A 144,179-nucleotide genomic window follows, 5' to 3' on the forward strand; every position below is an offset into this window, starting at 1 on the left:
TTCCCTCTCCTATTACGTACCTCCTCACCACAGGCACAAAGGTAAAAGGGTCAAGCAAGCATGAACCAAAACTCACAGAAAGCCAACACAGAGACAGACTTCTAAAGATACATCACCTTTTTTCCTGTGTAAGAGTTCTTTTTGTTCAACTGGAGCTGGCTGAGAGGGGCTGGGGGATGATGGCATACATCTGGAGCTGGCCAGGACTAGATCTCCCACCAGGCATAGGGTCTCTGCATAAGGTTCACAATCACAGTCTGTGGTGGCAATAATTAAATGGTGTGATTGTATCCACAAGGGGCTCCCAGGAACAAGGGATCGAAAATATCAGCTCAGGATTGAGGATGGGCACAGATGTATCAGAGACTATATGAAAAAGCAAACACTGCTGGAGACAGCGAGGTAGAAATGATTACAAAGGCTTCTAGGCAGAGAGGACTTAAGGAGTGGGGACTTTGAGAAGAGTCACTTGTTTCTTATGGGACAGTGGGAAATATGGAAAGATGTTGTCACCAAGTAAAACTGCAAAGTTCCTATTACCAGAACTGGCCGACATCTAGGTCAACATTGTGTCTGAGGGAGTGAACTCTGAAATGAAGGTCACAAAGCTGCAAAAGGTGACAGATACTCAGAGGCCAAAGTGATGTTGTGTAGGATGATAGCAAGGGACAACATACAGATGAGAAGCGGACTAGCCATTCCTTTTAGAGCACAAAGCAGTGACCTAAAGATGGTGACAAGAGCAGGCTTCTGAAACCATGAGCAAATAGTTCAAGCCTCAAAAGGAAGCATTGCTTACTTATTGATTGACTTTCAGGTTTTTGCCCTTATTATTCAACTGTTGTATGTTTTTGGGTTTTGTCTGCAGTGCAGGGGTCTGAAACCAGAGCCTCCTCTATGCCAGGCAAACACACTGCCCCTGAGCTACTTTAGCTGTGGTGTATGTGCATGACTTGGGGATCACTGTCCTCAACATAATTAAGAACGTCCTTCCATAATTAAGTTCTCTAATTAACTCCAGTTTATTCTTCAAACTATAGACAGCAGTGTTGAAAGTCATTCAGCCAAACAAGAAATAAAAATCATCTCTACCACTCCCCTTACTTCACACCCAGGCTGTTTCCTCCTCCCACTGAAAGGCTCTCAGTGTGCTCTCAAATGAAAATAATAATAATTTAAAAGACAGTATTAGAAGACCACCCAAAGTCACGGTGTTGGCACAAGCCTATAATCCAAAAAACTTGGGGGTGGGGCATAGCAAGAGAAATGAATGTTCCATGCCAAGACACGAAACTCATCTTTACCCTCTTTCAAATAAAAAATAAAGCAGGGCTGGGAACATACCCAATGGTAGAGTGCTTGCCAAGCATACCCCAAGCCCTGGGTTCAATCCCCAGTATAGAACAAAAATGGGTCTAAAAAGCTTAATACAAGTTCTGGTATGCAGTAACTGTCCTAAAAAGTTTGAAGATCACTAACTTTGGAATTTTTCTGATTTCATGCTGTCTGAAAAACTTAGATTTCCTACTTTTTTTTAAATTTATTAAGCACAATTTAAATTTATTTTAATTTTAATTTTTTTAAATATTAATCACAGGTTATTTACTTTGTATCCCAGCCGTAGCCCCCTCCCTCATGCCCTCCCAATCCCACCCTCCCTCCCTCATCTCCTCCCTGTCCCTTTCCAAGACCACTGATAGGGGAGGACCTCCTCCCCTTTCATCTGACCCTAGCTCATCAAGTATCTTCAGGACTGGCTGCAATGTCCTACTCTGTGGCCTAGCAAAGCTGTTCCTCCCTTGGGGGGATTGGGTGTAAAGGAGCCAGTCATTGAGTTCATGTCAGAAATAGTTCCTGTTCCCCTTACTAGGGAAACCCACTTGGATACCAAGCTATCATGGGCTGTATCTGAGCAGGGGTTCTAGGTTATATCCATACATGGTTCACAATTTAAATTTTTATGAATTCTTAATAAATCTTTTCGATTTCTTAACTTTGTAAATCAAGCTAATCATGTTCTTTTTGAATTACATGAGTCACTTTAATTCTATATACTTCTTTATAAACTTTAATTCGTGTTCCTTAAACAATAAACACATACTTTAGACCTTTGTCATCTGTAACCTTTTTATTAAAGCTCTTAATTAAAGCTCTATTGACATCAAGTCACAAAGTAAAAAACTGAATTCTAAGCCAAACATCCTTACCAACACATGAACTGGACATACACCAAAGCAGCAACTTACTGCTGCGATCAATAACTTTTAGAAGAGAAACTTGTAACCGCTGGACTTTGTGCAGGGAGGAAAAGAAGCTGCTCAAAGTGGTAGTTGTTGGCCCCTGGGCTTCGCTGACCTCCCCCATCCCACCTGTCACACCAACATTCACATTCTCCTCTTACTAATCCGGTCTTAAAGCTAAATTCAACTCCCCCTTATCCAGGGCAAAGGTTCAGAGAGAGAGGGAACATAAGGACATTACTAACTCTGACTCTGAAACTGCAACAGTATTCCCCTGCTCGGATCTGCTTGCTCGGCACCTCTTCTCTCCCCCATTCTCCTCCCAAGGCCACCCAACCTGGAACACTTACCTTGACATACACATCTATGTGGTGTTGGAGGCATCTCCTGGGGATGCCATCCAGTAAATGGAGACATGGCTCATCCACTTACTTGGCTGAAAAATTGTTCAGCAGACAGTAAAAGTCCAGTACTAACTTTCTTCCATGAGAGTCACGACGGGTTAGGAGTAATCTTTGTTGAAATTTAACAGCTTGTATTTAGTGCAAGGTTCCCAATTTTACGCCAGGAGAACACACTAAGTAAACAGCTGTCTGATATCCTACCCGAGCCTCGCTACGCCGCCCAAATAGGTGCAGATTTGCCATTATTTTCCCTGCACCACGAATAGCTACGTAGCTATTGCGGAAGCCAGAAAGTTTCAACGTCTAGGGTATTCCACAATGGTCCTCATTTTCCATGTCTAGGGTATTCCACAATGGTCCTCATTTTTGGAAAATTAATTGGGAAAAAAAATGCCTCAAGGGAGAAAAAAATATATACTCTTAAAGAATACTTGGATCCTAACACACAGGAGTAGGTCTCACACCAAAACCCAACAAAAACCAAAACAGAAATGCTTATTCTGGGAAGCAAGCCAGTTGAAAGACAAAGAAAAGAAATATCAGTTTGAGCAATCCCACTTCTTTTCCTGTGAAACCAAACCCTCAGAACCTCAGTTGATCTATGTTGGGACTCGGTTGATCTAAGTGAGCCCCCAGTTCTGTTGCTCCCTACAACAGAGAAGTGGAATTGTGGCTCAGCTGCAGTGCCCTGGGTCCTCATTTTCCCAGTGGCCTAAATCAATCCCCAGTCCAGGGCAAGATGCTGAGCAAGATACCTAATTATTTCAGGCCACTGGGGTGAGCACTATTCCTGGCACTCTGCGAGCAGAACCATGGATGAGGGTTTCTAATTCTCTTTGGTGATCTGGCTCAGGGTAGAAGGAGTTGGTCTTTCAGGCAGATAAGCAGGAAAGGTCAGCTCCGGTTCTGGGAGAGACAACGGTTCTGAGAGAGACAACTTTCAGGAAACACTCCTTTCGCCTTGTTCGCCTTTTGACACCTGTCCTTACATTTCCCCGTGATTATCAACAACCTAGTGAGAGTCCTAAGTGCCCCCACAGCCAGGAAGAAGCCTTTCAGTCTAAGGAACAGCAGGAATGCACCACAGAGCTGTTTCTCTGAGAAGCCTTGGGAGACCGGAGAAGACTTCCCCCACTGACCAGGGCCTCTCCTGAGTGAGGCTCTCCTATATGACTCAACTATCCTGTCACCAAGTCTTGAATTCTTCACGGGACTGCTGTCAGGATAGACCAAGCCATTCCCCAGCACCAAAAGGGAAGGACAAAGCCTTGGTGTTGTCATTCAGAAAACGGTGAAAAGGGTTGAAAGGTTTAGAGGAGGTATGTCTTCCACAAGGCAGTGCTGCTGCAGGAGAATGGATCAGCTGACACCTGTCCTGGGTTTAGCAGGTCAACCGGCTTCTTTGTTCCTTGAGAGGAGTGTTTTACCATATTTTCTCCCTGAAAACTTCTGTTTACTTTCTTAAGCCGTGGGCACCAAGTGGGGAGGTCCCAGGTGTACATTCCAGGCACTCCAACTGTATACACAGATTGGGCTTGTTTGGGTACACAGCTCCTGGCTGAAGAATTTCTCAAGTTGAGAACAGGCTGGAATGTAAAAGACAATGGCCCATGTTCCTGCAAAGCCACACATATAAAGCCTATCATTATCACAAATAAAACCTAAACAACTTCACTCCATGCTTTCTCAAACAGGATGGAATTGCTCTGTCTTGGAATCTTCATTAAAGAAATGCAAACACATGCGCGCTGATATGGGTAGGTGTAAAAGAACATTCTGCACAATTATATCTAGGCTGCCACAGATTTATCCCATGCAGACATATATTTGGAGCATATTAATTCATGATGACAGCTGCGCATGGCAAATCCAACAGTGCACAAGTTAGAATGCTGGAAGGGAAAAAAATTGCAACTACAAACCCCATGCAGACACACACACCTCGTCACCCACGTGGTGGCCTCACTTACAGAAGATTAACCACAACTGGAAAAACAACAACAACACTGGAGGTCCCCCGCAGCCGAGAGCTTGCCCCCCAACACCCGCAGCCGCACCTTCAACGCACAGGCTTGACGGTCGCACCTCTCAGAGTACATTCGCCCTCCCACCCACGTCCCACCGCGGGGACACACGTGCGTCCGGAGCTCTCGCGCCAACCAGCCGGCTGGGAAGCGCGGCTCCGGGGGGGCTGGGGGGGAGGGCCCGGCGGGCGGGCGCGCCGCGGGGCTGGGCCTCGGCGCCCGGGGAGGGGACTAGGGGCGGGCGCGGGGCGGTGCCCGGCTCACGTGGGCGGGCGGGAGCCGCTGAAGGTCCGCTCCGGAGCCTGGGCTGTCCTCTCGCGCGCGGCGCTGGCCGGGGCGGCGGCGGTGGCGGAGGAGGAGGAGGAGGAGGAGGAGGAGAGAAAGAGAGGCGGCGGTGGCGGTGGCGAGAGAGGAGGGGAGGACGGGGGCGGCGTCGGACTGGAGCCGATCGGCGGTGCGAGCTGCCCGGGGCGCAGTCGTGAGCTCGCCCGCCGGGCCCCCACCCCCTAGCTACACCCTGCCGTGCCCAGCTCTGCCCGCGTCCGTGCCCCCGCGGGGAGCGCGCCGGGGCTGCCCCCCGAATGACGGGCGGAAGGTTCGACTTCGACGATGGCGGGACCTACTGCGGCGGCTGGGAGGAGGGCAAGGCGCACGGGCATGGCATCTGCACGGGGCCCAAGGGCCAGGGAGAGTACTCCGGTTCCTGGTCGCACGGCTTCGAGGTGGTCGGAGGCTACACCTGGCCCAGCGGCAACACCTACCAGGGCTACTGGGCGCAGGGCAAGCGGCACGGGCTGGGGGTGGAGACGAAGGGCAAGTGGATGTACCGGGGGGAGTGGTCACATGGTTTCAAGGGGCGCTACGGGGTCCGGCAGAGCCTGTGCACCCCCGCCCGCTACGAGGGTACCTGGAGTAACGGGCTGCAGGACGGCTACGGCGTGGAGACCTACGGGGACGGAGGTGAGCGGCGTCGCGGGCTGCTCCGCGCTGGGCTGGCGCGGTGGGCGCTCCCCGGGGCTAGCGGGGACGTGGGGAGGACGCGGGGCGCACGTGTCCGGAAACCCGCCAAAACACCTGGGGAGGCTCCCATCCCTCCCGACCCCCCCCCCTTTCCCCGGGAAGATCGCGTGGGCACGCGGCTGGGTCGCCAGGGTCCGATCCCACCATGTCCCCCCCCCGTGGGGGGGTGGCGGGAGGGGTTGTCTATACCCGGGGAAGTTAGTGGTGCGTGTACCTGGCGGGGGCCAGGGCTGGGCTGCCACAGGGAGGGCTGGGCAGGGGAGAGGACGCTGTCACTTGAGCCCGTCACATTACGTTCCTGATCCCTCCCTCTCCGGGACGGGTTTGAAATCGCCACTCTTGGTGGAGTTAGGCGGACGCCTTGGGCTGTGTGGCTGCCGGTCTGTGCTGACCGCCCGAGCGGTTTGGTTTCACGTGGAGTCTCGTATTTCGCTTCTGGTCCTCTAGTTAGCCTAAAGATAGAAGCCAGAACCCCGTAAGTGGGATGTTGGGGAAGTGGACTTTGTCGAGGGTGTATTTTGGAAGAGTCCTAGTTATGGGCAGCAGAGGGACCCAAAGCAGGTGAAATTCCTCATTTTCTTCCTAACTTTCACTTGGCTCCTTAAAGTATTTCGAATCAGCAGAACTGCAATATTCGCTGACCTGGAGATCTTCGGTAAAATGCTTTAGGAAAAGAAATGACAGAATTTCCGTAAAAAAAGAAATAAAAGAAAAAAGTTAAAAAGAATGTAGAGTGTACCCCTGATATACATTAAGGGGTGTGGCCTGAGTGGTATACCTGGATGCGATTTAACAATGTTCGCCATCTAATTTGTGCATGTTATAGGGGAGTTCTCATTATTTTTAAACTAAGAAAGCACACATTAGTGAAACAGGTGTGAAAACTTGATTAACTTCTTGGAAAGCAAAGCTGGGTGAGACAAATGGCTTATGTTTTGGGGGAGGTACATTTTCTGATAATAAGCATAATCACATTTAATTGAAAAAATTGTAGGAGGCGATGCCACCTTTTGGAATTAAGCGGCTTCAGAGTTGGAGGATATTAAAGGCATCCAATTAAAACTTTCTCCAGCCCACTGAAATTCCGTTATGCTGTTGCTTATATAAAAGCTTATACAATTTGTACACTTCACTTGCTCAGAACACTTGGGCTGTGTTTCAGATGCAAAACAGCAGAATGGTAGGATTTGCTTGGGGGGGTACATCTTTTCATCCTACATTAGTATAAATAAAGGCGATGGTTCTCATGGATTCAAAGGGGGGGGGAATCTTAATACTTTTCTGTGAGCTAAGCCCTGAGTGCTATGGTAGTTTAACAGGGGCCTTTAGCTGTTCAGAGGCAGCATAAAATGCCTTGACTGGCCACCTTATATATTTGCTTGTGAGTGGATTTTATTGGAAGTCTAGCTCTACTAGAACAAAATACTGTGTTCAACAATGAAAAATTTGTTATTTTTTTTTAAATGTGGTCATTTTATAGCCCTTATTTTAAAGATTATAAAATAGACTTATTTTTCTTATAACTTAATTACAACATAAACTTCTTTTAAAAGTTAAAACTCATTAAATAAAACCTGGTGATTTAGTGTATTCGTTATGCTTAGTAATCAAAACATATAGAGCATGGTGAAAAAACATTTATGTGTCTGTGTTGTTTGTACAAGGGCAAATACATCTCCAAATGACTATGAATAATCTGCCTTCTGTTTTAAACCAATTTTGAAAATTTAAAAAGACAAAATTTGGCATTATCATAGCACTGTGGGTTTTTTTTTTTTTTTAAAAAAAAAACAACCTCTGGTGTGCTATAATCAGAAAAAAATTAAACATGCAAATCATTTTTGAATGCCTACTCTGTGCTAGTCAGTTTCCTGGTTTTTCTCATGTCACCACATTTTATTAGAAAATTCATGATTTTAAAAAAAATAGCCTAAATGGTACTGTATTGCTGCAGTTTAAGTCATACCGAGGTTTTAGCCCCCACAGGAATACCAGCTTCTCAGTTTCTGAGATCTGCCTCCCTTCCCATGTGTTTCTGGTGACAGCAGAGGAGGAGGTTGTAATCCCATGTGAGAACTATCACTTTATTTCACTAGAGATCTCCATGTAAAATGTCACTGAAATAGAAACTCCCTATATATTAAGAACCAACTGCATCATATTCATGAAATCCAAGTCCAGATGCCCAGATTCTTTTGTGCAAATTCTGATCTTTACTTTTTTTGAAAACCGACTATAAAGGATATCTAGGAAGACCAACTATGCTATTCATGAATTTGAGACATACAAAGGTCGCTTGTAGCCCTGGCTAGCTTTACGCTGAGCCTGGTCTTGAACTAAAAGCATTCTGCCTCTGCCTTTCCTGGTCCAGCTTTATGGACCAGGACAAGGTGGGGATGGAGTCCAGGGTTTCATCTGTGCCAGGCAGGCACTCTGCCAACAGAACTATATCCTCAGTCCCATCCACTGGTTTTAAAACTACATTTAAAATCGCCAGTTTCATATAGCCATTCGCAGCACATACTTAAATTTGCTCTCGGCAGTCCAAATTTGACTGAAATTCATGCTGATATGGAAACCATGCATTACAATATTGTACAGTTAAGATGGACAGATCTTTAAAAAAAATCAGCTCCCCAGTGAACACAATTTAAATCAAAACCTGGAAAAAAAATGATTTGTTTGTGTGTTGACTACGCAGTGTCTTACGAATGGAGAATGGTTAAATCAAAACTCTTTATGGACAAAAGAGCTTGGAGAGCACCTGCTTCATAGAGAAATAGGCTCTGTTTTCCAGGTTCCTTGACGAAAACAAACCTCTTTAAATTTTCAGATCAACTCCTGAGAATTTGAGCAAATGGGTTTCTAGTGGTGTTGTGGATACCCTGTTCTCTCCCCTACTGCTACAGTCTAATAACACGGAAGGGGAAGTTGGGGATACCTTTGTCCGTGCCCCTGCCCTATTTGATAGTTCCAGAAATGTTTAAACTTCCTGATCATTTCTGTTCTTTAAACAGCCAGAGTTTTCAAGCCATTCTTTGGCTTGGCTTTCGAGCTGTCGTTTGGAGGAAGGTGGCCATTAATTTTCCCATCAATGTTTTAAGATTTACTAAGATGGGATGGTGGTGTTTTAAAAGCATAACTACTGGTGCCAAGTAGCATATTTACAAATTATTTGAGCAAAATTATTCTGTAGAAAAGTTAGAACAATGGAAATATGGCATTTTAACAGATCAAAATGTTAAATACAGTGGATTGTTTTAGGGTGTGTATAAGGCTGTATAACGTTTATCCTACTATTTAGATTTTATCCAGGGAAAGTCAAAGTTGAAAGTTTCTGATAATTTATTGTTTTCCTATTGAGGCAACAGTTTTTGGAGATAGCTGTTATTCTGTAGGAAGCTCATCATAATGGGGGAAAAAAACCACGAATGTTTTTATAGACAGGGTCCAGCTATGTAGCCCAGGCTTGCTCAGGACACAGGAACCTTCTGCCTCAGACTTCCAAGTGCTGGGATTGCAGGGATGTACTCCCATACCCAGCTTCTGAGCTGTTTGTATAGAACAGTCTTGCCCTGTTTGAAAGCTGTGTCCCACCCTCTTCATACGTTCCTAAGTCTGAAGCTAAGACTACAGGTCTACTCAGGGCACAGCAGCCATAGCACAAGACCCCGGTATTAAATGCCAGTTAGTATTTCACTGTTGCCGGCTGCAGCTGGTCCGTACGATGTGAGTGTCAGCAGAAGAAGGAGAAGGTGGTCTTGAAATCGACTTAGGAACAATTCCTATTTACATACACAGTGACATAAAACCACTAGCCGGACAGGCGTGGTGCTATGTTCGTGTAATCACTACATTTACAGGGCTCCAGCAGGAAGATGGAGAGTTTCAGGCCAGCCTGGGCTACATACTAAGAACCATGTTAAGAAATAACAGTACCCTGGAAGCATTATCTCTTGTTGTATTAAGAATAAATATACCCCAATCACTAGAAATCTGCAAAGTAATGTTAAACACAACATGTAATCAAAAACAGAACAAGGTCAACACAAACTATAATCATGATTTATTTTCTTTGACATTGGGAATTGTTGTGAATAACACTGAAGTAATTACATTTAAAATTTTTCCAGATAGCTGTTCTGAGGGCATACTAGAAAGCAAAATTTGCCTTTAATTAAAGGAAATGGCCTTGACTTTGGAAATTCTGAGCTCCTTAATTTAGCCTTCATTTCCTCCAAAAGAGCATTTAAAAACCTCTACCATGTTATTTTTAAAATGTATCTTTGGTTATTAAGTAGAAGAACTCACTGAAAATATTTTGAGAGTTTATCGTATTCCTAAAGAGTATAATATTCATTGAAAAAGCTCAACAGAATTTTAATGGACACTGCCACGTATTTCTCGGAGATTTGAAAACATTTCTTCCACACTGTCAGTTCTTTGAACCTCTCTAAACATCATCTTCAGACAGCCAGAGACCACAGGGCACATAAGCCAGGGGTTTGAGACATTTGTCTCCTTTTCAGGATCACTTCCTGGCCTCAGGTACTTCCAGTGTCCAGTGTCCTTCCAGACTCAATGCTTGGCAGAGACTAGGGAGGTACATAAAGAGAATGGCCAGGAGGAAACAGATTTAGCAAGTAATATGGTACTGTGCGCCCAGCCGCCCTTGCTCCCCCCTCCCCCGTCTACCCCCACCTCTGCTCCTGCCCCATCAATCCAGGGTGCTCCACAGCTTGCCCTAAGCATAGGGTGTTTGATGTAGTAGAAAAGCCAATACAGCTTGTTGGACAACCCACACCGCAAGTATTCCGATCACTGTTACTAATGTTAAACCTGTGTGCTCTTGAGAATGCTGTACTGGGCATACACCTAAAAGCCATCTTTGAGCCAAACAAGTAAAATTGTATTTGAAACCATGACTAGAACTGAGGTTTTTCTGTTCTGCGGCACTGCTTCCCTTTGATGTTTTCAGGAGGGAAAAGATGATTCCTTGATGATCACACTTTTTGTATTAGGGGGGGAAAATGGTTCACAGCTCCGAGGGTGCCTAGTATGTACGAGGTCCGAGGTTCAGTCCCCAGAGAAACGCAGCAAACACTGGTTCCTATGCATGCCTACCATTCACAAGGCTGCCCGAAGGAGTGTGCTAAATTTGACCCTGGCCCTTCCCGCCCAGGGTACTGTTCTCTCAGTGTGCAGATTCCATCCCCTCAAACTCACCCTCTGCTGATGTGTTTTCTCGAAGGTACCTACCAGGGCCAGTGGGCCGGAGGCATGCGGCATGGTTACGGCGTGCGCCAGAGCGTGCCCTACGGCATGGCCACGGTGATCCGCTCCCCGCTGCGCACCTCCCTGGCCTCGCTGCGCAGCGAGCAGAGCAATGGCAGCGTGCTGCACGACGCTGCCGCCGCAGCTGCAGAAAACCCAGCCGGCACCAGGGGCGGCTTCGTGCTCAACTTCCACGCGGACACGGAGCTGGGCAAGAAGAAGGGGGGCCTCTTCCGGAGGGGCTCGCTGCTCGGCAGCATGAAACTCCGCAAGTCCGAATCCAAGTCTTCCATCTCCAGCAAGCGCAGCTCCGTCCGCAGCGACGCGGCCATGAGCAGAATCAGTTCCAGTGACGCCAACTCCACCATCAGCTTCGGGGACGTCGACTGTGATTTCTGCCCCGTGGAAGATCACGTGGACGCCACCACCACAGAAACCTACATGGGTGAATGGAAGAACGACAAGCGCAACGGCTTCGGCATCAGCGAGCGCTCCAACGGCATGAAGTACGAGGGCGAGTGGGCCAACAACAAGAGGCACGGTTACGGCTGCACCGTGTTCCCTGACGGCTCCAAGGAAGAGGGGAAATACAAAAATAACATCCTGGTCCGCGGAATAAGGAAGCAGCTTATACCAATAAGAAATACAAAAACTAGGGAGAAGGTGGATAGAGCGATTGAAGGCGCGCAGCGGGCAGCCGCCATGGCCAGAACCAAAGTGGAAATAGCCAACTCAAGGTATGTGACTACAATGCTGAGCGGGTCTCCTGGCTTAAGGGATGGAGGGCCTTCAGAACACTGCAGTTTTCTGTGTGTCTGCTGATAGGTTCCTAGTACACTTGAAGGGTGAAAAAAAAAAAAAATCCGAAAATGATTGACTCCAACAGCATGAGAGTGAGAAAAACCATTTTCAAAAATCGTTGAAGGTACATGGGGAGCCTTTCCTCTTCTCAATGATGTCCGTAATATTTAACAAGCTGGGAGAGTTCATTCTGACATCCTCCTAAGGCCAGAAAGGTAATATTTTTAAAAGGGCCTCTGAAATACTGTCATGGCGTTGTGTGTTAAAAGAAAATATCCCTTTAAGGTAGAGACATACCTCCAATATATACCTTCATTACAATATGAAGTCGGACATATTGACAACTCCCAGTAAGATTATTCTACTTTATGAAATTTAAACTGTGGTCGCTGAGGCATAGGAATCAGCTTTGAGAAAGACACGGGGGTCCAGGCAAGGCCAAAGCAGAACGTGACAGCAACAGCATGCGTGTTGGAAGCCAGAGCTCCTCATGGGGACAGACCAGGAGACCAAGGCAGTGAAGGATCGCCCCAGTCTGCGCAGGAAGGATTAGATCACTGGTGTATTAAAAGGAAGGGGGCGGAGAGAACTTGACGTGGACAGATGGTGTTCTGACTGTGCCAAGGCTGGAGGAAAGTAGAGCAGTTGAGCAAAGGGCTGGCACAAGCAGGAGAAAACGGGTCGGTAAGAGATTGGCAAAAAGACACATATGGGCATGGGAGAGTTTTGTGCTTGAGGTTTTACCCTAGAAACAAGGCTCAGTGGGTCAGTGTAAGGGATGGAGACGGCTGTTAGGGACAGAGTCTTATTAAGAATAGGTACCCATCCGTTAGACAGGAAAAGAAGGGTTGGTTTTGCTTGGAGTTTTTAGTTATAAAGGTTAAGGACTGGCCATAGTGGTGTGTGGCTTCAGTCATAAATTTGGCATGAAATACTCAAAATCCTGATTCTGCTCCAGGAATACTCATCTACCTCAGTAAACCTTTCTCTGAAACCATTCAATACTAGCACACCTTCAGGGTTTTCATTATTAGTACCAAACATAATTTATGTGCTAATATTCAGTGAGCAAACCCCACCTTGTTTGGCTGGGCAATAGTAAATTTACAATACTTGCAAAATTTTTAACAGATTTATTTATTATTTATGTGGGTGTGCCTGCGTAAGGGTATATGTACCACATGCTGGGTCCCATCGAGGTCAGAAGAGGATGTTGGGTGCCTCGGAGCTGGACCGACAGGCAGTTCCGAGCTACGGTGTGGGTGCCAGGAACCAAAGTGAGGTTTTCTACAAGACGACCACGTGCTCCTGACCACAAAGCCATCTCTCTCTCCACCCCAGTATTTGAACTTCTGGTGCACATACAAAAACATGGTAGCTTCGTAACTGTTCAGCTTAATACTTCTAGAATTCTAGATTTTCTCCTGTTTTAGGAGCACTGTTGTATCTGAAACACTAAATGGAAAATGAAAAGGGGTCCCCCCGCCCTTTTTTTATTATTATTTTTTTATTTTAGGCTTTGAAGTTTTCCTCAGTTCAAACTGCCATGCAGGATTTCCCCTGCCCTTTTTCCCCAAGCATCGCCTCCCGTAACAGATTTCTTTGCTAAATGCTAGATCTGTGTGCATTTCAGGGGAATGTGTGGCTCACGGAGTCTTGATGGCGTTCCTGGCCCTGAGCTCCCTTTTAGAGCTGACGCTGCACCCTGTGCTTGCTAGGCCCTAATGGCTAATGGAGTCTTCCATTTCAGGCTCTCCTTACAAGTCAGTGACACACTTGCAGGCAAGTTCAGGCTTAGCGGGTGGGGAAATAAACCTGTGCAGGGCACTCTTGCGAAGGCCGCATTCTAAGTATCAGTTTTTATGATTTGTTTCAGTTAAAGGAACACCTAACTGAAGTGGGCATACGTGTGACACAGAGACTGTCCATGATTATCGTAACAGCGTAAGAATTTTTTCCAAGTCAGAGCCACATGCCCGTTGTTGAAAGTGGCATGTAGTTTGGGGACAACATATCATATACTTTAATAGTCCAGACATCTTTCGACCTTAGGCTTTTCAGCCGCTGAAATTTCATTTAACGATTTAAAAATACTCAATTCGTGCACTGTAGAGATGGCTCAGAGGTTAAGAGCACTGGCTGTTCTACCAAAGGTCTTGAGTTCAATTCCCAGTGACCACACGGTGGCTCACAACTATCTATAATGAGATCTGGTGCCCTCTTCTGGTGTGCAGGCATATGTATGCAAAATACTGTAAAACTTTTAAAAAAATACTCAATTCATTATGCTGAGTGCAATAAACTAGTGGCAGAAGGACACGTACTACTTGATCCTGCTTAGATGGAACAGCTAAGATGGTCAAACTACAAAACAAAGCAAAATGGTAGCTATCAGGAAGCAGGTGAGCTGAGGAATCACTGCCTGTGGGTTTTCGGCTGAGGAAGTGTGGAATGTGTCAGCTCAAGAGATCCCATGCACCACCACGCCTGTAGTTCACAGTCCTGGGCTGCACATTAAAAACATTAGATGGCTAGAGTTGTGTGAGGTGATTTTGTGTTTCCACAAAGTAAAGGTAATATTCAGATGATAAAACAGATAAAAAATTTAAAACACTCAGCTAAACTTATACCTTCTTTCATTTTTCAGTGTCCTTCCATGACGTAATAGACAGAGTTTTGACTTTATTTTTGGAAAAAGTAGCTGACAGATTGACATTTCCTGTAAAATAGTTGCGTTTGGACTAACATTTCTCATGAAATGGTTGAGTTTAGAGTTAAGGACATAGGTAGATATTAAACATCACAGGGTAGATGTGTAGATGGATTACTAGCAGGTTAATCCTTTAAAAGGTCAAAATTAGAGCCTGGGAGATGGCTCAGTGGGTAAAGGTATTGGCCACAAAGCCTGATAACCTGACTGTGATCCCCAGACCCATGTGGTAGAAGGAAAGAACCAGCTCCTGCAAGTTGTCCTCTGATCTTCAGCATATGCCACATATATACGCATGAGCAAATGTGTTGTTGTTGTTTTTAAGTCAAAACTATAAAGGATGCTGATAACTTATTGACCCATAGAATTTTTTTTCTTGGGTTTCTGCTCTGATTCAAAAATAGGATAAAAAGTGATATTCTTTTTCTTCCCTTCTTGTCTTGATTGGGGTAAAATTCATTGTCGGTGACTGACATCAGTCTGAGCTCTGTTGCTTAAGAAATGCTAAACAGATAGCAGCTGTGATTATTTCAAGAAGTAAGCATGCCTAGCCATCCCTAGACTTCCATGCCAATAGCTGAGCTCAGCCTCCCTGTTATGTAGATGGACATATGCTCCGAGAGACATTCAAACCAGGAAGAACCATGTCCACACCCATACCTAGGCTCCTGTCTTTCCTTTACCCATGTTTACTCTTTGATAGGACCTGACCAACTGGGCCCACTTTTGACTCACTGAAGTATTTTGAACATCAGACCTGAGAATGGGTCTTTTATAACATTTGGGCCTGTGTTATAGAAGTCTGTTTGAGGAGAAATGACTAAAGATCACAACCCCAGAGCGTGAAGGGCTGTGAGCTCTTATCCAGTGTACTCCCCCATTCAGAGGCAGCCATGAGGCTCTATCCAAGATTACCTCCTATCCCTCTGACTTGACCTTCTACCAACACTCAGTGACTTTTCTCTTAGCTCTCCCTCCAGCAGTTCCTTCTGGTGTCCTTGTCCTTTCGTCCTGATCCTCGTTCAGTCACTATTTACCATGGCTCCAGCAATCCTTTAGGTGAGACATTCAAGAAGGTGCCTACGTTGGGGGAAAGATTTTATAAGAAAGGGGAAGCACATGGTTGAAAGGGCGAGTAAGAAGTGACCTTCACAGAGCCCTTACTTCTTTAGAAACAAGTGATATTCCGGAAGAGTGAAGTCCAAAGCAGAGTCTTATGTTAAGCCGAACCTCGGGAAGCAGTCGTCATACAAGAGGGCTGTGATGCAATGGCCAGGAGAGCACTGGCCTTAAGGCCACCAAGGCTGTACATGTGTGCTCATGCTAGGGTTGTCCTATCATAGTCTCTAGAGGAGGCAGGAAGATCGCAGACTAGAGAGTTCGCAGCAATTAGTCCTTCTACACACCTGTCCCAGCCCTGCTCGTTTCACTGAAGCTGGCGAGGCTCACTGGGGTATGGCTAGCCAGGCTTCGGTCTTGAGATGTCAGGAACTGTGAGACAGACAAGTACTGTGAGGCACTTGTGCTGCCGCCGTCAACCTCACCCTGACCTTACGCATCCCTTCTTGTGACAAGAGCAGCATCTGGACAGGTGAGGCTAGGAGGATCATTCCTGCCCTCCTTGTCATCCCAGGGACGACGTAGAAAGTGCTGAAGCAGAGAGTGTGTGGATGGTCTCGGGTTCGGAAGACCAGAGGTCGCCTTGCTGTGTTTGTCTTCAGAATTCTAGAGGACATTCTACACTCACGGGTTGTAGACTAAATATGAAAACACCTCACATGTTATTGTAGGGTTTTAAAGACTGCTTCCCATACTCTCATAGTTTCACCCCTCCCCCCAAGAATGAGTCAGCTACGTATCTTTCTTTCAGTGGGAAAGCCCCTCTACATGGAGCCTTGCCCTGGCTCGCTGTGGCTGGCTCTGCATTCCTCACTCGGATGGCAATATAAATCGTCAAGGAAATTACCTAGGAACCCATTCTCTGCACTCCAATTTCATCTTCCTCATTATGCATTAAACATGGATTCTCATGTTAATCTTGGTTGTCATTGCATGTGTTGAGTCTCTCCTCAGCTGGATTGGGAGGCGCTGACTCTACTGGTAGCTCTCTGGTCCCTCTTGTGTCCCCAGCATGAGCTTTGACCAGGGAATAATGGATAGTGAACTAAATCCTCATCACTCAGGGTTCTGATACGGTTTTGCAATGTGTTTATAAACCATAGTTTGAAGCAGGAAAATGTAGTGCTAATAATTTGCTGTGCCATAATTTGATAGTCAAGGAAGATTAGAAAATGTGCAGCTGAGTGCCACATGAAACCTTTTTCTCACGAAAAGTGCCCTTTTCCTCACGAAACCAACAGGGTTAAGGGGGCAGAGCTGTAGGTTGACAAGAAGTCTCCATTCTCAATGAGAGGTGGGCTGGTCCAATAAATAAACTCTAATTTCTCCACAGATTAGGAACCTTCAGGAATTCAATCCACAGTGGTTATAATAGCATTGGTTCGTTCTGTGCACTTGACAGTACCAAAGAGTGAGAGAGGATGGTGTCTCCTAAGTGTCATAGATTCCCGAACATTAAACTGTCTTTATTTTTTTTCAAAGTTTCTTGCTCTGCTTCTTTCTCAGGGCCATTTTTTTTTTTCTCAAACTGAGTCATATCTGAGCCTAACACATGAAGTTGGCTAGAATAGATAGGTCAACCCGTTATAAAAATACTTCATTTAATTCACACTTCACTTGTGGGTATTAAAATCCAAAGTCACCCGTGAGTCAGTACATGTTATGGATCCAAAATAACCTGATTGCTACTGATTTTAGCGGGGCAGAGGGGGTAGAAGGTCCTCGTTCTATGCCAAGTTATTGTGGAAAGTCAAGTCACTGAGATTCTCAAATTCTTTTGGAAGAAGAATGCCCTTTCTTTCTTGAGAGTCAAAATGAAAATTCTGTATTCTGCTTGTTTGTTTTTCCACTATCTCTGTGGGCTATCTGTGACTTAGTGTTTTTGAGACATCCTTGCTGCTGTCTTGCCCTCATTGGAATTAAACTAGTAATCCTCCTGTCTCAGACTGCAGTCTTGGCATGACAGGCCACAGTCTCATGTCATATTTTTAAGAGTAATTTCTTCCACTGGGAGTCTAGTTAATTCTTAGGTGTGAACACAGAAGTTTTTTTCACGAAGAGGAATTCTAATGCCTTCAAAACTAAGTCAAGGAGGATGCTATTTAAGTGTTAACAGACAACACAGGGGCATTTTCTGCTGACCAGAGTATAGGTTATTCTTGCTTGGTGGCCAGTGTTTTTCACATCCTTATACCTGTGCACTCTCTGCCAAGCTGGACCTTGGGTGCAGTTATGAATGCCAACCCGTTCCATGAGGCTGTGGATATAGCTCAGGGTAGAGTACATGCTTAACAGCCATGAGGCCACAGATTAGATTTTCAGCATCACACACACAAAAGGACCCCATGCCAGCCTCTTTTCTGTATGCAGTCAACCCATGATCCACAGGCAGTTATCTTTTTAAGAGGCAAAGAAAACAAGCAGTTTTTTTTCAAAATTATTTATTCTCTTTACCAAAGAATGCCCATTCCTGTGGGAAGAAACAAGGAGCCGGCCCTAACTTTCTTGACTCTGGAGTGTTTAATGACAGACATGGCTTCTCCATGTCAGGGCCCCGAAGCTGTCCTCAAGATCCTCTGACTGTAGGCGTATGGAGAGAACAGCTGGAACCAGAAAGATGACCTCCCAGGGACAGTTCTGTTTTGCCCCCAGGCCAGGGGTGAGGTTTGGCTGCTGGAGGGCTGGGAGGCGTAACTCAGGGACACAGAGAACCCACTGTGGCAGTTCTGTCCCTCAGCCCTGATGTTGCATCACTCACCTACTATCCAACAGGCCATTGAACACAGCTCAGGAACACATTAGGAGAGCCTTCTCATGACCTTCCTTAGGCTACCTTGATTTGAAGGACTCTTCTTTCAAGACTTGTTTCTCTAACACTGAAATCTGGGCCTGTTAGGAAACTGTGAGACAATGAGGTGGGCATGTGTTTTGAGGAAGAAGAAGATGTAATCAAATACAAATTTAGTGAAAATTAATGTTAGGCTGCAATCAGTGCCTAACACTGTTAACCAGACTTTCAGATTATTATAGTCATTCTTCTCAAAACCCAAGTCATAAGCATGACTCTCAGTTTGACTAAACAAGGAAGGCAGAGGGAAGATGTTTTATGTGGTATGAATGGGATTTGAGGGGATGTTTAATCCTGCAGAGATCTGTGTGGTGAGAACTAGCTTTAAAAACAGGAGAGAAAACAAGCTGAAAATCCGCAGTCATTAGCTGGGTTTGAGGTCATATGTTGACTTTCTTTCAACTGTAGCAGTTGAAGGTTTACATTGTACAGATTTCAGCAAATTCCATCTCACTTAGTGTGGAGTAGAACACCTTCCTGATTATGTAAATGTGAAGAGTTGAAGCAGCATTATACTCTCAGTATAGCATCATTTATAATGAAAGCCCATAAGTGTCTATGTTCTCCGGGAAGCCCCTCAGAGTTGGGATGGCATTCGCAGCTCTGTCCTATGTGTGCTCTGACCTCAGCTCTTAGGCAGAGCTGCTCTGTCTTTGGGCAAGTAGCAGAATCCCATGAGCAAGTGAGTACAGCTGTGGGCTCCTCCCAACAGCAACTGCCAGCAGCCCAGGCTCCCCACTCACAACTTTCCATTATGGATTAAGCTGACTCTGCCAATCTCCCTTTACTCAAGACACCAATCTGGACGCTTGCAAGACTAGTGCCTTGCAAATCTTTGAGATGCTTTTCTTATTATAGATGAAATATGAACATTGTGTTTGGGAACAGGATCCAGCAAATGCCAAAGGTATTTATGTAAGTCATTCAGCTTTAGTACGACGGCCTCCTGAGAATAAAATCAAATCAGCTTTTCAGAATTTTGACCTTCTGTTTTAGTTGGTGTTTCACATTTGTTGTATAATATGCTAAACTCAAACTAAGCTGCTTTCTGAGAAATTTAATTAATATGTAAGGAGTGAAGATTGGCTTCAAAGCGCTGCACTCTTTTGAAGGCAATCTTCTTAGGAGTTCTGTGTGGACCAGAAGAAACTTATTAAAGCCAATTGAAATACAGACACATACACATACATACATACATTGTGTGTGTGTGGTGTTTGTGTGTGTATTCACTCACTTTCTAGTACTTTTTAAACAATTACAGAGACTAAAATAATTTTCATTTGATTTCTGCTAAGTTTTGTTGACGTGGGGTTAAAATTTTTGCAAATTTAATGGTATCAAATAATCAAGTTTTGGTTTTAGTTGCTGGAAGTCTTTTTTTTTTAATGTTTTGCTGTATTGGTATGAAATGTTTCTTCATTTGGTTTTGTAATGTCAAGACTTTCATACTTTTGTTTTCACGTATTAGGGGTTTTAGATATATTTGAGGAGCCATTTAGTCTGACAGTGTGGAAGGAGGCACACCACTAAAGCCAGCAATTACGGCTCAGGGGTGAGGTGAAGACCTATCAAGCAATGATCCCCAGTCATCTTCATTTTAACCTGGCCCATTGGTCCCCATCCCATTCTTGCACAGCACAATGACTTAAAAAAGCCAGTGGACCCATCATTTGCCTTAAAGTGACACAGATGCCATTGAAGGGTGACATTTACCCCTTCCTTGCCTGTCATATCTTAGTATGTGGAATCTCAGAAAATACATGTCCTGGTTTGTTTTCTGTTATTGTAACAAAACACTGTGCAAACCCAGTGTGGGGAGGAAAGAGTTTGTTTTCCCCAGATCTGAGGAAGTCAGAGCAGCAGCTAAAGCAGGTGACTGTGAAAGAGTAGAGTGCTGCTTGCTGTCTTGGTCCCCATGGCTTTCTCAGCCTGGTTTTTATACCACTCCAGAACCCCTGCCCAGTGGCCTAGGCCCTTCCACATCAGTCATTGATCAAGAAAATGACCCCACAAACATGCACACGGGCCAGTTTGAAGGAGGTAGCTCTTCAGATGAGGTTCCCTCTTCTCAAGTGATCCTAGTTTTGCTGTTGACAAAAAACTAACCAGCACAAGGACACAGGTTAGCCAGACCATTTCCGAAGACCTGATTCTTAGGGAAATAAACATTTAAATCATTCTTCAGACCTATCAATTTTCAAGTAAATGTACAATTAATACTGAGACTTTTTCTTATGAACTGTAGCTGGGGCAAATTTAAAAAATATTAACTATGGAATAATTGGTGTATTACATGAATTTAGGAACCATGTGGGAGGAACTTTATTCTCGTACAAAACTAAAAGCAGGCTTCCCCAGATGGCATCTAGCCTGAGAATCACAGGATGAATGGATATTTCCTAGAAGGTGGAGTGATGAAGTAGGGTACGCAACACATTAATCCACTAATTGAGGGTAAGGTAAAACGTTGAACGTGATTGGAGCTGTGTGGGGAGTAAGCTGGGATGTTATTCTAGTGTTCAGCAGAAGAACTGATTACATGATCGTATTTAGAAAGCTCACCCTGGGTGCTGGTAGTATAGGATAAGCAAGGGGCCATAGAACCAGAAGCCCATGACACAGTCACCTGCTAACTCATACTGAAGACAAGAGCCCAGAGTTGAGCCATGCAGGGCAGTGGGGGATGGCAAAAAGCCTGTGTACAGTTGCACCAGAATCATCTTGTGTGGGTAGTGAGCATGACCTTGAGTTTCTGGTTTGGCTGCTTGGATGAGTGGGCGCATGCTTACTCAGAATATTGGATATCATCTTTTCTTTTTCATTCATTCTTTGAAAGTGAGAGAGAGAGAAAGAGAGAGACAGAGAAAGAGAGAGACAGAGAGAGAGAGAGAAAGAAAAGAAAGAAAGAAAGAAAGAAAGAAAGAAAGAAAGAAAGAAAGAAAGAAAGAAAGAAAGAAAGGTCTTTCCACCTGTGTCCACTAGGAGTTAAATAGGGTTACAGTCCTTCACCACCAGGTCTAGCTCAATTTGGATATTTGACATCTCAGATTTCTAAGTGATACTAGGGAAGAACTCAGGGAAATCCACACACCACTTCCACAGTCTCAGATCCCAACTTTAGAGAGGAAAGCTATTTAGAGGGCATGCAGAAAAGGGAATTCTGTGCATGTGTTAATAGACACACCTTTCTAAAAGGGACAAGTCAAACAATTCTCACATCAAATGATTAGAAAGCTGTTGCCTCAAGACAATGTAATTCAGGTATTTGAATTTGTGGAGTTATGCTTTCTAAGATTTGTCCCCAGCAGACCTACCTAGTGAGCAAGATCTATCTTGTTGGACTTTTTTTTTTCTTGGCAAAACCCTAGAACAAAGTATCACTACAGAAATACCTTTCAGCAAACATTTATGTAGTTATAAGTTCTGTCCAAATAAGGCACTAAGCCCTAAGAATACAGAAATGAGTAAGAAAACCTATCCCCAAAAGCAAATATCCAGCCCAATGCACAGTACTATTGTGTATCTGGCAGGTGCCAGGGAGCACTAGAGTAGAGGGGGACCCTCCAGGGAAGCAACTGACACAGCCTTAACAAATTTGTCACAGATACTTACTTGCCGGTGGACTTTTGTTTACAAGCAGCTTTCTCTAGCACAATATCTTCACTTCTGAGCATCTTCCATTGCCTAACCTTTCTAAGATGATTGTGGTTATATTTCGTATGAGGTGTAGCTAAATAAACTGTGTAACACCCCCCTCTTTTTTCATCTTTGTTCCTTTTTTGTGTTTATTTTGTTTGTTTGTTTTGAAATAGTGTCTACCCTATAGCTCTGGCTGTCCTGGAACTCTTTCTGTAGACCTGGTTGGCCTTCATCTCATGGAGATCCATCTGCCCCTGCCTCCCGAGCTCTGGATTAAAAGTGTGTGCCAATACTCTAGGCACTAAAAATGTCTCTTAAAATAAGTGAATTTATTCTTTGTAATCTTGATCGTAGGCTTTCATGTGTCAGTTGGAAGAAAATGCATTGTTTGCAGCAGGCACTTTGGTTCTCTGGCTCTCGGAATCTTCCTACTCCCCTGCTTCCTGAATTTCCCACTAAGCATTATGAGTTAAATTATTTTTTTTGAAATCTTACAATTTTGAAGGGTAGTGGTATCCTCTTAGCACTATTTGGATTCAGTGATTTCAAAGTCAGCTGTTTGATTTTTAAGTTAATTTTTGGAAATGTTTCCAGATGGAGCAGTACAGGCAACACTGAACACAGCATCCTATGTTCATGATGCTCTAAAGCATGATCTTCTCTTTTGGTCTAAGAATAGTAATCTGGCTGATACCATTTGGCCATATGAAGAACCAATAGGTCTTGGATGGTTACATGGTATGTGGACTGTCATCTTGACATCTGTCATCTCATCTAATCCCCCACAGCAATCATATCTGCAAGAAATGGAGAATTAGAAGATAGCAATACAAGCGTGGAATAGATGTAGGCAGAGGCCCAAGACATGTAACCTCAACAACTAGGTGTGTCACATCCTCAGAGTCTTCAGGATTGGGCTAGGTGTTTTTTTTCTTGAAGCCGTGTCCCTCCTTAGGTTCAGAAAGGCTGGCCTGGCCAAGAGCAATAGCATTCCAGTACGAAACAGAGATCTCACCTCAGAGAGAAGAGATCATTTATTCTGAGCTAAGTATGAGCGACCATAGCCCAACAACACAGATTCCTATTGCTTTGCATGCCATGTTGTGCTGTAGAAGCGGTTACATGGGCTAATAATTACGAGGGGATCAATGGAAACTACAGATAGGAGGGTGGCAGCAGAGGCAGGCAGATCGCTGTGAGTTCAAGGCCAGCCTGGGCTACAAAGCAAGTCCAGGACAGCCAAGGCTACACAGAGAAACCTAGCCTGCAAAACCAAAATAAATAAATAAATAAGTGGGTGGCAGCAAAACTGTTCTGGGTTTCGGGTGCTGTCTGATGGCGTCCTCGGCTTCTGAATTGGTGGAAGCTAGTAGCCCGCTAAGAGTACTCTCGAAAAAGTTTACTTAACAGCTGTAAAGATGTTACATCAGACACAGAGGTAAGCAAGGAATGGCTAATAAGGAGACTAATTATAGCCTAAATAGCTTGGTACTGGATCTACAATATTCCTAGTGTCTACAACCATGAGGTTCTGATTATCACCCACTCAGCCTTGTAGACTCTTCAACATGGATATGGTGCTTCTAAAAAAAAAATCCTATCCTAGGAACTTAGTTTTTAGTATTTACTCTTGCTCCAGTTTTCTTGAACAGATAGTATTCTTTGAATAGCCACAAATCTTGCAGGCCGGTGTAAGCAGACGTTAGTACAATATGATAAATTCTAATGGGGAGAATGCTGGAAAATGCAAAGGGGAGAGGACTACTGAAGGTGAATAAGACTGAGCTGTGAAGAGTGAGGGCAGATGAGGCATGAAGTGCACACGTAACAGAGCTGCTGGAGACGAGAGGACGATCCACACAGATGCAGCGGCAGGAGCGTGTGCCCAGTGTACGCTCACACAAGCGGTTGGATAGTACAGTTTCCACAGGAGTGGCATTGCCTCCTGAAGCCGCTCTTTCTCCTCCCCTGCAGCCTCTCCCGGGGAGAGCATCAGAGCGCCCTTTCTTCTACCGGGTCCATAACGAGAATTTCCCAAAATGAGGCAGAGAGAGAAATTTTCACTTTTCAGACTTCCCAGCGTAGATCATGAAGTTTGAGAAGTAGATGTTGGATTGTGTTGAGATATGTGATCTGGAAAGTTTGCAGAAGGAGACAAATCTTTGAAGGGATTTAAACAGAGCCACCAGCCTGTGAGATGGGTGGTCTGACTGACTGGAGGAGAGAGTCAAGTAGAGCCTTAAATGTGGAAGAGATCTGAATTTCTTTTTCCTTTTAAAAAAATAGTATTTTGTGGTTTTGTTTATATATATAATCTTTAGAGTACAATTTTTTTTGTTTTGTTTTCACATGCATTTGTCTTAATCACCAGCCTCCCCTGTCTTGCTTCTCGCACAATACTGTCCTATTATGTGTGTGTATGGGTGGGAGAGGGAGAGGAGGGAATGGACAGGAAAAGGAGGGGAGGGGAGGGAGAGGAGAAGACAGGAGAGGAAACAGAAATTTGTTCCCCTTTTCCTCAGTTGTTGCCTTCTATCCCTTTGGAACTCTTCCTTCCCACTCCCCTCCTTGCAACTTTGACTTTTTGATATATGTTTGTATTGGTAGAGGTTTTGATAAACATTCTGGCCAAGGGCAGGGATGGTAAGGAACCTTATCTTGCTTTTTTATCATTTAACAAGGCTGGAGGTAGAGAGTAAGAAACAAACAACACTGAGGTGTGTGTCCAATGACCCGATGCTTCCGGTAGACCAGCACAAGGTTTCCAGGATATGTGTGGCTTATTTCAAATACATGAAACAAGTCATCTTTCTGATTTTATTCTTATACATGCACCAGATTTCTAGAGGAAAAACCCAATCCACCTCTCTCCTGAAATGGGTATTCCCCTTCTTTGTCTGTTTTTGAACTGGACTTAACATTTCTTAGAGAAATTACTCAGTTAAGTACAGTGAAAACAACATGGCATTCTGCTTTTCTAACTTCAGACTTGTCCTCAGTCAAAATTAGGTGAGGTGAGGGGGAAAGGGCCATGTTATGCTAACCTTTTTTTTTCTGTAGATTCCTGTGATTTTTTTTTATTCAATTTGAAATTTTGATTAAAATAAAAGCAGCAAGGATGAAGCTTTGCAAATATTGCAAAATTGCTATGTCATTGATAATGACTTTTACACTGATTAGGTACAGAAAGGAAATAAGTAGCATTAGAATTAAGGCAGTAAATACATGTGCAAACCAAGTATGTTGCCCTGACACATCCTTAGTAAAAACACTACCCTGGTTAGGTAGCTTTTGACATGGCTGCTTGCAGGCCTTGTTGCTTGGAAGGGTATACTCTAAATAGCTTCATTTGTTAAAAAAAAAAAAAAAAATCCCTCTCACTGGCCAACAATGGCCAGAATCAGCTTTCTGCAGTCTCCACTTGTGTCACTTGTAACCATTGTGCTTAGTCTTCCGATACATCTGGGTGAACATCTGTTTTATCCGAACAAGGTCAGTCTCACTTGGAGGGACTTCAGTTGTGACCAGGGTGGAATCGTCTGCACCAGCGCCTTCTGTGAGATAGCAGAGTCGCTCAGCAAAAAAGGCAGTGTGGTTTAGGGCATGCTGCATGATGGTCTTCATACCACTCTCAACGTATCTGGAAAACTCTGCCCCCACTGCTTAACACATCTCGATAGCCAGCCTGGAATAAGCCTTCGCGGTAGCTTTTAGTTGAGGGAAGCTTCTTGTGCTGAGAGCTGTATTGAGGCAGGACTCATCTGTCCTTAGCCTCCCTCACCAGCCTGATAAACCATATGCTGGTTTAAACTCTAGTTCTCATCACAGTTTTCCTGGTATGTAGACCAAGGAGATGTTCAGAATGTTCTGAGGCTTCTGACCCAATATCCTTCTCAAGGTCTCATCCAAATTCTTATTGATAACATCTAACAGTGTTTCAATTTCTTGATGTGTTTCTGTGCACAAAATCTCTGTGAGTATGTGTTTCTGGGTTGCTTGCTCCCTACATTGCTTTCTGCAAATTTCAGGCATCATAGCATGTAGACGGCATGGACAGGCCGAGGATTGACTCTTCTATATTTTCACTCAACTCTGACTTGAGATCCTTATTTGAATCCTTGCTATACACGGTTAAAAACTTCCTTAATTTGTTGCCTCTGATCATTGGAATGGTTCGACACAACATCCACAATTCTTGCACATCTGTCCCAATTCCGTTCATTGCTTTCCAGAGAGTTTCTGTACCTCTCGTTGCATCAAAGTTGGAGGTTGGTTGGATTGTCCCCTGAGTGCCCTGAGTCATTGTAGCAGAATGGTGAGGCTAAGGAGTTTGTCCTTCAGGGTACTGAGAAGGCATCTATCCTCCAGGGAAGCCACTTGGTACTGGATCCTGGGCTGATCCACCATCCTAAAACTGCAAGTGGCTATGGAGAGCCACAAAAGCCTGCTCCACCAAGCGGGGCCTGGTTTGTCTCCTGGCTCTGGGGTACCAGGATAGCTCCCAGGGACTGGGTAAACTCTAGGTTTATGATAGCCTCCAACTCCTGGATAGCTAGTGGGTAAGCACCTTTCCCCATTGGTAGAAAGCCACAAGACTATGGATACTGAGGGAAAGATGACTCCTCACTTTCAGGGCTATATTCAGGGAAAGATGGGTAGCCTGTTGGGATAGCCTGGGTATGACATTCTGAACCAAGGAACAGTATCCCATATTGTATAAACTCTTGGCAACAAGATTGTAATTAGAGGTATCAAAACTAAAACTTGTTTTGAAGTACCAGAAGTATGGCCCCCAAACTAGCCATGTGTTCAACTCAGAAATAATTACTAAATACTTGCATACCCCATGTTGTGTTAGAACTGAAGAGGAAAGGGAGGTGTGAGCTTGACTCCCACCACAAGCCTAGAGGTAACACAGATGAATTGAAATCTGTTCCTCCAGCACGTTTATCACTGTTCTACCTCATTTTACAGTCATCCCACGACAGTTTGCATAAATGTTCACTCGATTGTTCCTAGAGGAATTAAAAGTGAGTAGTTATTTATCAGGCCACTTGAATGGCTCCATTGTACTTGGCTACATAGCCTGTTAAGATTTCTTCATATCGCAATATGAACTTGGCAATATAAGCTTTTTATCCTTGGAGTGCTAAGGATTGAATCTGAGGTCCGAGCATGCTACAGAAGTGCCCTAACTGTGCTACACACCCTTAGCCAGTAAAAGTTTACTTTCTACTCTTCAGGAGAGTAACTTTCAGCCTGTTACGGGAATTACTGACATTTGATTATCAAGTAACGAGACAACCATTAGTATTTAATTCCACAGGTAAAAACAAGAGTAAGAAAAGCATACTTAGGACGTGTTTTGTTGTTTTGTTGCTTCATCATGTTCCGTGCTGAATGATTCTGAGTTTTAAAGTTCAGTTAACTAAGCTTTAATGTTTAAAAGCTATGTTTAAGTTGCAGCTGCTGTATTTGTCACTATCTTTGGGCCTTTGCTGCAAATCATAAACATGTTTCAAGGGAAACAGGATAAACCACCAAAGGGAAGGTGATGACAGACACCCCCCCTAACCAAGGTCCTGGTGAACATGTCTGGGTAGATGCTGGCCCCAAAAAAATGACCGGTAAAGTGGTATGAATACTGGGAATTCTGGCACAGTAGCCATACCTTGGGCCAAGTAGAATCGGTTGGGCATAATGGCATAAAGAATTTAGTCAGGACAGAGCCAATGGTACAGGCCTTGTAATTCAGCTCAAGAAGTGCCTGGAGACTGGATTGTTGAGACCCAATCTCAGAGAGGAAAAAAAAATGTTGATCAGGGAGCAACATTTTGGAGTGAAGCTGAGGTGTGACTGACCAGAGATGATGGAAGTAGTTCTACGGAGGGAAGCAGTAACGTACCTGATGGCTCATAGCCTAAGGAAAAGGGACACACTGAAAAGCAGGGAGCTCACCAGTGTTCATGGCTGTGGAAAGCTCCCGGTCTTGGATTTGCAGCTTCATGGGTTCTTGGTGTTCTGTTAATGCCTCTGAGTGGTTCTCACTGCCGATAACAGCCGGAAACAAGGGTTTTTCTTTCCTCCTGCCCTTATTCTACCACCAAGAAACATCCAGAAAGTTCCCAACTATTTGGAGAACAGTGGTCCTACTTCCAAAACTTCTGAGAATCAATGTTGTTGGTGTGTAGCAAAGAATGTTTTGATTCCTTGGGACTCAATAAGGAAGTAGGCTAGAAATACTGGATACAGCACTTCCGGGGAGCTCATCAGCTCAAGATGCTTGTTACCCAGGCCTGATGGCCTGAGTTCAGTCCCCAGAGCCAATCTGGTAGAAGGAGAGAACCAATTCTCACCCCCATAGAAACAAATAAATGTTTAAAAAAGAAAAACTAAAAGAATGCAACAAACCCGTCTTGATTCTTCATCCTCTTCAGCACGTCTCAGCCAGTACTCTGTGTTTCACCTTGCTATGGTGTTGAGCACCACTGGATAATGATGCGAGAGGAGGTTGGTTGCATACAGCATGGCAACATGCAGCACACAGGCGGAAACTGTCTCTGAACTCTGCAGAAGCTTTGTTTATGTTACTACGCTCTGGAGAGAGTGTAGCTGCTGTGGGTACACTGGACTGAAGGCAGCAGAAGTTGTTGGGTGACAGGGAAGACACCCAGACAGGAATCAATCCAGGCAAAAAGATCAAAATCAAGGACTCGTGTTAGCGTAATAAACATTTGTTGGGAAAGTTCATAGAGGAGTCTGCAGAAGTATGAGGCAGATACATTGAAACAGGAAATTAGTGTATACTAAGGCAAGTGTCAAATACAGTTTGTGGTTGTAAATGTAATTTATTTATAGAATTCTACCTAAAAAATAATCAAATTGGCATTTCCTTTTTCCAAAAGGCATAATCAGTACAGTGGCCCTCCAAGATTAAATCTTCATGCTGGCTGGTCTTTTGACTAAGAATCTATAGAAAAAATAAAAATAAAATTAACACTTTTTGCTCCGTGCAAAAGGCCTTTCTTCAGAGAGAAAGCACATTCGTACTTGCAGTTAATTGCTAACAGTTAAATGAAGAAGAAAATGTTGACTGGCTAGCCCAGGCCCCTAACCCTACAGCCCAGTGTTGAACCTCTGAAGAACATCCTGATGTGTGGTAACTGTGTAGGGGGTGGGGGGATGAACAGTGAGTGAGGCGTTCTGCACAGAGCGCTGGGGTTCAGCTTGGGAGCCAAACCCACGAGATCAGAGCACTTATCTGTACCTGAGGTCCATATCACAACCCCTTTCTTACTTTGTGAGGGCTTGCTTTCTTTGGCCTCCCTCCCTGCCTGAAGAGGCCCCTGCAGGCTCTGGGAGTGACCCTCACAGACACCTTACCACAGCTCCCTTGTACTGGCAGGTTCCCAAGCAGCCTCACCTCTTCAAGGAAGCACATAATTCTAGGAGAGGTTGGAGGTCTTCAGGCATCCTAATTATTTCTATCAGGAAGATAATACTTTTTGTAAGACATTCTCTAGTCCAACAACAGTATTTTGGAAAGTTCACAAAACACAAACACACGAATCAAAATATTACTGTTTTTTATCAAACTGCCCAGATATGAGATACTCCTGCAAAATCATGTATTGCATCAAGTCGTATCTTGTATTTTGGTCTATATGAGAATTTTCAATTAGCCAAAAATATAGAAGTCTGTTTTTAAACCACAGAGTTAAGAAGGGGGTTCTTAGATATATTAATTTGGCTTAATCATCCCACAATGTTCATGGATAAGAAAACATTTTACCTGTAAGAATACAGAGTTTTTACTTAGAAACCATAGTTGAATAAATTTCTGGGGGAAGGGGTATTTCTTATGAGGACTAAATGAAGCTTTGTGCTTGAGAATTACTGTGCCTGCAAGCCATATCCCAAAGAGATATAAAGAACCGTGGAAATTGAAAATAGGCTCTACAAAACTGGATTATCTCTGGACACTTTTCAGTAACTTTTCTTTTTCTCCCGTCTATTGTTTTCATATAAGAATTCTGTTCATGTAAATTCTGGTAGCTTTTAGAAGTCTGAGTTAATAAATGTGATAATGTGCCATCAAACAAGACAAGAGATTCTGAAAGTTTCTTCCTAGTTCCTGAAAGTTTTCCTCCTACACTGAGCTAAAGTGGGCACTAGAGCAAGCTGGGATCCTTCTCAGTAAGGGCTGCCTACAGAATAACACACTTACTTCTACAGTGCTGGGAAAGAAAGTGATAATCATGATAGAACATTGCTTCTCCAGGAGCCTACTTTGTGTTTATTAATATATGCACCATAAGTGGGTAAAGTCCTTTTTATTATCTTACGTGGAACCTAACACAAGTGGCAGGACCTTCGGGGCCCTTTAAATTCTTGGTTTTGATAGATTTATATTCTTTGAGTGACTGTTCTCTAGAGGTTTAGAATATTCGGCATGAGGCTAAGATTTAATGAGCTTCCGACAGTTCATAGATCATCGTTCCAGCATTACATGAATTACAGACATTTTTAAGCTCCCTATTGAGGTCGCTGCATAAAAGGGGATCAGCTAGGTGGAAGAGATTATTCACCCCTGGGTTCTTTAATGGTCAGTAGCACTGATTTTCTTGTTCACTGAGCACATATAACCCTTGAGCGATGTGAGATAAGCAGGTGAGGGAGCTGTTCTGACCTCAGAATGGTATCTACTCCCTTCACAGGCCTCAAGAACAGAAGTTCAGAGGCTCACCTACTGGCAGACTACACAGGAGCATCTGAATCATCCCTGGAGATCCTGTGTTTGGAGGGGGCAATTCCTGGGAAAAGGGAGGTTAAGGCAGAATTTTTGCTTGGTGTTCATTTGGGCTTCATCACATGGGAATCAGGGAAGGTCCATCCAGACCTCCCCTTGGCCATCCGTGTGGCCAGCTGGATCTTGGCTGCTCTCCATCTACCTGAATATGTTCACAGGGCTCCTTTGGATCTGAGAGTGGGACAAGAGCAGAGCCAGGAAAAGCTTCTAGCCAGAGACAGGAGTAAAGCATGCAGGAACCAATGGCAAAAGCTGGGAAACTTGCTCTTCAGAATGGTCCCCAGGCCTTCGGCTTGGGAATTCCCCTGCTAACTTAATCATGCTGTTTCTTCTGCTCAGTTGCTGTGGGTTTCAGTGGCTCCCCTGACTGCCTTTCAGAGATGAGGATCAGGATCTCCAGCAGTTCCCAGTCAGTCCCTATGTTGCAAGGAGTACCCAGAAGCTCCCTGGAGGCTTCAGTGACAGTGTCTGCTGGTTCCCAAGACAGTTCAAAGGCGGGGTCCAAACTGTCTTGGTTCTTTCTGAAATGCCTCATATTTTAGCACTGTTCTGCAGTCTAACCTCTTATAAAGTCCCTGCTCCTTTTTGTCACTCTGGTCCTGCGAGGACAGATAGTCAACTCAAGGTTATCAATGGATGCTAAGACTAGGGAAGATGTAAACTTGTGCTTTATCACCAAGAAAGTGAGAAAGGTGAAGAAAAAAAAAAAAAAAAAAAAAAAACGGTGGTGTGTCTTTGTGACAACCTACATTCTATCCAGAGAGACTTAGGCAGTTGTTTTAATGTCTTTCTGAATATGTAGTAATGGGGAATAGGAGACTCACGAGCCAGAGCAAGTTCAGGTGCTGGCACCGTCACCTCTCAGCAGTGACCTCAAGTGATCGACTTCTCCAGGCTTTCTCTGTACCAAGGAGTAACCATTGACAGGACCGCACAGAGCTAGAGGATGGCCCACTGGATTGATTGACATGTGTGAGGTACTTGGAGTGTGCTTATTCTGTGTGAGCTCTCACTCCTGTGTCGGACATATGAAGATATTTTGCGTCAGGTTTGCCACAATGCTGAACATGTCTTGGCATACGATGATACCTCCGAGGCTCTATACAAGGCTTCTGTTGCATTCAGGTAAGATGTGTATCCAAGTGTGGCATAATGGAACTTTATGAGCTCTCACAGGTCTCTCAGGAGGAAAGGTGATGATATTCCCACCCAGATCCTCTCCAGGGTAAATTATTTTCTCCCAATGCACCACATGCAAGCATGAACAAAAGGCTGTCCTATCTGTGAACACACCTCTGTTTGGAAGTTCCTGAAGGCTGCTCCAGGGTGTGTACTAACTGTCATTGTAGAGACAGATTTCTGTGATTCAGGTTTCCTTTTGAAAACTCGGGCCATCCTGATTTACCGCTGCAAGCCATCTGCTTTAGGTGTTCACACAGCTTTGAATGGAGCGCACCTGTGTCTTTGTCCTAGCTTTGCCTGGCTCAGCAGGACTCACCCACGTACACATCTACACATCTGCGTTCCTGCCTCATGTATTGTTAGTCAACCTGCTCGGAAGAAATAGGCAAACTTTAAATTGTGAACAAATTCTCTTTATACTACTTTTCTATTTTTTTTTAAACAAACACAAAGTACCTGTCTTAACATTTTTAAAGCATCTTATCTTCTTTCCAAATGTATGAGCTTAGGCTTCATAACCAATAACCAAACTAGTTCATTATAAGTGAGTAAGCTTGCAATCCACAAAGTGACAGCAGAAATGTTCACTTAAGAATGAGGAGGTACAGTTCGGTGATATGTGGCCCCGATGTTGTATCTTAGGCCAGTTCATAGAACCCCAAGACCCGATCCTGTTCCTCCCACTGCCTGATGATTCCACGAGTAAACACTGCTGAGGGTTCATGGGCTTCACGTCAGCCCCAGTCATGCCAGTGTAGAATGTTGCACATCTCCGTGATGCAACGAGAGTTCTATGGGGCAGGATAGAATGCTGTGGCTTTCAGAATGTTTTCATGAGCAAAGGAATTTGCCCATGGGGGTAGGGGGAAGGAGGAGAACATGGAGAAGGTCTCCTGGGAAAAGAACACAAGAGTCAGGTCTTGAGCGAGAGGAAATACTTGAGAACTTGTGCTGAGTAGGAAGGATCCACAGCCGGTGTCGGGTGTACGACAGTCCAAAGGGATCCTGGGAACCGTCTTGGAACACACTCACTTCCAAGTTTCTGCAGGAGGCTGTGATGACCATGTTTTCATTGGACACCCTAACCAAACTGCCTTTAGGTTAAACCACCAGAGTTGTTTCTTTTTAATCTTGCAAAATAAATAATTAAAATCAGGCCAAATGATTTCTTCCGTTTTCTTAGATGGAAAGGTTCGGTAGAAATAAATTCTGCTTTTTTTTAGGGCAGGTCCAGTATCAAGGGGTCCCTAAGAGGTACTGTAAGTTCGTGGGGGGGGTTAGCCTAATTTGCTGGAACCTGTCAGTTTCCACTCTACATATGGTATGGATGAGTCTATGTTTGCCAAGTTGTAAAGCCTAGCATAAAGCTTCTTATTCCATCTTCAAATGTCTGAGGTGACATACAATTAAAACATTAAGGCACTTTTCCCCAAATGCAGACTGTTGTTCAGATTATGTAAGTCCAACTGGGGCAATGTCTCAGTGGATAAATAGGCTTACCATGCAATCAAGAGGACCTGAGGTCAGATCCCCGGTACCCACATAAAAATTAAAATGTGCCAGCACCCACCCTCCCCAGTGTTAGTGTGAAGGGGCAGAGACAGGCAGATCCCTGGGGCTTGCTGACTGGCCAATCTAGCTAAAACAGTGAACAGCAAGTATAACGAGACTTCATCAAAAAAAAAAAAAAAAAAAAGGTAAAATGGGAGAATGATGGAAGAAAAGACCCAAAGTTGGCCTCTGGTCTCCATGTACTAGTATGCATATGCACACATACTTGGACATGCAGGCACATGCAAGAGCACACACACAGGCACACACATACACACAAATAATAAAATTACATCAGACTCTGATTTCCTACCTCTTACTTGGTATACTCCGATGATGGTGCTTAGGTTTGCCTATCCTGAGACATTATCCAATTAAGAAACTTCCTTTTGGTTTTACCTTATACCAGAGTGTCCTTGGCTGTTCTCAGGATCCTCTTACTTTTCCTTGTCTCCTCCCAATCTACCTCTCTTGCCCTGTTTTCCTCATTTTGCCTGCTTTCCATCTACTGTTCTCTAAATGTCCACTTCTACTATGACTAATTTTATCCTAAATACATCGATTCACTGGACTCATGTAATACCTGTTGACTGCAGGCTTCCCCATGTTGTTCAAGAGAGGGGCATGATGCACCTGAAATTCTGCAGCAGGTAGGAGGCTGGGAGACGGGGACTAGACAGTACCAGAGCCCTTCAGGGCTGCCTGTTCCATCTCTCCCCTTTTCTTCTTCCTTTAATAGTATTTGGAACAGACCTTTGGTTCCATGATATCCCTCTGGTTCTTTTAATACTTAGACATCGCCCAGACAGCACAGCCAATGAGGGCATTTCTCTAGACTTATTTTCTCACCTTTCAAGTAAAAACAATTATTTTTAATTGTTTCTAAGGATTTTCTGGCTTAAAATAAAATCTGTATCAGCTAAACTAACTACACACTTGTATTGCAGGCTATACTGAAGTGTTGTGCTTGTTTTGTTTTTACAAAGTCAAAGTTTTAATGTGCAGATCTCAGGTGGGATCAATGTCTAAGAGAAAATGTGCCTTCTTTTTGGTTTGTGTGTAATTATTTCAAATGCGAAGGGTCATTTGGTTTTCGTTTTTTCAGTTTTTTACCAAACCGAAAAAGTAGACTAGAAGGAAACTTACAGTCTGAGGGAAATTTTCTCTACCACATGGACTACCAACCTGCTTCCAAAGTCTCGGCTTTTTTTGTTAGCTTGAATGTGAATACTGAGGCCGAAGTTGCATAATTGTTCATACTGGTGTTATAATCAAATTGTTAACTAATTGTTGCATATTATGCATACGAATGCAACTTGGTGACCTTTTCAAAAATCATTTTAAGGTGTGTTCAGGGGTTCTAAGACAGGTAAGGATTTAGGTTATTTCTAAACATCCTAGCCCAGGACTTCTAAACACGTTACAGAATGTGATTGGATTTTCTCCGCTAAAAGCACAGGAGTCAGCGCTTAGGATTGTGGGCTGAAAGCATCTCCCCCCACACCTGGCCTCTTCTTCTCCGTGTGCATTTGTAAATACAGGTGGCAGTCGAATCTTCAAAAGCCTGGCATGATTATTTTTTTTTCTTCTTTTATTCTGTCTTGAAACTTTTGTGGGCCGTGGTTACGTTTTATAAGCTTGGTTCAGCTTAGCAACTGTCACTGTTTGGGAAGGCTTATTCCAGAAGACCAGATACATGCCCAGCGTGACAAACTGTCACTGTAAGAAGCGAAAGTCTTAAAGGCTCTTTATCCCTGCTTCCAAAAAGATAGAAAACATCAGTGTGAGTGTATCTAGTAGTTACAACGTGAAGTTACAGCCAGAGCTGAAATGACCACTGGGAGGTTAGGGGTAGGGAAGTTTCACTGAAGAAATGGACTGTGGGTGATGTTTTAAAGGGAGGGAGGCTGACAGGCAGGCAGGCTGGCTGGCTGGCTGGCTCTGGAAATACTCAAGCTTAAAGGAAGTTTAGAGAAACTGAGTTTTGGTTGATCTGAGGCGCTGACCAGAGTGTTCGCCAGCTGTCAAAGTGCAGCATTGCCTATAGACACCTGCTAGCATGGTACCCTATGAGTAAGTTAGGCTCTTGCCATATGAGTGCAAGGGACAGCACTTTTTCATTTTCTTTATTTTTTTCAAGGTGAGTAATGTTCATGTTCATGATTAAATTATCAGATAGCATAGTTCAGATATAAATGTCCTCGCTGTCCCTTTCTCAGGCTGATCTGTGCTCTCCCCAAAGCCAGCAAACGCTGGTAATCTTGTACTTTTTTCCTGGTGTTCGTACCTGTGTATGTATTTATCCCCTTTTATACAAATACCAGCATACTGCATGTCCACAGTTATGACCCAGAACTCCTGGGGAGGTACCAGGCTATCATCTTGGGCTGGGACCGAAGTATGGGGTTCCTTGGCCCATCTGGACTCCATCATGAGACTGTGTCAAAAACAAATCCCCAGTACAGTGTTCACGTGTATGAACATTTTAAATAAAAATAAAATGAAAAAAAAAAAGGTTAGTTTACAGGAAAAGATCTGATAATATAGCTCGGTGGCAGAGTGCTTGCTTACATAGCAGTTCCCAGGTCCTAGATAAGTCCTCATTATTGGGACGTAGATGAACAAGTAGGCCTGCAGCTTTTTTTTTTTTTTTTAATCTTCTGAGTAAATATACGTTTTAGATTTGACACTTTCTGGCTTTTCAAAAAGCAGTGTTTAGTATATAGCATGAATTCCTGCTGTTCCCCAGGGGGCAGGGTCTAAGCTCTGCCAAGAAATCATTAATTAATTCTCCATGGAATTTTTTTTAATTTTAATTTTATTTTTTATATTAATCACAGGTTGTTTACTTTGTATCCCAGCTGTAGGCCCCTCCTTCATTCCCTTCCAATCCCACCCTCCCTCCCTTATCTCCTCCCTGCCCCTTTCCAAGTCCACTGCTAGGGGAGGTCCTCCTCCCCTTCCATCTGACCCTAGATTATCAAGTATCTTCAGGACTGGCTGCAATGTCCTCCTCTGTGGCCTGGCAAGACTGCTCCTCCCTTGGGGTGGGGGGCAGGTAAAGGAGCCAGTCGTTGAGTTCATGTCAGAAATATTCCCTGTTCCCCTTACTAGGGAAATCCACTTGGTTACTGAGCTGCCATGAGCTACATCCGAGCAGGGGTTCTAGGTTATATCCATACCTGGTCCTTGGTTGAAGAAACAGTCTCATACAAAGCCCCCGTGCCCTGATATATTTTTTCCTTGTGGAGCTCCTGTCCTCTCCAGGTCATACAAACTCCCCCTTCTTTCATATGATTCCCTGAACTCTGCCTCCGTGGACATTGACACACACACTAAGTGGAATGAAAAAGAGCCACAAGCACCTTTGTGTCAGTTGTATTCAGGTGTTACTGTGAATTTTGGGCACTAAATGTATGCCGCTGTTTGGTTTTTGAAGCTTTTTATATTTTAGGACTACAGATAAAGGGTGGTAGCTGAGAGTAAAGCCCAGTCTGTCCTCCGTTTCGTTGTTGTTTAACAACATGCATTGCAGTTCATTTAATATTAATACATAAACAACTTCACAAGTCTTTAAACCGTTAACAGTGACTCGCCAGGCCGAGGAGGATGACTTGGTTTTTCAGTGCATGCACGGCATGCACAAGCCCTGGGTTCCATCCCCAGAACTAGTACCCAAAAGACAATATTTAGTATGCCAATTTGTTCGGTGCTGGAGGGGAGCCTTGCCAACTCGACCTCAGTTGGTATGACTGCTCATCATGGGGCTTCCACTGCCAAGCAGCCCATCCAGGTTGGTGTGTGCCGTCACTGTCGTTCTTTGTGGGAAAGCTGCAGTCAGAGAGGCAGCACGCTGCTTGGACCGCGAAGAAGCTTTTCTCTAATTGGTGTGTCAGCAGATGGCTGAGAGGAGCAGGGCTTGTAATAGCATGCGCAGTTGTCACCGAGCTCTGGTGTTGGGCACAGAAACCTGACTAAATAAGGCAATGCCCCAGTGAGCCTTATCAGCATTTGACCGGAATCCGGGAAGCAGCTGATACACCGGGCCTGTCCCCTGTCTCCGCTCTGCCCTCACATCTTAACAGATGTGCGTTTGTCACAAGAGAACTTACCATCTCCAGTACCTCAGAGCTGTTGCCTCTGTATTTTATATAAAGTTGAGTAAGAACGACACCTCAGTCTCAGAGACAAGAGTTCAGTCTAGTGTTCCAAAAATGTGTTATGCATGTAAGCATACTTATTTTTAGTGCTGTATCAGGGGAGAGTTTGTTTAGGAGTTCATTCACCAGCCCTGGCTCCTGAAGTCCTCCCTACCCCCACCTGTCCCCCAGCTACCACTGTGCTCCCCAGCTGGCTTGGAATTAAGGAACAGGGTTCAAGGGAAGGAAATCTGCAATCACTGCCACCCACTGGGGTCACTGGGTAAGGGGACCAGGGGACAAAGAGGAAAAAGCAAACAGTAAGTCCCAGCCAGTCATTAGCTCACTGCCTCTTCACTTTCTCCATCTCTCTGCTGCCCCGTCTGTGTTTATAAAACGAAAGTAGAACAGTTTGTGTAGGGTAAAATCCAAGGCTTCAGTTCTGTTACCATTTTCATGGCAATATCATCAGAGCTACAACCTGAACTTGCAGCAGAGCTTGGGAGTAAGAAGAAAGGATGTGTGTTCACAGGGATGCTGTTAAAGAAATTTCTGAACATAGGGCTTCTATTAACCACTGCTAAATACCGATAGAACTAATAATAACAGTGACTATGTGGGTCAAAGCTTGAGCCAGCTCTGGAATTTATGTCCATCCTTGCTTATCTCCATATGTTTATGTTTCTCTTTTCTTTTTGTTTTTTGAGACAGGCTTTCTCTATAGCCATGGCTGTCTTAGAACTCACTATGTAGACCAGGCTGGCCTCAAACTCACAGAAGTCCTGAGTCCTGGAACTAAAGGTTTGTGCCACCACTGTGCTTTCTCCTTTCTTAACCTTCCCTGTGGATGGGTAAAGTTTCACAGTCCTCAGTTCCTGACCTCTATCTGCAGCCATCAATTTGGAATCCATTCCTTTCCTCTCTATAAGCTCTCCAAGCAGTGACATATGTCTGTTAGGGTTCCTTGGTATGTGTAAGCTGGAAACGATAGTGGTCTCCTCTACATTGTTTATATGAACGTAAAACACCATGGCATCCAGCAAACTTGAATTGTAATTATAATAACTTTTTGTACGTTTGTGCATGTATACATATACACACGTGTGTCCTCTATAATGTTTTAAGATTTATCCATCTTCCCATATATACTCCTGGCCCATTGATCTTGCCTGCCACATACTAAAAACCAGTATGCACCCTGTTCACTTAACATGTTTACTTTCAGTGGTCCCACAAGTTCCCGAATGTTCCTCTGGTGCAAAGAGTACCATAGTAATCATTGCATCTATCGTCTAAAGGCGAAGATACGATTCGTTCAGATGCCTTCCGTAAAATGTTTACATCAAATATATACATTGCAAATTTCCTAACTGAAAATGTTTTCCCACGGTGGACTGTTGGAACTCACAGATGTTCTTAAGGTTTTTGTCACCAGAGTACAAATAAATATTTAAACATTCTGAGAATATAAAATGTATTCTGTGGTTGGGCAGATGGCTCCTGGGTGCTCTGTTTTAGAATCACATATTCACACATCTTCCCTAAACATATTTTGGGAAAACTTGGGAAGAGTCTAGGCTGGTGGATAGACAAGTAAGGAGAAATTGTGTGATCCACACTATGAGTTAAGGTAGTGGGGCACAGAAGAATATACATTGAAATAAAAGTCTGGACCCCATCGTGGGCAAGTTGTTTAAACTCTTGGCCTTGGTGTCTTCATCAGTAACATTAAGATACTTCTAAGAGCCCTCATTATAAGAAGGAAAGGACTGAGTGACTGGATGAGATGCATCTTGAGTGGCTTCAGTCATGTCATGAGCCTTCAAAGGCAGTAACTGTAAAGCACTAGATAAGTCCCCTAACCTCAGTTTGACTGGATGGCATCACAGGCCTTGGTCTGAAGCTTTATGTCACTTCGGTGTTGCCTCCCTGTATTCCTGACCCGTTTCAGTGTTAGGAATGGCTGGAGGAGGGGGCTGCCAGTGGTTATATAAAAAGGGAAGGGTGTGGGAGGGGGAAATCCAATGTTTATCCAATGACCTAAGAGCACTGAGGTCTGGATATGAGGAGCTAAGTGTGGTGCAGGGTTGGGCTAGCTCCCACCACCACATAGGACAGATGCAAACAAATCTGGACCTAGTTCTTTGATCCCACAGCTTGGTGCTTGAGTGCCAGCACTCACAACAGGACATTCTTTCAGTTGGAAAGCTATCAGTGGACATGTGTGGAGAAGCATGGGCTTAAATTGAGTGTGCTGGATGCTAAGGGTGGGTCTGCTTGCCTGAAGAAAAATCTGGTAAACACATCTGCCCACTTAGTATTTTCAGCTCTCTTAACTAAATTGGCTGACTGTGGGGGCTCAGTGGGGTTTTTTGCTCCTACTATATTAAGGCAAGCTTTAAATGCCCAAGTAGCCACTGGGGGACATTCTCATCCAGGGAGGGTCCGGCAAGCAGAGTTTTTAAAATGCTAGTCAATTTCCATCCGTGACTCTTAGAACTGACTGATACAAATCCTCTTTATCTGGGTGCTCATTTCATTGGAATTCTAAAGTCTTAGTACAAAAGCTTAAGATGTTTAAGACCTAAATACAAAAGCTGTTATAAGCAAATGGGATTTGCCCCATAACTTTCTAATTCTCTCACTGAGCGGATAATGTGGGGAGAAAGGGCGGGCTTTGTAGTAAGCATGAGAATTCAGTCCTGATTCTTCTGAATTCCACCACTGCCTCCGGGAGCATGTTCCCACACACATGAGAGTACCGTGAGCATCCACCACAATAATTTTGTTCATGAAATTTTGTAGTATTTATGCTTAATAAATATAGCAGCGAATTCCTATACTCCTTACGTTAGAGTATGTGTTACTTCATGCATGTCATATTATTGTATAGATATTAAATTTTTAATTTTCATATTTTGTGGTCCTCAGATCATTAAGTTTAACTCTAAAATCTTTCTGTTGTTGTTGGTGGCGGTGGTGGTTGTTTTTGTGCCCTTAACCATGTTGCACTCGCAGGAGACAATATGGCTCTCCCCATCTCAATTTCCCAACATCCTTTGTTTTTTTCTAGCCTGAGCCTTCCATTCCTTTCATCTGCATATGTTCTATTACTGACAAGAAAAATGAATACAGTAGGAATAGAGTTGAAATATGAAAACAAGTATTTGGAGAGCACGTGTGTGTCTAAGAGGAGCTCAGTTCTTTTTTTTTTTTTTTTTTTTTAATTTTATTTTTTTCAATGCAGTTTATTCAGGAACATTGAACAATCCTCGGACCCCGGGGAAAGCCAGCCCACAGCTTAAATAGCCTCTGGGTAGCCAACCCAGGCATGCCACGGGGGCAATGCAGATAGGTCCACATACATGGAAGCAAGCCAGATCCTCGGCCTTAGCCAAATGTGGAGTTGTTCGTGACAGAGAGCACTCACCATCGGGAAGGTGGAAGGCGGAAACCAGCTCCATCTTTAAGGCATAGCATTCCGCAGCTCTCTACAGTTCCCCCTTTTTGTTTTAGACACATCAGGCAAGAGTAGAGGTCTGATCTCTGATATTAGAAATAAATTGGGACTTTGTACAGATGTTCATTTAGGTGTCGTCCACCCAAAGAGCATCAGACCGTCCGATACCTTTTTCTCAGAGGCGGGACCTGGGGCATCAACCCGCATGCAATCAGACATGCTCTTCTCTGGGTCGAAAGCGGCTGACCCTGAGTGCAGTGCTTAGCCTCGCATCCTGAGCGTATCATTTTAGCTTTTTATGGTATCCAACCATGCTTGGGGAGAATGTCCTGCTTCAATGGCTGTAAAGGCCTGAATGATCATGGCTGCATCACACTGTTGTGAGACTCTAATCTTGCATATATACCACAGGCAAACCAAGGGGAGCTCAGTTCTTGATAGTAAAGTTGGCTGTCCTTGGTGTATGAGCTTGCAGTATGTGGGGAGGGCAGATTCCCCCAAGTGTTCATAACTGTGGCTGAGGAAGTAGTAGCTTTTGCCCGGCCATTGGGATCTTGTATTGCTGTTTCCTGTGTGTCTCTATTGAAATGTTCCTACCACGCTCTCTGTAGATGCTGGAACCGAGCAGGCTGGAACTGGAGCCTGTGTGCTGGTACAGACGGTCTGCGTAGCATGCAGACACTAGTGAACTACAGAAGGGAGACTGCAGACCTGAGCTGCTCTCTAGGCCTCAGCTCTCTGGACTATGTAACGAACGGAAATGGAATCATTCCTGAGCTCTTCTTTGGTCTCCAGATTTTGTAGACTATGTTCATTAATAATAACAGCTTAATCAGGTTACAAGATAAAGACTGATTGCTATCAAAGATGTATCTATCCAAATGCTGAGCTGCGAATTTCCTAGTACAGTGTTCACGTACATAAACCTCTGAGGCTTTTGCTGTCTGCTTATAAAATACATACAGCCTCATTTTTCACTTACCGCATTATTTGCTTGTTTGTGTGGGGGCTCATTGTTGGGTCTTTATTCAGATAGTAGGGAGGTTTCAACTATACTGTATATTTGCCTTTCCCTACCTAAAATGGTCCTTACATTACTTACCAAAGTAAAATCTTACATAATCAGAAGACAATCATTTAAAAGGCGAAGGGTGTCTTGTTTTTATTGACATAATAAATCATTTGTCCTAAAAATGAAGAGATTTTCAGAACTTTTCCAATGTTCTCTCTCTGTCTCTGTCTCTCTATCTCTCTCTCTCTCTGTGTGTGTGTGTGTGTGTGTGTGTGTGTGTGTGTGTGTGTGTGTGTGATTAGCTGTGGCTAGGCTAATATTAGTGAATTGAAGATCTATCCTGTTATTTTTTAAATATGCTCTTGAACTAAGTGATATGTAATTTACTTACCTAGAAACTTCCTTTAAGTTGGTTAATCAAGGGGTGCAGCCTCTGTGTGGAATATTGGGGCTTATTCACTGCCCAGCTTTGTCTGTGTGGTCTGCCAGGGCTTTGCTCTTCACATCTGTGATCCTTGTAAGAGCCTGAAACTACTGCTGATTCTACTGCTGTTTGCATTGCCAGATAAAGAATCTGAGCCCCAGTGAAGCTGAGGGACGAGCCCTGGCTAGATGCTTGTAACTGATGAGAACTAAACTCACAGACAGGAGTGTAGGAATGGATTAGGCCAACAGCAAGATGCTCAGCTCGGGTGCGTTCCTGTATCAAGAGGTGTTTTTAGTTTGCCAGTTTTGGAAGTTTGTGCATCCTGAGTGATGTGCCCACATCTGTAGAGCAAGCGGAGAGAGGCTGTGGAATTCCCACTCTGCTCATCTAGCTCAAGGATTACCTCTACGCTGTGACTATAGCAATATGCTGTGGCTTAAAGTGCCTAGGTCTTCTTCAGTGCCAGGTTCAACAAGTGCAGAGACACCTGGGGCAATGCCCAGGGCAGTAGGTATGGCCTCGGGGTGGCCTGGCAGGCACATGGCTTCATATGCCACCCCAAGAGCACAGAGCAAGAGCTACAGAGGGTTTGGCAAGTATTACCTGCTGAACCCCAGTGAAGGGTGGGGGGAGTCCATGCTGGTAGCACCTTAGGGCCAAAGGGAGGTACTGTAGCCAGTGACTGAGCTCCTCACCTGGACGTGAAACTCTGTGGAGAGTTCAGTATAGGCAATCGTCTCTCATTTCTTAAGGCTAGCTCTCTCGGACTTTTATGTTTAAACCAAAAAGTACATGTCAATGAAATGTCAATATGTGAAAGAACTAACTCGCACAATAATAATAATGGCTATGCCAGTTTAAGAAAAAAACTTAAAAATCATACCTAGACGAGAATGTTCATCTCCTAATTTAGATGATACAGAAAAATCAGCGGAAATGCAGGAGACACGTACAGCCTGACAAAGATAGTGGGTATGCAAGTGAAAATGGTTTCTTCACACCCATGCCTACACGCACCTGAGAGGACAGGTGGATGGCAAGAGATGCTGCACGTAAAACACGAGTTAAAATGTTAACGATGCAAGTTTCAATCGGAATGTGTACTTGCCTTAGCCTACCTAAAATGCCCCATACGTCACTTACCGAAGTAAAATCTTGCCTAACCGGAAGCATCATCACCAACATTAGTTGATGCAGGGCTGCGCATAAGGCTGGCTAAACTAAAAGAACTTAGTGAGTCTATTGAGATATGTAAACACATATACATAAACAGGTTTTAATGATGGCCATTTGAGGCTTTGCGGTTGCTGTTGTGTTCCAGGCTAGCTTTGGTCTCCATCTGTTTCATGCTTGATTATGTCCCATTTTTTTTTAAGCCCCTGAGATCTTGTTCTTAGAAAAGAATGAGGAGGTCTCCTGCCTCTTGCTTTTTTAAGAAATCCTGATGCCAGTTGAAGCAATTGCTCTGAAGCATTTGTCGTCCCTGCAGGGCTGCTGTGCTCCCCTCACCTGCTGTGCTCCCCTCACCTGCTATGCTCCCCTCACCTGCTGTACTGTGGCCTCGGCCATCTTCCCTTGGCAGCATTGCTATGGCAGGTTGTGAGTCCAGGCTTTAAGTGCATGGCTTGATCTAGGTAATAAATGCTGCTCCTAATTACGTGGAAGAGTCTCACATATTTTTCCTTGTCATGCTTCCTTTAATAATGAGCCTGGGGCCGGGTGTGTGTAAGCATTGGAAGTAAGCATCAGAAGGAAACATTTGCCTGGCAAGCAGTGTGAACGTGGGTTTCGTCCCCAGCATAAGGGTTGGGGAAAAGCCCACATGGTACCTTAGAGAAAGAACAGAAAAAAACTAAAGAAACTGGTTGTTTTCCTACTAGAAATGCATTCAGGAGGAAGATGGCATCACATCTATTAAAATTTGGAACTAGCTGTCTAAAAGCTCAGAATGCTGAGGACAGTATGAGGTTTATGTTGTGTTTTGCTTATAATCAAATCTCAATTTTATTTGTTGCCTCTTGCATGTCTTCCAGTAGAAACAAGTACCTCTGTTTTGGTCAGTTTCCTTTTCCTCTGTTTTCCCACTGTAGAGATAAGTTTGAAAGTCTGGGTCCCCGACTAGAATAACCAGATAGTCTGCTAACAGCTCTTCCTTTGTTAAGGACAGTTCAGAGTGGCTTCATGTTAACTGATGAGTCTGTGTGAGTCAACACTATCTTAACATATAAAAGTTCTAATTGGCTTTCTTAACTCATTCCTCGGGACAAACACAGGCTGTTGTTCACTACCTGTTTGGGTAGTAAAGTGGATAGGTTTGATTTTGGTTGGTTGATTGGTTGGTTGGTTGGTTGGTTGGTTGGTTGATTAATCTACTTATCTATCTATCTATCTATCTATCTATCTATCTATCTATCTATCTATCTATCTATCTGTTGATGAAAGACAGTACTAAAGATTGCATTGTCCATGGCAAACATAAGCTCTGCCACTGGGCTATCCCCCAGCTTGATTGTAAAGTTATTCAGCAAAACCAACCAGGTAGAAACTTGACTTACAGCAGGAAAATTCTCATAACCCAAGCAGTCCAAGTACATAGGGCCAAGGTAAATAGACAGAAAACCTAGTATCAGCTTAAGTGCCTCTAGACCTTTCCAAGGACTCTGATGGCATGGCTCACCGGACTTTCCCTCTACTGCCGGGCAAATGGGCATGTCAGTGTCAGCAACACATAGTTCAGGTCTACCAAAAATCCTAGGTCTATGAGATACTTCTGAAAGGTTAATGTGTCTTCTGACTTCTCAGGATGGAGTCTTAAGTCTGAACTTTAGGCTAACATGACCTATGAACCTGAACAACTATGCTACACAAAAGTGTTTTATTTTACATTTTCTTTTACTTTTAAGTATTTGTGGACATTGCCAAAGTGTTTTTCCTCTGCAAAACAACAGTGTAGCTCCAGGTAAGAACCCTCTCTTCTGCCTGGCACAGAAGTCTAGGCCGACCATAAGTGAAGGGACGGAGGCAGAGGACTAGGCTAAATGCCATGCTCCTTCTCAAGGCTCGGGTACTTGAGAGAGCTGGCTTTGCCTCGGTGTGCAGTGTCCTTGAAGGCGCTCACAATGGATGCATTATATTTCATGAAGTCGGTATCTGGAATGGGTCTTTGGAAAATTATTTTGCTGACGTTCCAGCCACTCAGCCCGGAGCCAGTGGGTCTTTTCTTTCCCTTTCACTATTGCCCGTGTTTCTGTGTTTACTCTTGGGAGCAGTTGATGACTGGCCTGTGGGTCCCTGTCACAGCTCATGTTTCCAGAACACTCCCATGTCGCCCATTTGAGGGACAAATGCCTGGGGAGCCAGGAGTGGGAGTGGAGACGGAGCATAAGATCCAGAACCTCACAATTGGATTTACAGCCAAAGCACAATTGGATTGTGTCAAAAAGGGAAAAGGTGACATGTGCATTAGCCGTTTCTTCACAGCACTGGCCAATTTAAATATAGCTTACTACCACAACTTGTCCAGAGCTAAAATAGCTCAGAACAAGTGGCAAGTGGCAGGGAATGAGACAATTTGCCAGGAGATGGCAAAGGGATGGGGAAACAGACTTTTGTGCTAGCTTGTAGGTTTTGAAAGCAACAGGGTGGGATACCTTGGGATCCTGCTGATGGCCTCCATCTCTGGTCAGCGTGGAGTGCCAGAGCATGATAAGAGATCTGGAGCAGTGCTCAGACACCAGGAGGCTGTTTCCAAAGCTGAGTAGAAAGAGGTTGTATTATTTTAAAAATAAGATCTCATGAGTGAATTCCAGTTTAATGATTTCACATCAGAAGTTGGGGGCGGGACCACCACAATTAGGTTTCCAGGCAAAGGAGGCATTTTTAACCCATGAATTGAATTACACAGTAGCCCTGTAATGGAGACTTATTTGACAAAAGAGCCTGCTGTTTCAGCTAATGAAATGATAATTTAAAAGTCTGAGCAACCCTGACTCAACTAGTTGCCCGAACAGCATGAGCAGTCAGCACAGAATCTAATGTTGGTTAAACCCCTCGTTCCAATGTTTGTGTTTGGCTGGTAGATTTCTAGTTATTCTTAATTCCAATTCTGTTCTGTTCTATTGGCACTCAACAAAAACAAGACAGTTTACTAGAGGAGAGTATATTCAGTTAAGTATTAGCCCAAATGGAGACAAATACCCGTAGCGGTGGCTTACAGTTGTTGGTGACTAATTATACAAAGAATTTATCATCTTACATCATTTCATTTTAAGATAGGTACAATTAATATACTTAAAACTGACAGCTAGAATTACAAAGCAGATTTTTTTTTAGTCATTTATTTTGTTTTCTTGAGATTATAATTATACCGTTCTCCATTCCCTTTCTTCCCTCCAAACTCCTCTATCCCTCCTTACTCTGTATGAAATTCATGGCCTCTTTTTCATTAATTATTGTTATACTCTTATAGTCTAAATACATAAATACAATCTTGCTCAGTATAATATGACTTGCAGATATGTCTTCAGGGCTGACCATTTAGTATCTAGCCATTGGTTAAAGGACATTTAGCTTGTTTCCATTCCCTGGCTCTTGGGAAGAGAACAGCAGTGGGCATGGCTGAGCAAGCTTCTGTGGAGTAGGAGTGGTATAGTTAGGTCATGTGGTAGATTTATTTTTAGTTTCTTGATTTTCACAGTGCCTGAGTTAGCAACCTCATCAACGTTGAATGAGAGGGTTTTTTTGGTTTGTTTGTTTGTTTTGTTTTGTTTTTCTCCACATGCCTTAACATTTGTCAGTTGTTAAGAAAGTTAAGGCAATAACACTTCCCTGTCACTCCTAGAACTTCAGAAGGAGCAGAGTACAAGGCCTGTGTGTACAATGCAAGAAACCCTTCTAACCTGTAGATTCACTTCCTGTAACTACAGTCAGTCACCTGTAGGCAATCTCTGTTCAAAAGTATTACATGGAAAACTCCAGAAATCAACAGTCCAAGAGTTACAAGTTTTATTATAGTGCTTTCTTATGATTGTTCCATTTTATTATTAAATTACTAATTTGTAACTGTGCCTTAGTTACAGATTAAACTTTACCACTGATTTGTGTACTGATTGGTGTATCACGCATAGGGCTGGGTTCAGTGTATGGTTCCAGGCACACACTGAAACCTGCGCAGAGCAGAAAGGAAAACAAGTGTGATTTGAGGTTAGGCTGAATTGACCACGTATCCCAAGTAGCAAATGCTACAGAAACACTCTTAGATATTTACAGATTACTCATTGTGTCGAGATTTTTGTTTGAGGTTGAAAATATTAGTAGCTGATCCTGAGTATGTAAAAAAGCATGTGGTGAGGCTGGCCAGAGTGATTATTTTAGGAAACACCAGTCCAAAAGCACCCGTGTTCCAGAGACACGTCACCGAAGACAGGAGCAGCAGCCACTCCTGGTGGCAGCAAATACTCCTAAGAGTGTAGGTTGTATGTAGTGGGCCGCTCACAGCCTCCTGTTTCCACGCACTGTCTCTTGACCCTTGTCTCCTACAAAGACGCTTCTTCCTCTCCTTGTTCTATGGAACACCTGCTGTTCTCAGAGCTCCTGTTCCTCCTTGGGAAAAGCAGTATCCCCCTGGAGGAATCCCCACCTCTCCCTTCAGGCCTGGGCTCACCTCCAGTCAGGCCTCTTCCAGACTTCATTGGCTTGTGACTGCTACTCCTCTTTCCTTGATGTCCCCTTTCTGTGCAGGATAACTGGTCAACCCCAGAGGATCTCACATGAAATGTGTTCATACAAGAATAAAGCATAGGCGAAGTCAGTTCTTCCGATCGTTAACATCGCAGTGTTTTGGGTGCAAAAGCATAAATGGTTCTTAACAGGTTTCTACCAGAACCTTTAAAAAGCTGCCACGGGTGCAGAACTCGGCACTTGTTAAATACAAGGATGTGTGTGTGTGTGTGTGTGTGTGTGTGTGTGTGTGTGTGTGTGTGTCAGGACAGAATCGATTGGTAAGGTGAGGACACATCCTTTTGTCTCCAGGTCTGCTGTTACTTCAGAAGCGTAGACTATTGCCAGTACTTGTGGGTTACTATAACTTAGTATGTGGGGGAATTCTAACGTGAATACGTTAGAGAATAGAGAATCCAGTGTAACGGGGTGCTCCAGAGCATACAGGAGACCTGGCCTGAGGAAAGCTCTCAGACACCACACAAAGCGTCAGGACCTCGACACTGGGTAACTCCCTGCCGCTCCAGGGTCCAGTCTGACTTTACCACCATTGCAGGGCATCAAACAGCAGGTTCTCTAGCCTTGCCTCAGTGTTCCCCTTTGTTCTTATGGATAACCCCCTCCTGTGCCTCAAATTCTGAGCCTTCTAGGGGACTGTGGCTGACTCTCCTACTAATGGAGCTTAATTCCATTTTTGTCATTCCACCTCTCACTATGGCATAGAGTCCAAGAATGCAGATTCCTCAGTGACTGCACCAAGGGGGCCATCTGCCTCAGCTGGCAGGCCACAGTAGCAATCAGTTCCCATGAAGACTGAATCTTGATGTCATTTTCATCACCTTTAGGAGGCAGCACACATTTTTACTTTGATGTCCATGTATTCATCATCTTCAAAACTACCTTTGCCCCACCACATTATAATCAAATATTATTTAAAAGACTGAAGAGCAAACCAGTTGCCTTTCCACTCTTCTCTTACTATCCTGGGACAAACTTTTACTTTTACCTATTAACTGTAAGGATATAGATTGTCCTCAGGATAAAAACATCACAGATGATGAAAGCAAGTAGACAAAACAAAGAGTTGCTGATATCCAAGGGAAAAGACAGAGGCATTCAAGAATCCAGGAGACACTGGATAATCTGCTGGCACTTCCTTTAAAAGTTGCAGATATCTGGGCTGGGGAGGTGGTTCAGAGGTTGAGAACGCTGGCTGTTCTTTCAAAGGTCCTGAGTTCAATCCCCAGCAACCATATGGTGGCTCACAACCATCTATAGTGAGATCTGGTGCCCTCTTCTGGTGCACAGGCACACATGCAAGCAGAATGCTGTATAAATAAATCCTTTTTTTTTTTTAGTTGAAGGTGTTAATTGACTAATTTGGAGTTTTGGAGACAGCAACTGTAAGTTGGCCGAACATTTTTAACACCACCTTAAAAAAAAGTTCTTGCTGAAGTATATAACCTTGCTGAAAACCAGCCCCATCCTGCCGTCTTCAGAAAGATGTTTCTAGGCTGTATTATTTCCTTTGAAAGTCAGCCAAAATTGCCCTGAAGATATGGATAGGGGAAAAACACTCCCAATTTTCCGCAAATCTATTAAAGATTGATAAGAGGTGAGGGTAGTAGCAGATTAGAAGAGAATGCATGAATATAAACTGTTATGGAAACAAAAGAGGCATAAATAACAGGAATGTGAAATAAATACAAAGTTTGTTGAGATAATACAGAAATCTGTTTCAAAACACACTCACTAGTCTTCCTTCTAAGGGTTAAGAGATTTGGGTTTAGCCAGTCCCTCAGACTGGGGAGCTGGGTAAATTTTTCATTAAGTTTATTTATTTTGGAGGAGGGTGCATCTCTCCTACCATGTGGTCCCAGGGATTGGATTCAGGTCAGCAGTCTGGGTGGCCACCCACTGAGCAATCCCACTGGCCCTGGCCATGTGCATGAATGTGTTTTCCCTCGTAGGAGGCTCAGATCCCAACAGAAGGAAAAGTAATTACCTGGTTGCTAGGGCAGGGCCACAGGACTCTCAGATGTCCTTCTCAGTTCCGAGTGTGTTTCTAAGTACGTCTGGTAAGACAGGTTTTGAGCATTGTTTCAGAACCAGGGTCAATATATCTGAATAATACCTCTATGTTATTTTACTGTTTTCCATAATGCCTGTTGCATCAAAGGGCTGGAGTTTTACAGCAAATATTGTCAAAGACTTCTTGGTTAACTTCTGAATGATCCCTTTTCATAGACCAGGTGTGAAATACAAGTAACAGAACTACAGTGCCTACCAGGAAATGTAAAGTGAAAAAAAAAAAAAAAAAAAAGACGTTCGTGAGCAAACAACTGTACCCCTCATGTTTGGGAATTTCACACCAAGCAACCCTTCCTTAAACCCTGCAACTGCAATGCATGCCTTGAAAACACTGAGAGCTTAGAACGCACAATTAAAGGTTTTATGTAACTAATTCCGATAGGTCGCGTTCACACTCTGAGAACCGGACACCCAGGAGAACAGAAAGCTTTACTATTCCCATCTCAGAGGAACCAAGTAACTGGGAAACTGGCCCCTTGACGTTTTTAGAGAGCTGTTTCAGATAGGAAACAAAGCAACAGGAAATGGGTATTTTATTAGCTAAGAGAATGTCTTAACTGATTTCAAAGAGATGTTATCAATCATTTGTATCATTTTTAAAGAGTAAAGGGTGGGTTGCCTACATTTTTTTTTAATGTGTCTGTGTGTTCAAATGGAGACCATAGGTAGATGGTAGATTTCTTTCTTATTAAAAGGTTTGTTTTTATTATCTTATTTATTATTATTATTATCATTATTATTATTATTGGTGTGGAGATGAGACGGTATTGCTACATAGCTTTGGCTGGTCTAGAACTCACTGTGTAGACCAGGCTGCCTCAAATTCGTCAAGATCTACCTGCCTTTATCTCCCAGCTGATGTTTATTTTTATTTTTGAGTGGGGAGAGGTGAGAAAGAGAGAATGTGAGAGTGTGTACAAGCAGGTGCTCACTAGTGCTCTCAAACACCTCAGGCCTTGGCTTGTCCTAGAGCTGGAGCTTTACGCAGTTGTGAGCCACCTCATGTGGGTGCTGGAAAATGAACTCAGGACCTGTGAAAGAGCAGGAAGTGGTCTTAATTCCTGAGCCATCTCTCCAGACCCCAGATACATTTCTTGATCTATCTTCACCTTCTAAATTAAGAAAGGCTCATTCAGTTGAACCCAGAACTCACTGGTTTGGCTAGTCTGCTTAGCTAGGCTCACTGGCCCCAACCAGCTCAACCCACTTTTCAGAGGCTAGAGTCACAGGTGGGCCACGACCCACTCCCAGCATTTACACAAGTGCTGGGAGTACCGACTCTGATCCTCATGCTTATACATTACCAGCCAAGTCACTTGCCTACCCATTAATATTTTGGCGTATAAATATTTGTAAAATGGCCTCATTTGAGCATTGAAGAGCACTGCAGAGTATGCATATGAGAAGCATTAATGGGAATAAGTAAGGACTAGATCAATTGTGAACTGCTCACTTGTCCTCTTTGGTTTTGACTGTAAACATCTCAGCTACCAGGCTATGTTGCTGACCTATATAGTCTAAAATTGCTCTAATTCTTAGCCATATTTTAACTTGTACCCAAAAGCATCAGCAAAGGATTAGGAACAAATCACTGACGTAAAAGTACAAATGGTGTTAACATTTCGAATTCTCAACTGTTACCTAAGTTCTGACAGTTGTCAGGCTCTTTACCAGAGTTATCCAGATGTCTCTACAAAGTACCGAAGAGAAATTGTGTTAATGATTCTTCGTAGTTTGGTTTTTATAGAACATGCACTCCATTTTTAAAATAATTTAGTTCACCTGTTTTTAAAGACCTACTAGCTGATAATTTGAACTTGAACTTAAAACATAAAGCCTTCAACAGAAAGTCTCATTCAGAATGAGACAATTTTCAAAAAATGTACAACAAGAGTTGTATTGTAATCAACTGAAAGACAACTTTGAACTGTCTGCATTTTTATGATTTTGACATTCATCAAATTGTTGTTCATAGCCCTTACTGTCTATTGCCTAGAGACTGCTGTTGGCTGTGGACAGGTTCTCCTGCCCAGGACTCTTAGGGCGACTTCCACCCTGTTCCATATTCTCTTTGTCTCAAGTCTCCACTTCAAAGACTATCTTTACCTTCTCTCCTTCTCCCAAAGAAGACAGTCTTCTTTGAGGTGAAAAATCCCATTTGCCTGAAGTTGTTCCTCTGGACTTGCTCAGCAATGCTGGCATTTTTATAGAGTGCTGATTCTACATCCTCCCCTCTTTTAAGCATCTTTGATTCTCCCCACTGTCCCTTCATTCCTGTAGAACGGATGAAGGGGCCCTTACCTTCACTCCACAGCAACTCTGAGATAATATTGCTTACCTGTCAAAACAAAGCTAAAGCTAACGTGAAATAAACTGGGGTGAGAGACTAGTTGCAAAGCCTACAAACTCTATTCAAACATTAGAGCCCTTAAAAAAATAGTGTTGGATCACTAGTTTTTTCCTGCATCTTTCTACCCCTTCCATGACATGACACTGCTTGTCATCTTTCCAGAGTTTCTTCATTTTCTCCTGTTCATTAAACATCTCTCTGCCTACCTTCCAGTAGCTCTCATTTGATAAAATGTGAGTAAACCATCTTTTCCCTTGACCCAACTAATTCCTCTGGTCACTGTCCAAATTTCATCCTTCCTCTCTGGGTCAAAAGTCTCTACTATGTGGTCCACATCTGCTTCCTCTATTTCCTCTGCCCAGTTCCTGGGCAGTTCTCTTGCATCTGACCTCAGCAGTGACCTCCTCCAAAAGGTTTCATCAAGCCCAGCTACCTACGCTTGGCCCTCCCTCTTCCCAGCACATGCCAAGACTCACAGACTATTTCTCGCTGTGAGTCTATCACACTTGTACCAGAGCGTGCACGTTAATCAGTCACTCACTCCAGCTGAGAAAAATATACCTGCCCCGGAGAAAAGACAGATTTGCCTCTGGTGCAGCTAATTCCTGAAAGATGTACAGGGTTTTACCAAGGACCCTGAAGGGCTCCATATGAAATTCAACGTCTAATTATATGAATCTGCCTGTTAGTTATACTATCCTTTACTCCACCGGGTCCCTAGGTCACTTTGGGCTCAGTCCTTAGCTTTTTGAGTCCCTTTTTTTGTTGGGTTCAGCCAGCTTTCATTGAACTGTTCATAGTCTTCATGCTTCTCTTTTCACTTCATAGCCCTGTATTTGTAACTGTAAATGCCTATGTCATGGAAACAGCTGCTTGTAAAACATACCTTGTCATCACCGTCAACCAATAGTAGCACCTGCGCAATGTCTCCCTGGAGTGAAGTCATGCATCTGGACACCTAAGTCTCAGGGTTGTCAATGGTGATTCTCTCACTTATCTGTTCCACTAAGATTTTTGAAAGTAGTCTTTATGCCAGGATTTCTGCTAAAATATAGCTAAATGGATATGTTTTAAAGCTCTGATATATCTATCCTAAAGATTCCTTCCCATCAGAAGTGTTTCCCTCTTCAGAATTTTAGCTGTGGCTGGGATTAGCACAGTGACTTCTTGGGTTTTCCTCTTCACTTTTCTGAACACTTTGGATTCTTTGTAGATGCTTATCCAAGCACTGATTTTCTTTTTAATTATAACTTTTATTGAAAACTTTATTAAGTATAGCATTCAATGGCATATCAGTCACATTGTCATAACACCAGTCCCCACAAGTTTTTCCATGTTGAAAAATTACAACACTGCCCTGATACATTTCCCCGTTATCTCTTCTTCCCTTCAGACCCGTCACCATCTTTCAACTTCTTCCTACAAATTTGTTTACTGTATGTACCGCATATAAGCTTGTATCTCTTTATGACTTATTATATTTAGCATTAGATCCTCAAGGTTTGCTCACACAGTAAACACATAGACACATTTTTTTTTCCTGAAGGCCGAACAATATCTTTATATTACTTACTATTTTAACTTATCCGTTGACATATGAGTGGCTTCCCATTAAAAGGATGCTCTGATCATGAATCTAACAACTAAAGAACCAAAAATTTCTGAGACCCTACTTTTAATAGGGCATATGCGTGGAAGTAGAACTGATGCATCATATAAAATAAGCACATACTGAATGAGGATGGGATGAGGTACCTCATTTTTGGTTTTGATTGGCATTTTCCCCATGTTTAATTATTCTAGGCATCTTTACATGTGTTTCCTGGCCATTTGTACATTTTTTTTGAGAAATGTCTGTTTAAGTCGTTTGTCTATTGTTGAATTTTCCTTTGTCGAGTTGCAGGAATCCTCTACATAGTCTATATACCAGCACCAGTTTCTGATTTGCTAGAATTTCCTTCTTTTGGAAGGAAATTAATCTAATAGAATGCAGGCGCTTACAGTTTAAAGACGTGTTTTAATCTTATTTAATGACTCAAATGGCCTTCACTAAAAAGATTTCTCACCAAAAACAATTTTAAGAATAAAACATCCTAATTTCTTGTATTGGATTTCTAGATAATTTTAGGTATCTATCACTAAACAAATTTTAAGAGAGGCGGGTGTGGTAAAGCATGGTTGTAGCCCAGCTTTTGATTGTGAGTTGGAGGCCAAGTTAGGCTATATAAGCAAAGCATTAGATAGACAGACAGACAGACACATACATACATAAAGACTGATGGTAATAGAGTGATTGATTGATTTGTACTTGCCTGGCATATACAAGCCTCTGGGTTCAGTCTCTAGCAACAAAAAACAAGGTAGAAAGATTTAACATGGTCCACAGAAGAACTAGGGAGGTACTTTTGACCTGGCTATCAAAAACATAGCCTTTCAAGGTGGTGATGAGGTGCTTCAGAAGGTAAAGATGCCAGCTGCTCACCCTACAGCCTGAGTTTCATCCCTGGTACAAACGTGACAGGAAAAGAGAACTCCACAGAGTTGTCCTCTGCCTCCACACGGACAGCGTGGCATGTGTGCACACATGCTCACAGAAGCAAGCAAATCAATGAGAACAAAATTATATAGGAAATAAAATGTTTAAAAGTACTTAGTAATGAGTTATTTCCTAAGATTTAAAGTAGTCTAGATAGAGAAAAAAAATATTATAAACAAAGAGTGAACAATAAACCCTAAGGTCCCCAAAGTAGCACACTGCGGGGCCAAAGTTGAGAAACCTTAGTAAGAACAACAGCTTATTGATCGAGGAATTGGATGTTTTGATTAAACATCCTGCGAGCTTCCAGAAAGCGTCTTCAGGGCATTGTGACAAGTCACATGCATACAAGCATGCCTGGCATGGGGAGGCCAGTTAGAGCTCTGGAAATACAGAAGGTACCTGTGTGGGGGTGCTGGGGAGTTTCCTGGCAGCTTTACCAAACCAAGAAACAACAGATTATGCTGTTTGGCTTGCATGATACTAGGAAGCAAAGCAGTTTATGATCACAGAGCAAATTGTTCCTGCTACTAAACAATAAGACTATTGTGTCCCCCTGGCTCTTTATTAAAAAAATGACAGTGAAAACATAATGGACAGCATTTTGTCAAAGGTATGTAAACATTTTCCAAATGGGTCTTGGCTCCTTTCCCTGCCTTGAGCAGAAACCAGGGCTATGATACCAATTACTGTAGTGTGTAGGCAGTTCTTTGATAAGAATGTGGTTTCACCTGTGATTTTTACACGCAAGGATCACTTTGAGGCTCTGAAGGGATTTGGCCTAATGGTTGACTCTAAATACTTCCAAAGCCTGATTTCTAACACATTGTGCAAAGGATTTGGGTTCTAGAAGTATCAAATAGCAACCTTCACTAGCAATATCATGCACCTTCATGTACATGTTAGGTCTAAATAGCTCAGTATCAAGCCCTTTCATGTCCATGTTATATATAAATAGCTTGCCATTACTTTTAGATAAAAGAAAGTTGTTAACTTCCCCTGCTGGAAAGTATATACTACTTGTTTAAAGCACGGGCCTAAGAACTCAGTTCTGATGTTACCGTTCTAGGTCTGGTTCTGTTCTGTTTGTTTGATTTTAAGGCATTTTATTCAAGAGAACGCTAACATTCAAGAACCCATAGGTGGAAAACCCCTAAGATGTCTTCTGAACCAGGTTTACCAAGGGTGGAACAGCTGCAGAATCTCGTCTAGTCCAGGTCGAAATTCTCATTGGCTATGTCCGTTAGAGTGCATAAGAGGTCCAAACCTAAGTATGCTGGACTTTGTGTCACTAGCATGCAATATGAGAATTTTTCCCGTGCTGCAAATCTGTCTAAACAATTGTCTAGCTATATTTTAGGTAATTGGACTGGAGAATTCGATACTACGATGGAGCAGCTGAGAGTGGCCATTGTCATGGTAAATTCTACCAGAGTGGACGCAGGACTAGCCACAGGATTATCATCATGGATTGCTGCAGCCATGAATCATCTGAAGGAATGGGCGGGCATGGGAGCGTTAGCAGGCCTTCTGGTGTTGGTCTCCTTGGTTTGCCTGTGGTATATATGCAAGATTAGAGTCTCACAACAGCGTAATGCAGCCATGACCATTCAGGCCTTTACAGCCATTGAAGCAGGACAGTCTCCCCAAGCATGGTTGGCTACTATAAAAAGCTAAAATGTTACGCTCAGGATGAGAGGCTAAGCACTGCACTCAGGGTCAGCCGCTTTGGACCCAGAGAAGAGCATGTCTGATTGCATGCGGGTTGATGCCCCAGGTCCCGCCTCTGAGCAAAAGGTATCAGACGGGTCTGATGCTCTTTGGGTGGATGACACCTAAATGAACATCAGTACAAAGTCCCAATTTATTTCTAATATCAGAGATCAGACCTCTACTCTTGCCTGATGCGTCTAAAACAAAAAGGGGGAACTGTAGAGAGCTGCGGAATGCTGCGCCTTAAAGATGGAGCTGGTTTCCGCCTTCCACCTTCCCTATGGTGAGTGCTCTCTGTCAGGAACAATTCCACATTTGGCTAAGGCCGAAGATCTGGCTTGCTTCCATGTATATGGACCTATCTGCATTGCCCACATGGCACGCTGGGGTTGGCTACCCAGAGGCTATTTAAGCTGTGGGCTGGATTGTTCAAGGTTCCTGAATAAACTGCATTGGAAAAAAAAAAAAAAAAAGAGGTCCAAACCTGCCCCTCCAAGGAAGCGCATGCTGAGTCTTGCTGGGCCAGTCTTGTCAGAGGACCAAATCGGGACTAAAGCATGGCTCTTCTTACTTGGTGCTAGTGCCTGAGAATCAAGTCTCCAGCTTCACCGGAGTCTGCAGAGCTAGTCGCTTTTGTCCCCATCCAGAGTATTCCTTGCTCCGCAGCAACTGTCTGCAGGAGAAAATTAGTTTCCTCAAATCTAGGTCTCACATAAATGAATAATGTCATGGTCCAAAAGAAAGGCCAACAGGTCATTTTTTTTTTTTTTTTTTGCATTTTATTACCCATAATGCCATAACCCAAGAAATAATTTCTTCTTATCACCAGGAGAACCAGAAGGAAATTAGAATTTGCTGGGGGGTTGGGGCAGGGAACTGAAGGGACTTTCTCTGCCAAAGCAGCACCCTAAGGGAGGCAAGTGCTTTTGGCTCTAGCATCTGGCAGAACGGTGTGGTCCTGAACCAAGACCTTGCTCTCCACCAGCCAACTGCTCCCATTTTTAAGTTACCTAAATAATAATTTTTGAACTTTCATCAGCTCTGTCTGAAAGCCTGAGGTGCAGTGACATCTAAGATCTGTGTGTGTTCCTTAAGAGGAGTGTGCACGGAACCTGTCTAGGGAACAATGGTTGAATGTGCTTTTTGTAAAAGCATTGTTACATTTAAGGAACATTCATGAATTAATTTTTTTAAGTTCAAGAAAATTGTGGAAACTAGATTATTGTCTTCAGAGTAAAGTGACTTTAGAACTCATGAAGTATTTCAGCCATTAAAGGAAAAAAAAAAAAACTCAAGTTGCTGATTAGAAAACTAACCTGTAATTACTTTGACTCTGAATACTGCATAGCATCTAGAGGTTCTGGCTACTTGGTGGTTGTGTCCAAGAGAGGTGGAAAGCCATCTGCCAGGTCTGTGCATCTGGGAATTGCTCTTGTGGATTAATCCATTCATCCTCAAGTTAAAGCATGGTGTGCTTGCAAAAGTAAAGTCCTAGAAGACCAGTGGCTGCTGCCTGGCTGATAGGCAGGACTTCTCAGTTACTTTTAATTACATCATTGGGGAAAATATCTAATAATGGTGTGTGGAGGTTGAAAATATGAGGAACCAAAGACTTGACTATATCAGGGGTCTTAAGAAGAAGGGGGTCTTGTGTCAGTGTGTGTGTGTGTGTGTGTTTGGCTTAGTCTGATTTTCTCAAACTAAGTGTTTTAACCCAGACCTCAGGAACAGTGGCAGGTCTGACCAGCCATCTGTAGGTTTAGAACTAGGCCTGAGGTTTAAATAAATGAGTTTACACATAAACCAGAGCAACCCTGCCAGTGACCTTGACCCATGAAGCTGGTGGGAACATAATGCAGAGAACATTCTTTTCTCCATTTCTCATGGTCAGAACCACCAGGAGTTCTCAAGCAGCACCTCTGGGTACAGGTATGGATGTGGTCTTGCAGATCTGACTGCCGCCATAGCTGGGTTAGATAGGTAGAGTCGGTCTGCCTGGACCTCCAGGAAGAAGCAAGTGAAAAAGTTACAGAAAGATTGGTGAATGAAGAGGCTTCACTGACTCTGAGCTTCCCAAATATGTTTACAGGACGGGTAAGCTGTGCTGTCTGCTCTCCAGTTGGATGGATTATAAGGCGGAATAAAGATGATTATTTCCACTTTATTTGGCTTGACAGATGTGTTGCAGTTGTGTCAAAGTATGTTGTTTAGTTTTGTAGATTTGTTGAAGTGCTAGGAAATCACATTATAAGGCAGCATGGCTGTACTCTTACAGCTTCATTAATTATGGTACCTAGACATAATTAGGCTCTAGCTAAGAATAGCAGATAAACTGGAAAATCATTCTGGGAAGGAAAAAAAAGAGTTGAGAAGCTGAAAAAGAAGAAAAAAAAATATGAACAGGGGTCTGTGCCCTTGTTCTCAGGCATAGCATTAAGTTCAACCCCTCTCTCCAAAATCACCACGGACAGTGTCTTACAAGATTGCTGCAGCCAGGCACCTTCGGAATGTGTTCTCTTAAACTCTTGCTTTTATTTTCACTTAAATTTATAGTACTCCAGAGAAGGAAACAATCAGGAATACCCCACATGATCTAAAAATAACTATTTGGATACATGGAAAATGATGCATTTATTTTTAATACTTTTTTGTTTTTGAAGTTATATAATTTCCCTCCCTCCATTTTCTCTTTTTAGTCCATACCATGTACTCACCTTCTTCCCAAATTCATGACTCTTTCTCTTTGTTGTTATATTTATGGATGGATAGATAGATAGATAGATAGATAGATAGATAGATAGATAGATAGAGAGAAACAGACAGACAGACAGACAGACAGACAGATAGATAGATAGATAGACAGATAGATAGACAAATATTGATAAATACACACAAACATAGTTTTCCTAAACATATAAATACAGTCTGCTTAGTCTGTATACTGTTATGCTTATAACTGATTCTTTCTCAAAGCAGTTTTTTTAAGTTCTCATACACATCTTCCCCCAACCTTGGGCCCACATGCAGCTTCCTTGTCTGGCATCTTGGGTAAATTTGATAAAACTGATGAAGTGGTGTTGCTTTGTCTGCACTAAAGTCCACTGTCCACATCAGCACCTGCACTTGATCTTCTAAGGTCATTACTCATACTAGCAGCCATCTCAATGATGTCTACAAATTTTGACACACATGTATAACATCCACTACAGTGTAACAGTGTGTTGTTTCTCTCCCCTAGATACGCCGTCTGCTTTACCTGTTCCCATCTCTCCTGAACCCAGGCGTGGTCTCTTTACCGTTGTTACAGTTCTGCGGCTCACTAATATTTTATTGAAAATAGATTTTTCATACATTATATTCTTTAGTTCACTTATTTTTAAGTGGCAGCCCAGCTATTCCTAAGGTATCACCATTCATTCATGCGTAAGTCAGTCTCTCAGTAAACACTGGGTGCCAAGTTGTTCATTCCCTGGGTTTGTAGCAAAGGACAGGAGGTAAAAGTCCCAGAAGCAGAAAGACACACACGGTATATACTCACTCATATAGACATGTAATATAGGATAAACCTACTAAAATCTGCACATCTAAAGAAACTAATCAAGAGAGAGGACCATGACTAAAATACTCAATCCCCATCCCGAAAGGCAAAGAGAAAGGACATCAGAAGAAAAAGAAAACAGGAAACAAGCTAGGAACCTGCCACAGAGGGCCTCTGAAAGGCTCTGCCCTGCAGACTATCAAAGTAGATGTTGAGACTTATGGCCAACTGTTGGGCAGAGTGCATGGAATCTTATGTAAGAAGTGGGAAATAGTAGATCTGGAGAGGACAGGAACCCCACAAGGAGAGCAACAGAACCAGAAAATTTGAACACAGGGGTTTTTCCTGAGTCGGATGCTCCAACCAAGGACTATGCATGGTGATAACCTAGAACCCCCCTGCACAGATGTAGCCCATGGCAGTTTAGTGTCCAAGTGGGTTACATTGTAATGGGAAGAGGGGCTGTCTCTGACATGAACTGATTGGCCTGCTCTTTGATCACCTCTCCCTGAGGGGCTAACAGCCTTACCAGTCCACAGAGGATGACAATGCAGCCAGTCCTGATGAGATCTGATAGACTAAGATCAGAAGGAAGGGGAGGAGGACCTCCCCTATCAGTGGACTTGGGGAGGGGCATGTGTGAAGAAGGGGGATGGAGGGTGAATAAAATGTAATTAATAAAAAAAAATCCTATCGTTTGCAAATCTTACAAATCTCTAGGCCCAGCTAGGTTCTAGACAGGAGTGAGATGAGCCCTGAGTGCCCAGGAATAGTTGCAGAAAGTTGAGGGTAGGGCCTCTTGGTGGACCCTGCCTTCCCATTTTAATTTTAGTTGTTTAGCCTTAGGAATCAGAGATTCAGGGTCATCTCCAGCTGCCTTTTGTACCTCCCCCAAAGACTTGGAACATAGTGCCATTTCCGGGATCACCCTCCCCTATTGTCCGAGATCCGTGTGGGCATTGCTTTCAGACTTGATGAAACTTTTACTAGTTATTCATAGTCCTGCCTGCTGCTGATAAACTAGGAGAGAATGTCTACAAAGGCATAAGAGTAGGTGAGCATGCTAGCCTCTTAAACACCAACTGAACAAGTCTTTTGAATTTGGGAAATAGATACACACATATACAACCCAATCTCTCTCTGTCTCTCTTTCTCTCTCTCTCTCTCTCTCTCTCTCTCTCACACACACACACACACCTCCACATTCTCTTTGGTCTGGCCTTAAGAAGTTTTATTTTGTTTTTCCATTCTCTGTGTAATATACCATGAATAGAGAACAAAGCGCATATTGCAGAAGGTAGTTCTCTTGTTCTATATGGATTTGCGGACTCGAACTCCCTTTGTCAGCCTTGGAAGCAAGTACTGAGCTCTCTCGCTGTCTCAAGCTCAGCTCTTATGTGGTGTGCACATGTGTGTGTATACAGGTGATCATGTGTGTTCAAGTGTAGTTGTACACATGGAGACAAGAGGACAGTTTTCTCTTGTTCCTCGGGCACTGTTCCCCTCATCATGGATAGTTTTGCATGCAGTATATTCTGATCATGGTTTCCCTCTCTCACATCATCTCAGGTGAGATGACCTCCCTGCCCATCCAACTCCATGCCTTGTTCTTCTCTCTCCCTCTCTCTCTCTCTCTCCCACCCCCCACACACGCACACCTCATTTTTTGATAGGATCTCTCACTGGACTGGAACTTGGCAGGTAGGCCAGGGTGGCCGCCTGGTAAGCCCCAGGGACCTGCTTGTGCCCACCTCCCCAGAACTAGGATTATAAGTGTAAGCCATTGTACCTGGCCTCTCTGTCCTTTTTTAAATGTGCACTGTGGGGGATTGAACTCAGATCTTCATGCTGCAGGACAGGCACATTACCAGCTCAGCTATCATCCCAATCCAGGGGGCCCAACACTTGTTCTCCCCTCTAAAAGGTGGGTATTTTGATGTTTGAGGATGGACAGGGGAGGAAATAGAAGACAAAAACTCCATTCCATTCTCACCAGCTCTGCTTCACTGGCTCCTTTCTGTTTCATTCAAGATTCATGCTTTAAAAAACAAAACAACCTATAAGTGAGTATATACCATGTGAGTCTTTCTGCTTCTGGGATACCTCATTCAGGATGATCATTTCTAGATCCCACCCTTTGCCTGAAAATTTCATGATTTCTTTGTTTTTAATTGCTGTGTAGTATTCCATTGTGTAAATGTATCACAATTTCTGTATCCATTCCTCAACTAAGGGACATCGGGTTTTTTTCCAGATTCTGGATATTACAAATAAAGCTGCTACAAACATGGTTGAGCAAATGTCCTTGTTGTTTACTTAAGCATCTTTTGGATATATGCCTAGGAGTAAAATAGCTGGATATTGAGGTAGCACTATTGCTAATTGTCTGAGGAAGCGCCAGAATGATTTCCAAAGTGGTTGTACAAGTTTACATTCCCACCAGCAGTGGAGGAGGGTTCCCCTTTCTCCACATCCTCTCCAGCATGTGTTGTCACTTGAATTTTTGCCGTTCTGATAGGTGTAAGGTAAAATCTCAGGGTCGTTTTGATTTGCATTTCCCTGATGACTAAGGATGTTGAGCATTTTTTTAAGTGTTTTTCGGCCATTCAATGTTCCTCTATTGAGAATTCTCTGTTTAGCTCTGTACCCCATTTTTTAATTGGATTACTTGATTTGTTGCTATTAAACTTCTTGAGTTTTTTATGTATTCGGGATATTAGCCCTCTGTCAGATATAGGGTTGTTGAAGATCCTTTTCCATTCTTTTTTGTTTTTGTTTTTAGGCTTTTGTTTTGTTCTAATGACAAACATTTTGGCCTTTGCTTTACAGAAGCTTTTCAGTTTCATGAGGCCCCATTTATTGATTGTTGATCTTAGACCCTGTGATATTGGTGTTCTGTTCAGGAAGTTGTCTCCTGTATACTTATAGGTGGATATTAGACATATAATATAGGATAATCATATTAAAACCTGTACACCTAAAGAAGCTAATCAAGAAGGAGAACCCTGGTAAGAAGCCTAATTTCATTCAGAAAGGTAAACAAGAAGGGCATCAGAAGAGGGAGAAAACAGGGAACAGGACAGGGGCCTATCACAGAGGGCCTCTGAAAGACTACCCAGCAGGGTATCAAAACATATGCTGAGATTCATATGCCGAAAAAAACTTTTTGCAGAGTGCAGGGAATCTTATGAAAGAAGGGGGAGAGAGAAAGACCTGGAGGGAACAGGAGTTCCACAAGGAGAGAAACAGAACCAAAAATGGGGCACAGGGGTCTTTTCTGAGACTGATACTCTAACCAAGGACCATTCATGGAGATAACCTAGAACCCCTGCACAGAAGTAGCCCATGGTATCTCAGCATCTAAGAGGGTTCCCTAATAATAGGAACAAGGACTGTCTCTGACATGAACTCAGTGGCTGGCTCTTTGAACACCTCCACCTGAGGTGGGGGCCAGCCTTACCAGTCCACAGAGGAAGACAAAGAAGCCAGTCCTGATGAGACCTGATTGACCAGGGTCAGATGGAAGGAGAGGAGGACCTCCACTATCATTGGACTGGTGGAGGGGCATAGTAGAAGAAGAGGAGGGAGGATGGGATTGGGAGGGAATAGGGGAGAGGGCTACAGCTGGGATATAAAGTGAATGAACTGTAATTAATAAAAATAAAAAATAAATTTAAAAAAACAACAACAAAAACAAAACAAAACTGCCAAAAGGAAGGCCAGTGAGATGGCTTAGCAGACTTCCTGATCTGAGTTCAATCTTCAGAACCCACTCTTTGGAAAGGGAACTGGTTCCCACAAGTTGTCCTCTAACCTCTTCACACCACTGGTGGCACCCACATACCCACAACAAATAGCCTTGAATTCAAATTAATCAGTTAAGTGGATAGCAGTCCCGAGCACACTGGTGAAAACCTATGGTGTGTGCCTCTACCCAGCCACACATGCAGTGGCGCTATGCTGATGGCCCCAAGTGACCACCAGGGGTGTTCACACTTGCCAGCGCTGATGGCATCGGTTCTGTTCCTTTCCTCCACTGAGCAGATTGTCCACCTATGGAATTTGGCCGGTGAGCAATCAGCTAATTCACGTGGTCAAACCCTACTGTCCATAGTCGCTTGTTTTCTGGAGTCGGGGTGTGTAATACAAAACCAGCAGAGGAGTTGGGCCACTGAGTCCTCACAGCCAGACACAGTGTCCAGCTGTAGAGACCTTAGTCATGATTTTCTCTTCCCTTGGAAAAAGGACACACAGTCTCCTCTGTGCGGTGGCTGTTGCTGAGGTCTCAGAGTAATGTGACACTGAAAGTCACCATTGCAGGTGTTGGGCCACGATCATAATGAACATTTCTCTCCCTAAATCGAGCTTCGCTTGCCCGTGGGTAACTAACACCGTGCTCTCTCTGCTGACTAGCCTTTTTATACCCATGTAGGACTGCACATGCCAGAGCGAAAGCTGATGCTGCTGACCAGGCTGCACTGGCTGCCCGCCAGGAGTGCGACATAGCGAGAGCTGTGGCCAGAGAGCTGTCGCCGGATTTCTACCAGCCAGGTAACTCTCCTGTCCTTCCTGTGCTGGGAGACGCTGGAGCATGGGCTTCTCATTTCCCTTGCTCCGTTTATTTATTTGATTTTTGAGGAGTTCATACATGAGCAGGACATCTCCCTCCCTCTTGCCTCCCCTGACTCCTCCCGCATCTCCCTCCCAAATGCATGACCTCTGCAGTTACAACTGTTGTACATGTATAAATATATGTTACATAAATGCACACATATGTGTATATATATAACCTACTGGATCTATTTGGCTTTGCTCAAATGGAATTTCCCCTGTCCCTGTTAGCATGTCAATGGATGCTTTCACCATGATGGTCTTGTTCAAACAACCATATTATTGGGAGTTCGTGGATGCATTCCCCAAATTATGTATAGCAGCCCCAAACAGCTGACATCCTGGGCCTTTGGCTCTTCCAACCTTTCTACATTCTCTCTTGAGGTTTGTTTGTTTGTTTGTTTGTTTGTTTGTTTGTTTGTTTGTTTTTCCTGAGCATTAGGCTTGGGGGTTGAATTGCAGTTGTATCATTGTGTTTGGGCATTCCCCTAGTCACTTAATCTCTACATTTGGATCTCTGTAATGGTCTCCACCTGTGGCAAAAAGATGCTTCTTTGATGAGAAGGGCGAGCCATTCTTACCTTTGGGAATGCAGCTAGAAGCTACTGGTTTAGTGAGTCCTAAGAACACATTCTCTTACGGGGCTCATGGCCTCATCAGCTATAAAGCTAGCTTTATAGCGCCAGGGATGAATTCTCTCCTTTGAAGTGAACCATAAGTTCACTTAGATAGCTGTTGATTACCCCATGATGAAAATGCCACTATTACACTTCTGTGCATTTCATCCCAGTTCAGTCATTGTCCTAGATCACAGGCTTTACTACTAGGTCATAATTCTCCTCATTAATTTACGGAGTGGCTGCACCAATTTGCAATCCCATCAGCAGTGAACGAGGGTTCCCTTTTCCTCACTTCCCCTCCAGCATCTGTTGTCAGTTGTTGCTCTGTTCTTTTTAAAAAGGGTTTGTTGTAATCTGGGCAGTGGTGGTGCACGCCTTTAATCTCAGTGCTCCGGAGCAGAGGCAGGTAGATCTCTGTGAGTTTGAAGCCAGTCTGGTCTACAGAGAGAGTTCCAGGATAGCCAGCTCTACACAGAGAAATCCTGCCTCCAAAAAAAAAAAAAGAAAAGAAAAAAATATATATATATTAACCTATGTGTATATATTAACAAATGTATATGTGTATGTTAATATTTTAAATTATGTGCATGTGCACATGACTGCAAAGGACACTGTCATCAGAACAAAACAACAGCCTACAGATTGGGAAAGGATCTTCACCAATCCTATATCTTACAGAGCGCTAATATCCAGAATATATAGAGAACTGAAGAAGTAAAACAGCAACAGACCAAAGTAATCCAATTTAAAAATGGGGTACAGCTAAACAGAGAATTCTCAACAGAAAAATATCGAATGGCAGAGAAACACTTAAAGAAATGCTCAACGTCTTTATTCATCAGGGAAATGCAAATCAAAACAATCCTGATATTTCATCTTACACCCATCACAATGGCTAAGATCAAAAACTCAAGTGACAGTGCACTCTGGAGAGGATATGGAGAAAGGGTAACCCTCCTCCATTGCTGGTGGGAATGTAACCTTGTACAACCACTTTGGAAATGAATCTGGCGCTTCCTCAGAAAATTAGGAATAGTATTTCCTCAAGATCCAGCTATATCACTCTTAGACATATACCCCAAAGATGTCCCATTCAATAAGGACATTTTCTCAACCATGTTCATAGTTGCTCTATTTGTAATAGCCAGAAACTAGAAACAACCTAGATGTCCCTCAATAGAGGACATCTATACAGAAAGTGTGGTACATTTACACAATGGAATGCTACTCAGTAATTAAAACAAGGAAATCATGAAATTTGCAGGCAAATGATGAGAACTAGAAAAGATCATTCGGAGTGATGTAACCCAGAAGCAGAAAGACACACATGGTATATACTCACTTACAAGTGGATATTAGACATATAATAGTGGATAAATATACTAAAATCTATACCCCTAAAGAAGCTAAACAGCAAGGAAGACCCTAGGGAAGATGCTTAATCCTCATTCAGAAGGGCATACAGGATAGACATCGGAAGTAGGAGAAGACAAGGAACAGCACAGGAGCCTTCCGCAGAGGGCCCTCTGAAAGACTCTACCCACCAGGGTCATCAAAAGAGATATTGAAACTCATAGCTTAACTTTGGGCAGAGTGCTGGAATCCTTATGGAAGAAAAGGGAGATAGAAAGACCTGGAGGGGACAGGAACTCCACAAGGAAAACAACAGAGCCAAAATACCTGGGTCCAGGGGATCCTTCAGAGACCGATACTCCAACTAAGAACCATGCATGGAGAGGACCTAGACCCCCTGTTCAAAGGAAGCCCATTGGCTGCTCAGTTTCCAACTGAGTTCCCTAGTAAGGGGTATAGGCTCTATCTCTGACATGAACTCAGCGGCCAGCTCTTTGATCACCTCCCCCTGGGAAGTGCAGCCAGGCCACAGAGGAAGATGATGCAGCCAGCCTTGATGAGCCCTGATAGAGTAGGGTCAGATAGAAGAGGAGGAGGACCACCCCTATCAGGGGACTAGGGAAATGTCATAGCGGGAGAAGAGGAGGAAGGGGGCTCCAGCGGGGCTACAAAGTGAATAAATTATAATAAATAAATATATAAATAAAACTAAATTTTAGAAAACATCTCATCCTGGAAGCTAGTGTGTCATAGTGTGTCCCACAGTATACCCCTCTGTCCACACATCTTCACTTGAAAACGTTCATTGCAATGAGATACTGGTCTGGTGCAAGGCCTCTGGCTCCTGCTACTCTATCAATACTGAACCCTCACTGGGACTCCTCTCAGATATGTGTCATGGAAATCCTGCGGCTTTAGAACCCGACCCTTCACATGCTCCAGCAATTCAGAGATGAGATAGACTAGACGTTGGGGCGGGCTAACTCAAAGCCCTGAATTGGAGCTGCTCAGCCCACCAGCTCTCCCACACCCACGCCACCAGGGCGAGCTCCCCAGCCCTGCTCTGGCTAACTTAGCCAGTGCTGCAGCCAGCGATGGGCAGGGCAGCTCTCCCGCTCTCAGAACCCCAAGGCTAGCTCGCCCAGCTGCCGCAGGTAGTGAAAGATGAGGAGGTGGGGAAGGCGTCTCTCCCAAGCCTACGCCACCTCACTGCAGGTGAGTGGCAAGTCCAGCACTCCTACGCCCCGCCCCCAGGGCCAGCCCTACTGGGCATGCGCATTCTTAACTGCTGAACCACTTCTCCAGCGCCACAAATATTTAACATTCCTAATTTTATTTTTTAATATTTTTTTATTTAAATAGAATTATATCACTCACCCTCCTACCCCTCCCATTTTCTCACACATCCTCAGGTTGGCCTCTTTTTTCTGTGATTTTATCTGTGATGGTCTCCTTTGGCTGTACAAAGATGTTTCTTTGATGAGGGCTGGTAGCTACGCTTACCCAAGAAAGGTAGCTTGTGCACAAAGGGTTCAGTTGTCTTCTTGATCTTAGCCATTCAGATTGGGTAAGATGAAATCTCTTAATTTTAATTTGTATTCCCCTAGCTGCTAAAGGTGTTGAAAATGTTTTAAGATTCTTTTAGCCATTTTTATTTCTTCTGTTGGGAACTCTCCATTCAGATTTAAAGCCCATATTTTAACTGGGTTGTTCATTTCCTGGACTCATTGTTTGAGTTCTTTATATATCTTGGATATTAATCTTCTATCAGATGTACAGCTGACAAAAATTCTCTCCCATTTTGGGGGCCTTTTTACTTGATTGTTTCCTTTGCTGTGCAAAAGCTTTTTAGTTTCATGAGGTCGCATTTGTCAACTGTTAGTCTTAATTCCTGAGCAAACGAAGTCCGGCTTAGAAAGTCCTCCTACACCTGTATCTTGTGGGTGCAGCCTGCTTTCTTCTGGCAGCTTCAATGTTTCAGCTTTCACATCGAGGCCTTTGATCTATTTGTAGTTGATTTTTCTGCATGGTGATAGAGGAGCCTAAACACATTCTTCTACATGTGGACACTTGAGTTCCCCAGCACCCTTTTTGAATATTGGAGGGGGGTTGTTTTGGTTTGGTTTCTTGCCATTGTCAAATATCAGATGACTGTAGTTACGTACTCAAGTTTGGGTCTTCTGTTTTGTTCCATTACCCTACATGTCTGGGTGTTTGTTTGTTTGTTTGTTTGTTGTTTGTTTGTTTTATGCCCTTACCACGCTGTGTTTATTACCATAGCTCTCTAAAATATCTTGAAATCTGGAATAAAAATCCTATCATTGTTCTTTTTGTCTGGATTGCTTTAGCTATATGGAGTCTTTTGTTCTGTATAAATTTTAGGATGGTTTATTTTTCTATTTCTGTGAAGAAAGTTGTAGGGATTTTAGCTGGGAATCCATTGAATCTGTAAATTGCTTTTGATAGAAAGAGCCTTTTCACAATATTATTTGTGCCATCTATGAGCATGGCAAGTCTTTCCACTTTTTAGTGGCTCTTTACCACCTCAATTAGGTTTATTGGTTTGTTTGTTTGTTTGTTTGTTTGTTTTTGCAAATGAGAGTGTCTTCATGATTGTCTCCTCAGCGTCTTTGTTGTTGGTATATAATTTTTTTAAGTTGATTCTGTATCCTGCCACTTTGCTGAACCTTCTAAAAGTTTTCTGGTGGGATTTTTGGAATGTCTGTATAATATATCATCTGTAAGTAGGGTTAGTTTGACTTTTTTTCCTACTTGTATCCCTTTAATTTGCTTCTCTTACCTTATTGCTTCTGCTAGTGTTTCAGGCACTGCAATCGATCTTGATGTTTCTCTGTTTATGTGGATAACCTGTCTGTTGGTAAAGTGCGATTCTGAAATCACCTCTTATTAGCTGACTTAGAGTTAGTTTGCGTCTTTAATTCCAGCAGTATGCTTTCTATAAAGGTGGGTATGTGAATGTTTAGGATTGTAATGTCTTCTTTGTTAATGTTCCTCGATTAGAATGCAGTATCTTTCCCTCTTTATCTCTTATAATTAGTCTTCATTTGAAACCTATTTGTCAAATATAAAGATAGTGACAGCTACTTGCTTCCTAGTCCCTTTTGCTTGGGATACTTTTTTGTCTGTCCTTTCACTTTAAAGAGGTGCCTCTCTTCAGAGCTAAGATGAGTTTCTTATAGACAGCAGAAGGTGAATTTTGTTTCTTAATCCATTCAGCTGACCTGTGTCTTTTGATTAGGTAGTTGAGGTCATTAATATTTAAAGTATGTCTTGATGGCAGCCATTTTGCTTGTTTCCTGTTTTTGTGTTCTTAGACCAACCTAGTATTTATTTTATGTTTCAGTAGTTTTTAACTCACTTATTTTCTGTCTTTAGTCTCATGTCTATGCTTATTACTCTCTTTAATCTGAAATGTTGCTTCCGGTATTCTCTGTAGGGCTGGTTTGGTGATATGGATTCTGTTAGTCTGTTTATATCATAAAAATTTCTTTTTCTCCCTCAGCTATGCCTGATAGTTTTGTTTGGTACAGTAGTCTCGGTTGACATCCATGGTCTTTTAGAACTTGGAACAATTGCTCTATGCCCAAAGTTTCCATTGAGAAACCAGCTATTAATATGAGGGATTTTTCCTTTATATGTGACTTGTCTTTTTCTCTTGCACCCTTCAGTAGTCACTATGTAGCCAGTGTTTTGACCATGATATGCTGTGGGGAGTTTCTTGTCTGGTAGTTCTTTTGTATTTCTTATATCTAACTGGGGTTGTCATTCCTTGATTTGGGAGTGTGAAAATCTGGTCTATTTCACTAATCTGGGATTCTTCCTCTTTCTCTGTGCATATAATTAGAAACTTTGCCCTTTTCATGGTGTCCCACAGTTTCTGCATGTTCTTTTCATGTGTTTTTTTAATTTTTCATATTTCTTACTTGTTTGTTCTAAATCCTCTATCTTTATATACCAATGTGTCTTCTATTTGACCCAGCATATATATATATTGCAATTTATTCACTTTACATCCTGATTGTAACCCCTTCCTTCATCTCTCAGTCCCACCCCTTTCCTTTCCCCACACCCCCGTCCTCAGAAAGGGGGTGGCTTCCTCCCCTACCATCTGACTCCAGCCTATCAAGTCTTATTAGGACTGCCTGCATCCTCTTCCTTTATAGCCTGGCAAGGCCTCCCCGCCCAGAAGTGATCAAAGAATGGGCATCAGAGTCCATATCAGAGACAGCCCCTGTTCCCCTTACTCAGAAACCCACATGGAGACTGAGCTTCCTATGGGCTACATCTGAACAGGGGACCTAGGTCCTCTCCATGCATGGTCCTCGGTTGATGCATCAGTCTCTGCAGGTTCTCTGGGCCCAGATTTATTGGCTTTGTTGGATCCTCTGGGTCCTTCTATCCCCCAACTCTTCCATAAGACTCCCAGTGCTCTGCCCAAAGTTTCGCTGTGGGTCTCAGCATCTGCTTGGATCTCCTGCTGAGTAGAGTCTTTTAGAGGACATATTTGGTAGACTCCCGTCCTTTTCCCTCCCTTCAACCACTTCCAGTATTTTTTCTATTTGACCCTCTGAATGAGAATTAAGCATCTAAATCTACTAAGAGAAAATGTGGGGAAGAGCCTTGAACTCATTGGGACAGGAGACAACTTCCTAAAGAGAGCACCAACAGCTCAGGCTCTAAGATCAACAATTAATAAATGGGACCTTATGAAACTGAAAAGCTTCTGTAAAGCAAAGGACACTGTCAACAGAACAAAACAACAGCCTAAAAAAAATCAATGGGAAAATATCTTCACCAACCCTACATCTGACAGAGGGCTAATATCCACAATATATAAAGAACTCAAGAAATTAAACAGCAACAATCCAAATAATCCAATTTTAAAAATGGAGCCATTCTTTTGGAATGCTTTTTCCTTGGGTTTTTGAATTGGGCTATTGAGGTTTTCAATTTCATCTTCATTTCAGCTTGTGTTTTCCTCAATATTTCTATTTCTTTTCTGAATTCAGTTTTTAAATCCTGCATTGTCTTCATCATTTCATTTGGCCGTATGCTTGTGTTTTCCTGGACTTCACTCGGGAATTTATTGTTATTCCCATTAAATTCATTGAGCTGTCATATATTTAAATTCCTTGGAATAGTTGATGATGTTTAAGATTATTCTTTTAAGTTCTGTGTAATTCCCGTTGGGGAACCTCTCTAACACGCTAGTGGATTTGGGGGAGATAATCCTGTGTTGCTCTTTCTTTTATTTGTACTTTTGCAATGTGCCTGGGCATTTGGGCTCCTGAAATGATACATCATGCGTGGCTGTTCAGGCTGTGTGGCTACAGTGAGGTCTGTGGGTTGGGACGGTGCAGGCTGGCCAGGTTCCAGAGACTGAACAGGCTTGATCCATGAACAGATGTGTGACCCAGGCGCGGAGGCTGGATTTGTGCAGGCAGACTAGTGTCTGGGGTACTCAACAGACTGGGTCAGCACACAGGATATGTGACAGGGGTCAAGCCTGGGGGTTGAAGTAGCGCAGGTGGGCATGATTAGCATGGGCCAGTACACAGCATAGACAGTCTGGGCTAAGTCTGGGTAGGCCACAGGGTCCCTGCGAGCAGTCAGGACTGGGATCAGATGAGTCTCGAGAGAAAGAAGATGCTGCCACACCAGGGGAGCTGGGATGGAAGAGGAATGTTGGAGGAAGGCCAGTGAGCCCAGTGAGACCTGTGCCACACGCAGTGCCCCTGGGAGCGATCGGGGCTGGATCCTTTCCTCTTACGGCCTGTGTTCTTCAATCTTGGCAATACTAAAAATAAGTGGGAAAAGGCAGGAGGCTACAATACGGCTGTCTTCCCTTACATGCCTCTGATTTAAAACATCTGCATTGTCCTAGGAAATGGGTATATTTTACTAAGAAAGGAACCTTTCTCGTCTATTGAAGTGACCTGTGATGAACAAACTTCCTCTTCCCTGAGTACCTTGGCGGATTGGCCACCCCAGGGTGTGAAACCCACAGGAGGAGTTCAGCAAGCAGAGGGAGTTTTGTCCTGTATTCCCAGCCACACTGCCATCTGGAGAAGCTGCACAGTCGGGAGACTGTGGCCTTGAGCTGCTTTGCACGCAAACAAACTTACCATTGTTGTCTGCAGATGCGAATTCTTGGCTCTGCTGTTAGTTCTGCTGCAGAGCAGGGTCCCCCTAGACTTCTGTTAGGTGTTACCAAAGAGGTAAATGACACTGAAGGCCCGTCTCGGTTTCCTAGACTGAATAGTTTTTAAAAGCCTTTTTTAATGGTGGAGAAGCATTTGAGGGAAAAGAAATATTGTGGGAAAATGTAATTCCACCTTTCCTTAGCTCAAACAGATTCATATAAGCAGGCTGCTCATCAGTAATGAATACATCCTAGTCATATGAGATGACAGTGAGGCTCTTTGAGACAAGGCCTAAAGGGAAAACTGCAGTCCCCTTTGACCCACGGCCAACACTTCCTCTCGCGACTGTATAGAAGGCCTGTTCTGTGTGTGTGTTATGGATCTTCTCAAGGGAACAGGACTCATGCTTTCCCAGTCTGCATTTACAGGGTGATCAAATCAGATAGGCATTTGCAAAGAAACTTTCAGTACCACTTCTAAGCCTGTTCGTTTAATTTACACATCTCAGATGCACATACCACTATTGTTTGGAAGGCATATGCTATGGCCCTTGGAAGAACAAGGTCTGGTGGCTTACGCTTTAAAAAGTTCATGACAGACTACCTACTTCTAGGAGCTGGCAGTATTTGCATCGTTGTTAAATGATGCTTTAGTGCAGAAACCTAGTATTATATGGATCAATTAAAATTGCAGGATAAAAACGGACTTGTGTAGGGATATTAAGTTCTCAGAAGGCTAAGTTTTAACCTCCAGAGCTGCATACACATGGAGGAACATAAATTGGAATCCGAGTGAGAGAATACTGACTTGCCCAGCGGGAAATTGGGAAGAACTTTGCCCTCTAAAGGCTTAACTTGAAAATGGAGCTCTGAAAATGGACTCTGTTCTCTGCTTTTTGATCACTTCTCCCTGATGGGACTGCCTTACCAGGACACAGGGGAAGAGGAAGGATGCAGTCATCATGGGACTTGCTGAGCTGGGATGGGTGGGTAAGGGGGGGGTCTCCCCTTTTCTGAGGAATGTGGGAGGGGGAGCAGAGAGGGAGGTTGCAACTTGGAGAAGAGGAGGGAGAGGGCTACGACCAGGATGTAAAGTGAATAAATTATATTTTTTTTGAAAGAGAGAGACAAAAACCATGTGCATAGCTTTCCATTCCCAGTATTTGAGGTACTTTCTGTCATGATTTTTCATTGGGTGTGGGGCAGTGTAGTATGTGTGCATTTGTGTGTGTGTGTGCGAGAGAGAGAGAGAGAGAGAGAGAGGAGAGATATGTCAGGATCACTCTCCTAGGATCACAGTCAGCCTGCCCTCACTCTAGGATCCTAGGATCACTCTCCACCTTTTTTTTTTAACTGGGTCCCTTACTGAACCTGGAACTAACAAATTAGGCAAGACTAGCTGACCAGCAAACTGCAGGCATCTGCTCCTTGTTCCCCGTGCGTAACCAGCACTCCCAGCTTTTGTACGGATGCTAGAGATATACAGCCTGAGTTTCTCGTACATGTGTGGTGAACATTTCACTGAGCTGTCTCCCCAGCTGCTCCCATCAGTATCCTCATCTCATTTTTTAATCTCAAATCATATTAAGTAAGGCATAATTTTTTTCACATATCAGTGAGTTTGGGAATGAGTTTAATAAATTAAAACACTGCCTTGGAGTGTTTCTTTGAGCCCTCCTGGGAGAACCCCAGCTACTTCCCTAGACAACATCCTCAGCAAGCTTTGTCGTCCGTGTTGCTCCCACACAGCACCGTTGACTATCTACAGGAAAGTAAAGCCTATAATCTAAGTTACTAAGTGTCAACTATGCTTGCATTTCTCATGAATGAGAAGTCAAAGTGTTCTCCATTACTAAAGGCCTGAGCCTGTCACTGATGTATATTATTTTGGTTTAAGTAAAGGGCATTCGGGCATAAATGGCTTCTGAGCTCGCCTTCCAAACCTAAAATTCCCAATACTTTCTTTTATTTTCATGAAGAAGGGAAACTGAACAGTCCAATAGTTCCCTGCCGCCACCATCTGCCAGTGTCTGCTCAGAGCCTTTATGCCAAGTGTGTAGACCTGCCTTTCTGTGTTGGTGAGGGCAGGCTGACTGTTGACGTGCAGGGTGCTGTAGATCAGGTGACTTTTTCCCAGTGTGAATCCCCAGGAGGGTGAGAATCTCCTAGGATTCAGATGACTGTCTACAAATTCCAACCACCAAACTCTCAACATTTATTATGGTCTCCCTCCCTGGCCAGAATGATTGGTCCTGATTGTGAGCTGCGGCCACTCACCAGCTTTTAAGTAGCTGGCATGACACTGTAACAGGCATTCCTACACAGAGCGAATAGCAGTACAGCATGTGCCTTCCAGGAGAAAAGAGTCCAGGAAAAAACTCTGTCCGCTGCATTATATTAACTGTTTTGTTTAAAATGAATTGAATCTTGCTCTGGAAAAATTGAGCCATGTATCCTCACATTTGGCCAATTCTCACATGAGTGTGCCATGTTAGAATCATTTCCCAATGGCTGTAGCCATGTAAGGCTGGCATTGGGTAGAGGCCAGCTTGACACCCGTAATTTCTGTGTGGTTTCAGTCACTTAGGTCTGGTGTGTAGAAACACCTGAAGCATGCAAATTCAAACGTCTCAGCTTGGATTTCTGCTTTCCTTTAGGTTGAAGTCTCTCGGGTGTGCCTGATACACCACAAGTATGGGAGCCTCCGCTTGGGGGTTCTTTTATGTTTTCCTTAAGCAGTCATTTTCCTATGCATAAAGCTAGCTATTTTTAAATCTGATCCTTGGTGGCCAAATGTACTTCCACCAATCTAGTAATTTCTTTGAATGCAGCAGATTTTCAGCAGCATCTGCAACCCAGTAGCCGAACATGTCTGAAAAGTCTTAGTTGCAAGTGACCACGCTAGGCACACCTTTATTAATATTCCTGAGACAAGAAAACTGTGCCAAGAAGCAATTTGTCAGCGTTCTAAAGGGGACAGAAATGACTGAGGTGGTACCTCAGAGTTAATTAAGTACGTACTTTTGGTGTAGTCCACATTTGAATTTCACAAGTCTATATTACTGCAGCTTCCTCAACTTGACCTCCTAATGACATTCATAAGTATGAATTAAGATGTAGAAGCTATGGGCAGATGGCATAGGAAGAGAACTCCCCCTTTCAGTAGACTAGAGGAAAGGGTTGGGGAGGGAGGGAGGGACTGTGAAGAGTTGAGGGAGGGGGCTTCAGTTGGGATATATAATGAATAAATTGTAAAAAAATAAAATAAATTTAAAAAAAAGAAAAGATGTAGAAGTTTTAGGGGTTTTGTCTTTGTCTTGTTTTGCTTAACTATTTGTAAAACACATTTGAAAACATGTTAACATTCCAATGTTATTTTATATATGTGTGTATATGTAATTATATACATATATGCTTTATGTATGTGTAACTAATGCTTATATCTTCCACTCTTTCGTGTACATATATACATATGTGTGTATATATGTAACTCTACATATTCCAGTACATATATAAACATATATATATGTAAGTTAAATGTTACTCTTTAATAGGCCTTAATTTTGATACAAGGTTTTGTTTTTTCAACATGTTTGTGCTTATCTGTTGGATTGAAGTCCTAAGTATTAGTCATTTGTATAATTCGTTCAGTATCGTATAGATTAAGTTAGAACTGTTGGCTCCAAAAATCTATTGTAATTATCTTTCCATGGTGCATTCACTATGGTACCTAGAATGGTATTTTCAGGAATGCTGTAAAATTTAATACAGTGAAGCACAAATAAAATCAATTCTAATGGCACTGGATAAAGGGATGTGGGGGTGGCAAAGGGAAAGTACATAGCAGGCAACCGTCTGCCTCAGGCTGGCTCAGAGCAGAGCTCACAAAGAGGAGGGACCTTAAAAATACATCTGCAGAGCAGGGGAGGAGGACCTCCCCTATGTGGACAAGGGGAGGGGTACAGCAGGGAGAAGAGGGAGGGAGGGTAGGATTGGGAAGAGATGAGGGAGGGGAGCAACAGCCAGGATACAAAGTGGATAAATTGTAATAAATAATAAATAAATGAACTTCAACAAAAAGAAATGCATCTGCAATAGAACTCTAAAGGGATCTCCATGCAGGACAAGTACAGGTGAGTTTATAGGGTTTTGAGGGAAAGGACTGTGGGTGTGGTTCAGCAGCATAGCATGAGGCCCTGGACTCAATGTTCAGCAACTAAGATAAACACATGTAAGAAGTAGAGGTGAGTCTGCCAATGGCGAATGGGATCTCTTGTGCCCATAATATTGTCGCTTCCCATAGGTGCTGTGCCCAGCACAGAGTGCCAGGGACGAATTCAGAAACAGACATGGCCTATTGCATGGTTACAGCCACCCCTTTTCCTAACTCATTGAAATGTTTTTCTCTGAGCCAGGAACTCATTCCCCTTCCCATTTTTATAGGAGAGTTAAAACCAGCAGCTTTCAAAAGAGAGTGCTTGCCAGGCACAATGGTTCATGCCTGTAAGTCAGGAAGAGGGGCCAGACAGATCTGTGAGTTCTGGGGCAGCCTGGTCTACGTAGTGAGCTCAGGCCACATACTGAAACTATGTCTCAAAAAGAAAAGAAAAGAAAGAAGAAAGTATTTGGCAAATTCAGAAAGGAAATCTCAGTTGTTGACAAGCTTGAAGATGCTTGAAGGCTGAGGGGTGCGCTTATCTTCTAGAGAATGGAAGTTGGAGTAATACTGTTAGGTTCCGGCTGACTCCACCTGCAAGGAGGCTCTCTCAAAAAATCTCACCAACATGAGCCCAAACGTGAACTGAACAAGAAGGACACCAATGGACACACCAAACTGAACAGGGAAAAGCCCACGAGGCCTCAACCCTATATAAAGAACTACAGGCAACTGAGGAAAGCCAGGAGCAGGAGAGCTGGTTCTTCTCAGGGAAGAGCACAACATTGCAATTGGCTGTCAGCCCTGAAAACAGCCACACAAGTAGCATTTTACAGACCTAACACATCATATTTAGGTTGTATTTGTTATATGTGCATGCGATAACAATAATGAAAAAAAGAGGCCATGAATCTGTAGAAGAGCTGAGAGGGGGTCTGTGGAAGGGCTTAAAGGGAGGGAAAGAAAGGGAGAAATGTAATTATAATCTCAAAAAATGGGGAAAAAAAAAAGAAGAAGAAATGTTGCCTAACATGCAGTATTGTGCTTTACTTCAAAGGGTTAAAGAACTGTGTGACTTGGCTTTTCAGCTGTTAGAGCTGTTTTCCACATGAGTAGAATGGGGATAATACCCCCTTCCTATGACTTGGGTAAGGAGAAAACAACAGCCACAGCAACACAACAAGCTTTGTGAAATAAATAGCCACCATAGCACTATAATTCACTAACCCAGGCTGCCATGGGAAGAACAGTTATAAGTATAAATGTACAAGTGTATTTTAACAGTTAAAGATAATTGTTCTTCAGCCCCTTTGTAAGCCTTTTGTTGTTTGGGAATGAGAGATGGATGCCGGAAGTAAAATGAAGTGTGTGGTGTTGACAAGAGCTGGTTGGCTCCCTGAGCAAGCCACTGAGTATGGTTTCTTGCTTGCTTTGTTAATGTGTGAAAGTGTGTTGCCTCCCGCCCATTTATAAGAAAATGGCAACTCTGTGAGTGTGGCTTTGCCTTCACCGCCTGAAATGTAGAGAGCTACCACATCACATGGTTGTGGCAGAGGGCCCAGAGCTAACACACCCAGTAAGAAGGTACCACTGTTGAGAGCTGTCTTGACTCCCTAGCTGTCTCCTCTCTATACCACTGGCATCACTAAGCTCTCACAGCCCGGGTCATCATGTCACGCACACTCTTATTTTATGGGTGTTCAATATAAAGAAACAGTGGGGCAGGGTTTGGTTTGGTTTGTTTTTTTCTTAAAGTGGTGGGGGGCATGTCCATATACACCTGTCTATTGAGGCCAGTGGACAGCACCGTGTCATCAGGCCTCTGATACATCCATCTTGCCTCACTAGGACCTGGGGCTCACCAGTGAGGCTAAGCCAAGCCTCGGGAGCCCATCTGTCCATCTGCACCTCTGCGGGGCTGGGCTTGCAGGTACACACAACCACACCTGGCTTTAGTCATGTAATTCTGCCGACTGAACCCGGAACCTCATACTCTTGTGGCAAACCCTGTATCAACTGAGCTATTTCTCTAGTTGCTGCTTTGAAAGAATAATTTTAAATTGATCTTTTTTTAAATTGTTATGAATGTTCCTGAGGTAGGTTGAGAGGTTGAACGCAGACCCTGAGACAATAGAGCCATGTCACAGACACTGCTGGTAACATGTCCCTGCTGTGAATGGGCTTCCTGGAAGTTATTCTAAAGAGGACTAAAGGCAAAAGCTCTTCCTGACCAGAAAGATTCAGCAGTGGTTAAAAATACCCTCTCAGCAGGCTCTCCCTAGACAGTACAAATCTCTTTAGGCTTCTGACCAGACTAAAGTAAGCTTATTTCCTTATTCAAGTGCATACTTTCTGTATTTTAATTATCCTACCTAATTGGGATAAATAAATTTTGTTGGGTTTTGACCAATGTTAATTCTGCTATATACCAAACAACCATGTTCTTCAAGCAAAAAGTGATAGAAATATTAGAGAATTCTGAAATCTTTTATGTTTTATGGATATCAATACAGGGTAAACAGTGGCAGGTTTTATCTTGAAAGAATTTTTCAGTAATCTTTTCCTTGTACACTGAAACATCCTCACACCTTTCACTTACAAATACCTTCAAAAGGCGGGAAGTTGACCTGCTTTGGCAAAACGATACTCACCTGGACTGCAAACCTTTACAACTTATTTTTTTATCACCTTTCTTTCCTTTCTGTTCTTTATTTCCAGGTCCTGATTATATCAAACAAAGATTTCAGGAGGGGGCAGACGTTAAAGAAAACCCAGAAGAAAAGGCACCAGAAAAACCTCCATCACCAAAGGAATCTCCTCATTTTTATCGCAAAGGCACGACGCCCCCCAGATCTCCTGAGGCAAGTCCCAAACAGAGCCACTCTCCCCAACCTTCCTCCCCAAAGCCCACGAAGAAACAAAACCCGGGCTCAGGGGTAAGACTCAGTCAAGATAGAAGGAGTATGGCTGAGGAGCAGGTGACAGCCATTGTCAGTAAGCCCTTGATGTCAAAGGCTCCTTCAAAGGAACTCGGAGCAACCGTGTCCAAGTACTCTGGTCGCCATCACGTCCCCAACCCGAGCAACGGGGAGCTGCACTCTCAGTACCACGGTTACTATGTGAAACTGAACACGCCTCAGCATCCTCCAGAAGACGGGGAGGATGACGGTGGAGCCAGCCAGTCTTCCTCAGCATTGGTACACAGGCCATCACCTAACAAGTGGAGTCCCCCGAAATCTGTGACAAAACCAGCTGCCAAAGAAAGCAAAACTGAGCCAAAAGCAAAGAAGTCCGAACTTGCTATACCAAAGAACCCAGCAAGCAATGATTCCTGCCCTTCTTTGGAAAAAGAAGCCAATTCAGTAAGTCCTGTGGGAGCTTTTCCTTTGTTTAGGGAAGCAAGTATGGGGTGGGTAGCTTCACCTCTTGACCACAGGGATGACAAAGGTCCTCGGTCCACGAGGTTGTTTAGAGCAGAGCACGTTTGCAGCTCGTGATAGCAGTGAGTTCTCTGAGCGGGAACCCTGTGCTGGCTCAGCCACTCACTGTAGATAGTTCAGATAGGACTTAGGCCTGGCCAGCCTCGGATGGTGTCACATGTCAGCAAGAGTTCATCATTGTATTTTGGCAAACTTCTTAATTACCTACTCAATGGCCCCCAGAAGGGAAACGTGGCCGCTGCCCATAGCCAGCACCTCTCTGCATAGCAGCTAATTCTGAGCTTTTTTGGCCCTTTACACAAGAACATCACGTGCAGTGTAAATCTTCATAAATATGCAGTTTGTATTTTACTTAATGATCCAGGCTCGACAGTGAGAATGTTTTGCTTTCCAAATGAGAAACCTTCCACAACAACATAATTAATTACTAGATAACACATCTCGGGAGATAGTCTCCTGATGTGGATAGTCACATACTCAGCTGTCTGATAGATGCTATCCATTGCTGATGAGTCTTGAACAGGTAAGACTTCTTATGGCCAGTAAGCTTTGTGTTATTGATGAATGTCCACTTCATGTTCCCTGACATGAGACTGATCTGGTAAGTACTCAGTGGAACTGAGATTTTGTCAAGTTCTGTAAAATTTATAGGCTCTAATCTCTCGCTCTTTTAAAATCTTTTTATTTAAGTGACTGATTTTTTTAAAAAATTGATTCATTATCTTGGTCACATATGCCTCTGGGTAGTCAGGTTCACTGTGAAATACAGTATGACACCACCACTTTAATGGTACCAACAATTTTTAAAACATGTATAAAAGTTTCAACTGGAATCCTGGCCAAGAAGAGTATAGACTAACCATCACTTTCTTATTTTTGTTCCATTTACTCATATGGTTAAATAAAATTTGAATTAACTTATGCTAATTTTTGCTAATATCTCTATGTAATATTGGTTATCTTTTCAGTTTTCACTTTTTTGTTAGCTAAGTATAAATTAATCAGGTCCAACTAGACTAATAACTTCAAAGAGTCAACTTCTGTGGAGGTAAATAGCTTTTAAAACAGATTAATTTTTAGGATGCTTGAATATTTAGTAAACATTTGTTTTGAAATGTATGAACATTGATATACCTCATTGTTATTATAATTCTACCGCTCCTGATTCATTGCATGAAACAATCACTTGTCATTAGACACTCAATGTGAGCATTTATGATGGATAGGGCTTCATGTATATATAGTATCCATTTGCCTGGTTAATGAGGGGTAAATCTAAGCAATGCCATTCCCCCCATGTTACATCTTTGCCTGCTGAGTAAGACATTTAATTTCACAAATGCCACAGTGGAAGTGTGTGCCCAGTATCCCCCTCATCGGTCTGTGATAGGGGAAAAAATATTACTGTCACCTATAAACCTTTCTCTGTAGTAGCACTGGACATAAGCAAACACATTACCACTGTATCTAGAAAAGGCAGGGATTTTACTAATGTCTAGAATCTGCTGGTTCTTGAAGTAAGCCAAGCAACTTCCAGCTGAGGCTCACTGATCAGAACCCAAGCTGTGTATGTATGTATGAGATGGCCTCAGCAGCCTGGCAACCCCCTTGAACCCCAGGCTGCCCCAGTGAATGAGTCTGACTGACTTGGCCTTCGGAGAGAAAATGCTGCCTTCCTAATAGCTGCCTTGCATTCCTAGTGCCAGCCCCTTTCCCTGGAGATAGGAAGTGACTATTCACTGTCAGAGTAGTCAGTGAATGACCATTGAAATGGTGGAGTACAGGCTACTGGTTCTGAAAAATCAAGAGCACTGTGCAAGTTCAAAGTTTATAATGAACAGTTTAAAATTCATAGTAATATCCCAACAAAAGCAGGCACGCTGGGGGGATGCCATAATAAACCAGCCAGCACTCTTTGTGAGCAGCTGGGAAGATTGTTATGTTCTTAATGTTGTACTGAGCGGGGTAAATGCACAAAGGGCGTTATTATTATCATTATTAATGGCACACTGGTTGAAGTATAAAGAATTCATAAATGGTTCAGTAGAGTCCGTTTCTTTATGTTCGCTCTGGGTATGTGTCTAGAAAATGTAGGAAATCTTCTAGGACACAGACTAACACGTAGAAGAATTTACTGACTTAACAAGCATGAGAAGGCAGGCCCTGTGGAACTCCCAGCCCTGCAGGAGAAACCTGTGGCCCCTGCAGAGTCAACCTGAGCGGGTTATCAGCTCATATCTTGACACCCTCTGTTGTATTTTTCTAACCGCCCGAAGGCTTCTTTTGATTCGCTCTTAGCGTCTTCCCCGCTGCTGCCCCCTGTCACACCTGTCCCCGTCAGTCTGGGGAAGCAGAACTAAGCTGTTCCTCATTTTGCTATTTTAAGCCACTACTGGCCACCACAGTCATATTTATGGGACTTCACCTTAAAGCTTTTCACCCAGTAGCTTGCCTAAGGTGTCTGAAGAAAACCGAGGTCACAGTATGGTACCTGCCACTTAGATACAGCATCCCAGATTTTCATTGTCACCTGGTTGCTGTTAGAGCCTCCCGTTGCTGGTTCATCTCCCCTGAGACATCTTTAAAGTTAGCTTCATAAGAGGAGCTGCATTGGTAGACTAAATATACATATATGTTAGAGCATATACATACATACACGTGTGTGTTCAGTAGGAAATACATATGTGTGTATTTGTCATTCTGGATAAAGCATTCACTCATTATTCATTGATGCCAGCTTACAAGTACAATGAGATGTAGGCCAAACCTTTGAAGAAAGGTAGTAAGCTACTAAATTCAACCCAAGACAATCTATAAAACCCAGACTACTAATCAGTTCAAAAGAGTTCATGTAAACCCACAGCACGTCACCAGGGTTTATGAAATGGGAGATAAAAATGTATATGGAGCTTAAATTTGCTTTTTCTTTCTGCTGAGATTGAGCCCAGGACTTGCACGTGCTGGGTAGGCATTCTGCCACCTCACCACACACCCAGCCCTGTCTTCAGCTTTTGATGCGGTTTTCAAAGGCGCTCTGTGATTCTGCTTGTCCCAGGTCCTTTCAGAGTCTCAACTCGGTACAAGCTTGTTCTAACTCAATATGCTTTTCTCCATCCCTGGTGCACTCATTATCTTGGAGATGAATTAAGTGTACTAGCCTAAAGGAATGGAAGTAATTCCAAATTGTCTACAGACTTAGGAACAAAGTCTAATCAAAGCAGAGAATAGCCATAGCATTTCCGTATACTTTATGCTGAGATGGGATGGTAAAAGATTACTTCCAGTATTTTGAGCTCTAAGAGTTTCTGTGTCTTAAGTTTGCCCTGATTGAGAACTTGCATAGATTGGGACTCACCACTTATTGCAGGTGGCCTCACTGTGTAGCTCAGCCTAGCTTTGAACTGAGGGCATTGTTCCTGTGTCAGCCCTCAGAGTGCTAAGATTACAGGCACAAACCACGTGCTCACCTAGTTGGAGGTTGCTAAGATTTTCTGTTCCTCTGAAAATTTAAAGAGGAAGATGAAAATGTTACCTTGCGGAAGCCTATTAGGAAGTTTTTAAACTAAGGCCTGAGCTTTAACAGGGATAGAGAAAAATAGTCGAGAGCACCCAAGTGACAGCTTGACACTTAACTCTACCTCTACAGAACCTTGATTCTTAAATAGTTTGTAAATATTCTAATACACTTGTCCCCTTGAATCCACCCAGAATGGAGCTAATAATCTCCTGTGAGTAAATAAAAACTAGGTGATAATGTACTTACAGAGTCTTAGTCTGCTGACTGGCATTTAAGCCCTATTTTTTTTTTCTTCCATATAAGTGGGGCTAAAGAAGTGGGGATTGCTTCTTCCTCATAGTCCCTTCCTCAAAAGGTCCTGTTTTCAGTCCTCACACCCCACTTTCCTAATGATTCATTTGTTTTATTAATGCAGTAATTTCACCTGTTTTGTATAGCATTCAGACGACCAGCACCTAGAGGCGTGCTGGAAGGCAGGGAGTTCTCCTTAAACTCTGGCTTATATGGATGAGCTGAGCACCAAAGGAGTCAGGCCCTGGGTAGAGAGTGAGGAAGAAGTCAAAGCCCTTGATACTCTCAAGCTGAGTCTAGGTGAGAAGGTGACAGTGCAACAACAGATGGCAATAAAATACGACTAGTGTTACGACAGAGAAAGATCAGGGCACCATGACCTCCACCACAGAGCTCATGAACACAGGGTAGCGATGTCCTTCAGGCAGTGATAGGTGATGTAAGCTAAGCCCCGGCCTGGAAGATGAACACTTGACCAGACTTCCTTACCATTCAGTCCCGTCACCAGAGAAGGCACAACTGCTATCCCTGTAACTTTGTTTCAACACGAACTTATTTGGTGCTCCAGGGTGTAACGGCTTTCTTTTATGTACACTTAAATTAGAACAATTAATTTTGACTAGAGGAGTGGCTCAGCAGTTAAGAGCACTTGCTGCCTCTGCAGAAGACCCAGGTTGAGTTTCCAACAACCACAGGGCGTCTTACAACCGCTTGTAACTCCAGGGCATCCGACACCCTCTTCTGGCATCTACAGACCAGGGGCACACATGGGCACATGTAGATGGTATGGAGGTCCTTGTGTTCACAGATAATCACTGGGGGACCCAGAATGTTAAACATACAGGGAGAGATGTATATACCCCATTTTCTGCCCAGAAAATTGGGAGCAAACATGGTGAATGGCCTGGTAAGCTCTCTGTGTGGCTGAGAGCACAGTAGAGCCTCCCCCAGATCCCTATCCTGAGCCTGTTCTCAGTTAATTTATAGATCTCATCTTTTATGAAAGATGTCATTTATACACAGTTTCGATGTGACCAGGTCTTCAGTTTTGTTGTGCACATGGTTTTGCGTTGTCAACAGGAAACTTTTTCCAAACTTATGCTGTGCTCAAATATTCCTAAAATAAACTAGTTGAGGTTTGACTCTTGACATTTGAACCATCACTGGTGTTGAACTAAGTGCCTTCAACGTCACTGAGTAGTGTTGAACTAAACTGCCTTCCTGCCTGTCACAGGCTGTAATGAATACAGGGACCCTCTCCCACCCCCACAAGCACATGCAAACCTTTAGGCAAAATACTCAGACACACACGCAAAAAAAATCTTTTCAAAAGCCAATTACTTCACCTTAAATATAGACACAGTCTGTACTGAAGAACTACTATTTAAGAATTGTGTGCTATTTTAATAATAATAAAAAATACCAAGATCTTGTACTTCTAAGAAAGGCAGGTTCTTCAGGTACTACCAGACCTGAATAGCTGGTCATATAAGCTTTATTTAAACAAATAAAAGCTTGGTGACCTTGGGTTGTCTGGTACTTATTCTAATGACATTTATCAAAATAGGAGTCTGCTGTTGGTTAAATATACTTAATTATATAGTGACTTGGTTATCATTCCAGAAATAGTTAGACCTGGAAAAAGAAAAAGCTTTTATAAGTGTTCAATTTCCTGTTCGTAGCTTTAAAGGATGAAGTAGGACCCAGAAAGAGGCCCAGAAAAGAGCAAGGGTTAAGAAAACCTCACAGAGGGCTGAGCCTGTGACTCATTGTATTTCCCTAGTGTGCACAAAGTTCAGGGTTCAGTCCCCAGGACCACATACACCAGGCATGTTTCCTGTATCCCCAAACAGTAGGAAGTAGAGACAGGAGGATTATAAAGTCAAGGTCATCTTCCTCTACATAGTGAGTTCAAGGCCAGCCCAGGTGACCTAGGTGTCTGTAAAAACAGACACTTCTCTGAGTGTTTTCCTGATTTTTTCCTTGGAGAAATAAAATCCTCTGATTTTATTCTTATTTTCTAACCGCCTTGAAGAGTGTCTGCCCTTCTCTTCTGACTCTTTCACACCCTAAGGACAACTGAGCCCCACTATCTCCCAACACCTTTCCAGTGACCTTTCCCGTTGTGTGAGATGAATAAAGTATTACAGCAGAAAAAAAAAAGTGAGGTGGCATCTCATTGTGTAGCCCTGTTAGTATAGAACTCATGGTGTAGACCAGGCTGACTGCAAATTCACAGACATCTGCCTGCCTCTGCCTGTAGCGTGGTAAGATTAATGCTAGGTACTACCACACCAGCTTGAAAACTTGTTTTTCACTTAATTCAAATCTAGATTAATTTTAAGTGGAAGTTGGACAGTGACTCTATCTAAATGTAGCATCTAAACTGCTTTTAGTCCATGTCTTTTGGAAGGGCTGCTGTCTTTCCTGCCTGTGGCCATGTTTGTGTGCTAATATTTTTACTAATTTTTCTGGTGATGGGTTTGTGTCAAGCAGCCATAATGACATAGAAACACTGTGCTTGTTCTGTTCTGTTTCTCCTTCAGGGCCCTAATTCCGTCATGATTGTCCTGGTCATGCTGTTGAACATTGGGTTGGCCATTCTTTTTGTTCATTTTCTGACTTGATTGGAATTAGGAAAGGTAAGCATAGCCTAAATGTCTCTAGAAAAATTACAGTAACATTGTTTTGTTTTGTTTTTTTCAAATTCCCATTTATAATTTCTTAAATGATGACGTTGTCCTTGGCTTAAATTTTGAATGTGATTTGGCGTGGTTACTTAATGCTGTAACTGTTTTGACCCCTCAGTGAAGTCATGACAACTAGTGGAATTAGCCCACAGTTCTGCCATGGTATCCTCAGCCCTCTAAACGGCACACCCCAGTCAGACTCAGACACGGGCGAGGAGGCTTGGAATTGGGATAGGATCACGAGAGAGATGAAACTTGGAAAATTCAGCCAGAGGACCTCTCAGGTCCCCCAGGAATGCTTTGTGTCTTTGGGGTCCTCTGAGAGCTGAAGCACACAGCCGTGTTGGAGAGCAAAGCTTAATAACGATTCTTTTTTCAAATCTGCTGAAGCAGCCCCATCCGGCGAAGCTCTTGGCATTGGCTACTCCATCTGTCCTAGCAGAGTGTGACTAAACTGGAAATGTATGGACCTGCAATTTTTTTTTTTTTTTTGATGGAAGTCAACAGCTGCCTTACTATTTTACCATCTGACGTTTTTAGTAGGGAGCTGGGGAGAGCAGACTGCCAGAGGAATGCAGTCTGAGGATTGCGTTGCAGTGGTTCCAACATTCACTCCTATCTCATTAGAAAAAGTAGGTAGCAGCATCACTCAGCAGGCTTCTGCCGTGACCTGCTGCTTTACCATCTCCTGGAATGTTCTGGGAGGGAACGTTTCATTTGCTTGTGCACGACTCTGCTCACTTTTGCTGTTTATTTAAATGTGATGTATAGTCATCTTCCACCTGCAGTCCTGGCTGGATGAAAACACACAGGTTGCATCTCAAGGAAAAGCAACAACAAAAGACTAGTTTTAAAAAAAAAAGTGTTTATTTTAATAGCAATACATCATTTTCCTGTCGTTTATTCTTTCTAAACCAATAAGAGGTTATTTATCTTTAAAATATAGTGAGCTGAAGGTATTATACCTTCCAAAGAAATAATTTAATTTTAAATATTTTTTAACATCACTGGGGTGAATTGTTGATGCCCTCAGGAGGAACTAAATTTGCAGAATACTAAAAAAGTGTAGTCAAAATGTTGCATGGATTGCAGTAAGCACTAGCTAAGGGTTCGGTTTCATTGCTGACGTACATTACAACCAAATAAAATCTTGTCAGTGGCTATGTTAATTCCCGTGAAAGTTAAGCAAGATGCTATTAATAGCTACTCTTCTCTTTCTCCCCCTTCCCCTCCCCAACTCAAATTCTGGCTGAATGCATTCAGGTAGCCAGTAAAGCTTTGTTAGGTCACTCACTGCTCCTTGACCCTCTGCCTTCAGTGTTGTTTTCTAGTTTTATTTTAAATTTTAAATATTTAGACGGTTTCATTTGAAATATTTGTCTTTTGCTGTCCCGTATTGTTTTGACGTTGATTTTTTTTCTGTTATATAATTTACTCAGAAGCATGCTTACCTAGAGAAACTACATGATCTTTATAAAAAATAATAATTATTTAAGAAGAAGAAATCAGGGTAGAAGAAGAAGAAATCTGAGTCTCTTCCAGCCATTACTTTGTGGAGGGGAACTCTTCCTAGGCGTTAGCCACAGTGTCATGGTGTCAGCCGAGTCTCTCACTCTGGCAGGAGACACAGTGTGTGCGCCTCCCATGTTAGCACAGGCATGGGCGGCGTGTTCTGTCACCCACAGGGTAGCTAACCCAGTGGTGGTTTTTTTTTTTTTTTTTGCAGAAGTGCAATATATTGAGAGCCCTGGGTGTGACCAATATGGATTAAAGAAGGCAGAAAGAGAGCAAGTGAAAATAAAATTACAACTTGTATATTTATTTTTTACATTTTGCTTTGGTTTTTAAATTTAGGAAGTCCATTTTTACTCCAGAACAAACTAAGACCCCCTTTCCGTCCTCACATGCTCCCTGCCCCTTCCTACCCCTAGAGCTCCTTAGGCTGGAAAGGCTGATTGTTTTTTTTTTTTTTTTTTAAGAAAATAGAATATTTAATCTTATTAAGTGTTTATTTAAATGTGTAATGCTTTGAAAATAATGGGCAACAGAGAACTAAAGGATGTTTATAAAGTGAGCATGTTCGCTCCATTTATAAATATATATATGATTTATAAGCTTTTTTAAAACAAAGCTCAAATTGTGGGTATTTTTCTAAAATGTGCACAGCTGTATTTTCCACAAAGGATCTTTCTAAATGGGTTGTTATACTGTACTCTACATTTTGGACAGCACATGAAGTCTGCCAATGTACTTAATAAAACATGACTTTGTTTATTTAAAAGTTTCTTGCTGTGAAAAAGAACTCCCTACCAGTGAGTTCCTTAATTTATAATCCTTGAAACCAAAATGTATAATGTACAGTTTCCACAACTGTAACTGCTCTAATAAAAATGTTGGTTATTAATAAAATTGAAGGCGTCTTTCCTTTGTGAGTATGTTATTTGTCTGAAGTGTGGAGAATGGTGGCAAGGATGGTATTAGAAGAGACCTTGGCTTAGCAGGTGAAGGTGCTTGCTGCCAAGCCTATGACCCAAGTCCAATTCCCAGGACCCACACGGCAGAAGAAAACAACAGAATCCGGAAACTTGTCCTCCAACACACACACACACACACACACACACACACACACACACATATACCATGGCATGTGTGTGTTCACACACATACACACACGAATAAATAAATAAAATTTAATTAAAAATTACCAAAGGTACGTACCGAAAAACTCACGATGCGAGGGAGATAAAATGGCCAGAACAGCTGTTGGGCAGAGGTAGGTACACTGTTCCACTCGGTGCACTTGTCTTTCATACTGGGGCCTTTTCTTTTTTCTATTTTTCCTTTTATTGAAAATAGATTATTTTCTCCTGATTGCGGGTCCCCTCCCACTCCCTCTCCACCTCTCTCCTCCCATCCAGATTCACTTTTCTTTCTGTCTCTTTTTAGAAAAGAACAGCCTTCTAAGAGATAAGATTAAAAAAAAAATCTATCCTATCGAAATTGAACAGGACGAACCACCCAAAGGAGAAGAGCCCAATAGAAGGCACAAAAATCAGAGGCCTGGTCATTTGCACACTCACGAATCCCATAAAAAAAAAAACACTAAACTGGAATTCATAATATATACACAGAGGACAGAGAGAGACAGAGACAGGGAAATTATGGTCTTCTGAAACCATTCCTAGTTTCATAATATAAGCTCCCTCTCTCTCTCTCTCTCTCTCTCTCTCTCTCTCTCTCTCTCTCTCTCTCTCTGTCTCTCTTTGCATCCCATTTGTAGATCGAGCTGTGCATGCCTGCCTACTGCCTCAGTACAATGCATGCCTGCCTATTGCTCACCATGATGGTCATGGGCTCTAACCCTCTGAAACTATAAGCACAAAATGAACTTTTTTCTATGAGTTGCCTTAACCATGGTACTTCTCACAGTAACAGAAAAGTATTAAGACTCTCTGGTTTGCAGTGATGCCTGTGGTGTAAAAGATTTAACACAATGTTTTGTTCATAATGTGTACTGTGCTTTCCTCAATATTTCCTTACTTTGTAGTTTAATTTTCTTCTATTAAAATTTCTGTGCAACAAAATATCTTCCCCTGTTTTGACAGTCCTGTCCGTTGTTTTCTTTAGGAATCAGTTTACTAATCTAGAATATCCTAGCGTGCCATACATCAGAGTTTCTGCTGGTTTGTCCAAACTACCAACAATCCACCTATTTTTGTGTTGACAATCTAAAGACGACCTGTTTCCTAGGAAGTACTCCAACCTTCTTGATGCTCCTCCCAACTTTTCAGGAATTTCAACCCTTTTCTGTGCTCAGCGCAAACCTGCAAAACCTGAGCTCTGCATTGCTCCTAACCATAGGAGCAATGATTATCTTATATGTCTCCCCAGGCCAGTTGCATGCAATGTGGTCTGAAAAATAGGTGGGATAAATGAGGATATTACTTTGAATAAAGAGTTATAAGAAGTTGGGTAAGGGAGATTACTCAGTGGGTAAAGTGTTTGCCACAAAAGCCTGAGAACCTGATCCCCAGCCTCTGCCCAGAAGGTAAGCGTGGAGACTTAGCTTTATAACTATGGCTGGGAATGGGGACAGTGACAGGAAGGTCACAGAGGCTCGCTGATCAGCCAGTCTAGCCAAAATGCAGAGTTCTGGGTTAAGTAAGAGAGTTTGTTGATAGGTATGTAGGCAAATAGATAGATAGGAAGATAGGTAGGTAGATAGATAGATAGATAGATAGATAGATAGATAGATAGATAGATAGATAGATAGATAGATAGAATAATAAGTGATAGAGTGAAGCCACCTAATGATGACCTGTAGTCTCCATGTACTCACACATAGGCAAGTGCACTGCACACACACACACCTCACACACACACACACACCTCACACACCTCACACACACACACACACACACACATACCACATATGAGAGGGAGGGAGGGAGGAAGAAAGGCTAGTCATGAATTCATGCATGTTGGCCTCAATTTTTTCTCAGATGCTAAGTATTCCTTTCCCTTCAAGTCTTCTCATAACATACCAGGTTCTCCATTCCCGCCAAGCTTGTGTACATTTTGCTTACGAGAATTATTTTGGAGGCTATGAAATGGGAACCTGAATGTGGATTTGTGGGTTTTTTTTTTTTTTCTGTAATAAAATTTTAGTTAACTTCCTGGCACAGAGGGAAAATATGGATGGATGGATGGATGGATGGATGGATGGATGGATGGATGTACATATGTGTATGGTATCATTTTTACAAATACCTTGTTGTTTTGGTAATTTTTGCTTTGCCATCAGGTATTTATTATATGTTTAACTGATGCAATTCTACCAGCCTATAGTCATTAAGTATCAGATCCAGCCTGAAGGAATGTCCTCTGTGTTTGTAATTCAGACAAATAAATGGATTTCTTCTCAAAAGCAAGTGACAGACAAAATGTGAAGCAATGGATGGTCATCGGAAGGTATGCTTGCACCTCTCATGTGAGAGGCTTAGGACTGTGTGATAATATGAAGACTCATCAGACTGAATGCGCCTACTCGTTAATGTTTGCTACACAACCTGAATCACAAAAAAAATACAGTTAAGGGACATGAGGAAAGAGCTAGGCAAAGGGCTCCTCGCTGGCGGAAATGAACTAGTGCGTGGGGCCTCAGTATTACCGTTGATAGAAAGCAATGTATTGACGAGCCTGGTTACTAGACTTCATGGCCGTATTTATGAACACAGGCAAATGGTGTGTCTTAAAATGGTTAAAACGCCACAGCTGCCACGGCTCAGTGTAGACAACCAGAGAGCTAACAGAGTTTAACAACCGGGCGTTAGCCACGCCCTGTGCTTGTCTTTGATAAGTAACAGGAAGCAATTCCTCTTCAAACTTGTTTCACTGTTTTAAAGAAAACCTTCCAGGAAATCTACTGAAACTTTAAATAACTTTTAGATCATTTTTTTTTTTCTTTAACCATATCTCATATTACGTTAGATACAAGCTCGAAAGCGCACTCTCAAGTGATTTTCAAACTTTGGAGGTGGAAATACTTGTTTGCGCCCTGTGCTGGCACAGAACTAAAGAGCAAGTCTGAGAACTCTTGTACCTTTCCTTTTGGTTTGGTTTGGTTTTGTAGCAGTACTAGGGACTGAACCCAGGGCCTCTCGCATGCTTGGCAAGTGTGCTACTGTGAGCTGGTTCCCAGCCTTTTATTTTTGAGACAGAATCTCATTATATTGCTTGACTGACCGTGAACTCACCCTGTAGCAAGGATGGCCTTGAATTTGTGATCCTCCGACCTCAAACTGTAGAGGGCTGCCGTTAGCCAACCACCAAGCCTTGCTTAGAATATTTCACATCTAACAGTCCCCTAGGTAACACAGATGCCCTTGCACAGTGGTTCTCAGCCTTCCTGATGCTGTGAGCCTTTAGTTCCTTACGTTGTGGTGGCCCCAACTATAAACATTTCTGTTGCTACTTCACAGCTGTAACTGTGCTACTGTTATTAATCTTAATGTAAATAGTTTTTGAGATAGAGGTTTTACAAAGGGGCCACAACCCAACAGGTACACAGGTATCAGTGAGTGCCTGCATTCATGAACCTCTGCTTGGCTACACAAATGATGCAGTATGGAAAAAGACTGATATAATATAGCAGACATAATATAGCAACATATTATTTAATGCTTACAGTAATTTAGTGAGCTAATAGGTTTTTTTCCCTGCTTGCATATAAGAACATCAAGGCCCAGAAGTTAAGCAGGACTGCTTTATGAAACACAGCTGCTAAGTTACAGACCCAAGACTCCTAGCAAGGTACCCATGTTTCCTATGCTGGGAGCGCATTTCTCTTGTGTCTCAGGCAGCTTGGATTCTGTTCTCTGGCCACTAAGTGGTTAAAATGCAAGGCACAGTCAGAGCCCTTTTGACTGCCATTAGACAGGCTAGGCAGGAAGGCTGAGCCCTTGCTGCAACATGACACTGATATCTGAGGTTGACAGTGGTGTATATTCTGTTGGTAGATGAATGAGTCATTCTCAAATACATGTAGTAGTTTTTCTATAGACATTTCTCTCAAACCAGATAGGATGTTGGACCTCATCCTTTTAAGATTTGTACACTCAGATCTTTTGCTTTTATCAGACAGTTCTCACATTCCCCAGCCTACACACAACTCCCTCTGTCCATCTGTGTAGATTTTTCTCCCTTGCTTTTGACTGGTTTTTAAAAGAAACAAAACAAAACATCATTAATGACGACTGTGGTATCTGCTTGTACAAATTCCATCACATCCTGCTGACCTCCCTCAGTGACCACTGGCCTAGAAGAGGAAGCTACATGGCCAGAGAAAGGCAGACGCTGACAGGAAGCAAGTCTGCTTTTGAGAAAACATCCTGATCCTTATTTTTGTCCACAGATGTGTGTGGGACTTAGGAAGTCAGTCCTTCAAAGAGCAAAGACACGATCCCAATCTGTGTCAGAACAGTCTCTCTCCTGAGACTTTTTACCACAGTCTGACGATATGGGCCATAGAGAGAAAGAAAATGCATAGGGCCAATAAACATGAAAAGTGCCCATTCCGAGTAGTGGCCACAGAAGGGCAAATGAGATCGTTAAAATCTAGTGCTTGCCACACTGACATATTCTGAGCTGAACAAGAAGAGCCTTTGAAGAGAACTAGACTTAGAACTCACATCTCTATTGAAGAGTGCCAGGAAGCTTTTTTTGGTCATGCAGGCTGTGGAGAATCCCTCCCTCAGACACTCTCACCACTTTAACAAATTGGCCCTCAATTCTGTGAAGCAGTGCTCTGGCTTTCTGTGTCTACCCAAAGATCCATTTCTAACAGGCACAGACTTGGTCCCCACCTGTGCCATTGTCTCTGTGTTAGTTAACTGGTGAATGCATCAATAAAACAACCCTGCCCTTGGAGACAACAGGCTACTGCACAGTAGTCGTTTTCCATAACGTGCTTTGAGGACCTCACTCTCTAGTTGTCTGTCATTGTCAGTGCCAACTGTGCTACATGGAGAAAGGAGCGTTGACTTATGGAAGAGAAAGACATCTTTAGATTTACAAAAGTACTGTTTTTACAAACGATTTACAAAACTGTTTAAACAAGACATGACATGCTTCCACTTTTCAAAGCTTGAGGCTGAGTACTTTTGTACAATTGGTTTAGTAAACAACTTATTCCTATATCTAAGAAGGCTAGCAGAACATCCATTGTGGCTGCAACAATGATTTCTCAGCATTAAGAGAAATGTATTAAGATGGTTAGATGGCATAATGAATGCTAGGAGTTGATTTCTGAGGTGAGAGATCCTGGTTCCTTATTTACTTCGCAGTGGCCACTGGGGGATGAAGGGAAATAGGCAGACTAAAGTGACATGGGGAGAATTCAATCAGAGTGATGAGTGATTTGGTGTGGAGAGTAAGGGAAAAGAAAGATTCACAAGAACGGCATCTGGGTCTCTGGCTTGAGCAGCTGGACATGCCAGTGCCCTTAACTACGGGGAGAAGGAGGGGAGGAGCAGGCGTCCTCCAGTGAACCGAAGACATTGAAGTCAGCTTTAGACATGGACCTGAGGTGTCTGCGAGACATGCCAACCAGATGGAATGTCATTGGATATACAAGTCCACTGTTCAAGGGATCCAGACATGAACTGAATGTAGCATGGAACCAGGTATTTAAGTGCCATTATTTTTTCTCCCTGTTACAAATTGTTCCTCCCACTCACTTAAACAGGTCCCTTGGAGAGGCTTCGCCCATATTATTATGGTGGCACAGTTACAACATAAAATTTAACCCTTTTCAAGTTGCAGTTCTGTGCCACTGAGTATTTTCATGTTGTTCCTATCTGTCACCACCATCCATCTCCAGCAGATTATTTGGGCTTGTTTTTATTGCCTTTCTTTCAGTATTTTGGTTTGTTCTTTGTTTACTTGAGACAGGGTCTCACTTTGTAGCCCTGGCTGTCCTAGAACTCACTATGTAGACCAAGCTGGACTCGAACTCACAGAGATCTGCACTGATGCCTCTGTCTCTGAAGTGCTATGATTAAAGGCATGTGCCACCATGTTCAGCCTTATTGCTTTTCTTAGCAAAGAAATCTATAGTACTTACTGTAGGCTTTTATTATTGTAGAGATGTTTGAAGTTATTAGAATAGCCTGTTTTAATCAATGAATCTGATATCACTAATAACAAATGCATAATTTCTCTAATTAGTTTTATAACAAGGAATCTGAATGTGAAACTGCTGTGGATGTCTATGAATGTTTAGCTTCCGCCTAATTGTGAAGCTTCAAGAAAGTTTTTCTCAGTGAGGGGGAACATAGGCATCAAAGGAGCATCTGCCAACCCCTGTGTCCAGGCCCCTTCCTGCTCCAGTTGCCCTGGTGATAATGGTCTCCATCTTGTCCTCTCAGTTTTCAATGCAGCTGAGGCTTATGCGGAAGGTAGCCACCGTTTGAAGCCCACCAGTTCTTTTCATTGTCTACTTGAAGAGCTCCTCTAACTTACCTATCCAAATAAAAAAGAAAAAGTTAGAGGAAGAGGGTGGGAAAGGAGAATCCAAGTTCCTTCAGGCCATGGGAAACAAAAAGTGTCAAAACTTTCTCTTCTCTAATGGCAATTCAGTTCTTATTCCCTTGAAAACAGCTACCCACTTCATGTGCTTGAAGAAATCCACTGATCTACAGAGGATACCACTGGAAGGTTGCCAGAATCTCAAGTGCTTAAAAACTCCTCTTTATGGTAGCAAATCATCACTGAGTAGTCCTAGTCCTATTAACAGATAACCTGATATCGGGATGTTTAATCCAAGGGCCAGGATCATGTGATCTAATTCTGAGCAACATTTTATTTCTTGGATCAAAGAAAGAAGGCTATCAGAGAACTCATTGGTGCTAAACCATTCTCATATTCATTCTCTCTGTGTCTCCCTTTCTTCTTTTTCCTTTGCCCTCTCCCTCTCCTGTCTTGACGTAGGTGTGATGCAATTACAACAGCAGTGATCTTACAACCAAGAAGCAACAGAGGCAACAAGTGTAAGAGCAAAACCCAAGAAGACTGGGAAAGCAGAAAGTTGGGAAAAGACTGAATCTTTTAATACCAGTGTTGAACTTTTTCATGCTAATAAAGTGTCACAGAAGTCTAATCCCCCCCTTTCAAAATCTTAGCTGTTGTTAAAATAGAAAGAAAAAAGAAAAGGATTATCGGATGTCTTCATACGTGTCATTTGCACCTGACAGAAAAAAGAGTTTGAAGCTGTTTACAGCCTAAGGTATCTGTGCTTCAAAGAGCTACTCTTCTAAAACACATAAGCCCCTGGATCCACACACACTAGTCTGACTTCTCCCTGAGCTCTCCCCACCACAACCACCTCTTCTGCAGACCCAGCGACTACTACAACCCCATAAATGACAGTAATCGCACCCTGTGCCATCAATCCCATTTCCCAAGTACTGGTTTTAGGCTGGCCTAGCCTATATAAATTCTCTGTGACGATCAGCCATTTATTTGCAGCAATAAATAAATTCTGAAATAGTCACCATTCCAGATTTTACTAATTGAAAAACAAGTCAGACAGCATAGGGTGGCTTACATACCCAATGGCACCTCCACAGGCCGTGCTCAGTAACACGGCTAGAATTTGAAACCAGATGCTATTTTTGAAGCCTCTCTCACAGGGTCTGTGAGAACTGGCTTCCCAGTTTAACAGCATTATGAGCCACTAAAGCTCCAGGCAGAAAGCATTGTTCCTTCCACACATCCTGTTTCTGGAGTCACCCAAGGCCCCTCTTTTTTTCCATTTCCATTGCTCCTACTCCTACCTTGGCTTGTTCGTTTCAGGGAGGAGGGTGTCTCTGACACACTCAAACTGATGTCTTTATCAGCCTCTTATCTGTTCCAATTATGCTAGTACCAGAACTCACCACTGCCCACAATTCAAGCTTGTAAAAACCAAACCTGAGCCAGCACTTTATTCAGAGATGCACACTGGCTTTTTTTGGCCGCCCAGGAAGTTAGAAGAAACTGGAAACTGGCCCCAACATCTGACTTTTTGATACAGGGTGTTTGGTACCTAAGGACCCTGCCATGGGACTCTGCCAGAACAGTAGCTCAGAGCAGACCTTGCTCGGCTCAAGAGTTCACAGTCTGCTCGGCCACAAGCCAGCCTGGTAGCCCTCAGGAACCGTCAGCCTGCTTTCTGTCCCTCGAGCATGAGAGTGCACCCTGAGTCCAAGGTGCTGAAGAGCCCCCTGCAGACCTGACCACCTCACTGTTCCAGCTCTGTGTGGACACAGGCTCAGGCTGTGTGCTAAGACAACACTTGAATGAAGAGACTCAGCTTCACAGGCAGTCACTTCATATTCAGACACTGGACTGAAGATTAGCTGTGCTCACATAATTCAGACTACAGAAAATAACTCTCAGAGGAATGATCAGTCTTGGAATCTGCCCTTCGGGTTCTGCCCCTCCTCCATCCTTTGAGCTAGGAGTTTGTTTGTTTGTTTTCCTCCCTTAGAATGTCCCACTTAAACCTGTTTTACTATGTTTTGATTTAATGCATACTTGAATTTGTTTCACTATAGTAGCCACTTTCCCATAAAAAAGGATTTCATAACATCATCATACGGTATACCATAAATACAAATTTTAAAGACTAGAAAATAATCACATGCATGAAAAAAAATCTTATATTTATAAATAACAGTTTCATATATATCAAAAGTGGGCACAAGGGCAAGGCCCTGGATTCCATCTCAAGGACGGAGGAAGAAGGAAGAAAGTATGTACAGGTTTAAGAAGACCACTGAAGTGTTTTTCTCGGACATTGATTTCTCCTTCCTCTCAACACAGCTCTTCCTCAGTTCTCCTGACTCTGTTTCCCCATACTCCCTCCTCCCTTTCTTTCTTCTCATCCAATGAGCTGCCATAAAAGAATTTAGAACACAGAGGCATATGGCAACCTCTACTTCATTGCAACCCCACATTCTACACACACACACACACACACACAACTCAGCTCTGGCCCACCCATCATAAAGGAACATGCTCCTTCCAAACAAGAATGTTACAGGATAGGCAGAAGGTAAGGAACAAACACAAGCCTCAGATTCTATACAACAGCATTAGTGGGCTCTTGGCTTTCCTGCAGAACCTCCGCATTCACGTCAGCCCTCTTATCGTGGAGCACAGAGTCAGCTTCAGTCCAGTGACAGAAACTAACACCCAGCTGTCTCCAGTTGGCTTCCTTATACTGCTTACTGAGGCAGATGTCCCTGAACTGTCTACAATGGACAGATCTTGGGCCGGCACCTGAAGAAAGAAGGGAACAGAGGGGGAAATAGAAGAGGGTGACCCATGACACAGTTCCAGTAGGAAAATCAGTAGACCCCCTGGAGAACTTGAGAGAAGCCAGGTTTGTGAACAGCCCTGGGTACTCTCCGCCTGGGGATGAGCTGTGTCGACCACCTGGGGAAGGAGGAGGTGTGGCTCTGGGTAAGGCTACTCTCTCAGCAGAGGAAATCTTGAGAAAGCTGTTACCACACTTCACAGCCAGGAAATAAGTCCCTCATTGGGCATCTACAGTACCCATCAGCCTGAAATTCCCTCTCTGATTGTTCGCCTTAGCTAAATTCACTTTCTGTGGGAGGCTCCACACCACTTCCTCTCACAGAACTGCACCTCCTGGGAGCCTCTCTTACATGCCAACTCTGTGGCCCTTCTGCTCTGAAGTCTAGCTTCTGGTGCTAGCAAAGACAACTCCATATGTTCTGAAAGCAGGACACCCCTTCCTTGTCTCCAAGCAGCAGTATGGTGGGGAAGGAAGAAGATGAGCTCTGGACTTTAATCCCCACAAGAAGCCTTACTTTCTGAGATGGCGTGGACATGCTGCTTAAACCCCTCCATCTCTAAATACCTCAACTGCACAACAGAGATCCTCTCCCCATGCCTCTCTGGTTTGTTGATTCAGATAGCCGGCATACCTACACCAAGAGGGCATAATGTCCAATAGCTCTTAACTACCTCATTCCTAGTCCTCAGTATCTGTTATATCCACATTGTCATTACAGATGGTCACATAGCTGAGAGCAATGCAACAGGCCCCAAGACCTGACTACAGCTAAGGCCAAAGTCTAGGGCCTGATGCTTCTCCACCTGTGGAGAAACAGTTTCCATCGGCATGTCCTAACATGTCAGAACCTTACTGCCTCTACTGATAGGACCATCCTCTCTCGGCCAGATGAAACAGGACCTTCTTTGCCATGCACTCCTGACTACCATTTAGAATTCATGTCTCCTCCTATACATAAAGACACTGTACTTCTGCTTCGTATAATATCCTGCATCACCCCCTTTTGTACCATGTCTGCTTATTCATATCTCTCTTCCTCAGTATTGTAGACTTCCCAAAACAGGGATGGTGTGGCTCATCATCACTCTCATAGTACTCAGCATTAGGAATATAATTATATAAAGGTAACTGTGTAAATGCATCTGGTGAATTAAATGTCTTCCAAAAATATATATAGTTCTCTAGTTTCTTCACAAAGCCTTTTCGAGGTTCTAATTTTATCTCCTTATGAAACTTTGGGATTGTTTTGCTAAAGTTCCTTTTTACCTTGCTGATCAAAGAGGCTTTGTTTGAAAAAGCCACCTGGTTAGACATCCTGTTTGAGTTTGTCTCTTCACGATTCTTGTATCCAGCTTAGCCACACGTCAGAGTGGCAAGCCAGTCCCTGGACTGAGGCTCACAGAAGCAGCTTGCCTGGTGGGGCCATGGTGTCACCAAGGGCACTATTGCAAGGCATAGTTCTCCAGCCTCAGGCTCCACAGGGAACCAGGAAGGGTTAATGCCTGCCCTGGGCCTTGAGAAAAGACAAACTCTCTCCTTTTTCTTCTGGTTCCTCAACAACTCCTCCCTACCAGAAAGCCAGGAAGATGTGATGCCTGCTCTATAGAGAGACTCGGAAATTCATGGCTGAGAAGCCCTCCAGAAGACCCAACCTGAGAATGGGCAGTGGGCGGGTAGTGACAGCCTTCTCAGAATAAGGCTGTTGAGTTAGGAGAGTGGATCTGAGCTCGCTCATCACCCGGAAGAACACTATGCTAGGTGCTATGGGAAATACAAAAGCAAGCCCCCTACTGAAAAGTAGCAAAGACCCTACTGAAGGAGACAAATGTTCCTGATTCTGGCTCCTGCTTCGGCTCATGTGCACACCAAATGTTTAAAAGCACAGTGAGTGTTTGCTGGCTCATCATCTGAACAATGCTAGTGACCAAACAATGTGCTAGTGAGGGCCTTTAGATGACACATGGATTTGCACTGTCTATAGCCACAAACATTTAGAACTCAGATCAGGGTTTCTTATCCCCAGAGAACAGGTTCTTAGTGCCAGGAGCCACAGCTGCATGAGGCAAAGCCATAACTTGGTGGTGTCCTGGTTTCAGGCCAGTATTGGCAGACAAAAAGAAGCATGCCAATTATCTGCATTTCTGAGTTTAACAAGCAGTGTTTCCTCCCCTCGAGGCATCTGCTTCCCCCTTGTAATATATTTTACCACACACAAGCAGGCAGTATAAACAAGCTGGGCTGGAGGTCAGAGTCTCTGTGCTCCTTGGACAGCAATAGGCTGGTTCTACACAAACTTATAAGCATGTTGGAAAAAAGATGGGAGGAAGGAAGCAGGCAAAAGGGAGGAAGGGAAAGATAATCAGCTGATTTAAGAATATGGTGTCAATACTACAAGAAGCCGTTTAAGTATTCAAGTGGAAAGGTTTAGATACAGCTGCAGTGTGCTTGCCTCACATGCACAGTGCCCTGGCTTCAATCTCCAGAGTTAAAAAAAAAAAAGTCAGAGTGGGAAAAAAAATAAAAAGAAGGAGGAGGAGGAGGAGGAGGAGGAGGAGGAGGAGAAGGAGGAACCAATCTGGGCGTGGTGGTGCACACCTGTAATCCCAGCACTCAGAAATGCAGAGGCAGGTGGATCTCTGTGAGTTCCAGGCCAGTCTGGTCGATGAAGTGAGTCCAGGACTGCCAAGGCTACACAGAGAAACCCTGTCTTGGAAAACAAAAACAAACAAACAAAAAACAAAATGTGAGCCTGGCAGTGGAGTTGCACACCTTTAATCCCCACACAAGGGAGGCAGAGTCAGGTGGATCTCTGAGAGCTCGAAGCCAGCCTGGTCTATAGAGCAAGTTCCAGGACAGCTGTGGCTACACAGAGAACCCTGTCTTAAAACACCAAAAAAATAAAAATTTAAAAAAAAATGGGAGAGAACTCAGACTTTACTTTTTTATTCCCTCTTACATTGTATCCCAACTGCAGTTTCCCCCAACTCTCTCCCAACTCTCCCTCACCTCACCACCTCCTCTCTTCCCCAGAATGTCCCCCCCAACCCCATCCCACCTCCTCTCATAAAAAAGCGGGCCTTCCAGGGAAGTCAACCAGACACTACAGAACAAGCTACATCAGGCAGACACCATCACACCAAGGCTGGACAAGGCAATCCAGTGGGAGGAAAAGCGTCCCACAAGCAGAAAGAAAGAGCCAGGGGAAGCCCTCATTCCCACTGTTAGCATTCCATAGGAACACTAAGCTACTCAGCCATAACATTTATGCAGAGACCTAGGTAAGACCCCTACAAGCAACCTGACCTCAGTGAGCCCCCATGAGAGCCAATGGGCTGTGTTCTTCTGGTGTGGCCCTGACCCCTCTGGTTCCTCTGAACATCCCTCCCCCTCTTCCACAGGACTCTCCAGGCTTTACCTTAATGTTTGGCTGTGGGACTCTGCGTCTGCTCCCATCAGTTGCTGGATGAAGTCTCTCTGGTCTCTTTGATGATGGTTCTCCTAGGCTCTGGTCCCAGGACACTCTGCAGGCAGGGCAAACTGTAGGCCAAAGGTTTTGTGGCTGGGTTTGTGTCCCACTCCCTTCACTTGAGGTCTTGCCTGGTTACAGAGATGGCTAGCTCCACATCCCTGTTCCCCTCCACATCCCTGCTCCCCGTTACTAGGGTCATCCTCGTAGATTCCATGGAGTTTCCATTGCACTAGGTTTCCACTTTGCCCCAAAATGCCCCTAATTCCACTCATTTCTCCCAGTATTTTCTCCCTCCCTTGCCTACATGTGAGCCTTCCTGTTCCCAACCCTACACACCCCTAGTCCACCCAAGATGTCTATTCTAGTTCTCATTCCCCAGGAGATCCTGGGTCCCTACTTATACCTTGTTACTTAGCCTCTCTGGGTCTGTGGACTGTGGCATGATTGTTTTTTCACTTTACATCTAACATCATCTTATAAGTAAGTATATGCCATGTTCATCTTTCTGGGTCTGGGTCACCTCACCTGGGATGGGATGATTTCTTTTTAATAATTCTATCCATGTGCCTGCAAGTTTCATGATGCCATTGTTTTTAACAGCTGGGTGATACTCCATTGTATGAATAAATGTTTCTTCACCCATTCTTTGGGTGAGGGACATAGACCTTGTTTCCAGTTTCTGGCTATTATGAATAAAGCTGTTATGAACATAGTTGAACAAATGTCCTTGTGATAAGATGGAGCATCCTTTAAGCATATGCCACCATAACCTTCAAAGCCCCCAACAACTCTTTCTTCCAACAAGGCTCTACCTCCTAGAGGTCCCATAACTTTCCCAAAAAGCACCACCGAATGAGGATCCTGCAGTAATTGGTGAATTTCTTTGCCCCTTCCTCAATCTTAATTAATTGAAATAGAAAACACTCCTTATTCTCTTTTGTGCTATCTGCTTGAGCCCATCACAGACTAATTTCTCAGTGACTACCCACTGAATGAAATGAACTACTAAAATAAAAGAAGCTAAAGAAAGGAAATATGCTGCTTATGTGTAATTTAAAAGAACTTATAATTCTATAAACATGCTTTTAAATAGTTTACCCCGATCACACACAGCCCTACTAAAATAAAATCAAAATAATAATACCTATATGTAAGAACCGAGATTATAAAACTTTTCAAAACAGACACACAGATAAATTTTCATCATCTTTGATTAGGCAATAACTTCTTAGATATGATACTAAGAGCAAAAACAAATCATTTTCACTTCATTAAAATTAAAAATCATCATGCTTCCAAAAACACCAGTAAGAAAGGGAGGAAGTAAGCCACCGAATGAATGAAATGGTTGCAAAGCATGTCTTATAAGGAATACATAGCTAAAATACATAAGGAACATTTACAGCTCACCAATAAACTTGGTAACAGCGGAGTGGGCAAAGCCGTGTGTAAGGAGGTGCCTGCAATCCCAGCACTTGAAAAGTAGAGCAGGAGGATCACAAGTTCAAGGTCATCCCCAGCTACATATCAAGTTCTACACCAGCCTGAGTGACCTGAGACCCTGTCTCAAAAGCAAAACAACAAAAAGGAGGCAACAGATTTGAATATACATTTCTCCAAAGAAAAACACACAAATAAGTACATGAAAATATGTTCAACCTAATTCATTATTGGAGATATGCAAATGAAATCATGTTGAAATGCTATTGCATGGGTCAGGCATGATAGTGAATGCTTGTGATCCAAGTATGGGAGGCTGAGGCCGGAGAGTCATGGGCATTCATATCCAGCCTGGGCTATATAGTAAGACTGTCTCAAACAAATAAAAATGAAAAAGAGAGAGAAAACATGTACATTTATAGAACAACAATATCAGAAGCAAACAAAAATATTTCTTTTCTTCGATGGTATTAAGTTTTATGTCCCTTTAACTAGCACATAAAAGTGGTTTAGGTGTTAAGGAAAAGAAATTGAAAAGGATGCTCATATAAGTGAATTCTAGATGCATAAAGTCATGCTGAGAAAATGGCTCATCAGAGCAGAGCATTTGCTGTAAAAGCACTAAATCTAAGTTCAGGTTCCATACATGACTTAAAAATCTGGGCCACACACACCACATATGACCACAGCCTTGTCGGAGATGAAAACAGAAAGACAGCTCAGGTTTGCTGGCCAGCTGTCCTAGTTGGGGAGAAAAAAAAAAAAAAAAAACCACAACAGTGGGCTCTAGGTTCAGGGAGATACCTTGTCTCAAGGAATAGGGTGGAGATGGGGTAGACAGGACACTGTACATCATCAGGAGGTCTTTGCGCAAAGGCAGATATACCTGTGTACACACACACACACACACACACACACACACACACACACACGGGCACACGGGCACACAGGCACACACCGCATATACACCCAAAGGAAAAGATCTTCTAGCTGTCTGAAATTTAGCATCAAAGGCCAATCTTGATTCAGAATTACCCTTACATGAGAAATAAACCAGAATTTCAGGAAACTGGAGATAACTTAATTCAAAGAGTCACTTGAAGTTATGAGAGGATAGAGAAGCAATGAAGAGCAGTGTATGAGTTCAAGCGAGGCATCTTCCTTCAAGAAGCTAACTAGGGGGAAATGGATGGAGGCAGAGCATCCATGCAAGTTCTGAGTGTGTCCCCTGAAATTCATATGCTTGGTCACCAACTTGATAGCATTAAGGAGTGATTAAGTTATAAGTGATACCCATCCGAAGAGAATTAATGACCTCAGATGAAAGGGCAACAGCAGTTCTTCTGTAATTACACTTCAACAAGGGACTATTTTAAGCAGAAAATAGCCTTCACTGGATCTGCCCTGATTTCATCTTGGAGTTCCCAACCCACTGAACTATGAAACTTCTGATGCTGTCTTCTGACAGCATCTTGAAAAGACTAAACACAAGAGATAACAGGAAGAAAGAGGAGCCAGTTACTAGGGTAAACAACAGAAGACATTCAACGATTGGAAAGGTTATATTTTTTAATGTTTATTTTATTCAATAGCAAAAGCAAATAATTCAATTTAAGAAATGTGCAGGGGGGCTGGAGAGATGGCTCAGTGGTTAAGAGTACTAGCTGCTCTTCCATACAACCTGGGCTCAATTCTCAGCACCAACATGGCAACTCACAACTCTCTATAACTCCAGTTCCAAGATATCTGACACTCTCACTCCAATGCACATAAAGTAATTCTAAATTAACAAAAAGCAATCTGCAAGGGACTTGAATAGATGTTTTCTCAAAAAATATTGCTATTTCAGTGGTTAGTAAACACATAAGGATCTTCAGTGTGAATAGTCTTTGAAGAGACAAAAATTGAACCCAAGCTAAGATGCTCTTTTACACACAATAGGATGGCTAGTCTCATAAAATCAAACGATAGCAGATGTTGATGAGGATGTGGGGAAATCATAACCCTTGCACTTTGTTGATGGGAGAGCAGAGAAGCAACTGTGGGGCACAGTTTCCAGGGTAAGGTAATGTGCTTGAGGATTTTTTTTTTTCAATTAAAAAGAAAACTAGTTAATTTTTTTTGAAACTCAATGAACAGAACAAAAGGCAAGAACTGAACCCAAGCCAGTGAAGTTGGAGCTATCCTACTCTATAATTTTTAGTTCTGCAGTTAACCAAAAACTCTAAAAAAACAGGAACTTAAATCCTGTGGAACACTTCCGCTCCTACACGTGTACGCGTGCACACACACACACAAATTGAAAACAGATATAAAAACATACTCTGCCAATGTTTACGGAAACATTTGTTACATTACCCCCCACACCTAAAGGTAGAAATACCCAAGCCCATCAACAGAATAATAGATAATTAGTAAATCCATAACGTGGAATAACATTGAGCCATAAAGTTGAATAAAATACTGATACACCGGATAGACTTTGAAAAACATGGTAGATGGAATAAGCCAAACACAGGATGCTCATTGTATGATTGATGGCATTTATATGAGGATCAAGAGTAATCAAAATCATAGATTCAGAGAACAAAATGGTGAAAACCAGGAGCTGGAGGAAGCAGAGTGGGAGAATTGATGTTTAGTCAGTGCTGGTTCATGTTTGGGTAGATAAAATGTTCTGATGGGTCCATAACACCACATCTATTTTATGACACTGAACTGAACTCCCACAGGCCTTTCAAATGGCTAATACCACATTGTATGTACTTTATCACAGTAACTAAAGTAGCTGGAGATGAGAGACAGTGATATGAACTTGCCTAATCTGGGGAAGAGAGACAGACAGACAGACAGACAGATGGATGGACAGAGAGACAGACAGAAACTGACTGTGTCTAGCTCCAGCTTTCTTCCAGACCTGGCAAGTAAGGTGAACACCGACTCAGATAAAGAATCATTCTGCAGGATCAATCTTATCAGCAGTTGCTAAGGAATCAAATGACTTGACAGGTTTGGGGGTGTGCTATTGTAACCCTCACAGGAAGGGGTGAAGTATGACCGTGAGAGTCCAGGAGATGGGGAAGACCCGAGAGTTAAGGGCCTGTTCCCTCCCTGATGGACTTCTTCAGGGAACAGACATTGTGTAGAACCATGGGGAAGCTCCCAAGACCAATCTCTGAGGCATCAGCCAGCTTATTGGCAAGGGTGGAGCGCCACCCGCCTTTTGTGTGTGTCTGGGCTTCCCTACCTGCAAGTGCCCCCAGCGCACACTGAGCAACATTAAACAGAAGTGCTTAAGCTTTCCCCCAGGTCTTGTTTCCAGGGTAAGGTAATGTGCTTGAGGATTTTTTTTTCCAATTAAAAAGAAAACTAGTTAATTTTTTTTTGAAACTCAATGAACAGAACAAAAGGCAAGAACTGAACCCAAGCCAGTGAAGTTGGAGCTATCCTACTCTATAATTTTTATTTCTGCAGTTAACCAAAAACTTTAAAAAACTCCATTTTCCCTCTAACAGAACTGAACATCTTTATTTTCTTTATGAGTCTAGCAAGAGGCGAAAGCACAGAGTTTAAGCACAATACATAATAGAACCTGAAGTCTTAATCATTGAAACTTAAAAAGACAGAATCTCAAATCAAACACATAGGAGAATGCCTGCCTTTGCTGTCCTCATCTGACTTGGTCTGGAATTTAGAGACAGTCAGAATCCTATCATCCTGGAATCTGATCTCTCAGACTGCAGGCTCAACCTAAGAGACTTGAAGGCCATGCAGTAATTTCTATCTTGACAGCAATTCTAAAACTTATTGGAGCCCACAATTAAAAAAAAAAAAAATTCAGGCTTAGGGAGCTGGGTCTGGGCTAGAAGACCCAAGTGAGGATCCTCATGATGGCATGTCTCAGAAGCTAAAGGAACAGCCACTCTCTTCTGCTTCGAAGTTGTTCACTTCAGGGGCTACAGCACGGAACCAACACTGAGAGGAAGGATTATGGACCCAAACACATGCATAGCCCTTACAGAACTGGGGCGTGGAAGGCTATGAGCTCCAGCTTTGAGCTTCCCATCTCTAATCAGAAAAATGAAGCACCTCTCAATCCAAGCCAGGAATATCAAAGGGGATTTGTACCCAGAAACAGAGATAAATTCATTGCTACACTGCGTGCTCCACTCATACCGCATCGTCATTGTGCTCTCGTTCCTTCTGTCCCTTAGAGTCCTTCCTCGCAAAGAGGACACGGCAGCACCCTGTACGCATTCTCACCGCTGTGCCAGGGACCAGCTGTTGTGTCTAGGCACTCACGAGCCATCCAAAATTCCATGCATGGCTCCAACAGAAACACTGCAGGCCAGTCCCAGTGTGCTGACAGGTGCCTGTTTGAGACAGGAGGTCAAACTGCTGCTCTGACAAGTCAAGAACTTATACCTCATGTTCATAGTGGCATTACTATGTGAAACGGCCAGAAGATGGAAGCATCCAAAGGCCCATCACTGAATGAATAAACTAATTGTGCTACACACATAAAATATTGTTTAGATTTGAAGAGGATTGAAATTCTGCCATGTGCTATAACCTAGGTAAACTTTCAAGACATTCAGATAAATGAACTAAGCCAAACAGAAATGAACTGGTATTCAATCAGTCTGCCTCTATGGCATCCTGAGAATAGAGAGATTTGTGGATGCAGAAAATAGAATACAGTTTATCAAGTGGGTTATGGGGGGTGGGGAGAAGTCACTGTAATGAGTCTAAAGTTTTTGTTTGGTATGATGAGCAAGTTCTGGAAACAGGTAATAGTGAGGGCTGCACAACAGAATGACAGCACATAGCTTCAATGAATTATGCTTAAAAATTTTAAGGCAGTAAATTTTGTTATGTACTTAACATAAATCTTTTAAGTCAGGATACAGAAAGCATTCTTTGAACAGAGATCATCTCCTTAAAATGGGCCGTGCTAAGATCATAGAGATGGCTTGGCACAAGCCAAAGGACCAAAGGATATCCAGGCCCCACATATATGCTGGGTGAGTGTGGCAGCTCACTTGTAATTACAGGCTCTAAAAGGGAAGTCAGGTAACCCTGGAGCAAGCTGTATTGATGAGCCTGGGGTTAAAAGACACTTAAAAGATACTGCCTTGATGGATGGAACGAGAAAAACAAATTATCCTGAGTAAAGTAACCCAGACCCAGAAAGATAAATATGGTATGAGTTCATTATAAGTGGATGTGAGTTGTTAAGTAAATGATAACCAAGCCATAATCCATAGAACCAGATAAGTTAGGTAAGGGGGAGGGGGCTGGTGGGAGACACATGAGTCTCTCTGGGAGAGGAAAATAGAATAGATTTTATGGGCAGACTAGAGGCCAGTGGGGATGGGAGCAGGGCAATCGGGCGAGGAAAGAGATGGGGTGGAGGGAGAGAGTTTAGGGAGAGACAGCTGGAATTGCTCACATCTACAGTTTTTAATGCTTCTCGTGCTTGCTCGTCCATTTCTTTCCTAAATCCTGGACCGATGCACTCAGTGGCCTTACCCGGGGCTTCCCTCCTCCTCTGATGCTGATAGCCACTATCCTAAATGTGGAAGTGGGGGCAGAGGCAATAATTTATGTCAAGATATCAATAGCCATTCCAAATGGATTTCCCTTCCTTTTGTTTCATGAATCTCATCAGAGCTACTTTGCAGAGACTGGAGTAAAGCAAGCAGGAGCACCAAACTTGAAGTTGTGTCTAGCCACTGGCTCTCACACTAACTCGATGTGAAACCATGGGGAAAGACCATGTCTAAAGCTTCAAAGTCCATTTCTGTGTGTCTAGGATAACAGCAGCTCCAGAGAGCTTTGCCAAGAAAGTGATTTCTAGGGAGATACCACAAAGGAACTCAGCATACGGTAGACTCAGAACAACGTTCCCAGAGAATTCTATAGCTAGAAACATTCACCCCAATCCTCTTGTTTCATAAATAATGAAATGGGCTCAGGGAGGCATAGTTTCAAGATGGCCCAGCTAGAGTGTACAGAGCCAAGAAAGGATGCTGCTGTGACTTATCAAAGACTTTATAAAAACTAGATAAGAATGTGTGCTTTCACGGTATATACTCACTCATATAGACATATAATATAGGATAAACCTACTAAAATCTGTACATCTAAAGAAACTAATCAAGAGAGAGGACTCTGACTAAAATGCTCAATCCCCATCACGAAAGGCAAAGAGGATGGACATCAGAAGAAGAAGAAAACAAAAAACAAGCTAGGAACCTGCCACAGAGGGCCTCTGAAAGGCTCTGCCCTGCAGACTATCAAAGCAGACGCTGAGACTTATGGCCAACTGTTCAGCAGAGTGCATGGAATTTTATGTAAAAAGTGGGAAATAGTAAGAGCTGGAGAGGACAGGAACGCCACAAGGAGAGCAACAGAACGAGAAAATTTGAGCACAGGGGTCTTCCCAGAGACTCATACTCCAACCAAGTCCCATGCATGGAGATAACCTAGAACCCCTGCACAGATGTAGCCCATGGCAGTTTAGTGTCCAAGTGGGTTACATAGGATTAGGAACAGGGACTGTCTCTGACATAATCTGATTGGCCTGCTCTTTGATCACCTCCCCCGGAGGGGGGAGCAGCCTTACCAGGCCACAGAAGATGACAGTGCAGCCATTCCTGATAGATAGAGATCTGATAGACTAAGATCAGAAGGAAGGAGAGGAGAACTTCCCCTATCAGTGGACTTGGGGAGGGGCATGCGTGAAGAAGGGGGAGAGAGGGTGGGATCTGGAGGGGAGAAGGGAGGAGCTTATGGGGGGATACAAAGTGAATAAAGTATAATTAATAAAAGTTAAAAAAATAAATAAATTTTAAAAAACATTTGCATAGAGAGGGGACTTGGAGAGGGGCATGGGAGTAGATGAGGGAGAGAGAGGGTGGGATTGGGAAGGAATGAGGGAGGGGGCTACAGCTGGGATACAAATTGAATAAACTGTAATTAATATAAAAATAAAAATTCAATTAAAAAAAGAATGTGTGTTTTAGGAGCATGTTTGGATAGTGAAACTTTCAACGATAGCTATATTTGGAAGTACTCGCGTGCATGCATTCACCTGCACACACACGTGCTTCTATAAAGCAGCATGAATAGGAAGTCTATTGCCTAATCCAGTACAGAGAGCCAAGCCTGGAATTTCAGACTGTTTGTAGTTCAGAACCTTCTCCCATTTGCTTGAGTACTATTTGCCCAATTCTATCAGTGTTTAGGCTTCTCAAAATGTCATGCTTCTCTTATCCCATTGCTCCTAGTTTCCCAACAATCTATCTAATAGTAAGTGTGATTTGGCTATCATACAATGGACGGAATAGCAAGAATAAAGCTCTTCAGTGGGCAACAGGATGTCTCCATGGGTTAAGCCTTGCTACTCAGCCTGACGACCTGAGCTCAGTCCCCTGAGTTCAGGGTGAAGGCAGAAGTCAACTCCCATAAGCTGTCCTCTGACCTACACACACAGGCTTAGCACTGGTGCACATGCTTACACACATCTGCAGGTGCATGTGCACACAAACACATACTCTAAATAAATATTCTAAAATTAAATAAATTCTCAGCAGTCTAAGGGAAGAGACTGTGGTCATCTAACGCAGAAGTGGGCTCCATTCATCGCTTTGATCCGCTTGCTCATCAACTAGTCCTTACTAATACTACCTAGCTACAAGCCTGTGCTTTCAGCAGAGAAACCATATCCAGTGTGCAAGTCCTGCCTGATTATACTCCAGCAAAAGAGACAGGAAGGAATATATAGCAAATGGTTCACTGGAAATTAACCATAGAGATTTCCAAAACAAATAGTTAGTTTTTCCAATGTTTCTCCCAATATTCAGAAAGGGATATTGAGAGTGTTGCTGGGTAAAAACCCAAATAAATCCTCTAGCTTCATTTGCTTCTAGTTGGCTTTTTAAAAACTTCCTAAATTTGGAGGTCACATAGATAGATAGTATATAATTGGTAGATTTGAACAATGCTTCCTGAGAAAATGCTTGAGTCGAAGAGGGGAAAATCAAGAAAACTGTTTGGGAGACAAGGAGACAGAACTATCACGAACAAAGTTCCTTTAGCAGAAGGGCATGTGTCTTCTTGGATCACCTGAAAATTTGTATACATGAAACTGCAGGGTTGAAAGGAGGCTGGTATAATATAAAAGGACAAGATGGGCTCAGACACAGGCCCAATTTCAATAATACCTCTCATTCAATCAGACCACCATGGATTAAAGCTGGACTTACAACACCAGAAACAACAGAATGCCTACAAACTCATGGAAACTGAGAAACTCTCTACTCAATGACCTCCCCGGGCCAGGGAGGAAATAAAAAAAATTAAAGACTTTCTAGAATTTTTTTGTTCTGAAACAGCTTTTTATTAAACAGCAAAGCAGAACTTGAACACAATTTTCAATATTTGTAAAAAGGTCACAAAAGGGTTGTAAATTATCTGCAGTGTGAGGATTACATGTCCTTATAGCTAACGTCATTCATCAAGGCTTATACTAACATATTAGATGATTTTACCAGTCAAAGCAGCCCAATCTAAGAGCCATGGTGCATTAGCGGATCTTTCCTATTATAACATTTTATTATAATTTCTGAGGATCAACTCCTTTATCAAATGGAACCTACAAACTAAATTTTTAAAATTTGTTAAGAGCAATGACTAAAATTCTGCAAGCCAGCTAGCTGGGTTTACAGAAATTCTGAGAAAACAACTGAGACAATACTAAGGTTAACAATTATCATGTATTCAAAACTCCTTATATTCATGATTCTGATACTAATTTACTCTCAATTAACTTTTCAAAAGTTCACCTCCTGCGTACAAACAAACCTAGAGACCAAACTCTTAACTGGTCTCTTTGGCATGTGGCTTACGTAATCCACATACATCACACTTAGTCTGCTTTCATTCACTGTCCGAAAAGTGTTGCTGTGGGCCAGAGGTAATGCACATCTGGACGGAAAACATTGGGAATTGGTTACCTCTATTTATCCAGTTTACCTCCCTATTTCTATGTTTTCTCAAGATTTTTTTATTTCTCATACACATATGACCAGAACTCTTATCATTTCAACACCAAATGAGCTATTATATGAAAAAGGAAGTTTTTAGATTCTCAATGTGACAGTTTACATTTCAAAGACAACCCTTCAGTCTATTTTCAAGTGATTAAAGAGAAGCCAGCAATCCTATCTTATTACCAAATATCACAAATGACAAGCCTTAGCTAAGAGAGTATCGTATTTTGGTTAAGATTCAACAATTACAGTTCAGATTGCTCTTGTAGGGGGATAGCTATTAAAGTTACTGTCAGGAAGGGACAAGGGAAGGAAGAGGCAGATGGAGGAGAGGCACAAGATGGTGGACAAGGTACGAATGATGCGCATTCAGTACATGTTTTGGTCACTTTTTCACAACATGGTTATTTTCTTGTATATTTTACTAGTTAGGCATGAGATAAAAGACAGTGCAAAACACACACACACACACACACAGCAAATTGGCAAAACATTCATCTTCAAGTTTCATAGATATCTATAATTCTAATTATAAAGTCTCTACATGTGCACATTTCCATAGACTAATGTATACATATAACTCAGGGACAGTCCTGTTCTCACATTCTCTTTATAAATACTCAGGGAAACAAACAAAGGTACTGTAACTTTTGGATAGAATCCAAACATTAAAAGAAGAAGAAGGAGGAGGAGGAGGAGGAGGAGGAGGAGGAGGAGGAGGAGGAAGAGAAGGAGAAGGAGAAGAAAGCAGCAGATCCACAGAAGCAAGGGTGGTGAGCCCTTTACTTCCTTTTCCTTTTTGTATCAGTTGTTTGAAAAACACTAGAAGCAGACATGAGGGTTTCTATATATTGTTTAAGAACTTGATTTTTCGATTTAGCCTCACATTTTCTTTCTTAACTGCATCTACTCTTGTGGAAAGATCTTCAAGTGTGTGTTGAAGTTCCAACACCTGATTAATAAGTCGAGTCTTTTCTTCCAGTTCCACCTGATTTTCAGCATCAACTGCATCCATGTCAGCTTTCATCATGTTGGGTAACAGACTTTCTGCTCTTGGATGCAAATTCTTTGATGAATGGTCTTCCATCTGAGGCACCAGGAAGGGGCGGGATGAGCAGGACACCTCAAGGCCATGGCTCTCAACCCAACTGACTTTCTAGAAGTTAATAAAAATGAAGGCACAACATAACAAAACTTACCCAACACAATGAAAGCAGTGCGAAGAGGAAAGTTCATAGCACTAAATGCCTTCATAAAGAAATTGAAGAGAGCTCATACTAGCAACTTAAAAACACAACCAAAAGCTCAGGAACAAGAAGAAGAAACAGACGCCCAAGAGGACTAGATCCAGGAAATAATCAAACTCAGGACTAAAATCAATAAATTAGAAAAAAAGAGAACAGTACAAAGAATCAACAAAACCAAGAAATAGTTCTCTAAGAAAATCAACAAGATAGACAAGCCCTTAGCCAAACTAACTAAAAGGCACAGACATAATATCCAAATTAACAAAATCAGAAATGAAAAGGGGACATAACAAAAGACACTGAGGAAATCCAAAGAATTATTAGGTATTACTCCAAACACCTGTATGCCACAAAGTTGGAAAATCTAAACAAAATGGATGATTTTCTTGATAGATACCACTTACCAAAGTTAAATCAAGACTAGATAAACAATTTAAATAGACTATTACCCTTAAGGCAATAGAAACAATTATCAAAACTCTCCCAAACAAAAAAAAAAAAAAGCCCAAGGCTAGAAAGTCTTAGCACAAAATTCTACCAGACATTGAAAGAAGAGCTTTTACAAATACTCTTCAAACTATTCCACAAAACAGAAACAGAAGCAACATTGTCAAACTCAATTTATGAGGCCCCAATTACCCTGATACCTAAACATCACAAAGATGCAACAAAGAACAAGAATTTCAGACCAATTATTTACGAAAACTGGTGCAAAATAACAAAATACTCACAAACTAAACCCAAAAATACATCAAAAATACATCAAAAATATTCATCCACCATGATCAATACACTTCATCTCGGGGATGCAGGATTGGCTTAATACACAAAAATCTATCCATGTAATTTACTATATAAACAAACAGAAAGAAAGAAAAACACATAATCATGTTGTTAGATGGGGAAAAAGCCTTTAACAAAATTCAATACCCCTTCATGTTAAAAGTTTTGGCAAGAGCAGGAATACAGGGTGTATAACTGAACATATTAAAGACAATATACAGCAAGCCAATAGCCAACATCAAATTAAATGGAGAGAAACTTAAAGCAATTCCACTAACCTCAAGGATAGGACAGGCTGCCCACTCTTCCCATATTTATTCACTATAGTACTTGAAGTCCTAGCTAGAGCAATAAGACAGCAAAAAGACATCAAGGTGATACAAATTGGTACGGAATAATTCGATGTATTCCTATTCATATATGATATGATTTTTACATAAGTAACTCCCAAAATTCTATCAGAGAAATCTGACAGCTGATAAACATCTTCAGCAAAGTGGCTGGATATAAAATTAATTCAAAAAACCAGTAGCCCTCTTTTATATATGTGATAAACAGGCTGAGAAAGAAATTAGGTAACATAAAGTACCTTGGTGTGACTCTAAGCAAGCAAATGAAAGAACTGTTAAAAAAAAAAAAACTTCAAGTCTCTGAAGAAAGAAACTGAAGAAGATATCAGAAGATGGAAAGATCTCTTCATGGATCAATAGGATTGATCCACAGTGAAAATGGCTATCCTACCAAAAGCAATCTACAGATTAAATGCAATTCTCATCAAAATACCAACACAATTTTTTACAGACCTAGAAGGAACAATTCTCAATTTCATGTGGAAAAACAAAAAACCCAGAATAGCTAAAACAGTCCTGTACAATAAAAGATCTTCTGGAGGCATCTCCATCCCTGATCTCAAATGGTGCTACAGAGCAATAGTAATAAAAATTGCATGGTACTGGCATAGAAGCAGACTGGTAGATCAATGGAATCAAGTAGAAGACTGAGAAATAAATCCACACACCTACAGAAACTTAATTTTTTACAAAAAAGCCAAAACCATTCAATGGAAAAAAGATAACTGGTCTAACTGGATGTCTACATGCAGAAAAATGCAAACAGGTCCATATTCATCACCCTGCACAAAAGTAAAGTTCAAGTGGATCAAAGATCTCAACATAAAACCAGACACACTGAATCGGTTAGAAGAAAAAGTGGGGAAGAGCCTTGACCTCACTGGCACAGGAGACAACTTCCTGAACAGAAAACCAACAGCACAGGCTCTAAGATCAGCAATCCATAAATGGGACCTCATGAAACTGAAAAGCTTCTTTAAAGCAATGGACATTGTCGTCAGAACAAAACAACAGACTACAGACTGGGAAAAGATCTATACCAATCCTACATCTGACAGAGGGCTAATATCTAAAATATATAAAGAACTGATGAAGTTAAACCCCAACAAACAAAGCAATCCAATTTAAAAATGGAGTACATGGTTGAACAAATGTCCTTGTTGTGTAGTTGAGCATATTTTGGATATATGCCTAAAAGTGGTATAGCTGGATCTTGAGGAAGTGCTATTCCTAATTGTCTGAGAAAGTGCCTGATTGATTTCCAGAGTGGTTGTGCAAGTTTACATTCCCACCAGCAATGGAGAAGGGTTCCCCTTTCTCCACAACCTCTCCAGCATGTGTTGTCACTTGAGTCCTTGATCTTAGCCATTCTGGTGGGTGTAAGGTGTAATCTCAGGGTCATTTTGATTTGCTTCTCCCTGATGACTAAGGACATTGAACATTTCTTTAAGTGTTTCTCTGCCATTCTATATTCCTCTACAGACAATTCTCTGTTTAGCTCTGTTCCCCATTTTTAAATAGAATTACTTGGTTTGTTGGGGTTTAACTTCATCAGTTCTTTATATATATATATATATATATATATATATATATATATATATATATAGTTATATATATATATATATATAACTGGCTTCTTTAGATAGATAGATAGATAGATAGATAGATAGATAGATAGATAGATAGATAGATAGATCTATATAGAGAGAAAACTGGAATATATATATATAAATGATATCTAGAATATATATATATTAATTAACTAAGTAAGTAAGTAAAATAAATTAGGGAAACAACACTCTTCCCAATAGCCACAAATAATATAAAATACCTTGGTGTAACTCTAACTAAGCAAGTCAAAGACCTGTATGACAAGAACTTCAAGTCTTTGAAGAAAGAAACTGAAGAAGATATCAGAACATGCAAGGATCTCTCAAGCTCATGGATCGGCAGGATTAACATAGTGAAAATGCTCATCTTACCAAAAGCAATCTACAAATTCAATGCAATTCCCATCAAAGTCTCAACACAATTCTTTACAAACTTTGAAAGAGAAATTCTCAGCTTCATATGGAAAAATTAAAAAAAAACCAAAAAACAGGATAGCTAAAACAATCCTGTACAATAAAATAACTTCTGGAGGTATCTCCATCCCTGATTTCAATCTGTACTATAGATCAATTGGGTGATTTTTTAAAAAACTGCATAGTTTTGGAATAAAAACAGACAGGTTGGTCAATAGAATTGAATTAAAAACCCAGAAATAAACCCACAATACAGACACTTGATTTTTGACAAAGAAGCCAAAACCATACAATAGAAAGAAGCTAGCACCTTCAACAAATGGTGCTGGTCTAACTAGATGTCTGCTTATAAAAAAAGGCAAATAAATCCTTGCTTATCGCCATGCATAAAACTCAAGTCCAAGTGGATCAAATACCTCAACATAAAACCAGATAGACTAAATCTATTAGAACATAAAGTGGAACTTGAACTCATTGGGACAGGAGACAACCTCCTAAACAGAATACCAAAAACTCAGACACTAAGATCAACAAATAATAAATAGTACCTCATGAAACTGAAAACTTACTGCAAGGCAGAAAACACCATCAATGGGACAAAACAGCAGCCTACATAATGGGAAAAGATCTTCAACAACCTTACATTCAACAGAGGGCTAATATCCAATATATATAAACAACTCAAGAAATTAGACACCAACAAACCAAATAACCCAGTTTTTAATAACCATTTAAAAAATGATGTACAAAGCTAAATAGAGAACTCTCAACAGACGAACCTCTAATGGCTGAGAAGCACTTAAGGAAATGTTCAGTGTCCTTAGCAATCAAGGAAATGCAACTTAAAATGGCTCTAAGTTTCCATCTTACACCACCAGAATGGCTAAAGTCAAAAATTCAAGTGACAGCACATGCTGGCTAAGATCTGGAGCAAGGAGAACACTCCTCCACTGCTGGTGGAAGTGCAAACTTGTACAACCATTTTGAAAATCAATCTGGAGGTTTCTCAGACAATTGGGAATAGTTCTACCTCAAGACCCAATAATATCACTCCTGGGCATATATCCAAAAAAATGTTCCACCATACTACAAGGACACTTGGTTAACTTTGTTGATAGCAACTTTATTCATAATTGCCAGAAACTAGATCTACATGTCCCTCCACCAAAGAATGGGTAAAGAAAATGTGGTGCATTTACACAATGGAATACTACTCAGCTATTAAAAAACAAAGATACCATGCAATATGCAAGCAAATGGTGGGAACTAGAAAAGATCATCATAAGTGAAGTAACCATGCATGGTATGTACTCACTTATAATTGGATATTAGCAAGAAAGTACAGGATAACCATGTTACAATCCACAGACCCAAAGAAGCTAAGTAGTAAGGAGGGATTAGGGGAGGATGCTTAAATCTCAGTCAGAAGGAGAAACAAAATAGATATCTGAAGTAGATGGAGGGAGAGAAATGGGTGAGAGAGGTGTAGGGAGGGTACTGAGGGTGCGGATTGAGTGTGGGGAGAAGATGGTATAAGATATAAGGTGTATAAAATATCTGAGGTGTAACACCCTAAAGATGCTGATTTGTGTCTATTGCTTCCATGTGCTTCTAATTAATCCAAGAATGTTTAGAAGAATATTTCCTCCATTTTACAAAAACAAATACCGAAGATTAAAGAGGTTAAGTGACTTGTTCAGGGAGCTACAGCCACTCAATGGCAGGGCTCTGAGCACATTCCTTCTTTTTATTTTTTATTAATTACAGTTTATTCACTTTGCATCCCAGCTGCAGCCCCTTCTCTAATACCCTCCCAATCCCAGCCTCCCTCCCTCATCTCCTCCCATGCCCCTCTCCAAGTCCACTGATACTGGGAGTCCTTCTCCCCTTCCATCTGACCCTAGCCTATCAGGTCTCATCTGGACTGGCTGCATTGTCCTCCACTGTGACCTGGTAAGGCTGCTGCCCCCTCAAGGGGAGGTGATCAAAGAGCCAGCCACTGAGTTCACCTCAGAGACAGTCCCTGTTCCCCTTACTAGGGTACCCATTTGGATACTGAGTTGCCATGGGCTACATCTGAGCAGGGATTCTAGGTTATATCCATGAATGGTTCTTGTTTGGAGTATCAGTCTCAGAAAAGACTCCTGTGCCCAGATATTGTGGTTCTGTTGCCCTCCTTGTGGAGCTCCTGTCCATTCCAGGTCTTACTATCTCCCCCTTCTTTCATAAGATTCCCTGCACTCTGCCCAAAGTTTGGCTTTGAGTCTCATCATCTGCTTTCATACACTGCTGGGTAGAGTCTTTCAGAGACTCTCTGTGGTAGGCTCCTGCCCTGTTCCCTGTTTTCTCCCTCTTTTGATGTCTGTCCCATTTGCCTTTCTGAGTGAGGATTGATCATCTTACCCAGGGTCCTCCTTCTTGCTTAGATTCTTTAGGTGTACAGATTTTAGCATGGTCATCCTATATTACATGTCTAATATCCACTTATAAGTGAACGTAAACCATGTGGGTCTTTCAAAAACCCACAATTTCTAAAACAATCCTGTACAAGAACTGATCATCTGGAGGTATCTCCATCCTTGATCTCAAGCTGTACTACAGAGCAATAGTAATAAAAACTACATGGTACTGGCATAGAAACAGAATTGTAGATCAATGGAATTGAATAGAAGACCGAGAAATAAACTCAAACACCTAAGAATACTTGATTTTTGACAAAGAAACCAAAACCATACAATGGAAAAAAGATAGCACCTTCAACAAATGGTGCTGGTCCAACAGGATGGCTACATGTAAAAAAGAAAAAAATGCGAATAGATCCATATTCATCATCCTGCACAAAACTAAAGTCCAAGTGGATCAAAGACCTCAACATAAAACCAGACACACTAAATCTGTTAGAAGAAAAAGTGGGGAAGAGCTGTGTGGCAAGTATTTTTTATCATAATTTTTTATTTTTATAAATTACAATTTATTTACTTTGTATCCTCCTGTAGCCCCCTCCCTCATCCCCTCTGAAATCTCACCCTCCCTCCCTCATCTCCTCCCATGCCCCTCCCCAAGTCCACTGATAGGGGAGTTTCTTCTCTCCTTCCCTCTGACCCTAGCTTATCAAGTCTCATCAGGACTGGCTGCATTGTTTTCCTCTGTGGCCTGGCAAGGCTGCTCCACCATTAGGGGGAGGTGATTAAAGAGCCAGCCACTGAGTTCATGTTAGTGACAGCCCCTGTTCCCCTTACTAGGAAACCCACTTGGACACTGAGCTGCCATGGGCTACATCTGTAGAGGGGTTCTAGATTATCTCCATGCATGGTCCTTGGTTGGAGTATCAGCCTCAGAAAAGACCCCGGTGCCCAAAATTTTTTTGCTCTTTTGGTCTTTTTGTGGAGCTCCTGTCCCCTCCAGGTCTTCCTATCTCCCCATTCTTGCATAAGACTCCCTGCACTCTGCCCAAAGTTTGGCTATCCAACTTTGAGGGTCTCAGCATCTCCTTCAATACCTTGCTGGCTAAAGTCTTTCACCAGCCCTCTGTAGTGGTAAGTCTTAATCGAAGAATGCATGTGTGAGTCAGGGAACTCCCAAAAAAGGCACTTGCTCCAGCTTGAAAAGGTCAACAAAGCTTCAGAGAGAAGGTGATATTGAAACTAAGAACCACAGGCTTATGTGGAGATTGCCAAACGGATGAGAATGAGAAGAGAAGTGATCCAAGCAATGGGAACAGCTTGATCAAAGGTGCGGGGGGGGGGGGGGGGGTTGCAATTGCACAACATATCAAGGAAACCTCATTTGTAGCTGGGAATGGATCCAATTCACAGAAAGTCATGCCTGTCATGCAAAAGAGTTTGGAAGCTGATCCTGAAGATGACAAGTAATTATTAAGTAATTTTATTTTTAAAGAATAGTGATGAGATCATATTTCCATGTTAGAAAGTTCACTCCAAAAGATTACTTAGAAGAAATATACCAAATGAGGGTAGTTTAAAGCAGTGGCAGTCAAGTAAGTGAAAAAGAACTGTAAACTGAATTACTGAGTGAAATTATTAGAGGTGTATTCAGAAACTGTGTGGGGTAGAAGAGGAAAAACAATAGAAAACTTACAGATGTCCAATGAACTGGATAAATCTCAGTGAGATGGGGATTGCTGAGTTGAGACAGGGCTGGAAAGTGTACAGGACATGGGAATCGAGTTGCCAGTAGGTAATGGGGAATGAGTTGTTGTCCTGGGAGAAAGAGCTGGTTTGAAACTGGATTGTCGGATGGTTGGAAACTGGTAGCTGTCATCATGTATGAATGATTTAACCAGGGATACACACGCAACCAGAAAAAAAAGAGACCATAGCGGAGGACAGGTGTGGGGAATAAACAGAGAGGGGATTGCTTGGAGATAGCTCTGTGGGCAGAACACTTGCCTCCGAGGAAAAGGCAGCAAACAAGAGATCTTGTCTCAGAACAAGGAAAATGGTGAAATCTGAGACCAAAGGTGGTCCACTGATCTCCACATGCACCCACACACATGCACACTTACACACACATACAGGAAAATTAAACAAGGAATGACTAGATACAGGAGGAAAAGTGAGGAAGAAGGTAGAACCACAGGAGAATAAAGGAAGAAAAAACAGTACAGAGAGACATGTATTGAATTTTGATGTTATATTCAGTTTAGTTGTTTTTTAATTTTTTTAATTTATTACAATTTATTCACTTTGTATCCCATGTGTAGCCCCCTCCCTATGCACCCCTCCCTCTGTCTTCTTCTCCCATGCCCCTTCCCCAGTCTGCTCATAGGGGAGGTCCTCCTCCCCTTCCATCTGACCTTAGTCTATCAGGTCTCTTCAGGACTGTCTGCATTGTCTTCCTCTGTGGCTGAGTAAGGCTGCTCCCCTCTCAGGGGGAGGTGATCAATGAGACAGCCACTGAGTTCATGTCAGAGACAGTCCCTGTTCCCCTTACTAGGGAGCCCACTTGGACACTGAACTGCCTTGGGCTACATCTGTGCAGGGGTTCTAGGCTACCTCCATGGTTGGAGTATCAGTCTCAGAAAAGACTCTTGTGCCCAGATTTTTTAGGTTCGTTGTTCTCCTTGTAAAGCTCCAGTCCCCTCCAGGTCTTTCTATCTCCCCCTTCTTTCATAAGAGTCCCTGCATTCTGCCCAAAATTTCTGTACCAAAAATGTTAAATATGTTTTCTCACTTAATACTCCTGAGAACTCCCATGAGTAAACTATTCATTTTCTGATTTAACTGGGGCCAGTAAATACATTATCCAGGATCAAACACTACTAACTGGTGAAATAGGAACCAAAGGCAGATCTTTCTGGCTTCATGAACCGTAATACCTTTCTACAGCATAAATTACATTAGAGAAGTCAAGTCAAATAGAAGCTGAAAATAACTGAATGCACTTGAAAAGCCATAGCCCAGCCAAGGGAAGAGTGTCGTCCCATGGATCACAAAATGAATATTGGGTGAATAAGCAAAAATGGTGAAAATAGATTGGTTTGTTGTTGTTGTTGTTGTTGATTTTTGTTTTGAGAAAATTACCTTCAACATGGACAAACATCTCTTAGTGTTAGCACACATGTCCATGCGGTACAACATACTATCAACATAATATCAAGGTGCAACATAATATCAAGTTGCTGCTGTTTGGAGATCAAGCACCAATGATGAGAGACATACAACGTATTGTCCTAGTAAATACTGAAGGAAGAAAAATGCAGCCTTGTTGAGAGAGTACTTTCCTAGCATGCAGGAAGCACTGAGCTAAGATGATGGCGCACGTCTGAAACCCCAGCAATCGCAGGATGCAGGATGGGGAGAATTAAGAGTTCAAGATCATCTTCTGCTGCACAGTGAGCCAGGTTTCCATTGTTATCGGAAAGAACACCTGAAAAAACTCAACTTGAAAGAAAAGAATATTCATGTTCATGGTCCCAGGGTGTCAGTCCATGTGGACTCGGATTCATTTGGGGCCTATGGTAACACAGAGTATCATGGTGGGAAGCAGAGGGAGGGAGGAACAAAGCTGCTCACCTCATGGCGAGCAGGAAGAGAGGGCCAGAACCTGCATAGCCCCCCATAAGAATGTATCCTAGTGAGCAAACTTCTCTGTTAGCTCTCACCTTTAAGAAGTAAGACCCTTTCTCTACACACCATTATGTTGAAGATCAAGACTTAAACAGAGAATTGGGGAACACTTACTATTTAAACAATAAGGAAAAAAAAGACCAGAGAGTGAAAGGAACAGAGAGAAAGAAGGTAGTCGTTTAGGTAGAGTCATCTCCAAGAAGACAACATTTGTGCAAACACTTGAATGAGAAAGGCATGAAAACAGCCCCAGAGGGAGAAAATGGCAAGCCCAAAATGCAGGATTCCACCAGCATTCTCTGGGGTCAGTTAAGAGGCCAGCATTATAGGAGAAAGATCAGAGACTAGAACAATCAAGACCATGGCAGGAAATCTGGTTTTTATTCTAAGTGAGTTGGGAACCCTCAGGAAGCAAAAAGTGCTTCAGTCATTAAGGTGCTTGCAGTCATCCTAAACACTGAAGTGACTGGGTTTACTCCACCGGAAAATAGTGTCCATAGTGTCCCTTCACAGCCTGGGGAGAGCCAAGCAACGCAGCATAATAGATTAGCGAGCACAACACTGGTGGGTCAGGTCAAACCCATAGCAGGATTCTCAGTGGCCTCACCTGCCAATATTTCACTCTTCATATCCCTAGCTTCGGTAGGGTATGACTTTCATAATAACCACTACGTGTAGAATAACCCTCAACATTCCTGCTTGGAATTCTGAATCTTGGCCCAACCTCTCTACCCAGACAGATGTACTTAGACAACAGGAACCAAAAAAAGAATGGAATTCTCCAGAACCCACAACCTTGAATAGCCTCAGAGACATGCTATGTCCCAATGTGGCCTCAGAGACTTAAAGGCTGAGCCTGTGGTCAGAGGCAACGGTTCACTGGTGTGAGTACCGACCCTGCCCATCCCAAGGCCCTCGGAAGGTAGAAAGTTAATAATAGGCTCTGACTCCACCATAAAGGGATTCCCAAGAGCATACTGCATGGGGCTCTGCAGCTGACCACAATTAGCCTTCTCCTCATCCCAAGAAGATTCCAGGTGACAGAAACAGCAGGCTATAAGGCAGCCTAAGCCAAGTGGATATGTAAGCTCTTCAAAAGGTTGGTAAGCCAATCTTCCAAGAAAGGGGCATTTATCATGATTTTGCTGTCATCCTCAACATCTTTCTCCTAAGATTATTGGCAATGTGGAACTGTCAACTGGGGTCATCTGTGGCTGCTTCAGCCTCCCTTCATAGCTTCAGGGATAGAGAAAGCCCAACTGGAAAGGAAGCTTCTCCCTTGAGATTTTAACAGTGACTATCTCCCAGGAAGGAGTCTTTGTACACACTAAGAACCAACCAGCCTCTAGAAGCATGGGGGCCCTTAGAACTAACAGGATATGGCCAAGCAACAGCACTGAAATGTTTCTGCACCTTGAATCATGTCTTGGATTGAGTTTCTGATTTTATTTCCTACTCAAATCTAAGGGCTTCACTGATGTCAGAAGTAACTAGTTACTTTATTTATTTGCTAAATATTCTACAACTTCCTAGTTTTACAACTTTCCTAGTCTTACCTAACATGTAATTCTAAAGAATATCTTCAAAGTATAGGTCCATATAGGCAACAGGATCTGTGTTCCAGCAAATCTGAAAATTATTTCAACTGTAAATAGAAGTTTTAAATTTTAACCAGCTGTATACGATATTTTAAAGTTACATTATTTTCATTTTGCTTAAGTTTGAATGAATTACATTTAGAGAATGGCTAGGACAGTATAAACCCATGGCACCCTCTATTCCTCTACTGATGACCTTGTCCTGCACTGACTTGACCATATCTCTTCTGAGAAACCATAAAGCAGGTAACACAATTCAGTGACTGAATGGATGGAAAGATGGGTGAACCAATTAGCACTTACACTTTCAGTGTAAGTGTAAGCCTTAGGAGCAAACGTGGTTTTACCCATGCTCTTAACTAGAAAAGTCCTGTTTGGGGAAAGTTGTTTTTTTTTTTTTTTTCAATAGTATATAGTTAGTTCAGTCACGTCTGCTAACAATTCTAAGAATAAAAATCAAAGGAAACAGAAAGCCTCCATATCTTGTCTGTTTGAACCTATGTGAAAAAGTATTTTGACACAAACATCAGAAGTCAGTGAAAAGATGAAAAACTCACACGTCCCCATTAAACAGAAGTGATACTTTTTATTTTTGCAAAAGTTATGGTAGTATCATTTGTTGCAAAAATGACATATATTTATTCTTCACGTGTTTATGTTTATAGTTACAAATACAATAACATGTGTAAGGTTAAAGCATATAGAAATTCATAAATGTAATATAAACATCTTCAGGTTTTTTTAAAGGAACCATGGTTATCTTTTAATTGTATCCAATTATTTTTTTTATGTCAGGCTTTAGTAAAACAGACTGAGAAGAAATCAAACTCACATCACTAGTTCACTGTCCTCTATTCTCTAAACAAATGTCAGCTCCATGGGGACAGCATGTGAGCTGTGCCTCATTCACGGTCACACAGCAGGTGCTCTGCAGCCCATGACTGCACAAGGGCCCACGTCGAACTACATTATCCTGAGTAGCTCCACTGATGGGAACTTGTGCAAAGGCTGTGTTCTTGAGAACTTAGAAGACACGTATTTGTGTAGAGCCAGTCACCAATGTTCTAGACTCGGTTCTCAATTGCACTCTCAATTAAATTCTCCTTACACTCCACACTCACCTCAGATTTCACTAATCTACTCCAACCATATTCCTCCCAGCACTGGTCCCCTTCCCTGGGACTCTTACACTTACTGGTAATTGCTTCCATCAAAGCACCTGCCACACTAAAAGTCTTTGCTTGTTTTCTTCTGTTCTATGATGGATGGTCAACTTGTTGAAACAGGGAATATGAACATTTTACTTTTGGTTATAGAACAAGCAATAGATCATCTCAGTATTGAATCAATGAACAGCTGGTTGAGCAGACAAGTAGCCAGTCACACGCTGAAAGGAATCTAATCAAATGTGGATGTGGGTAGGAATTTGAGGAATGGAGCAAATAAGGCTCCATGGGCCCCTGTTATATCCCTGGAGAGCAGCTGCTTCCTTGGCTGTGTCTGGATGAGTCCAAACCACGCTGCACCTCCTTTCTAATTCTCTCCCTGCTCCAATTAGAACTTAATTGGGTCATGCTTGACCCAAATCTTTAGATTTAAGACATTTTCTCCATGTAGAGATTCCATTTCATTGTTTATTCTCTGCCCCCCTCCCAGTACTTCATTTAATAAGCAGTTTTTAGATGACACATGATTATTTTGATTGTTTATACAGTAACGTGTGATGCTTACATACATACACACACACACACACACACAAAATGATCAAACCTAAGGATTCATCACCTACTCAACCATGTGCAATTTCTTTATAGTAAATAAATACTCAAAATCCTGTCTTCCACCTATTTAGGAAAAAAAAAATTCATTAACTGTGTTTTTGTAACACAATACTCTTCATTCACTAAAAACTTTAAAGGAATCCCTGTATCTCAGTCAGATGAAATTTTTGTTTTCTTCTGCCCCCAAGAGAAAGAGCTCCTGGCTTTTTTTTTTTTTTTTTTTTTTTTTTTTTTTGAGTAGTCTTGCTGGAAACTGAGATGAATCATCAAGTTTCCGCAGCAGCTACAGGGAAACCTGAGCCAGGCAGCTGAGGGCTTCTATGCAGAGGACATGTAACACCCATTTTACCCAGACAGCTCACTTATTTTCCATAGCATTTTAAAATTGAGCTTGGGACCACTATTTATAGTTTAACGTGTAACATAATATTTACGTCAGGCTCCAATAGGAATGTTTCTTATAAATGTCAGTGGGTTATTTACCATGGCGAACTAATTAGTTACATAAATGCTTCCCTTTGCGGAGCGGATGGAGAGGAGACTGTTAATGCTGCTCGGATTAACCTCACGTTATTATTATTTGAAGTTTTTTTATATATATATTTAACATAGTTATCTCAAGACTATAGAACTTTGCATAGACAGCCCATCTGGTACTTGTGATGGGCTTTTATTTTAACCCTCATAGTAAAACTAAATAATATAATGTGAAAGCCATCCACCTTAGTTAAAAGAGAATCTTGTTCCTCCCAATTTGAACATGGAACAGAAATAGGCATTCCATGTTCGTGTTTTTGATTGATGATTTTAACACATAATATATTTATGATACCTAAATCAAATATTTAAAACAGCTGTAGATGAAAGAACCTTGGGCAGATAATGATCTCTAAGAAAATTCTACAGTGACACATTGCAGAATCTCTAAAATTCAGATATATGTGATATTGGAAAGCAAATGACAGCTACCTTTATAGAACTTTTACCTTGGAGCATGGAGAATATGCTTTCCCCAGTTCTAAGCACAAAGAGAGTATTACTGTGACTTTTCCAGCAGACCTTTAAAATACAGTGTAAAACTCTTACTAACGAATAAAGAGCAGCTGATATTTTTTATTTCTTTTTTCTACTGACTTTTATCTTTCTAAATCTAGATTGTAAGTGGAAGATACATTCCTAACCAAGGAAGTAACAAAATTAAGTCATATGTGAATGACACCCCATCACAGATTCAGAAAGGTTGTAATTATCATTGACATTTATTTACAAGTCACAAAATAGCTGGAATTTCTCTGTGTCGGGCTTGGCTCTCAGGCACATGTGAGAAGGGAGTCAATCTTAGCAACTTTTAAATATGAAGTAAATTCTTTGGGGAAAGCATCGTGTCTTGTTTCTTGAGGGAGGGTCTCATGTAGCCCAGGCTAACCTCCAACTTGTTATGAAGCCAAGGTGATCCTGAATGCCTGATCCTTCTACTTCCACCTCCCAAGTGCTGGAATTAACTACCTGTATGTACCACTATGACTGAAACAATAAACTGAATTCTGTCATAAAATGAGGCCTTTCTACAGTTATGTATTTATCATATTTAATTGGCACAGAAATACATATTTATGAAATACAGTATAATTCTATACATATACATATGTGTATAGGTGGTGATCAAATGGGGATCACTAACGCTTCTACATCATTGAGTATTATTTGTGTTTAGAGCCTTCAAGTGCTTCTCGTCTGTCTTTTTTCTAAAGTATGTAATAGATTGTTGTAAACTATAGTCACCCTGCTATACTGAAGCATACTAGAATGTTTTTATTCTATTAAACTATATTTTGGTGCCTAGTACAGAGCTCACCTCCATCCCTCAGCTCCCTGTGTTTCCCAGCCTCCAATTCTATTCTCCCCTCTTCTTTGAGACCAACATTTTTAGCATCCACATGTGAGAGCATAAAGAATGTGTTTTTTATTTAACACACAGTCCTCTAGTTCCACCCATTCATCCATTTTGTTGGACATGTTTTTTAATATCTCTAGCTTTATTTTCCTCACCCATAAAATAAACCTTCTAAACACCTGCTGAATAGCATTGCTGGGGACATAGCCACACTGAGAAGATAGTAAATGTCAGATATTGCTTTTTTTCCTCAGCCATGGGGCCAAAAAGAGCAACAGCTGCCTTGCATGGAGCATGCTCACGCATGTATGCTCTGCTTGAGGGGAGTGAAGGTCTCTGTAGAGCCTCTTCAAACCCTTCATCTTGACCTGACATTGAAATCAAACATCCAGTTTCAATGACAGGATTCCCATCAGCCCTCTGGCTATAGAAGCTTTTGAATGGTGGCGAGACCTTGTCCTCGATGGGTTTCTCAAAGGCAGGATCCTCTACGCTTTCCTGGAGCAGAGAAGGAAGACACAATTAGCATTAAACATGATAACGCTTTCTAAATCTCTAAATTCCTCCTCCTAAAAAAAGATTTTAGCACATCAATTTTATTTGATGTGAGCTGCTGTTAAAGCCAGCTTTTTTTTCCTTCAGATTAATTAAACCAAAAATTACTCTGATTTCCGATGCTGAAATTATACTGCTTCCAGGAGAATTGTTAAGCCCATCTTTGTCAACAAATTGTCTGAATAAAATTAATATTTCTCACTCCTTGGTTCAGAATTTATTTTCTCATCTGCTTTCCAAAATGTAATGGTCTAAGTGAACCAAAGTCATAATTCTTGGCCATGGCAGCTTTTCTTTCTGGCTTCTCCAAAACATGTGGCAATGAAGAATGTGGCAGAGCTGAAACCAAGAGGAATTGGCTTCACAAAGCAATGGAGCTGCAGAGCCTTCAAGCAAGAATAAGTCTACTCTCATTAGTAGGAAATGGGGCTGCTTCTCCCAGTCTAGCAGACCCTTCCTATGTTCATTCTAAATGTTTTTGCAGCCTAGGTTTTCCCACTGAAGTCATTGTGTGCAAGCGTATGTTTTTAAAAGGAGAGGATAAGGATATAAGAATGCTTTCTGGTAAGGATGGATGTTTTTCCATGACCCATGTTTCAGTTGCAGCAAGAGGTGTGTAGACTAGACCAGGTTATAAAATTATTTTCCTATAAAACAAACAAAAGGACCCGGAACTCTTATATTCTTATTGTTCTAGCTAAAGCATTATGATTTGTTTGGGTTTTTTTTTTTTTTAACTCTATAAATTGTAATTATCATATTAAAACCTTAATTAATTAAAAAAATTATTTTCCTACATGGTCACAGCCAAAACATTTAAAAGCCATCTCATGAGAATTGCTGCAAAGCTTTGACTAATGTTGTAATTCAGCAGCTGTCATAAAATTTGAATTTAGCATTGGGCTACCTTCGCCATTCAGTAAATCATGGTGGTTGTGGGTTTTAGTAAGATCATAGAGTCAAGAGGCTGCAATTGCTGCCCTGAGCTGAGAATGTATATATTTGGGTCAGTCATTCTCTTTTTAGTTTTTCTGTTGTTTTTTTGTTTGTTTTGGTTTTTGTTTTGTTTTTTTTTTTTTTTTTGGTTTTTGGTTTGGTTTTTGTTTTTGATCTCACCCACTAACCTTGATTTTTTTTTCACTGAACTGAATTTTTTTATTAATTACAATATGTTCACTTTTTGTCCCACCTATAGCACCCTTCCTCTTTTCCTCCCAATCCCACCCTCCTTCCCTATTCTCCACCCATGCCCCTCCCCCAGTCCACTGATAGGGGAGGTCCTCCTCCCCATCCATCTGATATTAGTCTATCAGATCTTATCAGGAGTGGCTGCATTGTCTTCCTCTGTGGCCTGATAAGGCTGTTCCCCCCTGAGGGAGTGGTGATCAAAGAACAGGCCAATCAGTTGATGTTGGAGACAATCTTTTTCCCATTACTAGGAAACCCACTTGGATATTGACCTGCCAAGGGCCACATCTGTGCAGGGGTTCTAGGTTATCTCTATGAATGGTCCTTGGTTGGAGGATCAGTCTCAAAAAACACCCCTGTATCCAGATTTTTGGGTTCTGTTGCTCTCCTTGTGGAGCTCCTGTCCCCTCCAGGTCTTTCTATCTCCCCCTTCTTTCATAAGATTCCTTGTACTCTGCCCAAAGTTTGGCTATGAGTCTCAGCATCTACTTTGATACACTGCAGGGTAGAGTCTTTCAGAGGCCCTCTGTGGTAGGCCCCTGTCCTGTTCACTGTTTTCTCCCTCTTCTGATGTCCATTCTCTTTGCCTTTCTGAATGAGAATTGAGTATCTTACCCAGAGTCCTCCTTCTCAAGCTTCCTTACGTGTACAGATTTTAGTGTGCTTATCCTATATTATATGGCTAATATCCACTTATAAGTGAGTATATACCCTGTGTGTCTTTCTACTTCTGGGATACCTCACTCAGGATGATCTTTTCTAGTTCCCATCATTTGCCTGCAAATTTCATGATTTTCCTTTTAATTGCTAGGTAGTATTCCATTGTGTAAATGTACCACAATTTCTGTATCCATTCTTCAACTGAGGGACATCTGGGTTGTTTCCAGGTTCTGGCTATTACAAATAAAGCTGGTACGAACATGATTGAGCAAATGTCCTTGTTGTATACTTGAGCATCTTTAATTATATGCCTAGGAGTGGTATAGCTGGATCTTGAGGAAGCGCTATTCCTAATTTTCTGAGAAAGCGCCAGATTGATTTCCAAAGTGGTTGTACAAGTTCACATTTCCACCAGCAATGGAGGACTAACCTTGATTTTATTATGCCTTCACACTGCATTTTCTTTTTAAAAAACAATATAAGGAAACTTACCCGAAAATATAATGTCCTGGTTTTCTGATTATTTTGAAAGGTTCTTGGAGAGTGACAAATAGAAGCAGTTTAGTCTAACTCTCCATACTCTACCTATAGACCAGACCATCCAGAGAAACATTTATCATTGGTTTCAGTCCTTTGACTTAACGGTCAGCTGAGTTCTGATATACAGGAAGGATGGTTAAAATTTTACCATACCTGGACAGAATTCATAAATGATGGCCATGTCCCTGGCCCTTATGATTCCCAAGAAGAATCATACTAACTATTGTTTAATCCCTGGACACATTCATTCATCATAGACCTTTAGTGCTCCTAAATTGTCATACTCCTCTTCCCATGAAAAGGGTCTATGTCCAGACTTTGTTTGGTTATGTAATATGCAAGCAAGCATAGTTCTGAGTGCATATTTTTCTCCTAATTTAATCTGTTTACAATAAGTAACTCCAGCAAAGCCTCAGACAGCAAAGGAGAGCTTACTCTCCTCCCTACTCTTCAGTGGGCACTTCCTCATTGGGTCCATAGGTGGTAACCTTGACTTTATGTCAAGCTTGTCAGAATCCCATAGGTAATATTAATGGACCTTTCAGTGTACTGCTCCCAGTTTCAGCTTTTCTCCATCTTCCTGAGGGATCTGTTTTTTTCTCTCAATCACTAACTCCTATATCAAAGTCTTTATTTTGAACAAAATGCACACCACACACACACACACACACACACACACACACAAATATACTTTTTAGACTCAGTACTGATAGCACAGTCTTAAATATTTCTCAGGAGTCCTTGTTTAGTTACTTTCTTTTGATCTAGATTCAGAACTATAGACAAGAGCATTAGATTGGCTGAGCATGTTCATGTGTTACTCCAAGGACATCAAGGAATCCCTGTAGTTTATATGAAAGTAGGAAAAGCCCTGCCCAGCACTTACTTTCACTCTCCAGCAAAATCTCAAGAATAAAAAGGTCTATTGTACAACATAATGACTTTGTTTGGTTGGTCTTTGACACAGGCTTTTGCTATGCCGACAAAGCTCATGAATTCTCTAACTCCTATCTCAGCCTCCTGTGTATATGAATGATAGGAATACATGTGTGTATTCACGGCTAAGACTTTACCAAATGTCTATGTGCTATTCTACTGCAATTATTTAGTATTATTCCTTACGATCTGTAAGCAATAAGCTTGTCCAGCAAGTCATTTGTGTTTCTTTTTTTATACAGCACAGTATGTGGCTTAGAGTAAGCAATCAACAAAGCATGGGTTTTTATTTGTCTTACTTTTAAAGAGAAGCAGATAGCTATCTTAAGAACCATAGATTACATAGTCAAGCTGGAAACTAAAAAGCAACTAGTTAAAAATGAACAACTATTCAACAAAATAGTTAACTCTCCCTGGATCAGCAGCAGGTCCCTGGGAACCTACAATGAATAAAAAGCAAGTTAATCAAGACAAGACATAGGAAGATGTTCCTTAATATTTTGCTGACCAAGCAAATCTTTGAAAGTCAGAATCAACATCGAACGCGATGCTTTCTTCCTGTCAGATTGGCTTATGAAGTATCACTGAAGGCTCTCATCTACCACTTTAAGTCATAGTCTCCCAAGGAGCCAGGACAGCTGCTGAAGTTCTTCATGGAAGGTTGAGCTTCAACACAACCAACCAGCATCTGAGGAGCCATTTTGAGCAATAGAAAACTCACTGCCTGTGTAGTAATCAAAGACCCAAACACCAAGCCATCCAGGGGGGTGGTCAAGTACACCACTGCAGAGGAAACAAGTGTATCTATGAATGCCATATCACACAAGGTGGATAAAAGAGTTGTTGAACCAAAGAGAGCCATGTCAAGAGAAGATTCTCAGAAAGCAGATGCCCATGTAGCTGTGATCTTTGTTGGTTGGATCAAAGAAGACACTGACAAACATTACCTATGAAATTACTTTGAACAGTATGGGAAAAATGAAATTATTGAAATCATGATTAATAGATGCAGCGGGAAAAGGAAGGGCTTTGACTTAAAGAAATGTTCACTGTCCTTAGTCATCAGGGAAATGGAAATCAAAATTACTCTGAGATTCCATCTTATACCAGTAAAAATGGCTAAGATTAAAAAACTCAGGTAACAGCACATGCTAGCAAGAATGTGGAGCAAGGGGGACACTCCTCCATTGTTGGTGGAAATGTAAATTTGTACAGCCATTTTGGAAATCAGTCTGGAGCTTTCTCAAAAACTTGGGAATAGTTCTACCTCAAGACCCAGCTGTACCACTCCTGAGCATACACCCAAAAGATGTTCCACCATACAAGGACACTTGCTCAACTATGTTCATAGCAGCTTTATTCATAAGAGCCAGAAACTGGAAATAAACTACATGTCCCTCAACCAAAGAATAGATAGAGAAAATGTGGTACATTTACACAATGGACTATTACTCAGCTATTAAAAACGAAGACACCATGCAATTTGCAGGCAAATGTATGGAACTAGAAAATATCATCCTGAGTGAGGTAACCCAGACCCAGAAAGACACACATGATATGTACTCACTTAGAAGTAGACATCATGCTACAACCCACAAACCCAAAGAAACCAAGGAAGGGCCAAAAGAGGATGCTTGAATCTCACAGAGAAGAGGATATAAAATAATCATCTGAAGTAGATGGAGGGAGGGAGCTATTCAGGAGAGGGGATGAGGAAGGTAATGATGATGGGGATCGGGTGTGAGGGGGGGAGTAGGGGTATTTTGGGAGGGATTAACATGGGATAACCTGGAGAGAGAACAAAAATTGATGGGGGGCATCTCTGGAACAGGGTATCTCTGCCTGGGAGTCTATGGCAGTGACCCTAGCTGAGATCCCTAACAGCGGAGGACATGGAGCTTGAACTCATGACCTCTTGTACCCATGTGGGACTTCCAGTGAAGGGAGGGGGACACCAACCCACCCCTAAAACCCTCAACCCAAAATTTGTCTTGTCTACAGGAAGTGTAGGGATAAATATAAGAACAGCGATTGGGGAAATGGCAAACCAATTACTGGCTCAACTTGAGACCCACCCCATGAGAGAGAGCCCTGACACTAGTAATGATACTCTGCTATGCTTGCAGACAGGAACCTAGCATAATTGTCTTCTGAGAGGCTTCATCCAGCAACTGATGGAAACAGATGCAGAGACCCACAGCCAATAGGCCAAGCTGGGGGAGTGTTGTGGAAGAGTGGGAGAAAGGATGAGGGAGCTGAAAGGGTCAAGGACAGCACAAGAAGACCTACAGAGTAAACCTGGGCCCATGGGTGCTCACATAGACTGAACCACCAACCAAAGGCCATGCATGGGCTGGACCTAGACCCCCTGCACATCTGTAGCAGATGTGCAGCTTGGTCATCATGTGGGTCCTTCAACAATGGGAGTAGAGAATGTCTCTGACGCTGTTGCCTGCCTTTGTATTCCTTTCCCCTAGCTGGGCTGTGTTGTCTGACCTCCCTGGGAGAAGATGTGCTTAATCCTGCTGTGATTTGAGGTACCAGGGTGGTTGTTTTCCCTGAGGGGCCTCCTCTTCTCTTAGAAGAAGAAGATGGAAGAATGGGGCAGGGTATAAGGTCAGGAATGGGAGGAGAGGAGGGAGGTGGCTGGGATCAGCTTGTGAAGTGATTAAACACATAAAAACTTAAAAATAAAAATAAGCCTGATGAGGAGGTGCATGCGTGTAATCCCAGCACTCAGGGAGGCAGAGGCAAGAGGATCTCTGTGAGTTCAAGGCTAGCCTGGTCTACAAAGTGAGTCCAGGACAGCCAGGGCTACATAGAAAAACCTTGTCTCGAAAAACCAAAATATGTTGTCTCTTGAGTTTTTGATCTTGGCCATTCCGATGGGTGTAAGGTGAAATCTTAGGGTCGTTTTGATTTGCATTTCCCTGATGGCTAATGAGGTTGAGCATTTCTTTAAGTGTTTCTCTGCCATTCAATATTCCTCTATTGAGAATTCTCTGTTTAGCTCTGTACTCCATTTTTTAATTGGATTACTTGATTTTTTTTGCTGTTTAACTTCTTTAATTCTTTATATTTACTGAATATTAGCCATCAGAATGGCTAAGATCAAAAACTCAAGAGACAACACATGCTGGAGAGGTTGTGGAGAAAGGGGAACCCTCCTCCACTGCTGGTGGGAATGTAAACTGGTACAACCACTCTGGAAAGCAATCTGGCACTTTCTCAGACAACTAGGAGTAGTACTTCCTCAATATCCAGCTATACCACTCCTAGGCATATACCCAAAAGAGTCCCAAGTACACAATAAGGACATTTGCTCAACCATGTTTGTAGCAGCCTTATTTGTAATAGCCCAGATGCCCCTCAGTGGAGGAATGGATTCACAAATTGTGGTATATCTACACAATGGAATATTACTCAGCAATAAAAAGCAAGGAAATCATGAAATTTGCAGGTAAATGGTGGGATCTCAAAAAGATCATCCTGAGCGAGCTATCCCAGAAGCAGAAAAATGCACACGGTATATACTCACTCATATAGACATATAAATAGGATAAACATACTAAAATCTGTACATCTAAAGAAAATAATAAGAGGAAGGACTCTTGCTAAAATGCTCAATTCCTGTCCAGAAAGGCAAAGAGGATGGACATCAGAAGAAGGAGAAAACAGGGAACAAGTCAGGAACCTGCCACAGAGGACCTCTGAAAAGCTCTGCCCTGCAGACTATCAATGCAGATGCTGAGACTTATGGGCAACCTTTGGGCAGAGTGCAGGGAATCTTAGGAAAGAAGTGGGAAACAGTAATATCTGGAGAGGACAGGAACTCCATAAGGAGAGCAACAGAACCAAAAAATCTGAGCACAGGGGTCTTTCCTGAGATGGATACTCCAACCAAGGACGATGCATGGAGATAACCTAAGACCCCTGAACAGATGTAGCCCATGACAGTTCAGTATCCAAGTGGGTTGCACTGTAATAGGAACAGGGACTGTCTCTGACATGAACTGATTGGCCTGCTCTTTAATTACTTCCCCCTGAGGGAGAAGCAGCATTACCAGGCCACAGAAGAAGACAATGCAGCCATTCCTGATGTGATCTGATAGACTAAGATCAGAAGGAAGGAGAGGAGGACCTCCCCTATCAGTAGACTTGGAGAGGGGCATGAGTGAAGAAGCGGGAGGGAGGATGGGACCGGTAGGGGAGGAGGGAGGGCCTTATGGGGGGATACAAAGTGAATAAACTGTAATTAATAAAAGAAGAAGAAGAAGAAGAAGAAGAAGAAGAAGAAGAAGAAGAAGAAGAAGAAGAAGAAGAAGAAGAAGAAGAAGAAGACAATGCAGCCACTCCTGATGAGACCTAATTGACTAGGATCAGAAGGAAGGAAAAGAAGTCCTCCCCTAACAGTGGACTTGGGGAGGGGCATGCATGCAGAGGGTGGAGGAAGGGAGTGATTGGGACGGGAGGAGGAAGGGAACCACAGGGGGGATACAAAGTGAATAAAGTGTAATTAATAAAGAATTAAAAAAATAAAAATTAATTTAAAAATTTAAAAAAAAAAGAAAAACCAAAATAAAAGTCCCTGCACTCTTGCCCAAAGTGAGTCTCAGGATCTGCTTTGATTCCTTGCTGGGAGGACTCTTTCATAGGACTCCACCTCCATCTATGTTAGGTTCCCATGTTTTAAGCACTGTTCCCCCTCTTTAACACTCCAGTGTCTATTCTATTTGTCCTTCTGAATGACAATTAAGCATCCTCCCTAGGGTCCTCTGTGTTATTTAGCTTCTTTACATCTGTGGATTTTAATATGATTATCCTATATTATATGGCTAATATCCACTTATAAGTGAGTATAAACCATGCATGTGTTTCTGGTTCTGGGTTAAGGACCGGGAGGGGACATGAACTCCACAAGGAGGAGTCAATAAAAAAGCCAACAAATCTGGGAAACCTGCAGAGACTGCTGAATCAACCAAGAACCATGAATGGATAGGACCTAGACCCCCTGCTCAGATGTAGCCCATGGGAAGCTCAGTCTCCATGGGGGTTCCCTAGTAAGAGGAACAGGACCAGTCACAGGTATGAACTCGGTTTCCAGCTCTTTGATCACTTCGCCCTTGCAAGGCCACAGAGTAAAAGGATACAGATTTGATAGGCTGGGGGCAGATGGTAGGGGAGGAGGTATCACCATTTCTGAGGACTAAGGGAGGGAGATAGAGGGGAAGAGGAAGGGAGGGTGGGACTAGGAAGATAGCTGTAATTGGCATATAAAGTGAATAAAGTATTTTTTTAAATGTAAAAATAAAAATAAAAAATTTAAAAAGCAAACTAATAATAACAATAGTAGTAGTAGTAGCAGTAATAAATTAAATAAAAAGAAAAGCCCTGTGGAAGCAGGAGATAGATGGTGCTTCCTCCAGCCAAAAGGACAAATTGTTCTGGAAACCTTAGTGGTGGTCATGGAAGCAGTTTGCAGCAATGGCAAGTTCGCTTGAGGAGAAAACTTCATTGGTCATAGTAGCGTCGATGGCAGCCATGGTGGTGGTGCACGTGTCTTAGCAGTAGGGGTGGCTACAGTGGATCTGGTAATGACAGAGACCATTTTTGTAGGTGGTGGAAGCTACAATGGTTTTGAAAATTATAATAAAAGTCTTCAAATTTTGGACCAATGAAAGGAAGAATCTCGAGAGGCAGAAGCTCTGGCCTTTACCAAGGTGGAGGCCAGGTCAGTGCTTAGCTAAACTAAGGTGGCGGTGCTGGTTCCAGCAGCAGCTATAACTGTGGCAGTGGCAAGAGGTTCTGATTACTTCCAGGAAACCAAGCTCTGCAAGAGAGTAGAGCCAGAGAGTGACAGGGAAGCTCGGAGTTGCCACAGACCCCTACCCTTAGCCCAGCACAGTGGTGGCAGGGCCTAGGTGCTATAAAAAAGACATGTTTTAGACCACACTCGTGTACGGGCAAAAACACCTCCAGGACTCTATTTGTGAGTAATTGTATACAGGTTATTTTAGTTTTTGTTCTGTGAAAAGTGTGACGCATTCCAACAAAGGGTTTTATTCTAGCCCTGTCTCAGCCATGCTGTTGATTACTAAATACTGTAAATAGTACGCTCATGATACTGTATAAACTTAGCATACTCTGAAGCCATCATGGTCAACATCCCAACGGTATGAAGTTAGAATTCCTTCAGAGTGATGCCACGTTCCACTGGAATTTATTTATAACTGTTTGGGTGGAGAAACCATGGTCTCGAGAAACCTTGTTGTAGTTAAACTGCCAGTTACTATTATGACTAATGGGTTTTACCACGGGAAGGGTCACCCAAGCAAAGTCACAATCCAGTTAGAGAATGGCTGCTGGCACAGCCTATGCAATGTGGAGATTAAATAATGGTCTCAGATAAAATAATAATAGATGGGAGTGAAGCTTGGGTATCATCCATCGTCATGTGTGATAAATAACTTTATTCTTTTATAAAGATCTAGATCAACAAGGCTAACCATTTGAAAAATATTTACCTCCACTTCTTCATTGAAAACGCTCTCTGAATTTTCTGAACTTAGGAAAAGGAGACCAGGGTAGTACGGCTCTCAGGGTGAGGATACCCAAAAGATGGGCGGACTTGGGTTGCTCACTGAAGATTTCAGGAAGGGCCCACAGATCAGTGACAGAAGTCACTGTGGCCTGGAGAAGACAATGACAAGAAATTAAAGGATCCCTTTTTCTCACCAAGAGCCAGAAAATTAGACGAAGGAGACAAAGTAAGTGTGTGTGTGTGTGTGTGTGTGTGTGTGTGTGTGTATTAAGAGGTGAATATGAGCTAGATGGGTCAAACGTCAAGCTATCCCCAGGAGCCAGGAAGGTCACACTGAAGAAAACAGACTACACCTTTCAGCATGGTGAAATGGCTGGGCTACACCATCTACTGCTGTGATCCCAGGTGCTAAAAGAAATAAGTCTATGGATCCTGTCAGGTAATTAAACACTCCCCATCTCTTGTAAATATATCTAAATTAAGCTAACAGTTTAAATCTTTCTTCAGTCCTGCCTCTTCTCAGTTATTGATGATCCTACAGTATAGATAATAGTAGTTCAATTGGGTTTCAGAAAGTGGCTGGGATGCTGAGGCATTCTGCCGGTATCTCCCTATTAGCCCCTGCACCTCTCAGTACTTCAGAATACAGGCTGCCTTGCTTCCCCTTCCTGCTTTGTGGATTTAAAAAAAAAAAAAAAAGGAGAGCTTTTTTCCCCTTTTTAGTTAATTATTTTATTTATTTATTTATTTATTTATTACAGTTTATTCACTTTGTATCCCAGCTGTAGCCCCCATCCCCTCCCAATCCTACCCACCTCTTCTTCTCCTATGCCCCTCCCCCAGTCCAATGATAGGGGAGGTCTTCTTTTCCTTCCTTCTGACCCTAGCCTATCAGGTCTCATCAGGACTGGCTTCTTTGTCTTCCTCCATGGACTGGTAAGGCTACTCCCCCTTCAGATGGAAGTGATCCAAGAGCCAGCCCATAAGTTCATGTCAGAGATGACCCCTGGCCCTATTATTGGGGAACCCTCTTGGATACTGAGCTGCCTTCGGCTACTTCTGTGTAGGGGTTCTAAGTTATCTCCATGCATGGTCCTTGTTTGGAGTATAAGTCTTAGAAAAGACCTCTGTGCCCAGATATTTTGGTTCTGTTGCTCCCCTTGTGGAGCTCCTGTTCCCTCCAGGTCTTTCTATCTCCCCCTTCTTTCGTAAGATTCCTTATACTCTGCCCAAAGTTTGGCTATGCATCTCAGCATATGTTTTGATACCCTGCTGGGTAGAATCTTTCAGAGGCCATCTATGATAGGCTCCTGTGGTACATTTACACAATGGAATTACACTACTCAGCAATTAAAAAAAAAAAAAACTCATGAAATTTGCAGGCAAATGGTGGGAACTAGAAAAGATCGTCCTGAGTGAGGTATCCCAGAGGCAGAAAGACACACGTGGTGTATACACACTTATCAGGGGATATTAGACATATAATATAGGATACTCCTACTAAAATCTGTACATCTAAAGAAACTAAGCAAGAAGGAGGACCCTGGGTAAGACGCTCAATCTTCATTCAGAAAGGCAAATGAGACAGACGTCGGAAGAGGGAGAAAACAGGGAACAGGAAGGAGAGCTTTAAAATAGATCATGACTCCATCAATATTAGTTACTGTAAGGGAACCTTTCTACTTTCAGTATTCAATAGCACACCAAGGGAATTATTGATGAAGGACTAGTGCCTCTTGCTAGAAGCATTCATTCATATCCCTGTGGGGATTCGTTCTTGGCCAGAATCAGTATTTTCCTAGATCTCTCGTACAGTGTGGAGAAATGGATGGTAGTTTCTTGACTTTCCCCAAAGTAGGGCAACTCAGAGTATCTCTGGTGACAGTATTCCTTGTCTTCTAGGTTTCATTGCAGTTTCACTTCTTTCTAGAATTACATTTGCCTATAGCAATCAAGGAAACACAATCACAAAATTATTAATTCCCGGTTTTTGATGCCTCACTTTAGTTGATCAAGTTCACTGACTCAAATATCCAAAGCTGAAAAGAGATGTTCAATTTCCTGCTTCAAGGAAGTTGTATTAGGGTTGGTATGGTGCATGCCTGTAATTCCAGCACTGGGAAGGTAGGGGCAGGAGTTCACAGCTATTCATGGTGTATTAGTTAGGGTTTCTATTGCTGTGAAGAGATACCATGACTTCGGTAGTGGTAGCTAGGGCTGCACATGCCTTGAATCCAGCACTTTGGAGGCAGAGGCAGGCAGATCTCTGAGTTTGAGGCTACCCAGAGGTACACAGAGATCCCTGTCTCACAAAAGACAGAAAGAAAGAAAGAAAGAAAGAAAGAAAGAAAGAAAGAAAGAAAGAAAGAAAGAAAGAAAGAAAGAAAGAGGGAAGGAAGGAAGGAAGGAAGGAAGGAAGGAAGGAAGGAAGGAAGGAAGGAAGGAAGGAAGGAAGGGAAAAAGACACCATGACCAAGGCAACTTTTATAAAGGAAAACATTTAGTTGGGGCTGGCTTACAGTTTCAGAGGTTTAATCCATTATTATCATGGCAGCATGCAGGCAGACATGGTGCTGGAGAAGGACCTGAGAGTTTTACATCTTGATCAGCAGGCAGCAAACAAGACTCTGTGTGTGTGTGTGTGTCACACTGGGCATAGCTTGAGCATTTAAAGTCTAAAAATCCCACCTCCACAGTGACACACTTCCTCCAACAAGGCCACACCTCCTATAAGTAGCATTCCCTAGGGGACAAGCATTCAAACACTTGAGTCTATGGGGCCATTCCTATTCAAAGCACTACACCTGTCTACACGGTGAATTTGAGGCCAGCCTAGAAAACATGAGGCCCCATCATGAATGAAAAGAAAACAGATGTCTCAGGGAAAACTTGACAATGGCGTCATCTTGGAGTGACAATTTTATCCACAGAAAATGTTTTAAATGTTTACTTTGTGGCCAGAGAGTCATCCCTCAGTCCCATAGCATGTTGGGTTTTTTTATTTGTAGCCAATATCTTGGACTCTTTCTTGCAGAAAGTTTTCTCATCTAGCTTACTGTCTCTTCCTCTTCTGATAAATTATAAGCAAATACAGACAGATGCTACATATACGTCCATTGTCCTTGTACACAAAGGTGAACATTGCATTAAACCACTATTACTCTAAAGGTGATCCCTCAACCCAAATGTTGAAACTTCTCTTTATGTCATAAGTTCTCAAGAATGGCCAGAGCTCTCTCTCTCTCTCTCTCTCTCTCTCTCTCTCTCTCTCTCTCTCTCTCTCTCTTTCCTGTGCTCGGGCAGCCCTGTGCCATCTGCCTTGTGGTGTGAGTTGTGAGTCATGCATGAGCAGTCCCCTCTGTGGGGACTGTGCTCCTGCTATAGGTACCTGATGAGTGTTGTCAATGCTGATGGATTGTACCCTAAGCCACTCTTATAGGTCAGAACATATCTGACTCTGGAGTTGCTTCCCTCGGGGTAAATGGGTGGGTATCCAGGCTGAGGACACCGTTCCCATTGTTTCTAAAGCCTTCCACCTGCCTCTTGCCTGCTCATCCACACTTCTCTCCGTGTCTCTTCCACTTTTGATGTTTCAGTAGGAATCAGCTGTGCAGCCAGCAAAACTGAAGGGATCGCTGACATGTAGGAGCTACCAAAGTGCCACAGCCTCACTCCACTAGGGCCAAAGGGTCCCACTCTTCCCTTTCTGTGTTATTCCATGGCCTGACTCTCAGAACAATGCTGCCTTGTACTCCTGATATCAATGACAGATTGTGGGGGAAAAACCGGCTCTTTCTTTTCTTATATGGTCTCCCCACCCCCACACAGACATTGAGACTGTGTCGTTTGGGCGAGGGGATATCACAGATATGCTCAAAATCTCCCTTTCCCTCCAGTGCCTGAGACACAAGTGTCAGCCCAGTGGCCTGGGACCTACTTGAACCTCTCCTGCTTTAGACAAATTTTCTTTAGCATGGTTCTTTAGTTCCTCAAACACACATCAGACTTTCCCCGGGATTTCTCAATCCAGAGCAAGAAAAGATGTCCAGGGAAGTGTCCTGTAAAGATGTAGTTGGTACATTGTTCATTCTCTAGGTGAGCCTCAGCTGAGCTGAAAAGGCAGGAGTACCTAGTGCTGCCACTGGAAAAAACCAGAGCGTCGTGAACTGGGAGAGAGCGTCACATAAGTCCCCTGGATTTAGATGCATACTCAGACTTAAAGCACAAAATAGGCTTTTGGTCTGGAGTGTTTTGGAGACGGGAGGTTCAGAAGACTTTCTGCAACAGCAGGATAAAATGAAGCAATGATAAATTTCACAAGTCTGGAAAAAGTGATGGAATGGAGTAGTCTCCATCTAGTTCCAGACCTCTGTAGTCCTTAGAAGTGGGTAAAGGAACTCCACTACTGCAGATGAATGCAGAGGAGGGGGGTGGCCCACCAAAAAGATGCTCAAAATGTAGACAGCTGTTCTAACAATTCCAGAACCAATGAAGATATTATTTTTTCTTTGTTGTTTTCTTCTTTCCAACACAATAATTTTATTAATTATTTGGGAATTTATACAATGCACTCTGATGACACTCTCTTCCCATTCCTCCCAGGCCAACCCTTGTGCCCTCCCCACCCCCCAAAACAGACCAATTTGTGTTGCCCACATACTCACTGGAGTATGGAATAAAAATATTTTAAGGAGACACTTCTGTTCCTCTCTTTGGCTG

The 144,179-nt window shown here is 42.5% G+C and overlaps 1 protein-coding gene and 2 pseudogenes across 5 annotated transcripts; 1 reads left to right on the plus strand and 2 right to left on the minus strand.

The window, feature by feature from the left end:
* The first annotated feature begins 5,010 nt into the window (after positions 1-5,010).
* Jph1 (junctophilin 1) lies at positions 5,011-97,897 on the plus strand. Of its 5 annotated transcripts, none has more exons than XM_060385810.1 (6): positions 5,011-5,628; positions 10,940-11,699; positions 65,038-65,156; positions 80,227-80,870; positions 87,303-87,398; positions 96,936-97,897. In XM_060385810.1, the coding sequence occupies exons 1-5, from the start codon at positions 5,250-5,252 to the stop codon at positions 87,381-87,383; spliced, it is 1,983 nt and encodes a 660-aa protein (XP_060241793.1). In that variant the 5' UTR covers positions 5,011-5,249; the 3' UTR covers positions 87,384-87,398; positions 96,936-97,897. The 5 variants fall into 5 exon arrangements, with proteins under 5 accessions (XP_060241793.1, XP_021513631.1, XP_060241794.1 ...); XM_021657956.2 differs by lacking the exon at positions 96,936-97,897 and adding an exon at positions 87,565-89,418; XM_060385811.1 differs by lacking the exon at positions 96,936-97,897 and adding an exon at positions 87,837-89,418.
* LOC110561507 (annexin A7-like) lies at positions 25,457-26,765 on the minus strand (annotated as a pseudogene).
* Positions 97,898-114,036: 16,139 nt separating the features above from the next.
* On the minus strand, positions 114,037-114,365 carry LOC110561510 (short coiled-coil protein-like; annotated as a pseudogene).
* Positions 114,366-144,179: the final 29,814 nt, after the last annotated feature.

Source organism: Meriones unguiculatus, chromosome 6, assembly GCF_030254825.1.
Source record: "Meriones unguiculatus strain TT.TT164.6M chromosome 6, Bangor_MerUng_6.1, whole genome shotgun sequence".
In the NCBI taxonomy this organism is placed as follows: Eukaryota; Metazoa; Chordata; class Mammalia; order Rodentia; family Muridae; genus Meriones; species Meriones unguiculatus.

What these genes read in the sequence shown, in the direction of transcription:
- Jph1 (XM_060385810.1), top strand. Translation starts at nt 5,250, where the DNA reads ATGACGGGCGGAAGGTTCGACTTCGACGATGGCGGGACCTACTGCGGC. An exon ending in GTGGAAATAGCCAACTCAAG is followed by an intron (nt 11,700 to 65,037) that starts GTATGTGACTAC and finishes ATACCCATGTAG; the next exon opens with GACTGCACATGCCAGAGCGA. An exon ending in GCCGGATTTCTACCAGCCAG is followed by an intron (nt 65,157 to 80,226) that starts GTAACTCTCCTG and finishes CTTTATTTCCAG; the next exon opens with GTCCTGATTATATCAAACAA.